Here is a 107159-nt window from a genome sequence, read left to right on the forward strand (position 1 = left end):
AGAGAGAATAGAAAATAATTATGAGAGAAGCCTGGGTGTTGGAACAGGGGTGATTTAAGATCTTCTAGCTGCCTTTACACTGATTCTTACCCTCCGTAAGCAACCTTCTGATGCTAATATTTTTCCCAAGCCAACTTTTCTATAGGTATGCCATTATATTTCTTAGGATAAATTAGTAAATTGGGCTCTTGTGATTTAATCACCACCTAGGTGGAATGACAGAATCAAGTTCTTGAATTTGCAAGTCAGAAATTCTAGCCTGGGACTTCCCTGGTGGCACAGTGGTTAAGAGTTCGCCTGCCGGTGTGGGGGACGCGGGTTTGATCCCTGGTCCAGGAAGATCCCACATGCCATGGAGCAACTAAGCCCGTCCGCCACAACTACTGAGCCCGTGCATCACAACTACTGAAGCCCACACACCTAGAGCCTGTGCTCCACAGCAAGAGAAGCCACCACAATGAGAAGCCTGCGCGCTGCAACGAAGAGTAGCCCCTGCTCGCCGCAACTAGAGAAAGCACACGTGCAGCAACCTCACATCCCCTTATAGCACAACCCCATTTTTATGCCCTTTTTCACAGAAAAATCTTCTCAAAGGGGTTAATTCTCCCCACCCTATCCCTTTGCTTTTCACTTCTTCTTGAATTAATTCTTCAACCCTCTCTAGTCAGGGTCCATACCAGACAGCCACAGAAACTTCTGTAGTCAAGGTTATCAACAATACTCATGATGTTGTATCAAATGATCACTTTCTGTCCTCATCTTACCTAAACTCTTGTTAACGGTCTACACCACTGACTATTCTCTTCCTGCTACTTTATTCTTTTGTCCTCAGAAATATCACATTCCTCTGGTTTTCCCTCCACCTCTTTGGTTGCTTCTTCTCAACATTCTTTGCTGGCTGGATCCTATTCTTCTTTTTTTTTTTTTTTTAATTTTTTTAAAAAATATTTATTTATTTATTTATTTATTTATGGCTGTGTTGGGTCTTCGTTTCTGTGCGAGGGCTTTCTCCAGTTGCGGCAAGCGGGGGCCACCCTTCATCGCGGTGCGTGGGCCTCTCACTATTGCAGCCTCTATTGTTGCGGAGCACAGGCTCCAGACGCGCAGGCTCAGTAATTGTGGCTCATGGGCCCAGTTGCTCCGCGGCATGTGGGATCCCCCCAGACCAGGGCCCGAACCTGTGTCCCCTGCATTGGCAGGCAGATTCCCAACCACTGCGCCACCAGGGAAGCCCATTCCTATTCTTCTGACATGTCGATCTTGGAGTGGTCCAGGACTCTCTTTTTTCTGTTTGAGGTCACAAACTGTCAACTCATCACCCAAACTGAACTCACAGGTGGGTATTATATGTCCTGCAGTTTTTAAAATGGGGAATTGTGTTTAAAAAAAAAACAAAACAAGCCCATATTTCCAATTTCTCTTGGAGAATTAGAAGATCTAGCAAAATAGGGTTTGCATTCTCACACTGCTGTAATTTGCTGGAGCTGAGTACCTTCTGCCTGGGTCATTTCTTTGTGTGTGTGTGGTTTAAACAGCAGAAATTTATTTTCTCACAGTTATAGAGTCTTTAAACCCAAAATCAAGATGTCAGTAGGATTGGTTTCTTCTGAGGCCTCTCTCCTTGGCTTCCAGATGGTCACCTTCTCACTGTGTCCTCACATGGTCTTTCATCTGTGCACATGGATCCCTGGTGCCTGTGCATCCAAATTTCCTCTTCTTATAAAGACACTGGTCAGATTGGGTTAATATCATGCTTTGTAACAGTCAGATTGAATTAGTACCCTAACAACCTCACTTTAACTTGTCTCTTTAAAGGTTCTGTCTTCAAAAACAGTAACATTCTGAGTTACTGGGGGTTAGGGTTTCAACATTATCAATTTTAGGGGGCAAAATTCAGCCCATAACATCTTTATGATCTTTGTTGATTATAAAAGTAATCCATGCTTTTTTAAAATCAAATTATACAGAAATGTGTAAGTAGAAAGTCAAAGTCTCCTGTCATCTCACTTCTCATGACAATATCTCCCAACAGTTAGGCATAATCAGTGTTTCTTGAAAGAATGAGTGAGTGAGCATGGGGTGGGCTTCATATTACACCTGAAAAAAATGAGGCACCAAAGAGGCTAAGCAACTTTTTCTAGGTTATAAAACTTGTTAATGAAAAGAGAACCAGGACTTCCCTGGTGGTGCAGTGGTTAAGAATCCACCTGCCGATTCAGGGGACAGGGTTCGAGCCCTGGTCCGGGACATCCCACATGCCGCAGAGCAACTAAGCCCATTTGCCACAACTACTGAGCCTGCGCGCCACAACTACTGAAGGCTGTGCACCTAGAACCCATGCTCCGCAACAAGAGAAGCCACCGCAATGAGAAGCTCGCGCACTGCAACAAAGAGTAGCCCTCTCTCGCCACAACTAGAGAAAGCCCACGCACAGCAACGAAGACCCAATGTAGCCAAAAAATAACTAAATAAAATAAATTTTTAAAAAAAAGCGAACCATACCCAGTTCTACTAATTTCTCATCCAACGTTCTTTGTACTATCTTATGCTACTCCTTTTTTATATTTGTTGTAATTTTTGAATAAAGACGTGTTCCTCATTTTTAATGTTAAAGTGGGTAAGTTGAAGATTTTATATTTCTCTTTAAAAGTTACCAAACTTGGGAATTCCCTGGCGTGCCTGGGTCATTCCTTAACCAGTTCACTACTTCCAAACATCTGATATCCAGACAGCTTTACTCATTTAGGTCACCTGTCTAAGTCATGTAGGAATATGAGCTTATGATGCCTGATTTACCTTTCCCCAGGTAATCTCATCTAGTCCCACTTAAATACCATAAACTTTTACATTTTCTTCTTTTGTTTAACAAATATTGATTGCCCACATGCCAGGAACTACCTTACCAGACACTAGGGATATAGCATTGAGTAAAATAAGTCATCCTACTTTCAAAGAACTTACCTTCTAGCAGGTGAGACACACAAAATAGTGATAATGTAAAGCCAATTAATATGAACAAAATGAAAAGAGAGCAAGGGATAGAGAAGGCTATTTTAGACAGGGTCATCTGCCCCTGTGAGGTCATACTTGAGCCTGAACGAAATGAAAAAAAGGAAGGATTCCCCAGAGAGAGGAAACAGTAGGTACAAAAGTCATGGAGCTTGTCTGTCTTGTTTAAGAATGGCAAGGTCAGTGTGTGGCTGGAGCCCATGAGTGAGATGAAGTGGTGGGAAGAGCATTTGGAGAGGTAACAGGGCAAATACAGATAGGACTTTGTAGGCTCTGGTAAGGATGATGGGGAGCCACTAGAATGTTCTGAGCAGGGGGGAGTGATGTGATCTGAACTATGTTTTGTTTTGTTTTTAATTTATTTTGGTTGCACCGGGTCTTAGTTGTGTCCGGCGGGCTCCTTAGTTGTGGCTTACCAGCTCCTTTAGTTGCGGCATGTGTACTCCTTAGTTGCGGCTCATGGGTTCCTTAGTTGTGGCATGCGAACTCTTAGTTGCAGCATGCATATGGGATCTAGCTCCCTGACCGGAGATCGAACCCGTGTCCCTTGTATTGGAAGGTGGATTCTTCACCACTGCACCACCAGGGAAGTCCCTGAACTATGTTTTAAAAGGAGTTATGTGGCTATCCTGTGGAGAACTGACTGGAGGAGGGCAAGAATAGAAATAGCTAGTTCCCTGACAAGGTTATTACCTAAGTTTAGATGGGAGGTATTAGTGGAGGGGTCTAGGGTGCTATATCTTGAGGAGGTGAGAAAGGGTCAGATTTGAGAATATATTTTCAATTTAGAGCTGGGATTAGCTATGGAGTGTGAGAAAATGGAGTTGAGCATGAATCCAATGTCTTTGGCTTAAGCACCTGAATGAATAGAGGGGTCACTTACTGAGAGAGGAGCAGTTTTGACATGTTTTCTTGTGAGATGACTACCAGATTGCCAAAGGAGATAGTTAGGGGGCAGAGGCTGGATTCCAGGGCAGTGGTGATAGCGTGTCCACCTTTATTATTTGTAGGGCCCGGAAGCATGAGCATAAATGGAGGCACACACACCATATGTCTAACTATTTAGAGTTATAACCAAGCTAACAACACACTCTTAGATAAAACACGTTCTATCCCTCTAACTTAATAAATGCACCGTTACAACCATGAAATTATAAAAGATACATTACAAAACTGTAATATTTTTGTGCGTGTGACTGAAAATTGGCAAAATATCAAAGATGACTGAATTTAATTTTTATACATTTCTGGGTGCTCTATTGATCGGCCAGGGATTTTTTAAAATATAAATTTATTTATTTTATTTATTTATTTTTGGCTGCATTGGCTTGCTGCGAGCGGGCTTTCTCTAGTTGCAGCGAGCGGAGGCTACTCTTGGTTGTGGTGCGCGGGCTTCGCATTGCGGTGGCTTCTCTTGTTGCGGAGCACGGGCTCTAGGCGCGCGGGCTTCAGTAGTTGTGGCACGCGGGCTCAGTAGTTGTGGCGCACGGGCTTAGCTGCTCCGCGGCATGTGTGATCTTCCCGGACCAGGGCTCGAACCTGTGTCCCCTGCATTGGCAGGTGGATTCTTAACCATGGCGCCACCAGGGAAGTCCATGTGCATCTTTAATTTTACTAAGTATTACACATTCTTCTCCTAAATGATGTACCAATTTATACTTCCACCAGCAGTACATAAGTTCCATTTTCCTAACTCCTAACACATGGTACTAATTTAAAATTTCTGCCAATCTGATGGGTATGAAATTATATCTCACTGTTGTCTTAATTTGTACTTTGATAGTTACAGTAAAGTTAAATATCTTGTCATGGGTTTATTGGCCATTTGGGTTTCTTTTTTGGGTGATCTACCTCAGTATCCTTTCTCTACTTTTCTATTGGATTGTTTGCTTTTTTCCTTTTGATTTTGGGAACTTCTTGGGATACTAATCCTTTGATGGCTATATATATGGTGAATATTGTCTAGTCTTTGGCTTGTCGTTGTGTGCCATCTTTTAAAACTTCTGTTATTACAGAATTAACAAATTTTAATGCAGTAAAACTAACAATATTTTGCCTTGTGGTGTGTGCTTTTTGGATCTTATTTAAGAAATTCTTCTCTATTTTGATATCATAAAGATATTTATATTTTCTTTACTCCATCCAGCATTTATTTTTTGGATATGCTTTGATGTAAAAATCCAATTTAAATTTTTTTTTTCGCTTTTGGAAAAAAATGTTCCAGCGCCATTTATTGAAAAGTTCACCCTTTACCTACTGACTTGTAATGCCCTCTCTATTATAAACCACGTTCCCATGGGCTAGTCTTCATTTCGGCCTCGCAACCTCCACAGGCTTGCTTATTTTTCCTCTACTGGGGATGCTTCCCTTTAACGCTCTTCTCAGGGCTGCATCTCTCTCGTTCTTCACATCGCAGCTCAAATGTCATTCCCCCATAACTAGATTATATCTACAAGTATGTCCGTCTCGGTGACCCCACGACTCCAAAAGGTCTGGAAGGACTGCAGTGGGCACGAGCCCCTGGTCAGCCGTTGCCAGGCTGTTGCCCAGGCTGCTGTCGCGGAGGCCGCGGAGGGGAGGAGCACCCCGAGTTCCAGTGACGGAATCCAACGGGCGCCGGCGGCGCCCAGGGGTGCGTCACAGAGCGCGGTCGACCGGGGGCGGGTCCAGGTCTGAGTCACGTGGCTTGGTTGCCTACGCGCTGCTGGGCCGTGGGAAGATGGCGGACGGAAAGGGAGACGCCGCCGCCGCCGCCGGGGCTGGGGCTGAGGCTCCGGCGGGAGTCGGAGCCGGAGACGGAACCGAGACAGAGTCCATGGCTCGGGGTCATAGCCCTGCATCTCCGGCGCCGGGAGTCTCAGGGCTGCGACCGTGTCTGTGGCAGCTGGAGACAGAGCTGAGGGAGCAGGAGGTGTCGGAGGTCTCATCTTTGAACTACTGCCGGAGCTTCTGCCAGGTGAGGGGCGGACTGGCTGGCTGAGGGCGGCGGGGCGGGGAGGCCAGGGGAAGAGGCCCCGGACCCGTTGCTGCAGCCGGGGCCGGACTGAAAGGCGCCACCTCCATGTCTTGCCGCGCCCCCGGGCCGGGAAGGCCCAGTTCGGAAGCCCGACCGCTGGCCCCCCTCAGCCACTGCCCGACTTCGGCCACCGCCAGGGCGGGTTGCGCTGGGTTAGACTGAGAGCCCGAAGGGCGCCGGCAGCTCCCTGGAAGGGCCGTGCCCTGTCGTCGTTGCCTGTCCCCCCGGCTGGTGGTTGGAGCGCAATTGCCTCCTGAGGGATTGATTGCTCGTTCCTTCCCAGAGATGCTTTTTTGAGTAGAGTGCAGATCTCCAGATTGGAAAACCTGGGTTTTCCTACATAATCTGGAGATATATGTTGGGGCCAGAGACTTATGTTTGGAGTCAACGTCTTCTGGGCCCCTAAAAGGTATGACAGTTGGCTTTGAAAGGCGTCTAGGGCTTTCTGCTTAAGGATTGTGGAGCTGGTTGGTTGTTTGGTTTTTGCTGCCTTTTTGGGGGGGGCATCAAAGCTGTTTTATCGCCTCTTCTATATTCCTTTGAGAATTGTGCTGCCAGAAATGAGGCTCGTGATCCTTGTAGTGGTTATTAGGCGCTTTGAGTAGAAGAGGATTGGGAAAGATGAGGAGTGTGGTCTCTTTTGGCAGTTCTGTCACCATTTCTGTGCCGTAGTAGGTCCTAAACCTATGATTACGTATTTCTTGGTATGCTTAGTTTCGTTTCCAGGATCACGCTGAGATTTTTCTTCATAAATTTAAAGATGTGCCATTATTATTTCTACGTCTGCTTGTTTGTTCTAATCAGGTTTTGGAGCCGCCCCTCTGCTTCTCACCTGGTGCACCTTAGAAAATGCAAAATAATCGTTGGCACTTGGGCTCTTAATGAGTAGTTGAGTGTGCTGAATAAATTGCGGTGTTCCAAAGTTATAATTTTGTGGGACAATTTGCTCTGTTGGTCCGGAGAAGCATCAGAAATTGACTTGATTGAATGTTTTTCTCCCTCCTCTCTGCTGAGCCGGAAGCACTTCATCTCTGAATGGATTTTGTCCTTGCTAATCTTTTCCATACATTGTATCACTCCAGTTTTTATGTCTATAATCCTCAGCCTTTCCCTGAACTCTTAAGTACTAAGGTGTTCTTTGCATCTTCACTAGCAGTGAACATTCTTAGTGCACATATTTACTCTACAAACTTTTACTGACTCCATAGGATGGTGCCAAACACTTTACCAAGTGCTGAGGAAACATAAACAAGACTGCACTTACCCTTGATGAGCGTACGGTTGGGAGGCGGTAGTGGAAATAACAGTATTGCCAATGCAGTTTTGGTAATGATGGAAGAGGAGGCGTTGTAGAAATACTGGGAGAGGCCAATTTAGATGGGGTGGCCTGGGAAGGCCCTATGGCTGAAGGGATGAAAATGAGTCTTGAATATCGGGGAAGGGGGTGGTATTCCAGTGTCAAAGGTAGAGATGAGAAGGAAAACAGTGCTGTGGGAGAAGAGGGAGCTAATTGGACCCGGATTAGTGAGGAGGAGAGCAGAAAAACTGTTGGTTTTGGGTAAGCCTCCTAAGCTTGCGTTGTCTTCCTAGAAGAATAGCAAGAATGGATATAACCCATCAAATTGAAGCTTGTCAGAGGATAACATATATATATATATATTCTGCTTTATGCCTACTGCTGGCAGCTCTGATTTTATTTTAACTGAATTTTAATGTATTGAGTCTTAGTGATACTTAGATATGTGAGGGCACAGAAGAATTTAAAAAAGAAAGTACTTTTGTAATTTGTCTTTTTTATGAAGTTCTTTTTTTTGGCCTGAAATTTTCCCAAAACAATTTTTTGCACTAATAAAATAAAAGGAGTATCTGTGACGGTATGTTGTAATAGAAAGCACATTGGATTGCAAGTTAGTTGGGTCTTAATTGTGACTCTACCACTTACTAGCTAATAACCTGGGACAAACTATGACTGTGAGATTATGTTTTGTTTTCTGACCTTTATATTGTAGTGCTTTATACGAACAGTAGACAGAAAGTTTATATTCAACTCTTCACAGTATTTATCACAATATTTTTGTCACATTTTCCCCATAGCCCAGATAAAATCAATAGGGTATTCTTTCTTACCAGATACAGAAAAGTTTTTAAAAATTTTATGATGAAGTAGGAATAATTTCACTATCCAAATTTGGTTGAATAGCTTTTGGTTTCACATTTGAAAGGCAGAATAAAATTTATTCATCTACTGATTGTGTGTGTGTGCCTGACCTTGCATTAAGTGCTGGAGATAGGAGCCTGTCCTGCAGGAGCACGTAATGAATGTGTAGAGAGATGTAGTTGTATTACATTATCATAAAGGCCTGACCTGTACTCTCTGGGATGCTTAACTGCCACAAAATTATTTCCATCATGCGTTTAGTATAGAGATCTTGTCTTAAGGACTTATACTGTGCCAAGTAGATCCCTCCTGCAACAGGCTGAGACCGTATTCTCTCTAGCTCTTGCAGCACTTAAAAGAAATGGCTCTGTCTTTGGAATTGCACCAAATCAAGAAATAAACTAACATATGAAAGGATAGAGAAGCTTGTTTCATTCTGGGCATGTTTTCAATTTTCAGAAGTTTGTGAAGATGATCAAAATGAAACTTAAGAAGTAATAGTTACTAAGAAAATGATATTTAGATGAAGTTGTAGTCAGTGAAAATTTGTATTCAGTGATTATGGGATGTGTGTGTGTGTGTGTGTGTTTTTTTTCTTCCCCTTCCCTCAGTTCCTTTTCTGAAAACATTGTCTGCCAGACAGACAGTGTGGATAAGATTAACTCCAGAAAACAGTCTTTCTTTGTTTTGCTGAAAAATTGACGATATCCTCTCAAATTCTTGCTATATTTTGGGAACCCAGATTCCTGAAGTTTTCCAACTGGTTGTTGTATTTGTAACACAAATTTTGAACACTTTTAAAGTAGACTTCATTAACAACTTGAAATTATACTTTGAGACTATCAAGCAGAGTAGTTTTATGAGTAAACCTTGTTTATGAGACACTTTGAGTTCTGGAACTAACAGTGACTTTGTAGATTTTTAAATGTTAAATTAGGTAAGTACTGAATGTATTTCATTTTCCCCTAGATTAGTGATTGAGTTCAAAGGGCCTAAATCAGATGGACATACTGGCTTTACATTTAAACTAGCTGTGTGACCTTGGCGCATGTTATTTTCTTTAAACCTTAGTTTTCTCATTTGCAAATGGAATAATAACAGTACTTACTGTTCTCTATGTAAATACACTGTTGTGTGGACTAAATAAAACAATCTCTGTAAAAAACAGTGACCTCAGAATTATCTGAGTTATCCAGATTTCTTGGAATAAAAAGTCTTAACAGCCTTGCCCCCAGCTTACTTTTCAGCTCTTACCTAGCCTATCCCATCACCCCAGTTCTACTGTTACTTACTCAGGAGTACTTTACTTGGAGTTCATGGATCAAAGTGGGATCTCAGTTACTCCTATGATTAAATTTTGCCTGTGAATTTCCAGGTGCATTATTTTGGAAAAGATGATCTTAATTTTCATTGGATTCTTCAAGATCCAAGACACATGTTAGGTTTTCAGTAAATATTTCCCAAGTGACTGATCTACAAAAGGATGGAATTACTACTTTAACGAAAGCTCAGCTCATTAAGCATTTTTATGTCTTTCCCTTTCATTGTGCTGTTCTATCCTTTTCTCTCATTTTCTGCATGGCAAGTTTTCCTTCTCTAGGGCCCAGTGCAAATGTCACCTTGTCTGTGAAGCTTTCTTTGATTTTACTAGATAGATTTCCTCTTAGTTGTTTGTGTTCTTTTGACACTTTGCACATACCTATGGTTTTAACTCCTTTCCTTGCTGTCACCGTCTTAGTTCAGGCTTCATAATGTCTGTTTGCAGCAACTCGTCACTGATCTTTCTTGCCTTCTTACTGGCCTTATCAGCAATGCATTTTGGTGTTCCTTTTAATTTATAAACATAATCTTGTTAGTCACTTTATTCCCTAAAATTCTTCAATGGTTTTTTCCCCAAAGGCAAGATAAAATTCACACTTATCAGCCTGGCATGCAAAGCCTTTTAGGATCTGGACTTGCTCTACCCCTTACACCCAACTTTTTTTTTTTTGTCTACCTTCATCCCAGTGTTCATCTCTCAGTCCACTTGATTAACCCGAGTCACCCCTTCCTCATCTGCTTATTTATCCTTTAAGACCTGGCTCAAATAATAAGTTTTTTAGAGCATTTTCTGATTTCAGCAGACAGAATGAGGTGATTCTTTCACTTAGAATATGTACTCCAGTAGCATCTTGTACATCGGCATGGTACCTGAATGTTTTTGTCCATGTTTATCTCTTGTATTGACTAGTAAGCCAACGAGTCTTTGTTGTATACCTGGTACCTAGCAATTAATACAATGCCTGGCCCACAAAACTAATCTGTTGAATGAATTATATTGTAGGAACTTCATAATATACTCAAGAGATGAGTACTTCAAAAGAAACACCTAATGTAAAATCTAGTATGTTAAAAGGCAGTTTTACCGTAAGAAATTCCTGTAAAGGAACAGGATAGGAGATTTTGGTCCTTTCTTCGAGACAATACTTGTCAACTTAGCTTACATTCATATAATAAATATAATAAAATACACATTTACATGTGTGGGTTGAGGGCTAGTGTTGATGGAGGGAGAAAATAGGAGGCATTATATAGTATTGAGGAAGAGTTACCGGTCTAATAGGACAACAGTTTGGAGATGTTGAGATAGGGAGGATCAGTCTTCCTAACTCCTTGAGGTTGTTGGCCATGAAGACTCTTGAGCATTACCTCTTTCATTTATTTTTACCTTTTTCAATTATTTATTTTAAAGGGCTTTTATTAAATGCATTAGCTTTTCTTCTTGTGCTGCCTTCTCCTGGGAGAGGTCTAAATAGGAACTAAATGACAGTTAGTTGTAACAGCAAAAGCCAGCTTTTCAGTGTGTGTAACCAAAACATATTATAAATGTGACCTGTGAAGCAGTGAGAACTTTGGGTGCTGTTATTTACTGTGGTACCACCCAGTCTCTTGTACTGTGGCCCCTAGTGACTTCTGTGTCTACCTGTGGATCATGCTTTTCTGAACAATGTTAGTTAAAAAATCTAGATAGAACACACCACTTATTTCAAGACTGCAAAGGCATTGGCAAACTAAAATGTGCTTTGTTTTCATTCAGTTCTAGACATCTGTCATCTCTCCCAGAGGTCTTCTTTGACTATCTTATCTAAAACAGCACTTCCCCATCTTCTTTCGACTCCTTAACACTGCTTTATATTTCTTTTAATCACTGACTCTGTCTGATACGTGTATTTGTCTGTATCCCCACCTGGAATGTAAGCATCATGAGGGTGTTTATTGTTTTGTTTACCCAGTGCCTAGACTAGTCCCTGGCACTTAATGGCTACTCAATCAGTATTTATTGATCTTTAATCTCCTTCCTTCCATAAATCCCTGACTAGACTTCTTAAGAGTAATAATTTAGCTTATCTTTATCAAGAAATAGGAACGTTTCTTGTCAACAGGTTTATGCTGCTTCCTAGTAGGGATCAGGTCTTATTGTTCTTTGTATCTTGATTAACTAAGAGTAGAACCTCATTTTAATTTTATTTATATTTTCTAAGAACTTCTCCTGGTTGCTTATATTCCACAAATATTTAAAGTAATGAATTTTTCAGCAAGCTTTCTTAGCCAGATTGAAGCATTTATTTTGGATATGATTGACATCATACTCTAAAACCCAAACATAGATTGCAAGATGGTATAAAAAATAGATTCCTCAAACTTTCATTGCTGACATAAGCCAACATAGAAACCATATGAAAAAATAGAAGGATATTTAATTTATTGAGCATCTTTTGTGTGCCAGGCACTTGGGTAGGTGGTGGTATTTTCCTTTTACAGGTAGAAAACTGAGACCCAGGGAAATTACGAAACTTTCCCAGGATTACACAGCTGTGGCGAAGTCTTTTGACTCCAGAGCCCATGCTGTTTTTCTTATATCAGCATTTCCTAAATTATGTTTTGTTCCATGAAATATATGTATTCATAAGCATTTCTTGAAATAAGGATTATTTGTTCATATAAGTTGGGAAAATGTTGGGATAAACGTTTTTTGTTGTTGTTGTTTTTTAATTAATTAATTTATTTTTGACTGCATTGGATCCTCGTTGCTGCACGCGGTCCCCCTCTAGCTGCGGTGTCTTTGCCGCAGTGCGTGGGCCCCTCAGTGTGGTGGCTTCTCCCATTACGGAGCACGGGCTCCAGGCAAGCGGGCTCAGTAGTCGTGGCTCGCGGGCTCTGGAGCGCAGGCTCAGTAGTTGTGGCACACGGGCCCAGCTGCTCCGCGGCATGTGGGATCTTCCCGGACCAGGGACCGAACCCGTGTCCCCTGCATTAGCAGGCGGACTCTCAACCACTACGCCACCAGGGCAGTCCCTAAACATTTTTTTAATATGACACATTGTGACTCTTCTAGAGAGACATTTAAATATTGTACAACATTTGCCAAAATTAAGGTGTCTAAAACATTTAACATTTGGGAGATTGGGATTGACACATATACACTATTTATACCATGTATAAAATAGATAACTAATGAGAACATACTGTATAGCCCAGGGAACTCTACTTAATGCACTGTGGTGACCTAAATGGGAAGGAAATCCAAAAAAGAGGGGATATGTGTATATGTATAGCTGATTCATTTTGCTGTACAGTGGAAACTAACACAACATTGTAAAGCAACTATACTCCAATAAAAATTAATTAAAAAAAATAAATGAAACATTTTGTCATGTTCTAAACCTTATATCAGCCGCCAAATCACATGCTTTACTTTCATTATAGTAAAGCAAATTACTGTGGTGAAGAGTTGATGGCTTTATGTTTCTGCACAGCACCGAGTTTTGATTTCCTGGTTTTAGCCTAAACATGACTGAGGTTTTTTTTTTGTTTTCCTTTTTGGCTGCATTGGGTCTTTGTTGCTGTGCGTGGGCTTTCTCTAGTTGCGGCGAGCAGAGGCTACTCTTTGTTGCAGTGTGCGAGCTTCTCATTGCGGTGGCTTCTCTTGTTGTGGAGCATGGGCTCTAGGCGCATGGGCTTCAGTAGTTGTGGCATGCGGGCTCAGTAGTTGCGGCTCGTGGGCTCTAGAGTGCAGGCTCAGTAGTTGTGGCACACGGGCTTAGTTGCTCCATGGCATGTGGGATCTTCCCGGACCAGGGATCGAACCCGTGTCTCCTGCATTGGCAGGCGGATTCTTAACCACTGTGCCACCAGGGAAGTCCTGACTGTGAGCTTTTTATAAAAAAAATTTCCCTCCGAAGTTTTCGCAGGTGTAAGATTATACTTATTGTCCCAAATGAAAAATATTTTAATGTATTATAATTTTTTGGAAGTTGAGAATGAATTACATTTCAGACATATTTTGAGTTCAAGTTTATTAATCTAGGTTTACCTATATTTCTGCACATAGCAAGCTTGGGAACTACTGATGTATTTGTTTCTCCTCACTTTTGTGCTGTGCCTGATTTCTCTAATGTGTTTTTTAGAGGACTTTTCTTATCCTTTTTGGGGGGATCTAGTAGCTTATTGTGCTGACATTTATCTCATAGTATTTTTACTACCAAAGAAATAACCTGAGTGTGTCACATTAGCCAGCACAGTAATGCCTTTTAATATGGACACTTATAAGAATTATTACCAGATATGATAGAATGAATGACTTAGCTTGGGAATTGTATTTTTATGATATGTGGTTGTATAAAATAGGCATATTTTAATTTGGGATTTCATTTTCTTTTTTCCATATGTATGTTTAAAATATATAAGGTATCTTAAAGAAATAAAACTAATTATATATATTTTTTGTTTTTTGTGACTCCAAACTGATACATGCTCATTCTAGAAGCTTAAGGCAAGATGTGTAAATGCGTAAAGTAAAAAGTGAAACTACCATGTAGTCTCACTGTTAATAAATTGATGTATTATTCTGATTTTTGGAAAAGCACATATAGTATATGTGTGTATATAAATATTAAAAATTTTAGTTGCCCAAGCAACTCATGAACACATTCTAATTGTAAAAACTTAGAAGAACGTAAAAGAAGAGAAAGTAAAGATGAAAACTACCATATACTCCCTATACTTCAGTACTACGTTTTCTTAGGTTAACAGTTTGGGAATGTATACTTACAGAATTTTTCCATATGATACGTATTATTTTTAGAAAAATAGTGTCAAGTTTATATACTAAAACTTGCTTATTTTATTTAATATATTGTAGATATCTTTTCGTATGGAACACACACATATTAACTACGTTAAAAAAAACTGCATAGTATTCCATTGAAAACTGCATTGATTTTATTTTTATTTTTTAATTAATTATTTTTGGCTGCGTTGGGTCTTCATTGCTGTGCACGGGTCTTTCTCTAGTTGCGGGCTCTAGTTTCTCTAGAGTGGGGGCTGAGCGGGGGCTACTCTTCATCTCTGTGCGTGGGCTTCTCATTGCGGTAGCTTCTCTTGTTGTGGAGCGCGGACTCTAGGTGCGTGGGCTTCAGTAGTTGTGGCTCGCGGGCTCTAGAGCGCAGGCTCAGTAGTTGTGGCGCACGAGCTTAGTTTCTCCACGGCATGTGGGATCTTCCTGGATCAGGGCTTGAACCTGTGTCCCCTGCATTGGCAGATGGATTCTTAACCACTGTGCCATCAGGGAAGTCCAAAACTGCATTGATTTTAAATTATGCAGGTAGCAAAACCTTCAACACTCTTTTTTTTTTTTCTAATTTATATTTATTTATTTATTTGGCTGCGTTGGGTCTTCGCTGCTGTGTGCAGGCTTTCTCTAGTTGCAACGACCAGGGGCTACTCTTCATTGCGGTGCTCGGGCTTCTCATTGTGGTGGCTTCTCTTGTTGTGGAGCATGGGCTCTAGGTGTGCAGGCTTCAGTAGTTGTGGCTCATGGGCTCTAGGGAGCAGGCTCAGTAGTTGTGGCACACGTGCTTAGTTGTTCCGCGGCATGTGGGATCTTCCCGGACCAGGGCTCGAACCTGTGTCCTGGGCACTGGCAGGCGGATTCTTAACCACGGGGCCATCAGGGAAGTCCCAAAACCTTCAACACTCTTAATTTAAAAAATTTTTAAACTGTAAAAGCTATGCTCAAGGCAGAATATATGAAGCTACAGAAAGGTTTAAGGGAAAAGTAGAAGCCCTTTTTTGCCTTCAGTTTCTCCAGTCACTCCCCAGAGCAGTTAATGGTGTCTTGTGTGTTCTTAAAAATTAAAATGCACACTCTTCCGCAATTTACATTTTAATTAATTTTTGAAAAGATTTAGTTATTTTTTTTATTTACTTTATTTTTGGCTGCGTCGGGTCATAGTTGTAGCACTTGGGATCTTCCTTGAGGCATGCAGGATCTTTTGTTGTGGCACGTGGGCTCTTCGTTGTGGTGCACAAGCTTCTCTCTAGTTGTGATGTGCGGGTTTTGTCTTCTCTAGTTGTGGCACGCAGTCTCCAGGGCGCATGGGCTCTGTAGTTTGCAGCACGCGGGCTCTAGTTGAGGCACACGAGCTCGGTAGTTGTGGCGAACAGGCTTAGTTGCCCCGTGGCATGTGGGATCTTAGCTCCCTGACTAGGGATAGAATTCGCATCCCCTGCATTGATTGTAAGACGGATTCTTTATCACTGGACCACCAGGGAAGTCCCTACATTTTGATTTAATATACCGAGGACAACTTTCTGTATCAGTACATGTTGAACATTACCATAGTTAAATAATTTGTATTCTTTTTTGTTGTTACCACAAATAATGTTGAAGTGAACAACCTTAAACATTAAGCATTATTTATATCCATAGCATAAATTCCTGGCATTGACATTACAGTACTGGACTAAAGAGAGTGTTTTTTTAAAATTTTGATAGATACTGGCCTACGAGAAGTTGAGTATGTACTTCCACCAATAGTGTTATGGAGTCCCTGTTTCACTATATCCTTGCCAACCCTGGTATTACTAAACTTTTAAATATTTGCCCATCTGATAGTGGCAGATAATTGCTATCACACTATTAATTTGTATTTTAACAGCATTTTTTAAAAAATTTATATATTTATTTATTTTGGCTGCGCCAGGTCTTAGTTGTGGCACACAGGATCTTCGTTGTGGCATGTGGGATCTTTAGTTGTGGCACGTTGGCTTCGTAGTTGCGGCATACGTGCTTCTTAGTTGCGGCATGTGAACACTTAGTTGCGGCATGCATGCGGGATCTAGTTCCCCAACCAGGGATTGAACCTGGACCCCTGCATTGGGAGCACAGAGTCTTACCCACTGGACCACCAGGGAAGTCCTTGTTACTTTTTCATGTGTATTAGATATTTACTTTTTTTTTCCTGTGAGGTTTGTCTTTCCCTTTTTTTTTTTTAACATACTTCTGTTTTAAAATGTTATTATTTAAAAGTCATTAAAATTTGGTTGTGTCTAATCATCCAGTGTGACCTTGTAATCTTAAGATTCCATGCTGCTTTGAGGTTCTCAAGAAGCAGAACATACTACAGAGAGTTAGTTGCAGCCTAACCTGAGGCCATCAGAATGTATGATACAATTTAGTGATTGATTGTTGCTGTGAGAGATTTGTCAGTGTACTCATTTCCAACAAACATTTATTGATCGTTACTGCTTTGGGGAGATTTGGGAATCTTTGGGAAGACTGAGTCATAGCTGAATAAATGGAGAGACCCTAGTGCTTTACATTAGCTAACTTTTTCTTATGTTGTTATCTTTATATGTTTTCAAATAAAGTGTCACTGAATGGATGTATTACCTTGCACCAAATCAGTTTGTTATGGGGCCTCAAATTACTGCTTAAATGAGATGACCTTTTAGGTGTGATTCTCCTCCAAAACTACATAAGTCTATTGGGAAACATTTGCTAAGGATTATTTTCTAAGTCATCTCCAAACATTTGCCTTGTGTATCCTTATTGAAATAAATAAATTTTAAATGTTTTATTTATGCAGTACCAGTATATAAATTACAAGCAAACACAGAAGTGTAAAAGGGATGAGACTTTTAAAACTAATTTAAATAAAAGTTTCAATATTATATTTCTGCCCCTTGGTGGGTTATCATTTACACCTTTAGGGTAAATGCCCATCCCAGTGGAAACCACTCTACTAATTTGAGCTGAAATTATTTGTTTACATTAGTTGTTATGCTCACTATCCTTATTTGGCTCTTTCCTTCATAATGAAAGCTTGATTTTGGTAAATGAAAATGTTAAACCTAGAGCAAATTATCCCATGAAGTTCTAACAGTAAATGTGGGTAAAACATCATGTTTCGTCAGTATTATGTTTTATTGTCTTATGAAATGGAGAACATATACAATAGAAAGTACATTTGAAGTCAAGAGGTTTCACTTTAAATCCTCATTCCAACACTTTTGTGATCTTAAGCCTTGCCGTGGGTCTATATTCTTGTCTATAAAATTGGGGGTAATAGAAAGCTACCCCGTAGGTGGTTGTGAGGATCAAATGGGACAATATTACAGTACCCTTAGCATAGTTTTTGGTAGCAGCAGATAGGTACCCAGCGTGTCCATTTCTTTATTTCCTTTCTATACTGAATATTGTTTTAAAGAAGTATTTCATGTAGCGTGGTTTTCCTCCATTTTCCTGTCAATGTAGAGCTCACTGAAAGAAAAAAGTTTCCTAAATGCTTTCAGAGCATTTGCTAACATAGTTTTAGATTCAGAGAGCCTATGATGAGTTTTGTAGACTGGAAGTGTAATTTACAGAAAATTTCTATTACATTGAAGCAATATGGATGCCTTTTGGGGTTTATAGTAGGTATAATGCGTTTGACCTGTTGCAACTAATAGATCATTCTATATGAAATATTTTTTATTCATTTGGCTGTTGGCTTTAACTTGGTTTATTGTTTGGCATTTAAATTATGTTTCATTTTATTGAAATGTGCATATATCAAAAGTGATTTGAATTTGTAACATGTTGGATTTGAGTTCTTGGGAAAAAGTTGGCCATGTTTTCATGAAATTGTAGAATTTTATGTTTGGGGGAAGAACTTTGGAGGTTATCTGCCCCATTCCCTTTCCAGCTTAAAACTTGTAAGTTAGAAACTCCCTCTCAGTCGAGGATGTGAGCTGAGGATCAGAATAATTATATCAATATTCTGTGGTATTATATGACAGTTGTAATATCAAAGTTCTGAACTTTGACATATCTACTTACTATCAAGCAAAATTCAGGATTATCATTGTAATCTGATGTGAGCACCTTTCTAAAAAATACTGTGATCTTAAGCATTTTCTTTTTAAAATTCCCACAAGTGCAGTTTGGTCAACATTATGCTGCTTTCCTCCTTTACAAGGTTTGAAGGAAGCAGTGAGAATTTGGAGTTCAATCTACTTAGTTGAATTTGTCTTAGTATACAGGCATATTTCATGCTAATCAAAGATATGTATCAGAAAAATTGTCTTAATCAAACTTCAAAAATAAGTTAGCATATCCTTTAATAATTGGGCAAAGAATTAAAAGCAAACAATTACAAAATACCTGTTATGTGCTACTTGGGGTTCTGGTCTGCAGTGAGCTTATTGTCTAGTGGAGAAGATAAATATTGAGCAGTTTTTCCTGTTATATATGCTTATTGGTACAATAGAGCAGTAGTCAGTGTTTGACGGTTATATGTATTTATCTGCCTTCCAACTAGTTTGTCCTTAGGTAACGCGAACATAAGTAAAACAGTTCCCTTGACTAACTATTGCATAGTAATTTTGAGGTCTAACATAAATGATTTTGAGTAAGCAACATTATTGCTCTTTCCAATTGTTATAGATTATAAAGAAATGATTTTCCATGCCACTTTTCTATAATCAGCTTCATTAGTGTTTGTTGCCAAACTGAAAATTTGAAGCAAGTGTATGGTTAAGAAGGGAAGACCCTACTAATTTAAGGGAGAGAAGGAATGCCAGGAATCCATCTTGGACTAGATGAGGGCTTTTATAAGATATTTTAGATTTGGAAATGCCAAAAAATAAGTACCCTTTGAACATCCCAGAGCCATAAAACATTTGAGCCCAGGAGATTATTACAAAGAATTAGAAAGCTTTTGTTTATGTATATAAGGCATATGTACCAAATTGTATTTATCGGGGTTATTTGGCGATAGAGAGTAGGGGTAGAATTAGATGGAACACAGGTGTGATCTTTCACTTCTTTGTTGCATAGAAAATTTTAAAGTGGTGGAATTATGAGTGGGTTTTCCCTTTTCGGTGTATTTCAGTATTTTTTCAGATAAAATTTAAACAGGCAAAAAGGTAGTACTATATGTATTGGTATGAAAGGATATCCAAGATCTGTTGTTTTAGAAACAGTTAGAAAACTATATAGTATCCCATTTTATAAAGCAATGATGTATAGAAAAAGTTTTGAAAGACAGTTACTAAAGTGTTATCATTTGTTGCATTTCAGTGAAGAATAAGTGGGACATTCACTTTATGTTTCTTGTGTTTTTGTATGGTTTGTACTTATATATTACCCTTTTAAATTAATTTTCATTTTATCAACTATTGTTTCAGTACTTGTCTTTGCTTCTTTCCTTTGTTAGATACTATTTCCTGGTCCTCCTGTCTTTGTCTTGTTTTACTCCCCTATTTGGGGTGTGAGGAGTTACCCTCCAGTAGCTTCCTGAGGAGGTTTCCCCTGTCTTTTGTGTTAGTTAGGCTGGGTATAGGAATCTAGGTTGAAAATCCGTTTTGCTCAGAACTTTGAAGGGTATGTTACTTTTCAAAAAAATCAAATATTTCCAACATACAGGTAGTAAAGTGCACGCTAAAATGAACACAACCTAAGAAACAAAATAATTGAAGCTACCTGTGTACCCGGTTACAGACATCATCTACCTCCCACCATCATCCTGATTTTGATATTTAATCTCTCCTCCATCTCTTTACTTTGTATTTGTGTATTTTAATATAATGTGTAATATTATTTCTTATGTTTTCCAGCTTTGCTTAAATGATGTACTGTATGTATTCTTCTGAAGCTTTTTGAATTCAACATAATGTTTCTAAGGTGTATCTAGTATGTATGTATACTTTTTGATATGTATAGTCTTTTTTTTTTAAGTATTTATTTATTTATTTATTTATTTATGGCTGTGTTGGGTCTTCGTTTCTGTGCGAGGGCTTTCTCTAGCTGTGGCAAGTGGGGGCCACTCTTCATCACTGTGCACGGGCCTCTCACCATCGTGGCCTCCCTTGTTGTGGAGCACAGGCTCCAGACGTGCAGGCTCAGTAATTGTGGCTCATGGGCCCAGCTGCTCTGCGGCACGTGGGATCTTCCCAGACCAGGGCTCGAACCCGTGTCCCCTGCATTGGCAGGCAGATTCTCAACCACTGTGCCACCAGGGAAGCCCTGGTATGTATAGTCTTGATACATTCATTTTTCACTGGTGTGTAGTATTTCATTATGTAAATATATCACAGTTCATTTGTCCATTCTTTTACTGATCGATTTAGAGGCATTTACATTAACTGCTGGGGTAGATATCTTTTCCTTATATGTTTATACATGGGTGCAAGAATTTCTTTTAGGGTATATGCTTACAGTGGAATTGCTAGCTTCATATATAAGCCTATCTTCAACTATAATAAATACTGCCAAGTTACTCTCCAAAGTATTTGTAGCAGTTTATGCAGTTATCAGTGTATGAAAGTTACCATTGCCCTTCATTCTTGCCAATACTTGGTATAGTCGACGGTTTAATTGTAGCTGTTCTGGCGGATAGACTGTGGTATCTCATTGTGGTTTTAATTTTTTTTTCTGTTTACTTGTGAGGAGTTGCTTATCTTTCTGGTTATATTTATTGCTATTCAGATTTCCTCTTTTCTGAATTACTTTTTCCCAGTTTTTGCTCATTTTTCATTTGGGTTTTCTTTTTCTTAACAGTTTTTATGAAATTATATTCTAGACATGAATTCTTTGTTGGTCATTACTTTGGAATTATCTTTTCTTCTGTTTATCTTTTCATTTTTTATATTGTTATTTTTAATGTAATTTTTAAACTATTTTTAAAATTTTATTTATTTTTGGCTGCATTGGTCTTCGTTGCTGCACGCGGGCTTTCTCTGGTTGCGGCGAGCGGGGGCTATTCGTTGCGATGCAGTGGCTTCCCTTGTTGTGGAGCACGGGCTCTAGGCATGCGGGCTTCAGTTGTTGTGGCACACAGGCTCAGTAGTTGTGGCTCGCGGGCTTAGTTGCTCCGCAGCATGTGGGATCTTCCCGGACCAGGGCTTGAACCCGTGTCCCCTGCATTGGCAGGAGGATTCTTAACCACTGTGCCACCAGGGAAGTCCCTTATATTATTTTTATGCACAGAATTTTTACACTTTATTGCAGTAAAAATAGTAAATCTGACAATTGAAATGTAAAATTTATTTTAATTCCTTTTATGATTTTGTGCATTTTGTGGAGCATTGTGTTTTTTTAAAAAAAGCTTTATTGAGGTATAATTGACATACAGTAAACTGCTCATATTTAAAATGAACAATTTGATAAGCTTTGGCATATCTGTGTACCCATGAAACCATAATCAAGATAACAAATACATCCATCACTCCTAGAACTTTCTTTCTACTCCCATTGTATTTCCTCTTTCTTACTTTCCTCCCGTACATAACCTTCCATCCTCACTCAGCTATGCTGCTTTCTTTCTATATAGATTATATTGTATTTTTAGAATTTTACATAAATAAATCTATAAGTCTCTTTTTGGTTTCTTTCAGTATAATTATTTTGAAATTCTTTCATGTTGTTGTATATATTAATAATCAATTTCTTTCAGCAAAATACTTTGCTGAGTATTCATTGTATGGCTTTATCATGATTTGTTTATTCACCTGTTGGTATATTTGGCTTGTTTCCAGTTTTTAGCTAATACAGACAAAGCTGCTATGAACATTCATGTGTAAATCTTTGTGAGAACAAACGCCTTCTCTTTCTCTTGGGTAAATATCTGGAATGGCTGGGTCACATGTCAGGTTTTTGAGAGTAGTTGTATCATTTTACACTCCTACCAACAATGTATGAGAGTTCTAGTTTTCCACCTCCTGATCAACACTTGGTGTGGCCAGTCTTTTTAGTTTTAGCCATTCTAAAATTAGTGGCAGCTCATTGTGGTTCTCATTTGCCTTTCCCTAATGACTTCTGTTGAGTATCTTTTCATGTGCTTAGTTACCAACCATATATCTTTTTTGAGAATGTATCTTTTCAACTCTTGCTCATTTGAAAAAATTGGATTGTTTGTTTTCTTACTGTTGAGTTTTGAGGGGTGTATGTGTGTGTTTCTGGACCCAAGTCCTTTATGCAATATATTCTTCTTCTTTTTTTCCTTTTTTAAACGTTGTGACTTAGATGGCAAAGGGTAGACAGATTGGGGATGGTGATTTGTATCACTTTTAAGTTACACACATTCTGCCTCTGGTTCACTTGGGATCTCTGGAGGGAACACCCTTGGCTGTGACACAGATTCCATTGTGTTGATGTGGGCATGGAGAAAGCCTGAGGTGCTCTCCACCAGCTTAGAAGGAGCAGATCATGACAAGGATGAACTGAGGCAGAACAACATGGTGGCAGACACACATGTGGACAGAACTGTTCTAGACTCATGAGAGACACTATCAAGAACTTCAAGGAAAAACTGGGTGAGACATTAACAGGAACAAAAAGTCCTGCATTACTAGATGGGCATAAGAGCAGCCAAGCCATGGCTTGTTGGCATGTATTCTCCTAGGCTGTGGTTTGTCTTTTTATTCTCTTAACAGTGTCTTTTGAAGGACACAAGTCCTTAATTTTGATAAAGTTCAGTTTATTAACTTGTTCTTTTATTTTTTTTATTAATTAATTAATTTTATTTATTTCTAACTGTGTTGGGTCTTCATTGCTGCGCGCGGGCTTTCTCTAGTTGTGGTGAGCAGGGGCTACTCTTTGTTGTGGTGCACAGGCTTCTCATTGAGGTGGCTTCTCTTGTTGCAGAGCACGGGCTCTAGGGCACGCGGGCTTCAGTAGTTGTGGCACACAGGCTCAGTAGTTGTGGCTCACGGGCCCTAGAGCACTGGCTCAGTAGTTGTGGCGCACGGACTTAGTTGCTCTGCGGCATGTGGGATCTTCCCGGACCAGGACTCGAACCCGTGTCTCCTGCATCGGCAGGTGGATTCTTAACCACTGAGCCACCAGGGAAGCCCAACTTGTTCTTTTATTGATTGTATTTTTCATGTTGTATCTGGGAAATCTGCCTAACCCAAGAGCACAAAGGCTATGTTCTCTTCTATAAATGTTACTGTTTTAGGTTTTACATTTAGATCTGTGATCCATTTGGAGTTAATTTTTGTGTATTGTGTGAGTGATGGGTGGAAGTTCTTTTTCTAAAAATATGAACATCTGAATGTTCCAGAATCATTTGTTGAAAAGACTGCTTTCCCATTGAATTGAGAAATTGCCTTTGCGCTTTGCTGAAAATCAGGTCTGTTTGTAGGTCTGTTTCTGGACTTTATTCTGTTCTGTTGATCTATTTGTATACCCTGATGCCATTACCACACTCTTGTGTTGCTTTTTTCAAACAGAAAATACAATGTTATGAAAGCTATATTACACATAGAGACAGGAAGTAGAATGGTGGTTGCCAGGGGCTGGAGGGAAGGGGAAATGGGGAGTTATTGTTTAATGGGTCAGTTTCAGTTTTGCAAGATGAAACAAGTTCTGTGGATGGATGTTGGTGATGGTAGCACGGCAGTGTAAATATACTTAATGTCACAGAACTGTACATTTAAAAAAACGGTTAAGATAGTAAGTTTTGTTACGTGTATTTTGCCACAGTTTAAGCTATATTGCACAATGTCTGGTGCAAAATAAGTACTCAGTCATTTCAGTTAAGTGATTTTTAAAAATCAAGACCCAGAGAGGTTAGCTGGCAAATGATGGGGGTAGAGGTTTGAATCCACAGCAGAAAGGTATGTTATTTCACTCTATTTATTACACAACCGCCTCAGAATTGTGATCCTTTTCCCCAGTGTGATAAAGCTTGGATTTAAAAATCTCAAGACTTAAGAGGTATTCTAGATCAGTCTCTTTAGTACTAGTGACTTACTAAAACAGAAATGTGGGGTATTTGAATTTATCCTCCTCTTTCCCCAGTCTTCCTAATCATGCTCACGCACTTCTGTTTCTTGAAAATTGCTCTTCTTAAATCTCAAGACATAAAGTTAACTTTTTTGGGTATTTTTTTATATTGTGGTAAAGTATGCATAATATAAAATTTGCCACTTTAGCTGTTTTTAAGCATACAGTTCAGTGGCATTAAGTATATTATGTTGTTATGCAACTGTCACCACCATTCATCCTCAGAACATTTTCATCTTCCCACACTGAACCTCTGAACTCATCAGACATTAATCCCCCATTCATCCCTCTCCCCTGCCTCTGGTAACCACCATTCTGCTTTCTGCCTCTATGAATTTGACTATGGTGCATTCTTATAAGTGGAAACATATGTCTCTTTGTGACTTGCTTATTTCACTTAGCATAATGGCTTTAAGATTCATCGAGGTTGTAGCATGTGTCAAATTTCCTTTCTTTTTAAGGTTGAATAATATTCCACTGTGTTTATACACCACAGTTTGTTCATCCATCCCTTGATGGATTCTTGGATTACGTCCACCTATTGTAAATAATGCTGCTATGAACATGGGAACAAATAGCTCTTCAGGTCCCTGCTTTCAGTTCTTTTGTGTGTATATCCAGAAGTGAAATTACTAGATCATATGGTAATTCTGTTTAATTTTTGGAGAAACCATCAAACGTTTTGCACAGTGGCTGAACCATTTTACATTCCCACCAACAATGCACAGGGGTTCCAAATTCTCCACATTTTTGCGAACAATTGTTATTTTCTGTTTGTTTGTTTTTGATAATAACTATCCTAATGAGTGTGAAATGGTATCTCATTGTGATTTTGATTTGCATTTCCTACTTACTGATGTTGAACATCTTTTCATGTGCTTATTGGCCATATGTGTATCTTCTTTGGAGAAATGTCTGTTTAAGTCCTTTGCCCATTATTAATTGGGTTTTGTTGTTGCGTTTTAAAGCTTTATATATTTTGGATATTAATCCATTAACAGATAGATGACTTGCAGATATTTCATCTGTTTTGCAGGTTTTCTTTTTACCACATGGATAGTATCCAAATTCCGGGGTACAAAAGTTTTTAATTTTGATATAGCTCAGTTTATCTGTTTTTACTTTAGTTACTTGTACTCTCAGTATCATGACTAAGAAATCATTTCCAAGTCCAATATCATGAAGCTTTTCCACTGTTTTCTTCCAAGAGTTTTATGATTTTAGCTCTTAGATCTATTTTTTCCTTTTTTCTTTTCTTTTTTTAATTGAAGTGTAGTTGATTTACAATCTTGGGTTAGTTTTAGGTGTACAGCAAAATTATTGTTATATATATATTTTTCAGATTATTTTCCATTATAGGTTATTACAAGATATTGCATATAGTTTCCTGTGATATACAGTAAATCCTTGTTGCTTATCTGTTTTTTTGGTTTTGTTTTGTTTTTTAATTTATTTATTTTTGGCTGCGTTGGGTCTTCGTTGCAGTGTGCAGGCTTCTCATTGCAGTGGCTTCTCTTGTTGCGGAGCCTGGGCTCTAAGCCCATGGGCTTCAGTAGTTGTGGCGCACGGGCTTACTTGCCTCGCGGCATGTGGGATCTTCCCGGACCAGGGCTCAAACCAGTGTCCCCTGCATTGGCAGGCGGATTCTTAACCACTGTGCCACCAGGGAAGCCCTGCTTATCTGTTTTATATGTAGCAGTTTGTATCTGTTAATCCCATAGTACTCCTAATTTATCCCCCCCTTCCCCTTTGGTAACCATAAGTTTGTTTTCTATGTCTGAGTCTGTTTCTGTTTCGTATATAGATTCATTTTTATTATTTTTTAGATTCCCCATATAAGTGATATCATGTGATATTTGTCTTTCTCTGTCTGACTGACTTCATTTAGTATGATATTCTCTAGCTCCATCCATGTTGCTGCAAATGGCAATATTTCATTCTATTTTATGACTGTGTAATATTCCATTGTGTGTGGTGTGTGTGTGTGTGTATACACACACACACATACCACATCTTCTTAAACCAATTGTCTCTTGGTGGGCGCTTGGGTTGTTTCCATCTTGGGTATTGTGAATAATGCTGTTATGAACATTGGGATACATGTATCTTTTCAAATCAGAGTTTTTGTCTGTTCAGGATATATGCCCAGAGGTGGAATTGCTGAATGATATGGTAGCTTTATTTTTAGTTTTTAAAGGAATCTTCATGCTTTTTTCCATAGTGGCTGCACCAGTTTATGTTCCCACCAACAGTGTAGGAGGGTTCCTTTTTCTCCACGTTCTGTCCAGCATTTGTTATTTGTAGGCTTTTTGATGATAGCCATTCTGACTGATGTGAGGTGATATCTCATTGTGGTTTTGATTTGCGTTTTTCTGATAATTAGTGATGTTGAGTATCTTTTCATGTGCCTGTTGGTCATCTGTGTGTCTTTTTGGAGAGATGTCTGTTTAGATCTTCTGCCCATTTTTTATTGGATTGTTTGGTTCTTTGATACTGAGTTGTAGGTATATTTTGGATATTAACCCCTTGTCAGTCACATCATTTGCAAATATTTTCTCCCATTCCATAGGTTGTCTTTTCGTTTTGTTGGTGGTTTTGTTTGCTGTGCAAAAGTTTTTAAGTTTCATTAGGTCCCATTTGTTTATTTTTGCTTCTATTTCTTTTGCCTTTGCAGTCTGATGTTAGATCTGTTTTGAGCTAATTTATAGTATAAGGTAAGAGTCTAATTCTTTTGCATATGGATATTCAATTTTCCCAACACCGTTTGTTGAAAAGACTGTCCTTTCCCCCACTGAAAGGTGTTGGCACCCTGGAAAATCATTTGACCATATATGCGAGGGTTTATTTCTGGTCTCTGTTTTATTTCATTGGTCTGTGTGTCCGTCTTTACTCGAGTACACACTGCTTTGATTACTGTAGCTTTGTAGTAAATTTTGAAATCAGAAAGTATCAGATCTACAACTTCATTCTTCTTTTTCAAGTTTGTTTTGGCAGTTCAAGGTCCCTTGAGATCCTCTGTTAATTTTAGGATGGATTTTTCTATTTCTGCCCCCCAAAAAAGTCATTGGGATTTTGATAGGGATTGCATTGAATCTGTGGGTTGCTTTGTATAGTATTGACATCTTAACAATATTGTCTTCCAATTCGTGGACATTTTCATGACATGTCTTGCCATTTATTTGTGTCTTCTTTAATATCTCATCACTTTTTTTAATATATACATTTATTGATTGATTGCTTGCTACTGCACTGGGTCTTCGTGGCTGTGCGCGGGCTTTGTCTAGTTGCTGCAAGCGGGGGCTACTCTTCATTGTGGTGTGCTGGCTTCTCCTTGCAGTGGCTTCTGTTGTTGCGGAGCACACGCTCTAGGCGCGCGGGCTTCAGTAGTTGTGGCACTCGGGCTCAGTAGTTGTGGCTCGCGGACTCTAGAGCACAGGCTCAGTAGTTGTGGCGCACGGGCTTAGTTGCTCCGCGGCATGTGGGATCTTCCCAGACCAGGGCTCGAACCCGTGTCCCCTGCATTGGCAGGTGGATTCTTAACCACTGTGCCACCAGGGAAGCCCTCTCATCAAGTTTTAATAGTTTTCAGTGTGCAAGTCTTTCACTTCCTTGGTTTATTCCTGTTTTTTTGATGCGATTGTAAATGGAATAGTTAACTTCCTTTTCAGATTATTTATTGTTAGTGTATAAAACCACAACTGAGGGAATTCCCTGGCAGTCCAGTGGTTAGGACTCTGTGCTTTCATTGCTGTGGGCCCGGGTTTGATCCCTGGTTGTGGAACTAAGATCCTGCAAGCTGTGCGGCGTGGCCAAAAACAAAAAACAAAAAACACAACTGGTTTTTGTATGTTGATTTTGTATCCTGCAACTTTGCTGAACTTGTTTATATGAATAGTTTTTTGGGTGTGGAATATTTAATATTTTATATATGTAAAATCATGTCATCTGCAAACAGTGATACTTGTACTTTTCTTTCCAATTTGGATGCCTTTTATTTCTTTTTCTTGCCTAATTGCTCTCACTAGGACTTCCAGTACTGTATTGAATAGAAGTGGTGAATGTGGATATCCTTCTTCCTGACCTTAAAGGAAAAGCTTTTAGTCTTTCACCATTGAGTATAATGTTACGGTTTTTCATTCATGGTCTATATTATGTGGAGGTAATTTTCTTCTACTCCTAGTTTGTTGAGTGTTTGGTTTTTTTTTTTTTAATCATGCATGAAAGGTTGTTGAATTTTTCAAACACTCTTTCTGCATCAGTGGAGGTGATCATGTGAGGTTTTTTCCCTTCATGCTCTTAATGTGGTGTAGTACACTAATTGATTTTTATATGCTTTACCATCCTTGCATTCCAGGAATAAATCCCACTTGGTAATCGTGTATAATCCATTTTAATATGCCATTGAATTCAGTTTGCTAGTATTTTGTTGATGATTTTTGTATCAGTCTTCATAAGGCATATGGATCTGTAGTTTTCTTTACTTGTAGTCTTTGTCTGGCTTTTGTATCAAGGTAATGCTGGCCTCATAGAATGAGTTAGGATGTATTCCCTCTTCAGTTTTTTGGGAAGATTAACTTTTGATGCTGTTCTCATCCGAGCTCTCTTCCTTACGTTATTGATAACTGAAATGAAGATACCATATGGGTGCTGTAAAAGAAACATGAAAATTTTTATTCAACCACAGTAGTAATGAAAGGATTATAAATTGAATAAACAAAATAATGTATTTCCCTTATCCAGTTGACCCTCAAAAAGTTGTATTTAGGTTGTAATGTACAATAATTATGACAGTTCCTCAATCTGTCACTATCTTACATAAATAATAGGAATGTAAATTGGAACAAATTTTCTGGTGCAGAATTTGGTACTATGTAAAGTCTTAAGAATTATGCATCCTTTGACCCAGCAATTCCATTTATAGAACATTGTCCTAAATATTATATATAATAATGCAGAGTTAGAAACCATCATGCCCAGAAACAGGGACTTGAGTAATAAACTGTGATACACACATGAACTATAAAAATACTGATGTTGAAGAAAATTTTACAAAACAACGTATAGTTTGAGTCCATTAAAATACTGCTATTTACGCATTAAAAACCTCTCTAACTTAATATTACCTGTTAACAGTGGTCTACTTTTGGGTAGTGATAGTGTAGATTGTGGACATTTTAATTTTTACTTCTCTATTGATCTGTATTTTTTAAACAATAAAGGATATTAATTTTATGAAAAAACAGCAAAAGATATTTTTGAAAATGAAATGAAGTTAGAAAGCATAGTTAAATCCCATGACAGAATCACTATCTAAAAATAATCTTGGTAGGCTGGGATGATGAACTGAATCCAGGATAGATGAATAGGTAGGTAGATAGAGTAATAAGTAAGTCATATTTCTGGATTTTAAAAAAACAACTGTAACCAATATAGAAAGTGTGAGGTGGGGCCTAATAGCAACATATGTAAAAGACTTAAAAGTTGTAATTTACTCTAGCCACTTTCTGAATGTAAGCAGCCAGCTGTTCTCTTCCCATTCCATCTCACACCCAGCTTAGTCTCTTCTAGGGAAACCTCCCGTGCTTCCTCACCAACGGATGTAAAGTATTGTCACTGTTTGCCCTATCTGTTCTATTGGTCTTTTCTGACTTTGTTCAGGTTACTGTCTACTTGGAGTCCTGTTCCCCTCACTTTTGCATTTTCAAACTTGACGCGTACCTCAGAAATCCAGCTCAAGTGCTACCCCCTGCTGGAAGTCTATCTGTCATAGTGCAATCACATTTTACTCAAATTTATGTAGTTCTGGGAATTTCACGAGTTGAGAAATTAAAATCAATAAGATTTCTCACTTTATGTGCAAAATTTGAAATAATGAAAATCCTCCTCTATTAAAAGTCATATAATTTCCTGTTGCCATAGGACGTGCAGCTTTAACAGGTACCAGATATTTTTTGTCATTTCTTTGTGAACCACCGGCATTCTGAACTGTGGAGTGTCAATCAGCACTATTGCTGGAAAACTTTCCCCAGAAGCAGTCACTTTAAATGGAAATTAAATGTTGTAAACTCTCAGGAAGAAGGCCAGATGATGACCATGATGCTACTTGCTGTAAAAGATTAAAGTTAACACCTGGTGGGGGAAGTAGAGTTTTTTTTTTTTTTAATTATTTATTTATTTATTTATGGCTGTGTTGGGTCTTCGTTTCTGTGCGAGGGCTTATCTCTAGTTGCGGCAAGCGGGGGGCCACTCTTCATCGCGGTGCGCGGGCCTCTCACTATCGCGGTCTCTCTTGTTGCGGAGCACAGGCTCCAGACGCGCAGGCTCAGTAGTTGTGGCTCACGGGCCTAGTTGCTCCGCAGCATGTGGGATCTTCCCAGACCAGGGCTCGAACCCGTGTCCCCTGCATCGGCAGGCAGACTCTCAACCACTGCGCCACCAGGGAAGCCCGGAAGTAGAGTTTTAAAACACACCTAAAACAGTTGTGAAATTGTGCATTCTGAAAAGTCTTGTAGCAAAGTAATTAAGTGTGGACTCTGGAGTCAGATGACCCTAGTTCAAATCCTAACATTTACTACCAGGTGTCTTTTGGAAAATGACTTAATCTCTCTGTGCTTTGGTTTCCCCATTTAAAAAATGAGCTGATGATAAATCACCTAGCTCATCAGGTTGTTGTATTAAATGTTCATAGCATGTAAAGCTCTTAGGAAGATACCTAGTGCATACTGGGTGCTCAAAAATATTAACTGTGGTTATTCCACTGGAAAAATTAGTCTTGAACCATTTGAGTTTTAAATTGGAATGCATCCCTGCATAAAATATGACCATCATGAAGAAAAAAATTCTCCTTCCTTGATAGTTTCAGAGAATAGTCAGGATGCTACCAACCTCTTTGAAACCATGTAGTAAGGAATGTATGAAACCATGTAGTGAGGAATATAGATAGAATTGGGATAGGGAAGAGATTCTTTCCTTCAATGTAAACATAATAATACTTATTAAAGAAAATTTGGGAAGAATTTCAGAAAATTATAAAAATGGTAGAAAATTGTTTATAATCCTACTACTACTCCAGTGCTAATAACCATATTAGCTGAGTTCCTTCTAGTTTTTTTCCCTGTGCATTAATTTTTTGTGTGTACAAATACGTTATGACTACAACACATACACAGAACTGGAGGATATTTAGCCTAGAGAAGTAAACTGTTGTAGCATTCCAGGTGAGGGATGTTGGGGGCCTGGTCTAGGTCGCTGGCTGTAGAAATCAAAGCATAAGATCACAGACAAAGGTATTTCTGCAGTTGAATCAGCAAACTTCGGTGTGGTGGTTTCAAAGACAGGTTTTTTTAGCTCTGGCTCCTGAAAAGAAGCAGATGGAACATAGGAGGAAGAACATATTTGCTGGGGAAGATGTTTGTTTTCAACATGTTGAATTTTAGATTTGACTAGGACATCCAGATGGAAATGTCTAACAGGCATTTGAGGTATACAGCAAGGACTTGAGAGATAATCTGTCTGGGATATGAATGAGAGCACCCCAGTAAGAATGTTTAAAATAATCTGATTGGGCTAATTTATCTGACCTCTCAGTGTATTTAGTTCTTTAAGGACAGGATAAGAGTCTTCATCTCTAGTACCCAGCACAGTATTGCCACATAGTAAGCTTTTGTAGCGTAAATGAATTTACTGAAACAAAGAGAAGAGGCCATTAATTTGGTCTCTGAAGAATGCCAGTGAACTTGAGGGAGTCATAGTTATCATTTATTGCCCCTTTCTTATTCAGTTTTGTTGGTGTCTAAAATTTAAATGTCTAAAAAAGATAAGAGACTTCCACTTTACTTTTCTGCTTCTGATGGAATTTTGTTTACATGAGGTACTTAAAATGTCATTTGGATGGCTATAATTCATTCATTTTAATCTAGCATTTTTTAAAAAGATGATAATGAAGATTGTTCCAGTGATTCTTCCAATGTCCAGAGTATGCTCATAGTGGACATATTAAGGACACCTTAATGTGATTAACATGTAAGGGGGAAAAGATTTAGGAATATAAAAAATATATAAATCAGTATAGGGAAAAATGTAAACATAAATGGTCATGGGGTACTGAATCTTTGAAATTGTGTAACTTGTTGGGAGTCTTAATGGAATGTCTGTGTCAGAAGATACTAGATTGGTGGCAGGAGCTTCTGAGTGGGAAGGTGGACTGTGGAAAGAATAACCTCATCTGTATGCACTGTGCCCTTCTCTTTGCATACTTTAGCCAGTAGTGGGTTAATTTGCATGTGTGGTTTCAACTATCATGCTGTGTTGACTCATTCTGAAAGCTCCACGAAGATAGGCCCCCATCTCTTTCCCCCCAGTACCTAGCTCCTTACTAGAGTAGGCTATCAAAAAATATTTGTCAAGTGAATAGAATGATGAGTTTATTCAGTAAAATGGTAAATTTATTCAGTAAACTTTTTTTTTTTTTTTTAAAGGATTTTCTTATTTATTTATTTATTTATTTATTTTTATTTTTGGCTGTGTTGGGTCTTCGGTTCGTGCGAGGGCTTTCTCCAGTTGCGGCAAGCGGGGGCCACTCTTCATCGCGGTGCGGGGACCGCTCTTCATCGCGGTGCGCGGGCCTTTCTCTATCGCGGCCCCTCCCGTCGCGGGGCACAGGCTCCAGACGCGCAGGCTCAGCAATTGTGGCTCACGGGCCCAGCTGCTCCGCGGCATGTGGGATCCTCCCAGACCAGGGCTCGAACCCGTGTCCCCTGCATTAGCAGGCAGATTCTCAACCACTGCGCCACCAGGGAAGCCCTTATTCAGTAAACATTTGATGAGACTTGAATGTCCTATCAAGATGGAAGCGGGTAGAAGAGTGTTAGGCCTGTAAAGATTGATAAGATAAATCTGACCTCAGGAGCATAAAATCTGGTACTGAATATAAATTTGTAAAGCCCTCTGGTTTTCAGATTAGCCAATGCAGACCGTAAGTAATTTGCTGACCTAAAACAATTTCTTTCTGACATAGATTTTAATAAATTTCTTAAGAGAGATTATGTGAAATGTTATTTACGTAACTGATAAGTACACGATTCTGTGTTCCTTCTCTTCACTGTTTTAGCTAGAAAGGATTGGTGTGGGGTCAGTCTTATGATCCTCTGTTATTATTGTTTTTTTCTTATTTTACTAAAATTTGGGATTTGATTAGATGGGGATATAATGCTTTTCTGAAAATAACAGAAAGAGCCCACTTCTCTAGAGTGACTGTGATAAAGCAGCAAGATACTGAATTGAAATGGGTGTACTAAAATAGCTTAACTGGCTTGATCATTCAAGTATGCAAAGATCAGATAATCCAATGTGTTAGTTAAGAGAGCTTTTACTGTATATGGTATAATGGTTGATCATATATTTCCCTGTTAAGTTTGTTTGTTTGTTTTAAATAATCAAGACCAGTCAGTTCTTAATTATCAGAACAGATATAGGGACTGTTACTGTGAAAACTGCAGAAAAAACTGCAGAAGATCAGTGGACTCCTGCAGTGCCACCACAGCTATTTGTAGTTTGCTAAGCAGAAAAATCAGAAGACAGGAAGTTAGAAGAAATTATTATTGAAGTAGCCTTAACTCCCTAGCCCAGTTAGAATGTGTGTTCTAGGGGGGAAAAGTTGCACAATTCAAGTCTTAACCTAATGACATATATCAGTTAAGCATAAGCAAAACCTATTCAGTTGTTAGAGGAAAGAAATATATTAATAGTAGGGAGAGCAACTTTGTGGAACCTAGAAAGAGAGACCCCAAACAAGAATTTGGCAGATTTTCCACACTGTCCAGAGAGAACAGAAGCCAGCTTTCTGTCGTCATTTGAACACATGTAATTTATCAGGCTTTATTGTGGTTGTGTTTTCCTTTGTTTTAGATTTTAAACTCGCCAGATAACCTCTTATATCAAAGTATGGGGAATGGGACCTCTTACATCAAAGTATGGGGAATGGGGACCCTAGGTGGTAATATGACTGTCCCCCATTGTAAACAAATAAACTGGCATTTGGCATGTATATTAGTTTTTGAAATAAACTTCATTAAAAATAAAAACCTCAACCTTTTATAAATTGGTAAGTATAAATTAAGCCTAATAAGTTCTACGTGTGTAGAAAAAAGAGCTGAGAGGGCTACACTCAGCAATAGGTCTCTTGTGTAAGTCAGGGATCATATTCTTATCCTTGTATACCCAGTGTATTGGCACATGGTTGGTGTTCAATTTAATGTTGTATTAGTGAAACATTACTGAATTTCAGAGATGGTAACTCCAGACCTCTAGTGAGAACAACTATAGGCGTTTTATGGCTTTATTCTTAGATTTATTCTCATGTCAAAAGAGCAGTTCTGCCTTTTCTTTAACTCAGCAGAAACAGTTCATTAAGTGATAAAAATAGAATCCCCTAAACAAACCAGAGCCTAAAAAGGCAAATAAAAGGTGTATGCATCTGTTAGACAAAAAAGAAGGGGTAGTGCATTTGAGAACAAAGATAGTCTTGTTTGTTTCATTGTCTTTATTTTTTTTTAAATAATTAAAACTCTAACTTTATTTTTTAGACCTTATTGCAATATGCAAGCAGCAAGAATGCATCAGAACATATTGTGTATCTTCTGGAGGTATATCGACTTGCCATCCAAAGCTTTGCCAGTGCTCGCCCGTATTTAACTACTGAATGCGAAGATGTCCTCTTAGTGCTTGGCAGATTAGTACTGTAAGTTTAAGAACTTAAATCCCTCTTAAAATTGAGTATTTTTGGTTGTAATGTTTGCCTGACTTCTCTTTACTATGGCATCACACTGTTCAAAGCAACATCAGGGTCATACCTTTGAATGAAATTTCCTTTGCTCTGAGCACTTTATATTCACATTTTCAGGAGATAAAGTATAAGTGAAGCTCCAGCCAAGCAACATAATCTTTAATTGCCTTGAGTCTCTTTTCCTACTCAGGCTTAGAATGATGCATTTTCTCTCTGTCCTTAGGAATAGATCAAGTGAAGTGACAAGAGTATCTGGAAACTGTGGTGGTCTTTGAGGAACACTTTGGGGGGAAACACTGTGAAATTCTTCAATACAATTATATTATTTGAACTAAGAATTATACTAGCAGAAAATATCAGGGTACAGTATAAGATTACCACCCCAAGGGTCCATGATAATCTAGCTGCTATTTTAGTATTTGGCTGCCTAATAGCAGAGTTACACCTTTAATGTATTTATTTGCAAATTGAAAAAATACAACAGCTGTTAGTTTTCAGTTGTGGAATCACCTTGATTCAGTTTGCAGATTGTTTGGTGGGATAAATTCTAGTCTGGGTGGTCCATTTTATTTTTCTCTGGTCTTACATGTTTTCCTTCCTATTTTCCCAAACCCCAAACCTCTAACTTTATACTTTTTTTTTGCAACATAAACATTCCTGGTTTTATAATCCCATTATTCCTCCTCTGAAGCCTCATAGTTTTTCTTTTTTCTCTTTTTTAAAGTTGAAAAGTTAATATAACAATGTTGAATGAAACTTTGAAGAGTGAAAAACAAATTTAAAATGGTCTAAATAAATGTAAAATGTATATTCAGTATCACTGTCATACTGTACTTGATTATGACTATAACCACCGTTATATACTGACTTAGTTATTCATATTCTAGGAGTTGTTTTGAATTACTGCTTTCAGTGTCTGAAAGTGAACTGCCATGTGAAGCCTGGGTACTCTTCCTTCAGTCTTTACAGGTGAGTTGATGTGGCCTCAAAAAAGGTCTCTGTTTAGGTATTCAAGACACGTAGTTAATTTCTCCCAGCAAACTAAAATTGGAAACTTAGAACAAAAACAAATTCATTATATATTGGTAGTAAGTTCATGAAATGAGAAGGAGGCCTTCCAGATGAAGGGAGTGTGCTAAAAGTTGTTGTTTTTTTCCCTATCATTTGGTTTTGTTAGCCTTTACATAGCTTAGAAATCAACAAAAAAAGTTTTCATTCTTCAGAAACAAAGTTTTAGGCAGAATAAAGCTACTAAAAATGTAAAATTGTATATGTTTATAAGGTAGCAGTATTTGCTTCATTGATAGTACACTTATCTAGTAATTTCCCCCTAACACTTCAGGGACTTATAATGCTAAGTCTCTTAAACCGTCAAAATAGTCATCAGAGATTCTGTGCATGCATTTTTCTTACAGGAGAGCTACGTTGGCTCCTATATTGGCTTGATTATCAGAATTCTTAGATGAGCAGATCAGAAAGTAGCAAGTTGGGGAGGGGAGGGTAAGGTAGGAGGAAAAACAATAGGAAGCAAATTTGCCTGTTACCAGTAGAGGTAGAAAAACTATTTAAAGAAAATAGACATAATAAGTAAATAGCTACCATTCATTTATTATCATTAATTATGTACCAAACAGTACTCTACATTGTTTTTGCATTTTGTATCTTTTAATCAAATTGCAAACCTTATACCGTAGAGATCATTTGAATCTCCATTTATAAATGGGGAGACAGGCATAGAGAGGTGAATTAGCTTGCCCAAAGTTACACCTAGATTTATACCTAGAGCTTGCTTTGTTTAACTGCTTCCTCGAGGACACAAACTCCATAGTAGCCTGCACCTGTTTCATGAAGGCATACGTAAAGATTTGCATGTTAACAGACACACCTCGTTATCTGGAAATTTCTTTCCTCTAGGATAAAAAATCCAAAATGAAATGATATAATGTTAATCTGTAGATTTTCTGTTTGAGGAGAAGAATTCTTTGTCATGTTCTTGGCCTGATTTAATCCCTATAATGTCCTAACTCTTCACATATTCATACAGCTACTGTTAAAATCATCTTTCATACAGAGCATATTGATTTTGTCATTCGGCCTGCCAGTAGTTTTGTCCTGGCATACGACATTCTAGAAGGGCAAGTGTACTTATTCTTATTAAGGCTGTTACTATTATTATTAGTAGTATCCTTTGAAGAGAGAATACTCTCATATTTCTTCGTTCTTTTCTTAGATTGTATGCCTGAATAAAATATTTGCCTTCCCTCCGACCTGTGTAACTTTGCCCGGTATTTATCAGACATTTAGGATATATATATTCACATTTCTGAATATGTGTTTAATAAATGCAGTAGAGGTACAGATAAATACAAGACATGGTCCCTGTAGAAATCTGAAACATAAAACCTTGAGGTTTTCTTATTTTAGGTGATAAATGGATAAGGCAGCAGGTAGTTTTGAGGATACTTTTGGTAAGAGAATAGTTTTACAAGAGCAGGCCACAGAGAGCATTCTCAACCACTGTTTACAGCTTGTGTAACCCTTCCAGACCTTTTCTTTATGGATATAAAAATACGTTCTGAAATGAAATTTTAAATAAAGAAAAATGAGATCCTGTTTTTTTGCAACTTTTTTTAACTTAATGATTTTAACATGGACATGTATCTAGGATTGCATATGTAGCTCTCCCTTGATGACTGCCTGGGATTCTGTTATGTGGTTGCACCATAAATTATTTGGCCAAATCTCTTTGCTGTTTATTGTAAACAGTGCTAGAGTGAACATCTTGTGCTAGTATTTCTGTATTGTAGATTTCAAGATAGTTTTACCTTAAAAAAGAAACAAATCTAAGTTTTTAAATTACTTTTAAAATTCCATCATAGTTTTTAAGGACTATTTAATGTTATTTTTTATTTTTTTAAAGTGCCTTCCTCCCTGCCTCCCTCCCTTCCTTCATTCCTTCCTTCTTCTCTCTTCATTCATTCATTCATTTATTCGTTCATTGGCTGCACTGTGAGGCTTGTGGGATCTTACTTCCCTGACCAGGGATTGAACCCATGCCCCCTGCAGTGGAAACGCAGAGTCCTAACCACTGGACCACCAGAGATTCCCTAATGTTTTTAAAAGTAACTTTGCTATAATATATATATGTGTATGTGTATATATATGTAATAAAGGATTACACATCATTCTTACTCAGAATAAACTGTATTTTGAACAGATGAAAAATTAGAAACTTGTTTTTGTTTTTAAACCAAACAGTGGCTTTTTATTTTAGTTGCTATGTATCATGGGGGTGACAGTGTTCTGCTAAAGTGTAATGGTATAGGTCTGTTAGGTATTACAAATATGGTAACCAGACACAGCACATTCTGACAGAATCTTCATCTTCACTGCAAAGTAAATGCCTGTTGTCCTAAGTTAAGTAAAAAGAAGCCTGAGGACAGGTCAAGCCATTTCAAGCCATTAAAGAAAAATTATAGCATTTAAATATTGCTGTTAGTTAACTGTTAATTGGAAATATCACTTTCTGTGTCAGTTTTATATTTTAAACCCTTTCTTAGAAGAAGATAACTCAGTATATGGTGTGTGTGTTGTGTGTGTGTGTGTGTGTGTGTGTGTGTGTGTATTAAAACCCTGTCATTCTGACATGAAAATTAAGGGGAAAAAAGTGAACTTTATTTTTTATATTTCACTTAGGTGAATATAAGATTATAGTCTTAGGTCTGTGAACATTTTTAACCTATATTTTATTTTCCAAAGAAATACTGGTACCAGTGAAAGCTTATGTTCCTTGAGAATTTCAGCAGTCTAAACTAAGGGAAAACAAGTTAAAATTTTAGAATATGGAAACAACCAATAATCCTCACTAGTAATAAAAGACAGTGAGATATATGCTTAATCATTTATGTCAAGTTAAACTTCTGACCCCTTACCTCCCCGCCCTTTGTATTTATAAGTATTTTAAAGAATAAACTATTGGCAATTATATTTTGTTTGTTTTCTGAGGAGATAGAATGACAGCTAATAACTTACATTTCCATGACTTTTAGCTAGAGCCATCTATCATTTTTTTGTGTACTTTTTTTTTTTTTTTTTTAATTTTTTGGCTGCGCAGCATGTGAGATCACAGTTCCTCCACCAGGGATTGAACCTGCGCCCCCTGCATTGGAAGCAGAGAGTCCCAACTGCTGGACTGCCAGGGAAGTCCCTGGAGCCATCTATCATTTTAAAAGTTCTTTTTTTTTTTTTAAAGCGATCTTTCTCTGTTTCTTCCCAAGAGTTACCACTTTTTTTTTTTTAATTAATAGCTACTTTATTTATTTATTTATATATATATTTATTTATTTATTTATAGCTGTGTTGGGTCTTTGTTTCGTGCGAGGACTTTCTCTAGTTGAGGCAAGCGGGGGCCACTCTTCATCGCGGTGCGTGGGCCTCTCACTATCGCGGCCCCTCCTGTTGCGGGGCACAGGCTCCAGACGCGCAGGCTCAGCAGTTGTGGCTTACGGGCCCAGTTGCTCCGTGGCATGTGGGATCTTCCCAGACCAGGGCTTGAACCCGTGTCCCCTGCATTAGCAGGCAGATTCTCAACCACTGCGCCACCAGGGAAGCCCAAAAGTCCTTTGATAGAAGAATTTAAACAATTAAAAAGATATATAACAATAGATGTCATTAAGTCATACTTCTTTTAGAAGGAATAGGTTGCCTGTGTGAATACTGCAGAATCTTTTTAAAAGAAATCTGTGCCAGTGGGCTTAAAATGATTGAGTAATTCAAGGATGTAAATTAAATTGTGATAATTTTACCTAGGAGAATTCAGGAAAACATTTTAAAGGTACTCTTTAACTTAGTGAAAATGCCCTAGTTTCATTTTTTAAAAAGCAGCAACAGAATTTCACAAAACTTTGAGGATAGTTTTTTTTCTGCTTATTATTTTTAGGAAATCCAAGATATAGGTCTTTTCATAGACATTCAGATATATTGAAAGGGCAAAATGACTTTTTATATTGCCTGTTTTCTGGATATGCTTTTTTTTTTTTTAAGGAGTCACATGATGCATTATTGGAATTTGGGAATAATAACCTACAAATACTGGTTCATGTTACCAAGGAGGGGGTGTGGAAAAACCCTGTTCTTCTTAAAATTCTGTCTCAACAGCCAGTAGAAACAGAAGAAGGTAAGCTTAAAACTATACTGACTATTGAAGGAGGATTTAGTTCTAAGAGAATTAAAATTTTTTTCTGGGTTAAAATTTTGTGAATTTCACCTGTGTATCTATAGCCAATCATTCTCTTATCCTTTGAATAGTAAAAACTAACCATTAGCACTTAATGTTTTGCTTAAGGATTCTTAAATATTTATGTAGTGTTTTAAAAGTATCCCTTTGTACTTGTTTTTAAATGTTGCATTGACTGACAATGTTTATACAGAGTTCCTGAGATAGAAATCAATAATCTGCTTCCAGTCCTTGGTATTTAGTAGAGCTTTGCTTATAATGATATTTTGTTTACTGGTTACTACAGCTGAGGATTATGAAAAAAAATTACTTCTTATTTTAAATTTATGGAATTTAGCATTTTTATAGAGATATGCAAAGAAAGAAAATTCTTACAAAGTTGTCAGTTTAAGTCCAGAAGATTTATGGATTTGAGTTGACATTTGCATTTTAGACACACAAAATATCTCATTTTATATGTCCAACAATTATGATTTCATTTGCTTTAAGTTAGTGGAAAGTTAAAAAGGATCACGTTCTGTTAAGTAAGTTTCTGGAATAAGAATGAGTTTCAGAACAGTTTTTATTTACACTTTAGATAGATCTTTTTTTAATTTTTATTTTATTTAAAAAAATTTTTTAAATTTATTTTTGGCTGCATTGGATCTTTGTTGCTGCACGCGGGCTTTCTCTAGTTGCGGCGAGCAGGGGCTACTCTTCGTTATGGTGCGTGGGCTTCTCATTGTGGTGGCTTCTCTTGTTGCAGAGCACGGACTCTAGGCGTGTGGGCTTCAGTAGTTGTGGCACGGAGGCTCAGCAGTTGTGGCTCGTGGGCTCTAGAGCGCAGGCTCAGTAGTTGTGGTGCACGGGCTTAGTTGCTCCACGGCATGTGGGATCTTCCCGGACCAGGGCTCGAACTCGTGTCCCCTGCATTGGCAGGTGGATTCTTAACCACTGCGCCACCAGGGAAGTCCCATTTTTGATAGATCTTTAGTTCAGGTCTCAGGACAGGCCTTTTGAATGTTGATATCTTAAAATATTCCAGTTAGCTTATTCATTCACCAAGTTTGATAACCTATTGTATACATGCTGTTTGGGTTTTTCTGTATAGTCAGAAGATTGATAATAAGAGTGTTTAGATTTTCTCTTGGTCCCTTTCCTCTGGTAATTCTACTGCTTATCAGTTATACTGACAAGAAAAAAAAATGAATAAGGAGAATAGCTGTTAAATAGAAAATAGATTGATATTTATTGTTTTCTGTTGAGGTTCCCAGTAAATGGCATCCTTTCGTAAATATAGGCAGGTGGAGGCTAAATTATTGCCTTTATTATTATTAAAAGTTGTTAGAGGACAGAGCCAAATAGTTGCAAAAGGATCCCAGAATTAGGCAGATCCCAGTCCAGATAAGGCTTCAGGAGTGAAGAATGCATGACCTTTGTAGATAGGCCCAAACCCCAGAGGGAAAAGATGGAGTTGCATTAAATGTCCCCAATTTATTTTCCCCAATGTACTAATCAAATATATTCCCCCCACCCCAGGAGTTAACGGTACTCAATTTCTTTTCACATAGAAAAAATCAAGAAATGGGGAGAAGCACTGTTTACCTAATATCCCATGGTATCCTATATATTCAATAAAGATTAAGTAAGTACCCACTATCTATAAACTCTGAATGGGTATAGGTTACCTACGTATGTAAGGAATTTTTCTGAGAACCACAGTATAAGTGGTGAGCAGCCTGTTGCCTGCTTACTTCTGCAACTGGCCCTTACTAATTTCAGGTCAACAGATTTAGAAAGCCTCCCTTATAGCTCCATTGTCCTTGCAGCCCAGATATCAACATATTTGATGCTAGAAGGCAGTGACTATCATTTCATTAATTGCCTTTTTTCAATAACATAGTAATCAGAAGCATAAAAGTACAAAGTGTTTAGCCTCCAAGTAACTCAGTAAATGCTTTTTGGTTTAGTTTTTTGAATTAAAAAAAAAAAAGTGTATAAGATTTTTATTTTTCCTGCCACGAATTCTTGAATTTTGTAACCCCGTCCCCACCAAAAACCAGTTATTACTGAAGTATGTAATAAGTACCAGCTGTTGACACTTCTGCCTGGCATGATCAGCAGGGAAATGAGCAGGTCCTCCCACCCAGGTATCAAACGCCTTTCTACCCCAGGTCACCCCGGCAGCCTACCACAAAACGTAGGGCTGGCAGGACCAAACCCAGCCCCACTGATGGTTCCTGACTTGAGCCCCAGTGCCCACAAACCACCCCTGGTTCCAATGGTGATGGCAGCAGCCCACAGCCCTAAAGACCTCAGGCCCATCAACCTTGGAGACCCCCCTTCCACTGTACTGGAGTGGTTCCAACTAGAGGAAACCCAGAGCTACCACCTGGTATCTGCCAGTTTTTCCAGCTGACCTGTGCCCTACCCAGCACCCTCCTCCCCCCCTTAATTCATGACATCAAAGCACTGGCTTTTCCCCATTTTCCTTGAGACTCAGGAGAGCCAAAGCAGCAGCCTTTTGTTCTTTTTTTTCTCTCCCCTACCAAGGGTTGAAGGAAGAGATCCATCCTAATTGTTCAGAGGTACTAACTTCCTCCCCTAAATCAAGCTGAGAAGGAACCAGCCAGCTCTTAATTCTTCCTGGTTGTTTTTCTTTCCCACCCCAGTTCATTTTTTCCCTTCTACCACCTACCTCTGAAGCCATTTTATGAATTGTCATGTGCCACCTGAGCCTTCAGTAAAAACAAAAACACTCTTTTCTGTTAAAAAAGAAAAAAACAAAAATTTTAGCTGGACCTTAAATGTTAGCATTTTTTACATGTTGAAGTATATATGAGGTAAACTGTCATGATGTTTGCACCTTACTTTTAAGTGGCTGAGAAAAAGAAAAGCTAGATAAAGAAATATGGCAAAACAGTTCAGTTGTTGAATCTAGATGGAGGAGAGGGTATATGATTAAACATTTTTTTTGTATTAAAATGTTTAGAAAAAATAATACACAGAAGGGATCACAGTTGGGAGTGAGACATCTTAGTGTACACTTCATTATGTCATTTTAAATATTGAAATGTATGGATGGATTTCCTTTTTAAAAATACAGTTAAGTATTGATTTTAACATAACTTAAAATGATTTTTAAAATGCAAGTTTGATCTGTGTGTTAAAAATTGATATAGTGGTTTAACTGTGGCTGTAATATGTTGAGTAAAATAGTTTTACCTCATAGAAATAATAGCTACGATTTATAGAGTGCCTGCTCTGTGATGGGCACAGTGTTAGTGCTTTCTATCTCCTGTAATCCATTAAGCAGGCAAGAGATTACACATGCCCAAGGCCGTGTAGTTAAAACTGTGGAGGCAGAATCTGAGCCCAGATGAGGAGATATCTAAAAGTTTTTGTTTGTTTGTTTGTTTGTTTTAAAGTCATGTTCCTTGCTTTATTTATTTATTTATTTATTTTGGCTGTGTTGGGTCTTCGTTTCTGTGTGAGGACTTTCTCCAGTTGCGGCAAGCGGGGGCCACTCTTCATCGTGGTGCGCGGGCCTCTCACTGTCGGGGCCTCTCTTGTTGCGGAGCACAGGCTCCAGACGCGCAGACTCAGTAATTGTGGCTCACGGGCCTAGTTGCTCTGCGGCATGTGGGATCTTCCCAGACCAGGGCTCGAACCCGTGTCCCCTGCATTGGCAGGCAGATTCTCAACCACTGCGCCACCAAGGAAGCCCTAAAAGGTTTTGATTGATTAAAGTGATAACCATTGGTTGCTAAATACATGGTTTTATTAAACATCTGTAATATATAAAGCATTGTGCTTAGTGCTGTAGGGAATACAAAAGTTAACAAGGCATGGTATTTGTACACAAATTGCTGACAGTGTAATAAGGGGGATATCAGGGACAAATAATAGCAAGTAGTATTGAGCATTTACTCTGCCTGGCCCTGTGCTCAGTGTCTTACTTGCATTCTGGTATTTCATTTATGATTCTTTCATCTCTTTGGGGTAGATATTACTAACCTTTTCATAGATGAAGAAACTTGAGGCTCAGACAGGTCTACTAATTTGTCCAAGGGCCTCACAGCTAGTATATGTGAGAGTCATGATTCAACCTCAGTTTTGTGATTCCACAACCTGAGATCTTAACCTTCATACACTCTAATCATTTATTATTGCACTTAAAGAGAAAACTAAGTGTGGTAAAAGAAGTAAAACGCTGTGGGAATTTAGAAGGGGGTGGGTTGTATAGATAACATGCCTGTCTTCAGGTGTGAGATTTGTGAAAATGCATACAACTTGGTAGAGCAGATAAATAGAGCATAATCTGATATTAGCCAGTTTAGGATGTAGGGGACAGATGTGGCAGGAAATAATATGGAGGAACTAGGTTGGAGAGAATTTAAAAAATAATTGCTAGGACACAGTAACTAAGTTGATTTCCTTAGGAAAGGAGTTGGCAAGGAAGGATAATGCCAAAATTTCATTTCTTTATGATTGAGAGAATACCATTACTGAAAATAGAAGTAAGGAACGAGGAGCTATTTGAGATATGATTGTGAGTTCATTTTGTGGAATTTAGTGCTTGTGGGACTAAAATGGGGAAAAGTCCAAATGCAAATGATCTATTTTCTGTCCATGTCTTTTGACCTTGACTGTGTATTAGAGTATCTATGGAATTTAAAACCAAAACACACACATACACCCCTAAGGTCCAGGCTCTACCTGCTAAATCAAAATCTCCAGGGTTGGAGCTCCGGAATACAGACCTTTTTGAAGTGCCACAGGAAACGGGCACCTTCCACCTACAAGTGCTGGGAGTGTAAATTGGTACAATCTCTGGAGATTAATTTGGCAGTAATTTCATTTATAGGAATTTTTGCTATAGATACAGTCGTGCATGTGTGAAATGGCCTCTGTACAGGACTGTAAATTGTAGCATTATTGACAGTTGTCAAAGATTGGAAACAACTTGCAAGTGTATCAGGAGGGGATTGGTTAAATTAATTATATCCCTACAGTGGAACAATACTTATTTGTTAAAAGTATTGAGGTAGCTCTCAATGTACAGTGATGTGATAGAATGACCCGTATGATATAGTAAGTGGGAAAAAAAATATGTCTTCTGTACTAAGAATGTTTCTGGAAGGATAAACAAAAAATTGGAAATGATTATTGTTTCTTGGGGAGAGAGACTAAGGGACTGGAGTCAGAGTAGAACGGAGACAACTTTTAACTGTATACCTTTTGGTGTGCCTTTTGAATTTTGTGTCATTTGCATATATGGTGTTACCTATTTTTTTAAAAAGAGAATTTTAAAATCTCTACAGTTGATTCTGATATGTAGTTAAGATTGGGCCAGTGGTCTCTCCCTCCCCTCCCCACCATCCCGGTGGTTTATCGTTAATGTTAATGATTTCTATTCCACATGTGGCCTGTAGACCTAGTAGCATGGCTCTTACCTGAGAGGCTTATTAGAAAAGCACAGTCTCAGGTCCCATCCCAGACCTACTGAATTAGCATCTGCATTTTACTACAATTCCCCCAGTGGTTCAGAAGGCACTTTCAAGTTTAAGAAACACTGTTTTAGGTGAACCACCTAAAGCAGTTTGTTTGCTTGCCACTCATCTTGACATGTATATTTCCCACCTCTGTTCTTTAAATAATACTGTGTAACGATGCCACACACTTGGTAAGTATTTACTATTTATAAATCGAGGGCTTGTCCAGAACACTGTACAAATCGGTGTTCAGGTGCTTAATATTGAGTACTGCTCAGAGCAGCATTTTCCAAAGTGTGTACTGAACCAGGAACGTAGATTTTACGTTGTGCTAATAATATGTGTAAAAGGGTTCTCTGGTCAAATCAGTTTGGGAAACATTGGGTTAAATAAAAGTGAACAGTTTTCTTCATTGCAGGACTGTTCAGAGATTTGACCAAGGAATCCTTTTTTTTTCTAGGACTATCTCTCAGGTCTTTTGGTCGGTGGAACACACTTTGAGAAATGCCTGGTTTAGAGGAAAGACCACCACTGGCTTTGGAATCCTTGGCAAGTTACCTAATTTCTCTGAGTATTAATTTTCCTAACCTTAAACTGGGGATAACAGTACTTGCCTTGGTGGTGGTGTGAAGAATAAATGAGAGGTATATAAAAACAGTCAGCTTAAAGCTTGGTACCTCATAAGTGTACAAGTGGTAGTTGTTAATATTACACAGGATACTTGCCTTTTTGCCTTGTACTTATGTTTATAGTTCATTTCATTCTTCCTTACTATCCTTATCAGAAAGTGAGGGAGGAGAAGGTGAAAGGATGAATTTTGATGAAATGTTAGTAGTAGCTTTATTAAAAGGTATGGTATTCAAAATAAAACTACTAAGTAATGTGGGAATAATTAGCAACATTAATTTATTTTGCTCTTTGCTCTGTTAGATGAGTACTGAGATCAGAATAAACTTCCAGTTATATCAGCTGACTTTTTGTCCACTAAAAACAAGCAACAACAAAAGATATCAAACTTTCATCTTTACAACCTTGACATGTTATGTGGTATGTTATCAAACTGTTTTATTTTTCCTTTTTTCTAGTCAATAAATTGATTGCACAAGAAGGACCTTTCTTTCTGCAAATGCGAATAAAACATTTGTTGAAATCTAACTGCATCCCCCAGGCTACTGCTTTATCAAAACTATGTGCAGAATCTAAAGAAATTTCAAATGTGTCATCTTTTCAGCAAGCCTATATCACGTGCTTATGTTCCATTCTTCCTAATGAAGATGCTATTAAGGAGGTAAGTAAAGCAGATAACTGCTGTTGTCATTCACACTAACTATGAATTTAATAGATTTTAATAATTGTATGCCAGGCTGAAACCCAAGACTCATTTTTTTTCAGGCTATGAAAAGTACCATTTTAATTGTATATTTAACTGTTCAACAGATTGGATATAAAGTTATGTCTTGTAGGTGGATTTGAAAAGTAGATAATTAAAGAATATGCAGATGAATGTTTATGTATTTGGGTGATGGTTTGCTTTGAAATCTTTAAATATGAAAGTTGCTTTTTCTTCTTAAACTAATGATTTCTCTCTGGGAAATGTGGAAATTATTAATACTGGTGTCAAGAGATAAACTAAAGAGAATGTCAGTTAACTTTATTTAAGTTAGTTTATATATTTAACTCTGTAAGCAGAGAGGTGTAGGACTTTAGAAACCATGAATACATTTTGAACAATGATTAAGCAGACAAACACGGTTTTTTTTTTTTAACCTGAATCATTGTTTTCCTTAGAAAAGTTGGAATTAGTTTTCTCTAAGAGTTTTTGATAAATTATACAGAGAAAATGAGGAATTCCAAGGCTATATTCCATCATCTACCTTTAATTCTCTTACCTGCCATTCAGGTCTTACACATGGATTCTCATTTTACCTCTACACTGAACTTTCTTATTAAATGTAGGAATCCCAAGAATCTGGTTCTATGCTGTAGTAATTCTTAACCTTTTATGACAATTTCAGCTGTAAATATCTTACTCTCCAAATGAAACTCTCCACCTTTACACTTCACTCCCTTTAATATTCAGACTCCACCAGGACCAACAGTCTATCAGTCTGATCAGCTTTTCACTCTCCTTACTCTGCTTTTCCATAGTCAATCATTATTAGCACTCCTTTGCATACACCCTCAATTCCTCTGCTGGTCTCTCCCTTAATTGTACTTATTTGACTAACCTGTATCCTCATTATCCCTACATCTCCACCTGTTTTGTATCTTTACCTGCGCCAGTGGGGCCAAACTTAGGTGGATAATAACCTGGCAACTGATTTTACTTTAATTCAGTCACACTGTGTTTCTTTAGTTCATTCACTCTCCCACTCTCTTAGATTACTATTTCATACTTTTTCCTTTTTCTTTAAACCTATGCTACAATACCTTCTGTCCCATCTCTGTCTCCACTGATGAACTTTCTTCCTATTTCTCTGAGGAAACTGGGACAGTTGGAAGAGAATTTCCATGACATCTATTCACCTACCTGCATTTATGCATTCTAAGGATAAACTATATCTGTTTTCCCCTGCTAAGGCCAACACTCCTCTTGACTTCAGTATCAGATCCCATCTGCGCTTGCCCCCTCAAGTATAATGCTGCAGCAGTTTTCCCTTTCTCTACTGCATTTATCAATTTCTCCCTCTGCTGTAACTATCTCATCAGCATTTATGCTGTTATTTCTTCCATTTTTAAAAGAGAAAGACTTCTTCCAGCTACCACCCCATTTCTCTCCTGCCCTTTCAGTGTAATTTCTTGAATCATTGTCTGAATTTACTGTTTAACATTTTTCTCCTTGAACGTATTCTAATATGGCATTGACTTGTGCCAGTCCACCACATCACTAAATCCACCTGCAAAAGCAGTTCTAAGAGGGAGGTTTATGACATCCTCAGGAAACAAGAAAAATCTCAAATAAACAACCTAACCTTACACCTAAAGGAACTAAAACAAAAACAAAAACCAACAAAACCCAAAGTTAGTAGTAGGGAAGAAATCGTAAAGAATCAGAGGAGAAGTAAATGAGGGACTTCCCTGGTGGCATAGTGGTTAAGAATCTGCATTCCAGTGCAGGGGACGCAGGTTTGATCCCTGGTCAGGGATCTAGATCCCACATGCATGCCGCAACTAAGAGTTCATGTGCTGCAGCTGAGAAGCCCACGAGCTGAAACTAAGGAGCCCACCTGCAGCAACTAAGACCCGGCACAACCAAAATAAAAATAAATAAATAAATGAAATGAAGATTAAAAAAACAATAGAAAAGATCAGTGAAACTTTCAATGAGCTGGTTCTTTGAAAAAATAAACAAAATTGATAACTTTTAGCCAGACTCATCAAGAAAAAAAGAGGACCCAAATCAATAAATTCAGATATGGAAAAGAAGTCACAACTGACACCAGAGAAATACAAAAGATCATAAAAAATTACTACAGACAGCTATATGCCAATAAAATGGACAACCTGGAAGAAATGGACAGATTCCTAGAAATTTACCATCTCCCAAGACTGAACCAGGAAGAAATAGAAAATATGAACAGACCAATTACCAGTAATGAAGTTGAATCAGTAATTTAAAAAACTCCTAACAAACAAAAGTCCAGGACCAGATGGCTTCACAGTTGAATTTACCAAACATTTAGAGAAGAGTTAACACCTGTCCTTCTCAAACTGTTCCAAAAACTTGTAGAGGAAAGAATACTTCAAACTCATTACATGAGGCCAACATCACCCTGATACTAAAACCAGATAAAGACACCACAAAAAAAGAAAATTACAGGGCTTCCCTGGTGGCGCAGTGGTTGAGAATCTGCCTGCTAATGCAGGGGACACGGGTTCGAGCCCTGGTCTGGGAAGATCCCACATGCCGCGGAGCAGCTGGGCCCGTGAGCCACAACTACTGAGCCTGCGCGTCTGGAGCCTGTGCCCCGCAACGGGAGGGGCCGCGATAGTGAAAGGCCCGCGCACCGCGATGAAGAGCGGTCCCCGCACCACGATGAAGAGTGGCCCCCACTTGCCGCAACTAGAGAAAGCCCTCGCACGAACTGAAGACCCAGCACAGCCAAAAATAAATAAATAAATAAAAATTAAAAAAAAAAAAAAGTAGCTATAAAAAAAATTTAAAAAAAAAAAAAGAAAAAGAAAATTACAGGCTAATACCACTGATGAACATACATGTAAAAATTCCCAAAAAAACATTAGCAAACTGAATTCAACAATATATTAAAAGGATCATGCACCAAGATCAAGTGGGATTTATCCCAGGGATGCACGTATGGTTCAGTATTCACAAATCAATCAGTGTGACACACCACATTAAATTGAAGAATAAAAATTATATGTTTATCTCAATAGATGCAGAAAAGGCTTTTGACAGAATTCAACATCCATGTATGATAAAAACTCTCAAAAAGTGTGTATAGAGGGAACATACCTCAACATAACAAGGGCCATATCTGACAAGCCTACAGCTAGCATCATACTCGGTGGTGGAAAGCTGAAAGCATTTCCTCTAAGATCACGAACAAGACAAGGATGTTCACTGTCACCACTTTTATTCACCATAGTATTGGAAGTCCTAGCCAAGGCAGTCAGACAAGAAAAGAAATAAAAAGAATCCAGATTGGAAAGGAAGAAGTAAAACTGTCACTGTTTGCAGATGACATGATATTATATGTAGAAAATCCTAAAGACACCACCAAAAAACTAGAAGAGTTCACCAATGAGTTTGGTAAAGTTGCAGGATACAAAATCTGTTGCACTTCTATACACTAACGTGAACTATCAGAGAAATTAAGAAAACAATCCCATTTACAATTGCATCAAAAAGAGTAAAGTACCTAGGAATAAATCTAACTATGGAAGAAAATACCTGTACTTCAAAAACTGTAAGGCACCAATGAAAGAAATTGAAGATGACACAAACAGGTGGAAAGATATACTGTGTTCATGGATTGGAAGAATTAATATTGTTAAAATGAGCATACCCAAGGCAATCTACAGATGAAGTGCAAACCCTATCAAATGCCAGTGGCACTTTTCATAGAACTAGAACAAAGAATTATAAAATTTGTATGGAAACATGAAAGATCCCGAGTAGCCAAACCAATCTTGAGAAAGAAGAACAAAGCTGGAGGTATCATGTTCCCTGACTTCAGACTACACTACAAAGCCACAGTAATCGAAACAGTGTGGTACTGGCACAAAAAAAGACACCTAAATCAATGGAGCAGAATAGAGAGCCCAGAAATTAACCCACACTTATATGGTCAATTAATCTATGACAAAGGAGGCAAGAATATACAGTGGGGAAAAGACAGCCTCTTCAGTAAATGATGTTGTGGCGCATGGGCTTAGTTGTTCCACAGCATGTGGGATCTTCCCAGACCAGGGCTCAAACCCATGTCCCCTGCATTGGCAGGTGGATTCTTAACCACTGCGCCACCAGGGAAGCCCCATCAGGGAACTTTGAATCAAAACTACAATGAGGTATAACCTCACGCCTGTCAGAATGGCTGTTATCAAAAAGACAACAAATAACAAATGTTGACGAGGATGTGGAGAAAAGGGAACCCTCATGCACTGGTGGTGGGAATGTAAATTGGCACAGCCACTATGGAGTCAGTGTGGAGGTTCCTCAAAAAACTAAAAATAGAACTACCATACGATCCAGCAGTTCTACTCCTGGGTATTTATCTGAAGAAAACCAAAACACTAATTAGAAAAGATATATGCACCCCTATGTTCATAGCAGCATTATTTACAATAGCCAAGATGTGAAGCAGCCTAAGTTGATGAATGGATAAAGAAGATGTGAGATATATATATATATATATATATATATATATATATATATATATATATCTCACATTGTGTGTGTATACATATACGTATACGTATACATATATGCAATGGAGTATTACTCAGCCATAAAAAGGAATGAAATCTTGCCTTTTGCAGCATGGATGGACCTAGAGGGTATTATGCTAAGTGAAATAAATCAGACAGAGAAAGACAAATGCTGTATGATTTCATTTATATGTGAAGTCTAAATAAACAAAACAAGTGAACAAACTTAAAATAGAAACAGAGTTCTAGATGCAGAGAACAAACAGGTGTTTGCCAGAGGAGAGTGGGCAGGGAGGAGGAAAGAAATAGATGGGTGAGATTAAGAGGTACAAACTTCCAGTTGCAAAATATATGAGTCATGTGTATGAAATATATAGTATGGGGAATACAGTCAATAACTATGTAATATCTTTGTATAGTGACATAGCATAACTAGACTTATTGTGGCGATCAGTTTGAAATGTATAGAAACATTGAATCACTGTGTTGTGAAACAGGAACTAACATACTGTTGTAGGTCAATTATACTTCAAAAGCAAACAATCTCATAGAAAAAGATCAGATTTGTGGTTACCAGAGGTGAGGAGTGGAGTGACGGGGAGTTGGATGAAAGCAGTCAGAAAGTACAAACTTCTAGTTAATAAGATAAGTAAGTACAGGGATTGTAATGTACAACATGATAAATATAGTTAACACTGCTCTATGTTACATATGAAAGTTGTTAAAAGAGTCAATCCTAAGAGTTCCCATCACAAGAAAAAAGTTTTTTTTCTATCTCTTTAATTTTGTGTCTATACGAGATGATGGATGCTCACTAAACTTATTGTGATAATGGCCTCAAGATGTATGTAAGCCAAATCATTATGCTGTACACCTTAAACTTATACTGTGCTGTATGTCAATATTATCTCAATACAACTGGAAGAAAAAAATCCAACGATGACTTCCCAGTTTTCACCTTACTCCATCTGACTTATTAACTCTGTCTTTTAAACTTTTAACAGATTTTTCCACTTGGCTTCTAGGGTACTGTACTCTCTTGGTTTTCTGTCTACCTGGCTGATTGATCTTTCTCATTTCTACTTGCTCTTCCTCCTCCTCTCTCTGATGATTGAATGTTATATTACTCTAGGACTCTTTTTGTGTCTTCTCTTTTCTATTTACACGTATTCCCTCGGTGATCTCATTTAGGCTCACGGTCTTAAATGCCAATTATGGCCTGAATCCCAGATGTTTTATCTGCAGCTCAGTCCTCTCCTCTGAGCTCCAGACTCATATATTCAACTGCCTAATCACTATCTCGACTTGCATGGCTAATGGCATCTTAAACTTAACATGTCCATAACTAAGCTCCTGATATTCCTGGTATTAGGGCTTTGTTTTGTTTTTATGAGCTTTCCTCTAAATGAAGTCAATTGTAAAACAACTATACTCCAATAAAAATTAATTTAAAAAAAAGACAATAGTTAAGAAATAAAAATTAATGAAAGAATAAGAATAAATATAAATGAAGTCAGTTGCCTTCCAACTATATTCTCATTGTTGGAGGGGGAGGAGGCGGGTAGAGAATAACCAGCTACCACTTTTTTGAGCTTTTACCATGTATTAGGCACTATGCTAAATGCTATGTATACACTGTCACATTTAGTTCTCACAACGCTTAGGTAGCTCCATTTTGGTAAGGAAGTGAGGCTCAGATTAAGTAATATGTTCATGGTTATAAAACTTAAAGTAGATAAGCTGAGATTCAAACCTGAGTTTGGTGTACTACCACTAATATTATATTAAAGATATAGGATGATAAATACTATTCTAGGTGGTGTATACCTAAGTGTCTATATGTCATATGCTGTCTTAGGCATTGGAGATACAAAGATGAATCTAGAAGCCTTTGAGCTGGTGTACTTGCTTTCACTCTTGCCTTCTACATTTTATTTTTCCCCAAAGTAGCCAGAATAATCTCTAAAACTTAAATCAGGCCATGTCACTTCCTTGATCAGAACCACTCAATAGCTTTCTGTCTTGCTCAGAATAAATCCGGAAGTCTTTATATTCTGTGTGCCATGGCCCCTGGCTACTTGTCTAACCATCTCTGACTATATCTTGTACAACTTAACGCTCACTCCTCTCCAGCCCTCTTGTCTTTGCTGTTGTTTGAACAAGCCAAACATATTCCTACCTTAGAGTTTTGCCTTAGATCACTCCCTGGAATGCCCTGCCACAAGATAGTTTGGATAGCTCATTCCCTTACATCATTCACATCTCTCCTTAATATTGCCATATCAGAAAGACCTTCCTCACTGTCCCACCTAAAATAATACCCTATCTCCCTGTACTCAGTCTTGTTTTTCTTTAATAAATATCTCCTGTAAATTATTATAAATGTATACAAATCCATCTAAAATGGCCCCCATCACTCTCTGCCCCCTTACCTACCTGTTTTTTTATTTATAGTACATACCACTACTTCTGGACGTAATGTTTGCTTATTCTCTGTTTCCTCCCACTAGATTGAAAACATTGTAAGGACAGGGACGTAAGTTTGTCCATTGCTGTATCTCTACATCCTAGACAAATACGTAGCCACATAGTAGGGACTAAATATAAGCCTGTAAATTTATTTGTTTGCAATGTTGGGAAGGGTAAGGAGATGGGAGACTGCTTACCTCTAATAACAGCTGCAATATCATGTGTTTGGGAAGCTTATTCAGAATAAGATGGAGTAATGGTTATTCTCAGCACCTAATATATGCCAAAAGAATTCAGAAGAAGCAAAAATGCTAGATCTTGGATTTGATTCCTCTTTCTCCTATAACAATAACAACTTTTCCTTTAATCTCTCAACCTTTGTTTATTTAAAACCTATTTTGTTTTTAGCATTGTATTAGGCATTGGCAGATACATAAGGGTTTACATGGCCTAGTTTGGTTGCCAGAAACAGTAATAGGAAGATAAGTACTAAGCCATATGATAGTGCCTCTAAATTCCGTAGAAGTGTAGAGGTAGAGAATATCTTTGTGGACTGGCGTATAAGGCTTTATAAAAGTTGGTCCTTGAGTTGGACCTTGAAATAATGGTGGGGTTTGGGTGGGTAGAAAGAATGGTTTGGGGATAACTGACTGTGGTAGTAAAGGCACAGAAATGAATATGCACTTTGTAGGGAACCACTAGGGAACACCTTGCCTGGGTCAGAGAGTGGATGTTTAGATCTTATGAGAAATAAGACCTGTTGGGTGGGGAAAAGTAAGGCCTTGGAAACTCCAGTGCATTTGAACTTAGATTCAATGCAGTAGAAATTAGGAAGGTTTTGAAGATAGGAAGTGAAATGACTGAAACGGTGTTTTAGGAAGCATAGACAGAAAGAGTATATATTAGATTTAGGAGAAGAGATTGGAGTTAGCAAGAGGAGAAAGGATGGGACTTGCTGACAGGACAAAAATAAGGGATAATGTGCAGAGATCCCTTCAAGAGACTCATAAGACCTGGGAGACTGGAAGAATGGGGGTGCTCTGCTACTGACAAGAATGGCAAAGAAGAGGGGGGTATGGGAGAACAGGGAGGATATGGGATGCTTTGTACAGGATCTTTCCTGGTTTATTAATAACAAATCAAGAAAACAGCATTTCTTCCTGAAGTTATAGAATTAATTCCTTTCAACAAATTTGTGGAGAATGCAAGGAACCTGGGTTATTGGAAATGTGATCTGATTTACTATGGTCTGTGGATCAAATCCACCCGGCTACTTGTTTTTGTAAATAAAGTTTTACTGGAACACAGTCACACCTATTTGTTTATTGTTTATGACTGATCTTGCTCTACTATGGCAGAGCTGAATAACTGTAACCAAGACCATCTGGCCCACCCAGTTGAAAATATTTTCTGTCTGGGTGTTTACAAAAAATATTTGCTGACCTTTGCTATGCAAGATTCAGATTTCCTAGTATATTACAACCATTAAATATCATTTAGTCTAACCTTCCATGATTTACCAATGGTGAGACTGAGGCCAAGAGGTAATGTTTCCAAGGCCCTACCTTCATTAAGCTAATTATTAAGTCCAAGCCCAGGCTAGAACACAGATCTCCTGGCTCGCTGGCCAGCTCTCTTTACACTGTACAACTTACTTCTAGTTGGTAAACACTGATGAGTCATGTTCTAACAGGAAACATTTTGGTGATATTTTCATTCCATTCATAGTTATACATTTATGTATAGGTGCAACTTAAAATATTTTTATAATGATTGGGATTCATTTGTTAAATATGTCAGTGTGACAACATTTGGCACACATCATAAAATTATTTTAAAAGGAACACTGGTACCATCATAATTAGTCTCTTATCCAGTGATGCTTTCTTTTGCAAGTGAGAGCAGAATTAAAGAAATCTTTAAAAATTTGCTTTGGGAAAGGACCAGTGAATCACTAGATGTTCATTAATTGGAGTTTAAAATCAGCACATGTTCTAAGGCAGCAAAGTTATACACAACATTTGCCATCTACTTCAGCTGAGTTCAGGAGAAGAGTCAAATTAACTTGAGTAACAACTGGGAATAAAAGTGCTTATATTTTGGCACCTGCGGGTATCACAATAATGGGTGTGTGTAATAGGAAACCTGTGCTGGGGAAGATTTAGCCAGACACGTACAATTAAGATTAATTGATGGGGTCAGCTTGAAAGCCAGAATTCAGAACCCAAAATTTAGAACTCCATGGAATCCTCAAGTTCTAGGTTGTAAATACCTTATTTAGAATTGGATGAGATGACACTGTTATTAATTTTACATATGAAAGGATTTTTAAAAAAATACTTTTAAAAATATTTATTTATTCATTCATTTGCCTGCACCAGGTCTTAGCCGCGGCACAGGTGATCTTTGTTGCCGCGCGAGGGATCTTCATTGTGGTGTGTGGGATCCCCAGCTGCAGCGTGCCAGCTCCTAGTTGTGGCATGCAGGACCTAGTTCCCCGACCAGGGATCGATCCCGGGCTCCCTGCATTGGGAGTGTGGAGTCTTTAACCACTGACCGCCAGGGAAGTCCCTACATATGAAAGGATTTTAAGGAAAGTTACAGACTTAGCCATGGCCTAGTGTTGCAAGTGGATGTTTCCTATGTGTATATTTTTTATTACTGAAAGAGGAGATTCTTTGCAAAGGTCAAGTTTCCCACATATAGTATAAAGGATAACAATGTTTTAAACATGAAGCACTTCTATTATTATGAAGAGCAAGAAATCTGTCTGCAGAGTTCTTGGCACAGATAAAGAAGTGGTTCATTTCAGTCTTGATCCCTGAATGAACTGCATCTTCAGTGTCTAATGTGGTTACAAGGCTTGCTTCTTCTCTTGATGAGGAAAGGAAAAGACAAACAGGACCCAATTTACTCACCAGTCTAACACTGTTGGGAATTGACACAGTCACTAGGTATATAAATGATAAACAGAGCAAATACACTTAAACAGGACCCATTGGGAATCCAGTTTGGGAGTAGAAGAAACAGTAAACAACAGCATAGAGATTCGAGATGTACCTTTTTTTTTTTAATTTTTATTTATTTATGTATTTATTTTTGGCTGCGTTGGGTCTTCGTTGTTGCGCGCGGGCTTCCTCTAGTTGCGGCAAGAGGGGGCTACTCTTTGTTGCGGTGCACGGGCTTCTCATTGCGGTGGCGTCTCTTGTTGCAGAGCAAGGGCTCTAGGCCCGCAGGCTTCAGTAGTTGTGGCGCACGGGCTTAGTTGCTCCGCGGCATGCGGGATCTTCCCGGACCAGGGCTCGAACCCGTGTCCCCTGCATTGGCAGGCAGATTCTTAATCAATGCGCCACCGAGGAAGTCCCCAGATGTACCTTAAATAAGAAGATTAAGATGGATCCTGAACAAGGAATAATAAAGTGTATAATTAAAATTAAAATCGATAATATTACTTTATGTATCCTTATGGCATATGGTGAATGAGATGTACTTTCAGAAAATACACTAAAGGTAGAAAGCCTGTATGAAGAAGTGGAAGATTTGCCTATTTAAGTATTTTATCTCCGAAAGCAGAGTTCTTTTAAATAGCTTTGAAGAGACATCTTCCTAAAACTTAGTATATATTTGGATCTCACCTCTGCTGTTACTTTCATGGGTTATGTGTGGGTATTTTGGTTGATATATGATTATATTGGAGAGGTCATCATGGAGAGTTAGACACAGTCATGTTCAAGAATTCAGTAGGACAATTCAGGCTTCTCTCAGATACTCAGTCATAGGATTTAACCAGAAGCATCAGTGACCATTTATTTCTTTAGGAAACATACAAGTGACCACTCGATAGCATAGTGTTGGTCTGTGGTATTGCTGCAGTTTAAAAGAAACCTGGTTTTTAGAAGCACAACCTTTTTTCCAGGTGATGTCTATGAACCTAACAGGGATGATTCTCTCAAAAGTAGACCCAGGGTTACATGAAATGGAGGCTTGCTAAGTGACTCCTCCCTTTCTCCTACTCAGGGATGCAAGTGAGAGAAATCTTATTATGTGGATAACTTCCACTTTGATTCCTTTTTGAAAAGACCATTTACCAGCTTGTTTTTTAAAATCCATTATTAGGAATAAATTATTTGCATTATACCCTGGAACTGATCAGGAAAATACTAGATTGAAAACCATAGTTCTAGAGAAAGGTAAACGTTAAAATATTCCAGTAATGGCACTGGCCAGAATACTAGTTTACCTTGGTTAGCCTAAGCATGAAGATAACTTAAGACAAATAAGCCATCTCTACCCACCTTCTCTTATGCCAGTTGGCTACCTGTTGTACCATTGCTGTTTAATTCGCTGATTATTATGAAAGCCTTCTAATTGCATCTGTTCTTGTCCCCAAAATTCATTCTCTGCAATAGCCGAGGTGATCTTTTTTCTTTCTTAAATAAAATTAGGCATTTTATTTTGAGATAATATTAGATTCAGATGTTATTGTAAGAAATAATACAGGCATGCCTTCCAGTCATTTAATATATATTCACTGGAGACTGTGTTAGGCACTAGGAATACAGAGGTGAAAGGACACAAGGGAGAGCAACAGCAGACAGTATTCACACAGTGTGAGGCTTGGGGAAAGGTCTGTGCTGGAAATTGAGTTCCAAGTTATCAGCATTTAAAACCAGAGAGTGAAGGGCATTAACTTTTTCAGAACTCTGGAAATTAACTAAAGGCTTCCCATAATCCTAGGAAGTTTTATTCAAGAAAAATGCATGAATCTCAGAACAGTGAGCTTGGTGGCATTTTAACTTGCCCTACTTCTCATTTCCCTCTCCCTAGCTTCACAGTAACCTTGAAAACCAGCAGCCTAGCAGCCACCCGAGGAAGCAGAATGGTTTTGGAACTCTGCAAAAGCCCATCCCCACGGAATTGTCACTATTTGACCTACTTGGCAACTTTCTGAAAAGCTGTGTTCTCAGGATTTGTCTTTATTTGACTCAGAGCTCACTCCACCAAAAGTTCTGTCCCGGGGCATTTATCAAAAATAATGATTGGTACTTGTTTAACATGACAGTTGTCTGAGGAGGAATTACCAGTTGGGCTTAACAAAAGACTGACAAAAAAATTAAAAAGAAAAACTGGGATATAAGATGTCCATAGAGGACTTTGAAAACCTCTGATATATTCCTAGTACTCTGGAAGGTAACACAAATGTATAGTGCTGTATGTCTGCCAAGGAATGACCTGAGAAGGCTTTAATCCCTCACCTCTTGGTTACCTTGAGGCTTCGCACAAGTAGGAAATGAAGGGCAGGTTAGAGCTGTAAACTGCCTACTGAAATATTGAAAGGATTCCCCAACACACACGCACAGCTGCTTGGCAAAAGCAGAGAGACTTGCTTGTTCAAGGCATTTAAGCAGCATATTCAACATCTTGAATTAAGCTAACCAAGCAGAGACTGTAGTGGCCACACATGACAAAGAATACAGGCTTTACAGAATTATTCCAAGAAAGTCACTAAACAAACAGTAACAATAATAAACCCCAAAGAGGTGAAAGATTCTGATTTCCAGAGTTGCCACAATATATTATTTAAAATATCCACTTATCATTATAAAGAAATATGGTAGTCCGTACACACGGAAAAAGGCAGCCAACAGAAACTTAGGATGCCCAGGTGCTGGATTTACTAGAAAAGGAACTTTAAATCAGTTATTGCAAATACACTCAATTTGTGGTAGTTATGTTCTATATAGTCACTGCAAACACTGAATTAGCTTATACTGAATCCATTGCTCCTAGGGGAAATAACAAGGTTAGGTTCCTGCAAGCCTCTGGTCACATAATTTTTGTCAACTGATCAGTACATAACCTTGTTTTATGTGCGCTTCTGTTTAAAGATACCTTATTTAATTTATATTATTGATTTATTAACATTGAACTCATAGCCAACAGCAGTGTAACTCATGCCTGCATGAAACTTATTTAACACATGTATTTTCTCCATAAGGCACATCACAGTCTCTTGCACTTAGGAAATTAGGCAGCACTTTGGCACTACAACTAGGGGCTATTCTAAACAGTGAAATCACCAATGAAAAATACAAAAACATTAAAGAGTGGCACTAAATAGAACATGAAAAAGATACTTGTTACAGTATGAGAACTGAAACAAAAAGGCAGAGCAACACCTTGTTTGACCTTAGCTGGGAACATGCTCAAGAGAGGATTCAAATTTTTTGCCATTATATGCATGTTCATGTGATAGCACTGTGAGTATTGAATTTTGGGGTTAAAAATAAATTTCATCAAGTAGGCTAATTTATAAGTACAGAATCTGCAAATAATGAAGATTAACTGTATATTCAAAGAACTAAAGCAACTAAAGAAAAGTATGAGAAAAATGTCTCAAGACGTAGACAATAGCAGTAAAGAAATAGAAAAAAAGAACCAAATAGAGATTGTGGAGTGAAAAAGTACAATAATTGAACTTAATTCACTGAAGAGGCTCAACATCAGATTTGAATTAGCAGAAGGAAGAATTAGCAAACTTAAAAGAAAGAAGTCGATTGAGATTACTCAATCTGAGGAACAAAAGAGCCCCAAAATACATGAGCTGGTGTTGAAGGGGGAAATAGACAATTCAAATATAATAGTTGGAGACTTTAATACCCCACTTTCAATAGTGGATAAACCAACTAGACAACAAGGAAATGGAAGGCTTGAGCAGTACTATAAACCAACTAGACTTAGCAGACATTTATAGAATACTCTATCCAAGAGCAGCAGAATATACATTCTTCTCAAATGCACATGGAGCGTTCTCCAGGATAGACATATGTTAGGCCATAAAACAAACCTTGATAAATTTAAAAGGATTGAAATCATACAGAGTATGTTTTTTGGCCACAATGGAATGAAATTAGAAATCAGTAGCAGAAGGAAATTTGGGAAAGTCACAGATATGTGGAGATCAAACAACACCTCAAAATAAGCAATTGAGCAAAGAAAAAAAACAGGAAGTTAGAAAACACATTGGGATGAATGATGAAAACACAACATATTGAAATTTATGGGATGCAACTAAAGCAGCACTTAGGGGAAATTTACAGTTGTAAAATGTCAATCTTAAAAAGAGAAGGATCTTGGGAGTTCCCTGGTGGCCTAGTGGTTAAGATTCTGGGCTTTTACTGCTGTGGCCCAGGTTCAATCCCTGGTCGGAGAACTAAGATCCCCCTGCAAGCTGCGCAGTGTGGCCAAAAAAAAAAAAAAAAGATCTCAAATTAATAACCATCTGCCGTAAAAGACTAGAAAGAAGAGCAAACTAAACCCAAAGCTAGCAGAAAGAAGGAGATAATAATGATTAGAGTATAAATAAATGAAATAGAGAATACAAAATCAATAGCAAAAAGTAATAAAAGTTTGTTTTTAAAGATCAACAAAATTGATAAACTTTTAGTTAGACTGAACATGAAAAAAAGAATACTCAAATTACTAAAATCAGGAATGAAAGAGAGGACATGACTACTGATACTACAGGAATCAAAAGGATTATAAGAGCATACCATGAACAACTATACACCAAAATGTTAGATTTACTTAGATGAAATGGACAACTCTTAGAATGAAACAAACTACTGAAATTAACTCAGAAATAGAAAAACTGAATATACCACGACTAGTAAAGAGATCGAGTAGGTAATTTTAAAACTTCCCACAAAGAGAAGCCCACACCCACATGGCTTCACTGGTCAATTGTACAAAACATATACAGAAGAATTTACACCAGTCCTTCGCAAAGTCTTCCAGAAAATAAAAGAGGAGGGAATCCTTCCAAACTCATGCAGTGAGGCCATTATTATCCTGATAACCAAAACCAGACTAAGATATCAAGAGAAAGAGAGGTACAGACCAATATCTGTAACAAATATGGATGCAAAAATCCTCAACAAAACCCAGCAAAACAAATCCAGCAATATAGAAAAAGGAGTACTGTCTGCACTCTGTATCCATGGGTTCCGCCTCCATCTGTGGATTGAAAATATTCAGGGGAAAAATTTCCAGAAAGTTCCAGAAAGCAAAACTTGAATTTGCACCCTCCAACAACTATTTACATAGCATTTACATTGTATTAGGTATTATAAGTATTCTTGAAGTGATTTAAAGTATACAGAAGGATGTGCGTAGGTTATATGTAAATACTGTGCCATAGAATAAAGGACAAAAGCTACATGTTTGTCACAAGAGACAGAAGAAGCATTTAACTAGATCCTACACCCTTTTGTGTTAAAAACACTCAGCAAACTAGGAATAAGCTGGAAACTTCCTCACCCTGATAAAGATCATTTGTGAAAACCCACGGCTGACGTAATACTTAGTGATGAAAGATTGAGGGGTTTTCCCCAAAGATCAGGGACAAAACAAGAATGTCTGCTTTTGACACTTCTATTCAATATTGTGCTGGAAGTTTAGCCAGAGCAGTTAGGCAAGAAAATAGCTAAAAGGCATCTAGATTGGAAAGGAAGATGTATAAGTATTTCTAATTGCATATATCACGATCTTGTATATAAATGATCCTAGTAAGATCAATATACAAAAATCATTTTTATTTATATACATCTAACAATGAACAGTACAAAAAATGTAAGGAAACAATCCCATGTACAATAGCATCAAAAAGAATAAAATATTTAGAATAAATTTTTAAAAAGAAGTACAAAACTTGTTTGTATACTGAAGACTTTAAAACATTGTTGAAAGAAACTAAGTAAATGGAACAACATCCATGTTGTTGGGCCAGAAGACAGTATTGTTAAGATGGCAATACTCCCCAAATTGATCCTCAGATTCAATGCTATCTCTGTCAAAATTCTACCTTCCTCTCTTGCAGAAATTGATAAGATGATCCTAAAATTCATGTGGAAATTCAAGGGACCCTGGATAACCAAAACAGTCTTGTAAAAAGAACAAAGTAGGAGGACTCACTTCTTTATTTCAAAGCTCACTAAAAATTTTCAGTAATCAGGCCGGTGTTTTCCTGGGAAAACGGTAGGCGAAAAGATCAATATACTAAAATTGAAAGTCCAGAAATAGGACTTCCTTGGTGGTCCAGTGGTTAAGACTCTGCTTCCAATGCAGGGAGCATGGGTTTGATCCCTGCTTGGGGAAGTTCCGCGTACTGTGTGGCGCAGCCAAAGAAAAAAAGAGAGAGTCCAGAAATAAGCCCTCACACTTACAGCCAGTTGATTTTCTACATGGATGCCAAGATAATTCAATGGGGGAAAGAATAATCTTTTCAGTAGTTGGTTCTTTAACAAATGGATATCTACTTGTAGCAGAATGAAGTTTGACCCTTAATACCACACGTAGAGATTAACTCCAAATGAATCATAGACTTAAATGTAATAGCTAAAACTGTAACATGTGAGAAGAAAATATAGGAATAAATCTTAAGACCCTGGATTAGGCAGTTGTTTCTTATATGTGACACCAAAAACACAGGTGACAAAAGGAAAAGTAAATAGGACTTCATCCAACTTTGTGTGTCAAAGTCAAGAAAGTGAAAAGTTGATCCACAGAAGGGGAGAAAATATTTGCAAACCATATATATGTAATATAATCTGATAAAGGACTTGAGCCCAGAATACATGTAGAACTCTTTAAAAATCAGTAATCAAAAGACAAATAATTTAATTTTTTAAATGATCAAAGGGTTTTTTTAATCATTAGATTTTTTTTTTTGAGCAGTTTTAGGTTTACAGAAAAATTGAGTGGAAAGTACAGAGTTCCCGTATGTTCTCCCTCACCCCCAGAGTCACCTATTGACGTCTTGCGGTTGGTGTGTTAGATTCGTTACAGTAGGTGAGCCAGTACATTATTATTTACTAAAATCCGTAGTTTACATTAGGCTTCACTCTTGGTGGTGTACATTCTATGGCTTTTGACAAACGTATAATGACATGTATCTACCATCACAGTATCATATAGAATAGTGTCACTGCCCTAAAGAGTTCCTATACTCTGCCTAGTCATCCCTCACTCTCTCCTCTCATGCCCCTGGCAACCACTGATCTTCTTACTGCTTCCATAGTTTTACCTTTTCCGGAATATTACGTAGTTGGAATCATATAGTATGTAGCCTTTTCAGATTGGCTTCAGATTGGCATTAAAGGTTCTTCCATGTTTTTGTCTCTGTCTCTCTTTTTCCCGACTTATTATCAAACTCATATTGCCCTTATTTAATTTTTTTAAACCAACCGAAGTCCATGGTTAGGGTTCAATCTTTGTGCTGTGCATTCTGTAATCTGCAATTCTCAGGAGTCTAATCCTGCTGTTTATTGTGTGTGCTGACATTTTCTGGAGTGGCTTGTTTATTTGTGCTTTTTATAGTTTGGGATTGTGAGCCTCAGTTTTGGTGGGTTGAGTGGGGGTAGGGAATACTTTATGTCTGAGAATTCTCATAGGCCTTAGTTAGCATATATCTCTATAAATCATTTTTATGTTTGCTTCTGCCAGGTGATTTAAAGATATTACCAGCCAGAATCTTCTTTTTATTTTATTTGTTTTTCTCAGTTTGCGTTTTTTAGACAATAGAATAGTATTATATCAGACTCCAAGTTTGAATGAGGAAAGATTATAAACTCTCAAAATTTTTTGGATCCCACAAGAACCCAGGTTGAGATGGACAAATACATTTTCCTGTTATATCCCTGCCCCCCCACCCACCTTTTTTTAGTCTACACTTTCTCTGAGTTTTTAGCTCTTCAGGGGTTCCAACTTTATGCCAGAGGGTTCAGTGCCAACTTCTCAGGTTCAGGCTTTATCATCTCCTAACACGACTTGTAAAACCCAAGCCTCTTAGTGAAATTATCTACAACCCAGCAAGTTAAGGCAGTTGTCCATTCACACTTAAACTTCTTTCTTGAGTTTTCAGCTATGTATTTAGGAAACATATTTGTTGTGTTTTATCCAGGATTTCTAAGTGCTTTGCCACAGGAGAATTTTAAGCCATTATTCTTGTTAAGTCCAACTCTTTGTTTTTATTCCTTATTCAGCACCAGGGCTGGCAGGAAAGTATGTAACCATTATATATAAAATTCATAGGGTAAGGTGGTATGTTTTCATCTTTGACCCCTGAGTTCCCAGCATTAGCCACTTCTTGTCTTTATCCTAAAAATTTTTGATTCTGGTAAATTCAAATGTCATTGATAGTGCTTATGCATGATTTATATTTTTGTATCATTAAGTTTATCAGACTTTCGTTATGAGGTAGACCTTGATAAGGAAAGATCTGAAGGGACTGGTGAGGATTTGAAAGAGGCTTAAGGTGAGAACATGGTGTGAAATGAATGAGCCTGAATAGTCTTTCACATGCTTCTGAGTTCTTGGCTGGTTCTGCTCACTATCCATTCATTTCAATTCAGTAAATGTTTATTGACTACCCTTGGACATAAAACAGTCACTGTTTTCCTAGCCTTCAAAGAGCACACAGTAATAAGGTATTATCATTTCCACTGTTAAAGCATCTCACTGTAGCATAGTGGCTAAGAGTATGGACTCTGGAGCCAGACCATCTGGGGTAGATCTGGGGATGTTTATGTAAATTTGTAGAACAGTACCTGATATACAGTAATGCTGTATAAGATTTAGAAGTATTATTATCATTAGTATTACTTTTTCACTGCCTTTTTTTTGCTTCTTCACATCTCCTTATTGCTCTCTCTGCCTGGACAGTCAGCTTACCCTCTCCTGTCTATCTTGTGGACTGATAAAAACTCTTGCTTAAGTCACACCCGAATATTAGGGTAAAAGAACAGATATACAATCAACACAATCCAACCTTTCTTTAAAATAGGTAGGGCTTCCCTGGTGGCGCAGTGGTTGAGAATCTGCCTGCTAATGCAGGGGACACGGGTTCGAGCCCTGGTCTGGGAAGATCCCACATGCCGCGGAGCAACTGGGCCCGTGAGCCACAACTACTGAGCCTGCGCGTCTGGAGCCTGGGCTCCGCAACAAGAGAGGTCGCGATAGTGAGAGGCCCGCGCACCGCGATGAAGAGTGGCCCCCGCTCCCCGCAACTAGAGAAAGCCCTCGCACAGAAACGAAGACCCAACACAGCCATAAATAAATAAATAAAAATTAAAAAAAAAAAAAAAAAAATAGGTACATATTTGCAGTAGTCATGTATTGTTTGCTATACAGTTAGTGTGTATAGACAGAATACTGGAGTAAAACTCACATTGGTTATTATTGAGTTGTAAGATCTAAGGCTAATTTTTATTCTCTATATTTTTCAGGTTTTCTATTATAAACATTTTTATAATCAGGAGAAATCTAATAAATAGAAGTTAATCAAACTAAAAACTATACTGATTTCAAGTCATTCCTTTCAGATATATATCCAGAAAGCCTTGCTAGTCTTATAGATCTTACCATGTTGATAAAATGAGAAAATACAATAAAAGTTATTTGAAATGGATAAAAAATATTCTAGAAATATAAGTTGTGTGTTATTTCCATTCTGATTTATATGTCTGGCATAGAGAGCTTCTCATGCTATTTCTCAGCTTGGAGATGTTATATTGCTACCAAAATGGAATTTTAGAATTCTTGGTTTTCAGCAGGAGCTTTAACATGGTGTGGATGGTAGGTGGTGGTTGTTCTGGAACAGCTGCTGGTTTTACTTGTTGTGGAATTCTCACTTTGGTCCTTCAATCAGTACAATTTTAAGTGGTTCTGTGGTGAGCATTTCCTCTCTGGATGACCCTTCTGATTCATTCAGCTATGGATGAGGATATGGTTGTTTAGGGCATCAGTAAAATTCCATCTTCATAATGTATGATTTTATTTTTTTCCCTGAAACCTGAGTTTAACTTTAATTATGTTTAGGCTTTAACAACTTAACTTTCCCTCCCAATACTCGTTAGATACAAATTTACATCGAGTGGTTTTGCATCTGAGAGTGATCTTCTGAAATACTTTCTAGTATTCTTAAGGTTCACTTTCTTTTTTATTTTTTCTTTTTAAAATTTATATATTTTGTGAAAACAATTTTTTTGTCTAGCATTTTATTTATACTTTTAATGAAAACAATTTTTAACAGCACTTTTAAAGTGCTTCCTTTTTGCCAATCCCTTTTTTTTCTTTTTATTAATTTAATTTTATTTATTTTTGGCTGCGCTGGGTCTTCGTTGCTGTGCGCGGGCTTTCTCTAGTTGCGGTGAGCGGGGGCTACTCTTCGTTGCGGTGTGCCAGCTTCTCATTGCGGTGGCTTCTCTTGTTGTGGAGCACGGGCTCTAGGCGCACAGGCTTCAGTAGTTGTGGCTTGCGGACTCTAGAGCGCAGGCTCAGTAGTTGTGGTACACGGGCTTAGTTGCTCCGTGGCGTGTGGGATCATCCCAGACCAGGGCTGGAACCTGTGTCCCCTGCATTGGCAGGCAGATTCTTAACCACTGCACCACTAGGGAAGCCCCACCAATCCCTTTTAAAACATATTTTTTTTAGACTTAGCTCTAATAGGTACACATAGCACATTTTTAGAAATTGAGGTATAATTGACATATATTAGTTTTAGTTGTGCATCGTGATTCAGTACTTGTATATATTGTGAAATGATCATCACAATAAAGCTAGATAACATCTGTCACCATACATAGTTACAAAAACTTTTTTTCTTGTGATGAGAACTTTTAAGATAAACTCTCAGCAACTTTCAGATATGCAATATGGTATTATTAACTATAGTCACTGTGCTGTACTGAAACATGTTAAAAATTCTTATAACTATGAGGAAGGTTCTGTTATTCCCATTTTAAAGATGAGGAAACTGAGGCACTAAGTTACTGAGAAGTTATGTAACTTATCCAGGATCACACAGCTAGTAGCTATAGAGCTGGGAAGAGAATGTATACAGTCTGGTTCTACAATAATTGCTTTTAACCACTGCACTACACTGCTTATTATGTCATTGTATTATCTTTCCAAAGATTAGAAAACACAGTATTAAATAAGTTTCACTTTTTCAACACGAACTTTTTACCTTTAAATTAAACTTGATTCATTTATTCCATTTGTCAGCACGTATTTACTGAGTGTCTTCTATGTTCCAGACACTGTGATAAGTGCTGAGTTTTGAACAAGATGTACATAATCCTGACCACATGGATTTTATATTCTAGCAGAGAAGACATGCTAATAAGTTGTTCAACTAATGATTGAATTGCAGTTGTGGTAAATGCTACAAAGGAGAATTTGAGAGTAGAGTTTTTGCCAGGGATTCTAATGTGCTTTTAGCAGTTAGGGAAGGATTCAGTGAGAAAATGGCATTTGAGCTAAGCTGAGAAAGAAGCCTTTCTGTGCCTACCTGAGGGTATAACTAAAATTAGAGACTTAGAACCACCAGAGTGGTTCTGCATAGCACTCTGGAAGGAGATGAGCTAAACTCTGTATGCCTCATTTGCCCTGATACACACTTCATTTGTCCTGAAAGTATCACTGTTTTGTATATTTGGTGCCTAGTATAATTGACATTTATAATGCTGACACAGTCATGAAATAGACTATGTTCTTCATATTCTGTTTATTAAGACAGGGAAATGATAAAATAGAGAGTGAGAAAGGGTCTTCAGAAGTCTTAATCTACTGTTTTACCACTATACAAAAAGAGCCCCGGAAAATTCTACTGATTTGCCCAGAGGTTGGTTGTTTTTGGTTTTTTTTTAAGATTCCTATAAATAGTGTAAATGAAAAAGATGTGTTTCTAGAAGTGTTTTAGTTGTGTGAAAAGCTCAGTTATACAAAATAGTTTTTCCTTAATTACATGAGAAAATGATATGTTGATATAGTATTTATATTTAAAACAGTTTTTCAGCTGGCCTCCTTTAGCCCTACTGGGAGTAAGGGTAAGCTTGTTATTTTTCTGTCTATAACTAGAGTGACTTGAATTAAATTGAAAAAGAAAGAAAGAAACAAAAAACAGGGGAAAAAAAGTTGATGGTACTTCAGGTGAAAATAACCTGAAGTTATACATAATTTGATTCTTTTATATAGTAAAATGTTCATGAGTAATTTTTTTAACTGTACAAAAATGTTTTATCTGTGTTGGGACTGCAGTGGAACTTCCTCATAGCATCTGTTCTCTTCTCTGTTTAATAATTTCTTATATGAAATTTTTATTCCAGAAGACTCAGCTATTAGTAGAAGAAAATTATATATCCCTAATTCTTGCCTCATCAATTACCAAAGATAGAAAATGTTATAAAGAAGCTTCATGTTATATAACAAAGTTTACAGAAAAGTCACCATTTTCTTTTTGACTTAGTCATCTCATTTTTGATAGATTGCAAAGGTCGACTGCAAGGAGGTACTAGACATCATATGTAATCTGGAATCCGAGGGTCAGGATAACACAGCATTTGTTCTTTGTACGACTTATCTTACCCAGCAGCTCCAAACTGCAAGTGTATATTGTTCTTGGTAAGTATATTTAGTTTTTATTCCCTTTATTTGTTAGTACATAGTATATAGCATTTAGGGTTTATGTAAAATGTTGGTTTATTTCAAACTTAAAGACTAAGCAGATTAAATGATGACATGAGAATTAAATCTTTCTTAAAAGCTAAACCATTTAATTAAAAATATTATTGGTTTAATCTTTTCCAGGAGAGTCCAAAAATAAAGAAAGAGTAACAAGTCTGAGCTCCTCTTGATTATTCCATGGAGAGTTGTCTGTTAACTTCAATATATATCTTCTTCTTTGAAGATAAAATTATGGCAGTATAAACCAAATTGGTGTTAGGTTGTTTTCCTTTACATTTATTACATCTTCTGATAGTCACTTTTCCCCTCTTATTTGGAAACTCACTAATTATCTAGGTTTCTAGGTCAAACTTGCACTAGAGAAGGAAACCCATTTGAATTGTAATCTTTTTTTGCAACTTTGGTACTGTTTAGCACAATTGCATTATTTGGTTTTAATTCAATTTATATCTTGTTTGCCTACAGAGTACTTAGTTGCTAAAAAGGACACAGTAAGTGTAACCCTTTGTTCTTTCATCCTAACTGTATGAAACTGTTTAGGACAGCAGGACAAATGTGGTACACAGGAAACCTCTAAAATGCAAGACTCTATCTATAAGTATCAGATTCGTGGTATGGAAAACACTGTAAGAGATTAGAGAAGGGTGCTCACTGTACACCAGTGTTTAAGGAAGTTGTCAGGGAGGAGGTAGAATTTGAGCTTTAATTCAAAGAATGGGTTGGATTTGCATAACCTTGATTAGAGGAGCTTCTAAGAATGACTTGAAGTTGGAAGTAAGCATTTTGTTTATAGGAAAACCTAATAAAACCTTTCATATACTTCAGCCCTTATTGATCTCCCTCTGGAGCATCTGTGTATATCTATAAAGTTTTATAGTTATTAGCACTTTTTATGTTGCTGTATTTCTTTTTATTTACTAATTTTTATAGAAATACTATTTGAGTTCCTTAAATTATCTCTCCCAATCCTCCTAATAATCATCGTACAGATAAGGCAGTGGAGGATCAACGGGATCTGAGAAGTCTTATAATTGCCCACAGTCTCAGAGCTAAAGGGGTAGAGGGTAAAGCCCAGGCATTTCGACCCCTAATACAGTGCTTTTCTTCTGTGCAGTTGTTTTCTTGGCACAGGGACAGAATTCACATCGCAGTCTTCTACCAAGTCCTCTGTGCCAGACTTATATCTCCTCTGAGAAAGGAGATACTAGGATAGGGGCTTAAATATCTTTGTGGGCATTCTGTTAGCTAACCAAAAAAAAAAAGGTGCTAAAAGTAAAAAGACTTTTAGCAGAGCAGTGAGATTTTTGATCACTATCAAGTAGAAGAATTTGTTTTTCATGCATTAGAGATTAGAGATTTAACCTCAGTAAAGCAGATATGTTTACTTGTGGAATAACCCCCATTTTTTCTTTTTACAGTTGTTTTCTTTGCCTATAATGAAAAAATATCTGCTAGCTATAGTGAGGCTTTTAGGGCAAAGAATACATTAAATCACATATGGGATGTGTTACAGATTATAAAGTGTTTTTCAAACTATAGTCACACAGTTCTTTTAATATTCTTGATATAGCTTCCCTTTTTTTTAGTGAGTCTAGGATTAATGCTGTTCTCCTGCAGCAGGAAAGGATTAAAAGGGATTTCCCTCTTATTGGCCTCCTGAGGAGCTATAATGAGTAAAGGAGAGGAAAGAAAATCTTAAATCACTTCACACTTTGTTAAAAGTAAGCTTCTTCTGAGCAAGTCAGAGGGAAATAGAATATAAAATTTTAGAATTTTAAAACATTTTTTTCACCCTTCTGTTGTTTTCAAAGGCTTTGGGGGTGGGTGGGTGGGGAGGCGGTGGTAGTGGGATATTGGAGTTAGCATAGCCATAACATAAAAACAGTGAATTTTACTAAGGAAAATGAGTCCCAGGAATTCTGTTCAAATAGGATAGATTCTTTTGTTGTGCTAGAGGTGTCCTCTGTTGAAGATAGTAGGCTATATGGGAGTATTTGTCTAGAAAAGAAAAAAATTTTTTATTACTTGGTATTTTATTGATGACAATAAAGTTGGAATATGATAATAAAAGCAGTCACTTATTTTAAATACACATATTAGAATTTATTAAGTGTCATTCTCGAATTTGGTCACCAGTGAAGATATTTGAAAGGTAAACTATGTAACTATCACCCAAAACAGTTTTTTATTCTTTTAGAAATTTCCTTCAGAGACATTTACAGCTTACAATAAAATATATCTTATTACTTTATAGCAATTACCATATTACTGATCTCAAAAGGTATATCACTCAGCTTATTCATTAAGCTTAACCCCAAAAGATTTTTGGCTATTTGCAAAAATCAAAGAAGTGCTGGAGGAATGAGTTCCCTATATATGTCTAGCAATGGTAACATAATTAGAGTAGCCATGCAAGTGAGAAAGATAACCCTTTTGAATGGGACAGTGTACATACAGATGTGTAATTGCTACTGCTTCTTTAAAAATAAAATGATACAGTTGAACCTTAAACCTCCACACTAAGCTTTCAGTGAGTATTTGATAGGTTGACCTTTGGTTTCTGTAACACCTCTGAGCTTTAAATCTTTTATGTTGTATATTTGTGTTTCTTCAGATGTAATTTCGTGTCGCTTCTCTCCCAACTAGACTGTGATATACCGGGGTCGTCATGTATGTTGTCTAATTTACAGTTCAGTCCCCAGCACCTGGCGAAGACCAGATCCAGATATCCATTCATGTTTTATTTAACTGAATTTTTTAGAGGAAAAATGAAGTCATGAGAATCATCTATATTTGCAGGAGCCCTCTTTAGGGAGTGGTCATTCCTTAATTCCACGAAGTTTTCTTTGCCTCATTTCTAAAATACCTAAATTCTGGATCACAGTGTGACATTGTGGGCCTCCTGCTTTGCACAAACAGTGCAGTTTAAGGTTCTTGCTTGGTAGCTAGATGTCTGCCAAAATGTGTTTCCTACTATTAATAGAACTAAATATCCTTTCCAATTTTTATGAATTTGTATATAATTTGTTGTCTTGAGGTAGGTGGTGGGCTAATTTGAGTGTGCAGTAAATCATCTGAACATTGGAAGCATCCATACAGTAGAATCATTTTCAGTATATTCTTTAATGGTTGTCCATTTTTTAAAAAATCACATCATTGTAGTGGTTGAAGAAGTATTGTCCTAGTGCATGTATGATCCAGGAGGCTATAAGTTGCTGTTGGTGGTTTCATTGTTCCAGTGTGCAGATTTGAATGGATGATTAAAGTGACATCTTGGCGTTCTCACTAGTAGTCCACCGGTTTTCATGGTGTCAGGCCTGTTTGTATGTTTGGGTGGGTAATAGTTTTAGTTTGTTTTGGTAATAGCTTTAAATCGCTCAATTGTAACTGTGGAAATAAGTGTACCAATATAAAATACATGATAGAAATGTTCTTTTTTGATCATGGTTATTTGGAGTTAAGTTAACTTAACTCTAGTTAACTAGAGTTTGAAATATTTAATTTGGAATAAATCAAGCCCTAGACATTCTGATTTTTTTAAAAAAATCATTTTGAGAGACTTTAATTCTCAACGTGCCTTTTGTCACTTTATCAGATTTGCCTAACTTTAAACTTGTACCTAGTTGGTGAATTTTAGATAGTAGATATCCTTTACCCTTTATCTTCATAATCAGGTTTTACTAGCTTTGATAATTTTGTTCTTTTCAAATAGCATAGATTTCACATATATTTTGGTAGGTACTTCTTTTATCTCGGAGCATATGTAATTCTCCATTTCCTTTGTTATTCAGAATTTTGCATTATTCTCTAAAGTTTTATTAGTAACATGCTTACATGTGAATGAAGCAGTCTTCTAAGTTTAAAAGTGAACAGTCATCCCAATTACTTGCCTGCCTGGTAGTTATTTTCAAAGCTGGCCTATCTCAGTTTTTACTTTTTCTGGTTAGGAAAGCAATGCTAGTCACCAACACAAATATTTAAACGCATTTTAAGTTAATTTTACTTGTTATATATAGCTCAAATTTTCCATCATTAAATATTATAAGCTTTAATCATATATGTCTTTTGAGACATATATTTATTTCAATCTTTGAAGCGAGTTTTATATCTATGTAAGAATTTTACCATATGGGAATCCCAGTTACCTCCTTAAAAGTATAAGAAAATACGTTCTGTTAAACATGTTTGTTTTTAAATCTATTATAAAAAGATGTGTATTCATTTCTTAAGCTTTGGATTTGTACCGTTTCCTGGAATAGTCTGTGTTAATAGCAATAATAGGATATTAGTGTTCTAAAACTGGCTCGTGAAAATAATATTATTTTTTAATGGAAATCATTTAACAAATACACAGTATCCATTGAGGTTGTACAGAAAAGAGTTACTTTAAAAATTTTTTTTTAATAAATTTATTTATTTTATTTTTGGCTGCGTTGGGTCTTCGTTGCTGCGCAAGGGCTTTCTCTAGTTGCAGCGAGCGGGGGCTGCTCTTCATTGCAGTGCGCGGGCTTCTCGTTGCGGTGGCTTCTCTTGTTGCGGAGCACGGGCTCTAGGTATGCAGGCTTCAGTAGTTGTGGTGCACAAGCTTGGTTGCTCTGAGGCATGTGGGATCTTCCCAGACGAGGGCTCAAACCCGTGTCCCCTTCATTGGCAGGTGGATTCTTAACCACTGCCCCACCAGGGAAGTCCCCAGAGTCATGTTTTTTAAAGTGATAACATTCTCTTCTGTTTTGCTAAGGAACTTTCCTTGAATTCACATTTCATATTAACATTAGCATTTCTATTCTGGGCATTTGTTGAGTTTCTAGTGCTTTTCCTTTACAGTTTTCTCTTAGCCCATTCAGTACTTTTATTTAACTTATTCTTTTCAAGCTTTTCTTTGTTTTCATAATGAATATTTGTGGGATTCTTATATTTTAGCCATTTCCAAGAGTGCCATTTTAATAATTTTATTAGTAATATTTAAGATATTATCATTCCAAGATACAGGCCTAAGTAGCATCATGACATTTTAGAGATGGAAAGGGCCCATGAGGTTAACGTGGTGAAGTACTATACCATTAGAATATTTCATAGTTGTATACACTTTGTTGGCAGCATATTGATGTCTGATGATCCTTGCCCACTAGGACAGGGCTTAATTCAGTCAGTATAATTACCAATGTAAGGGGTAAAACCTTTTGGAACAAGATGGGATCTAAGTAAGTCTTTGAAAGTGTCAGCATAAAGGAAGTAGTCTTTTGTTGTTTTTATTTTTCCCAGGTACAAAGAAGAAAGAAGTGGGGGAATTTTCAAGGAGGATTCTTCTTAATAATTTTACTAGTTTGAGAGGAAGCAGAATATAGACATTTTTTTTCTTCTAGTTTTTATTTACTGTCACCTTTTTTTCACAAACCAAAAATTGGGGTAGCAAATACCAGTTGCTTTAAATGTTTTACCGTAATCTTTCTTTTTATAGGGAATTGACTCTCTTTTGGAGTAAACTGCAAAGAAGAATCGATCCTTCTATAGACACTTTTTTGGAGCGCTGTCGTCAGTTTGGTGTCATAGCTAAAACACAGCAGCATTTATTTTGCCTGATTAGAGTTATACAAACTGAAGTGAGTAATTTATGCTTTTTATGCTGATTGTTGTAGAGGGAAGAAATGAGTGGGGAGATAACTTCTCAGGCAACTCCTTTTAAATAAGGGAAAATGAGAAATAATGGGGTTTAATAAGGTTATGGAATGGGACATATCTAGCTGTTTCTACAGACTTACTTCCTAGGAATCTACAATTTTTTTCCATGGGAAATAGTGATTGACTTGACAGACCACTGGAGGAAGGAAAGATTATGTTTCTTGGTTGTCACCTCAACCACCCTATATCTGCTTTTCCTAGAACAGTGTTCTATATTTTATACAGGCATGTTTGTTTGCAAATTAACATAATAATTATAAATAAAGAAAGTAAAATTGTATTTTTCAGCTCCTTGAGGATAGAGTGATAGATTCTCTAGGTTTTGGAGTAACAGAACAGTTCCAGAATCGACTGTACACAAATTATAAACTTCTGTGCAAATTAGGAAACAAGTTAGGTTTTTTTCGTTTTTTGTTTTTCTTAAAGAAATAAATATTTCCTAAAATGAAATGAAGTGCCTTGTTTTTTTAGTTCAGTCCCATAAATGTATGCTAAGACTGCCAGCCTGGAGATATGAGATGATTCTTATGCTATGTTCTGTTTCTGTTTTGTTTTTAATACCTACTCATGACTGAGGTCTCTATATACCCATATCTATAATGGTTTATGTGTATGTTTTATGGGTTACATCTTTGACAACATCCAGGGATTGTTTATACTAAAGTCAAGGCACAGTTGTATCTTTGATACCTCCCATCTCCTTTAATGTAACCTTCCATATCCTATACTTTATTTGAAATACGTGTATCTAGTCTTCTCCAGTGAAGATAGGAAAAGGTAAAAGTTGTCAGAAGCAAATTCATGGTCAGATAAGCTAGGTGATAATTATTTCTAATCACTGCAAATGAAGTTGTGTCTCCTATCTCAGAGAGAACATGTTCAAGTAATTACAAAACTTGCCTTGTTTAAAAAAAATTAGTGGTACAACTGGCCTTTAAAAAGTTGTGTTCTTTTTTTTCTCCAATCTTTAAGGGAAGTATGAGTTTTCTGTTGCTGCATAACAGATTACCACAACTTAGCACTTCAGTTAACACCCATTTATTAGCTCACAGTTTTGTAGGGCAGAAGTCCAGCACAGTGTGGCACGGTTCACTGCTCAGTATCACAAGGCTGAAATTGAGGTGTTGGCCAGGCTGAGTTTTTATCTGGAGGCTCTGTGGAAAATCCACTTCTAAGCTCATTTTTATTGTTGACAGAATTCAGTTCCTTTCAGTTGTAGGGCTGAAGTCCTCATTTTCTTGCTGGCTGTCAGCCACGGTCTGTTTTCAGCTCCTAGAAGCCACCCTCATGCCATGCCTTCATTTTCAATCCAGCAAAGGCACTAGGAATTCTTCAAATCTGACCTCCTCTACCTCTGACTTCCAGATCTAGATTTAAAGGGCTTGAGTGATTAGGTCAGGTCTAGGTAATCCGCTTGTCTTAAGATCAGTGGATTTGAGGCTTTAATTACATCTGCAAAGTCCCTTTTGCCATGTAACGTAACGTAATTATAGGAGTGATATTTATAGGTTCTGCTTATACTCAAAGCAAGGAGATTATACAAAAGTGAAGGTCAGTGGGGGTCATCTTAGATTTCTGTTTACCTCAAGGAACCACGAAAAATGGGAAAGCTGCTAGAGGATTAGGGAAGGTGGGCTTCTGACACAGACCAAGGAATTTGCTGTCCATTTGTATAACCAGAACCCATTTCTTTTTCATCTCAGTCTAGGACATTTTCCACTGTAATCCTTGTTTATATTTGTCCTGAAGGGTAGGAAAGATCTGGACTGGTAGGTGGAAGGGGAGTGAGTGTGGAATTCTTTTCAAATTGAGAGACTTACCGCTAGCTTTTTAAAAGAGAGGTGACCTAACCTGTATCAGTTGGGATCTAGTTCTACTGTGAATGGTAGATATCCCACAGTGATAGTGGTGTAAAGAAGATTCAAGTTTCTCCCTCTCCTATACAGGTAGATAACCCAGGTAGACAAGCTAGGGTTGCTCTCATGGCTCCACATATCAGAAACCCAGGTTCCTTTTATCTGCTGTTAACACTTAGCTTCCATCTCATATTCCAATCCCAGCTATAATGTCTCCATTCCAGATAGCAAGAAGTGGAGTGGAGAGCAAACCACACTACAACACACCTTTTCCCCCACTCCTTGCAACACACACACACACACACACACACTCACATCTGGCTGCAGGGGAGAGCTAGGAGATAAGTTGATTATTTGATTATTCCAGGTGACTTTGTAACCAGATAAAACCAGGTGTTCTGTTTTTATAAAAGAAGAGGTGAAACGATATTAGCACAACTAGCAACCAGTCACATAGCCCTTGGGAAGGAAAAGGTTAATGATGCTGAAAAGCTTTTGTGGGCGTTGGGTCTCTTGTGGAAGGAGGGCCTTGTAATAGAACTTCCTTATTTTCTGGGCTTCAGTTTTCTATAAACAAAGAGCTTAAACCAAATGATCAATTAAAAGTGCTCAGAGTTGTTAAATTTTGATTCTGTGACTTGAGAAAGTCATATTGGAAGGGATGACTTTAGAGAATCTAGGGTCTCTCTCAAGATTTTAAAAATAGTATGACAGAAGAAAGGATGTGGATGTGGTTATATTTGAAGTAGAAGGCATAGGAAGAGGGATAATCTTGAAGCCAGTTTATTTGGCCTTAGGGCCCTTCTTGGTGGAACATATAAGTAGTACTGTTTGGCAAAACATGACGTTTAGTTTAATCCCTTCTCTTTAGTAATAAAGAAGCTGAAAATGAGAGATGCGTGACTTTTAAGGATCTAGACCATGGGTATCTTGACAAATGGCATAATGTGATGTAAGGTTATCATTTGTAAGTCAGAGCACAGAGGACTTGGAGAAAGTCTGTTAAGTTTTAAAATCATAGGTTCTCAACAAGTTACTTAACCCCCTTGGAAGACTGTGAGATAAACAGCAAAGAATGTCTGTTCTTTCTTAAACAGCCTAATCTAGTTGAAATGGTAAAATTTTGTGAAATCATTAAGAACACTTTTCAAAAAAAAAAAATAACTACCATTATACATTCTGAACAGATATACCAAGAAGTTACTTGTTAAAGGAGTGATGAATAAATTAGAATTAGGATATGGAATGTGAAGCTGAATTTTGAAGGAACTGATAGATATGGATAATTTGATAGGTTTTAAACCAGGAAGCTGAAGAAGTGCCTTGGCATATTGTATCAAGGGCACATGGGATATAGCCAAGTCAATTAACTTTGGAGTTGGTATAGAGTGTAAAGTGGTTAAGACTCAGACACTGGGAAAACATGCTTTAAGTTTAAATTCTTGCTCCTCTGCTCACTAGCTGGTGACATTGGGCAACTAATTTTCTGAGCCTTGGTTTCTTCATCTATAAAATGAGGATGATGTATGCAAAAAGTTTATTTAGAATAGTGCCTAGGATGTAGTAAGGAGTCTGTAAATTGATGGCAATTATTTCTTTGTGTTCTCAACATTTAGAATGGTGCCCAACGAGAATAATTGCTTAGCAAATTGATGTTTGAACAGTGGAATTTATCCTCAAATATTTTACATGGGGTTCTGTTGAATATTTACTATGTGCCAACATTGTAATACTCATTTTGTGTTATCTTATTTCATTTTTATAACAACATTAGGAGGAAAATCCAGTACTGCCACTATAATTATCATTGTACAGATGAGGAAACTGAGGCTTAGAGGAGTTAAAAACTTCTCACTGTAGTGAAGCTGGGGTTCAAAGTCAGTCAAAGTCATACTCAAAATTCTGTGCTCTTAAGTACCGTATTTTAAGCCACTCTGCCATAAGATCCTGCTTTTCTTGGTTTATATTATTTTCACGCACCCTTTCAGCCTCTCACATGAAAGAATCATCTTAAATGCACTTGCCTTTTATCATATACGACCAGATCTTTTTTGTGATTTTTGACTGATTTCTGAGAACCTGCTGCTATAGAGAAATTTTCTGTTGTTTTTCCATGGGAAACTGAGATTTCAGTACACCTGTAACTATAGAGTATTAATTCTTTTAGGAGGAAGTGGAAAGGATCATTTATTCTAAGCCTTGAGGTTTGAAAACACCCAATTGTTCATGACATATGAGTTTTTTAAATTGAATTCAATCTTAGACTCACTTTTATACATGTGTTTCCTCTTGCACCCATTTATTTAAGCCCTATCCTTCCTGCCCAGCTTGAGACAATTCTTTTTTGAATCCTTGAGTGACCTTATTTATCCTGAGCTCCTTTGAATTTATGTGCCTTTATACATTTTGCACACAGATAAATTCCTTGAGGGTTAAGGACTGCTTTAATATGCAGTGCCTTATAAAGTTGGATACTCTATAAATGTACATTGTTGTTGTTCATGGTTGTAACATCTAATCCAGTCCTTTGCGTGTTGAAAGAAGGAGGATCTAAATGTAACTTGCAGGAAGAAAGATTTAAGATAAAATTTAAGAACTTTAAGTTTTAAGAAGTAAGTGTGTGTGTGTGTGTGTGTGTGTGTGTGTGTGTGTGTGTATCTTATCAGTGAAAGTTATGTAATGTTTCCAAACTGGGAAAAAAACCTTTTCTTCCCTATTTTTCTTAACAGGCACAAGATGCTGGTCTTGGGGTGTCGATTTTACTATGTGTCAGAGCTCTTCAACTCAGATCAAGTGAGGATGAAGAAATGAAGGCATCAGTTTGTAAAACAATTGCTTGTCTTTTACCAGAAGATTTAGAAGTCAGACGAGCCTGTCAGCTTACAGAATTCTTAATTGAACCCAGTTTGGATGGATTTAATATGTTGGAAGAACTGTATTCCCAGCCAGATCAAAAATTTGATGAAGAAAATGCACCAGTTCCGAATTCTCTCCGATGTGAGCTTTTACTAGCTTTAAAAGCCCACTGGCCTTTTGATCCTGAATTTTGGGACTGGAAAACTTTAAAACGACACTGCCACCAACTTCTAGGACAAGAAGCCTCAGATTCTGATGATGACCTAAGTGGCTATGAACTGTCTATTAATGACACAGATGTTTTAGAGTCATTTCTTAGTGATTACGAGGAAAGTAAAGAAGATAAACAATATAGAAGAAGAGATTTGACAGATCAGCATAAAGAGAAAAGAGACAAAAAACCCATTGGTTCTTCTGAAAGATACCAGAGATGGCTTCAGTATAAATTTTTCTGTTTGTTATGTAAGCGGGAATGTATAGAGGCCAGGATTCTTCATCATTCTAAGATGCATATGGAAGATGGAATTTACACCTGTCCGGTTTGTATTAAAAAATTCAAGAGAAAAGAAATATTTGTTCCTCATGTGATGGAACATGTTAAAATGCCACCAAGCAGAAGGGACCGCTCTAGAAAGAAATTACTGTTGAAAGGCTCTCAAAAGGGAGTTTGTCCCAAGAGCCCTTCTGCAGCCCTGGAGCAAGGTCAGTCATTGAATGAACAAGCCAAAGGAGAGTCACATGAATATGTTACATTCAGCAAATTAGAAGATTGCCACCTGCAAGACAGAGATTTGTACCCATGTCCTGGCACAGACTGTTCCCGTGTGTTTAAGCAGTTTAAATACTTAAGTGTGCATCTTAAAGCTGAACACCAAAATAACGATGAAAATGCCAAGCACTACTTAGATATGAAAAATAGAAGAGAGAAGTGTACTTACTGTCGACGACATTTCATGTCTGCTTTTCACCTGCGAGAGCATGAACAAGTGCATTGTGGTCCTCAGCCTTATATGTGTGTATCTATAGATTGCTATGCTAGGTTTGGATCAGTGAATGAACTGCTTAACCATAAACAAAAACATGATGATCTGCGTTATAAATGTGAATTAAATGGCTGTAATATTGTTTTCAGTGACTTGGGACAGCTTTACCACCATGAAGCACAACACTTTAGGGATGCATCTTACACATGCAACTTCGTTGGCTGTAAAAAGTTCTATTATTCCAAAATTGAATACCAGAATCACCTCTCAATGCATAATGTTGAAAGTTCAAATGGAGCTGTGAAGAAATCAGTGAAACTTGAGCCTGCAGCAGGGGAAAAGCAAGATTGTATTGATCAGCCCCATCTACTTGACCAAGCTGATAAATCACATTTACCAGAGGATCTTCTTTTCTGTGCAGGATCAGCTAGTTCTCAAATAGAAACTGCAGAAAATCTGAAAGAAAACAGTGACAGTAATTCTAGTGATCAGTTAAGTCATAGCTCTTCAGCTTCCATGAATGAAGAGTTAATTGACACACTGGATCACTCTGAAACCATGCAGGATATATTATTGTCTCACGAGAAAGTCTTTGTGCCCTCCGGTTTAAAAGAAAAATGTTCCAATGTGGCAGTTTGTTTTGATGGGACTAAGTTTACCTGTGGTTTTGATGGCTGTGGTTCCACGTACAAAAACGCAAGAGGCATGCAGAAGCATCTGAGGAAGGTTCATCCGTACCATTTCAAACCCAAAAAGGTAAAGACAAAAGATCTCTTTCCCTGTTTGGGTAATGAACATAATCCAACAACTGAAAAGTTTGATACAGAACCTAAACCTAGCTCAGACACAAACAGTGACTCCCCAGATGAAGGTCTAGATCACACTATTCATACTAAATGTAAACGAGAACATCAGGGTTATTCCTCAGAAGCCTCCATTTGTGCTTCTAAAAGGCCGTGTACAGAGGATACCATGTTGGAACTTCTGTTACGCTTGAAGCATTTAAGCTTGAAAAACTCAATAACACATGGATCTTTCTCAGGGTCATTGCAGGGGTACCCATCCAGTGGTGCTAAGTCTCTTCAAGCGGTGTCACCTACAATCTCAGACCTTAATTTTCAGAATCAAGATGGAAATATGCCAAGTCAGTACCTGGCACAGCTGGCAGCCAAGCCTTTTTTCTGTGAGCTTCAAGGATGCAAATATGAATTTGTGACCAGAGAGGCTTTGTTAATGCATTATCTTAAAAAACATAATTATTCAAAAGAAAAAGTCCTTCAGCTAACCATGTTTCAACATCGGTATTCCCCGTTCCAGTGTCATATCTGCCAAAGGTCATTTACGAGAAAAACACACCTTAGGATTCATTATAAAAATAAACATCAAATTGGCAGCGACAGAGTAACTCAAAAACTGTTAGATAATGAAAAATGTGATCATGAAGGCCCATGCTCAGTAGACAGGTTGAAAGGTGATTGTTCCGTGGAACTTGGAGGTGATCCCAACACTAACTCTCAGAAGCCACACTGTCATTCTAAAAAGGATGAATGCAGTTCAGAAACAGATTTGGAGTCATCCTGCGAAGAAACAGAAAGTAAAACATCTGATATTTCATCACCAATAGGTAGCCATAGAGAAGAAGGAGAAGGAAGAGAGGGGAGAGGTAGCAGGAGAACTGTTGCTAAAGGAAATCTCTGCTATATTTTGAATAAATACCACAAACCATTCCATTGTATCCATAAAACTTGCAACTCCTCATTCACCAATCTAAAAGGTTTGATTCGCCATTACAGGACTGTACATCAATACAACAAAGAACAGTTATGTTTAGAGAAAGACAAAGCGAGAACCAAAAGGGAACTTGTCAAATGCAAAAAGATATTTGCTTGCAAATATAAGGAATGTAACAAACGTTTCCTGTGTTCCAAAGCTCTTGCTAAGCACTGTAGTGACTCTCATAACCTAGACCACATTGAAGAGCCGAAAGTGCTTTCTGAAGCTGAGTCAGTGGCCAGGTTTTCCTGTAACCAGCCTCAGTGCCCTGCTGTTTTTTATACATTCAGCAAGTTGAAGCACCACTTGATGGAACAGCATAATATTGAAGGAGAAATACATTCAGATTATGAAATTCATTGTGATCTTAATGGCTGTGGCCAGATTTTCACCCATCGCAGTAATTATTCTCAACATGTGTATTATCGACATAAGGACTATTATGATGATCTGTTTAGAAGCCAGAAAGTGGCAAATGAAAGGCTACTAAGGAGTGAAAAGGTGTGTCAAACAACTCACACTCAGGGGCATGAACATCAGACTACCAGGAGATCGTTTAATGCTAAGGCTAAAAAATGTGGCTTAATCAAAGAAAAGAAAGCTCCGATTAGTTTTAAAACAAGAGCTGAAGCCCTCCATATGTGTGTGGAGCATTCTGAGCACACGCAGTACCCTTGCATGGTTCAAGGATGCTTATCTGTGGTGAAGTTGGAGAGCAGCATAGTGAGGCATTACAAACGTACCCATCAGATGAGTAGTGCCTATTTAGAGCAACAGATGGAAAATCTTGTCGTTTGTGTTAAGTACGGTACCAAAATTAAGGAGGAGCCCCCTTCTGAAGCAGAGCCCTGTATAAAGAAAGAAGAAGATAGAAGCTGTGAATCAGAGCTCACAAAGCACAGCCATTCCCCAGGTGACAGTAGCATACCTGTCCAGACCGCCGATTCCCTTTATCCAGGTGAAAGGGATGGAGGTCAGAAAGGATGTACAGAAAGCAACCCAGTTTTTGATGCAGATACTCTGCTCTACAGAGGAACTTTGAAATGTAACCATAGTCCAGAAACCACTTCTTTGGAACAATGTAATACAGTTCAGCCTCCTCCTTGTAAAATAGAAAATTCCATTCCTAATCCTGATGGGACTGAAAGTGGGACTTATTTCACAAGTTTCCAGCTGCCTTTACCAAGGATCAAAGACTCAGAAACCGGGCAGCAAAGTTCAGGGCAAGAAAACACTGTAAAAAATTCAACCCATGTCCCAAAAGAGAATTTTAGGAAGCATCCACATCCCAGGTCATTTGATTTGAAGACTTACAAACCTATGGGATTTGAATCTTCATTTCTGAAATTTATTCAGGAAAGTGAAGAGAAAGAAGATGATTTTGATGATTGGGAGCCTTCAGAGCACTTACCATTAAGTAATTCTTCACAACCCAGTAATGACTTAACAGGGAGTGTTATGGCAAATAATATGGTGAATGACAATGACCCTGAAGTTAACATACCTCATTCTTCCAGTGACTCTGCAATTCATGAGAACCTGACTGCAATCCCACCTTTAATAGTAGCTGAGACGACAACAGTTCCTCCCTTGGAAAACCTGAGGGTTGTATTGGACAAAGCATTAACAGACTGTGGAGAACTTGCCTTAAAACAGCTTCATTATCTTCGGCCAGTGGTTGTCCTTGAAAGATCTAAGTTTTCCACACCAATTTTAGAGTTGTTTCCAACAAAAAAGACAGATGAGCTTTGTGTAGGAAGTTCCTAAATAGCAATTTTGTTTTAGAAACAGACTGGCTCCAACACTGCAACATGGGGACAATTGCCAACTCGAACAAAGGCTGAGAACCAGCCACACCATTGTTTAGGGTAGAATAGGCTGTGTATTTACATGAATGTATAATATCTATGTCAGCAGTATTGGCTGAGTCCATTAGCTCTCCAGTTGGTTTATTGATTGGGTTTTTTTTGTTTGTTTATTAAAAAAAAATGGAACTGTATTCTTGTTTGGTGCTAATTAATACATCAAAATATATTGGGGCTTCCTTTTTCAAATTAAGTGTGCATGATTGTATATGGAACAAATACTAAGATCCCAGGGTGGGAGGGCTAGGGAAAGGGATATGTTCTTACTTGACTTGAATGTGCACCTGAGGGTGCTCTGTGTAATATATTGTACACTACAGCATCTTATATTTTTTGAGTTGAGTTTCAATAAATTACAATTTTTCACCCATTTTTTGTTTAGTCATAATGAGTTTTCATGCCACACATAAATTGGAATTGCACTTATATTTTCTGGAATGTGCACTTATATTTTACCCCAGTAGTTTTTTGTTTCTTATTAACCAAACCATTCAGATCAAGCTTCTTTTTGAATGACTATTGTCTTAAAATTTTTGTGGAAAGAAAATTCCGAGATAGAATAATTAGCTCTGGGAGTCAAGATAGCTCCCAGAAGAGGATGTCCAGGAGTTGTCCAGGTAGAAAGGAGAGCGTATGCCAAACATAATGTGAAGGGCACAGCAAATTCAGAGATGTAAAGTCATGTTTCCAGGCAACTACAAATAATTTGATAGGCTGGCAGTAAAAGGGGAGCACTGGAGCGGATGAGATTATTGTAGAGATAGGCAGGAACCAAACCATGAACACTAAGGACTTTGGACTTGAGTCCATAGGCAGCTGAGAGCCTTTGAAGAATTTTAAACAAAACAGTCATATTAATAATCTATGGATCACTTGAAATGAGTGTGATTTGAGGGGCTGAGAATGGAAACAGTAGATATTAAGACTATTGAAGTAATTGAGGCAAACTTGGTGAGAGTCTGTACTGACAACTGCAGTAGAGGGATGAGTAGATGAAAACTTCAAGAGGATTATTGGATGTTGGAGGGTGAAGGAAACGTTTTGAGGAAAACTTAAGGTTCAGTAGTGATAAAGCCAATTGAGGTGGGACTACAAAAGGAAGAAATGGATTTGGGGGAAGAGGATGGAATGTATTCTTATAAATACAGAAGCTTTATTCTCTGTTCCTTTTAAAGTTTTCAGCCACTTTCATTAGCTAGCAATGAAACGACTCATACTCCTAATATCCCTCTCTTATGCCTCTGGTTAAGATTTTAAGATCTTTTCTCTGACCCTTAAACCTTGTTTTATCAGCTCTTCAGGGATTTCATTCTGCCACCTCCTCACCCTAAGAGTCTAAAGCACCCCCCAAGCCCAAGTCATTTCTTGGCTCAGATCCTAGTAGGTAACAGGATTCTCAAACAAGATTCTGTTGAAAGAAAAAGTGACAGAGTGGAACATCTTAGAGGTTGAGGTCACTACTGACTCCTTTGGGATCTTTGGCTAATTTCTTCTGTGGGCTTCAGTTTCCTCACTTACGAAGTGAGGAGGTGTAGGTGATCATTTTGAAAGGTCCTTATCTGTGATCTGAGCATGAGAAATAACCAGTGGCCTCATTTAAAGAATTCCTAATACTAGAGATTTTTAGATCAGACCAAGAGAAAGCTGCTAATTTGTTTAAGACAACTATATCCAGCCAAAAAAAAATTGTAAAAATTTAAAAATAAAGGGGAGGGCTTCCCTGGTGGCACAGTGGTTAAGAATCCGCCTGTCAGTGCAGGGGACACGGGTTCGAGCCCTGGTCCAGGAAGATCCCACATGCCGTGGAGCAACTAAGCCGGTGAGCCACAACTACAGAGCCTGCACCCTAGAGCCTGCGAGCCACAACTACTGAAGCCCGCACACCTGGAGCCCGTGCTCTGCAACGAGAAGCCACTGCAATGAGAAGCCCGCGCACTGCAACAAAGAGTAGCCTCGGCTCGCTGCAACTAGAGAAAACCTGCACACAGCAATGAAGACTCAACGCAGCCAAAAATAAATTTTTAAAATAAATAAATAAAAAATAAAATGGAATTCCTTGGTCGTCCAGTGGGTAGGGCTCTGCACTCCCACTGCAGGGGGCAGTTTCGATCCCTGGTCAGGGAACTAAGATCCCCCATGCCGCCCAGTTCGGCCAAAATAAAATAGACTCAACTATATCCGTTCAACCACCTCTGACTCCTACCTCCCGGAAGGACCAAGTGAGTCCATTTGCAGTGGAACCAAACCCTAATTTTCAGAACCCAATTGAAAGTTTGCTTTAAGATGACCCTAAGATCATTTTCTGTTCCAGTTGTAGCGGCTTGCTTCGTTTGATCTTTATTGAAGACAATGTTCTGTTAAAAACCAGCATGTGTGATTATATGATAATATAGAAGATCAGAGGGTTATTTTTGAAGTTTTTAGTACTGTCATTTTTACTTGATGTCTCTTTGGGGTTTGTCCCCAACCCCTGACACAGACCTGGAAGCACTGAGTTTGTGCCTCCTAAAATGATAGGTGGAAGTCGAGAATGCCAGACACTTTGATTCTTCAATTTTACCCAGAATTCTCTTGCTTCCGTGTTTCCCCATGTTCATGAGCACATGTGTGAAAGAGAGTGAGTGGGGAATAATGGAGAAGAAAGGTTTTGATTAGCCTTCCTAGGGATTTCATCCCTAACCTATCCTCTCGGTCCCAGGTTACCTACTTTTGACCTGCACTGCGAAGGACAGTCACTGGAGAACAGTCATTAGCCAAATATTTAAAGATAATTCCAGATGTTTTGGGAGATAAAAATAACAAAGCAGATTTGTTACAGGATCTGCCATCATGGAGCTTTAATGTGAGAGCTGGGGTAGCTTACACATTTTAATCCAAGTGTGGCCATGGGCATCACCTAGGAGCTTGTGCAAAATGTAGAATGTCAAGTCCAGACCTCCTGGTCCAAAATCTGCATTTCAGTAAGATCTCCAGATGATTCATAGGCACAGAAAAGTTCTAGAAGCAGTGGCCCAGAATACGAAGTGGGAAGTGCTGTGAGAATGCAGGATAATTACACTTTTTTTTTTTAGCACTTTACATAAAATTATCTTGTTGAATTTTCATAACTGCATGAAGTCAGTACTGTTAGTATTCTTATTTGACAGATAAAAACTTAAGAGAGGGATGAAGTGTCTTGCCTAGCTGATAAAAGCTAGGAAGAGGTGGAGCCCAGTTTCCAATCTCATCTGACTGGAAAAATATCAGGGAGGGGAACTTAATGTGAAGGAAGAAGGGTGGAAAGTGGCAGGTGGTATTTAAAGTACCAAAAATACCACAGTTCTGTAATTAAGCTGTATTTTTTGTGAAAGTGAGTAGTGGGAGATAAAGCTTGAAGCATAGGTAAAAGCCAGGTCATGCAGATCCAACTCCAGTCATATGTCCAGTGTTGACAGTTACTCATTTGAGAAAGAGGTGGAAAGGAGAAACTATTGTTTCTGTGAATATCATGTGACCCATGAAAAAGTCAGTTTTTCTTTGGGAAAGAAACTTCTGAAAGTCAGAAAAGTTGCTTGGTCCCCTCTTCACCCCCATGGTAGACTGTGAGGCCTCGCGGCTTTATACTCCTGATTCAGGACACAGCCTCCAATTATGTACAGCTGAGTCTGCAAAGAGTGGCCCACTGTGCTAGCAGGCCTGCCTTGTCTACACTTGCAGAAATATAGTCTGTGACGGCCTGCATTTGGAGGCCTGAACCTCTCTGAGGAAGTAACTGGGATAGTCAGGAGATTTAAAAACCTGTCAACCTGTATTTGGCAGGTTTAGCCTGGAAAAGAGAAGACAAGAGGCATAGGAAAGCTATAGCCAAATATTTACTAAGCACACACCTTCTGCCAGCTCCTGGGGAGAATGTTGAACATGACAGGGTAAGTTTCCTGCATCCTGGAGATTAGAGTCTAGTCAGGAAGACAGACATTAAACAAAACACTACAAATAATTAGTTAAATAAAAGTGCTACAAAAGATGCCCTGACTGAGGGAACCAAAAAAGAGGACAGGAAAATCTTCCTTAAAGGAAGCAGTGTTTAAACCTGAAGAAATAATAGGAGTTAGGATAATCCAATTATGTGCCAAGGCTTTGTGGTATAACAGCTTGGTGTGTTAGTGACATTGACAAATCTAGTAGAGCTATAGAGTTAAGAGAATAAAAGGGAAAGGGGTAGGAGAGAAGATTGGGTAGGTCAGCAGGAGCCAGGTATTTTAGTGCTTGTAACCATGGTCCAGATTTTGGATTTTGTTTGAAAGACAATGAAGAACCTAGTGAAGGTTTGAAAGTAGGCACTGCATAAATCATAAGTTGCAGTGTAAGTCAAGAAGTCCTAATAGGGCACAATGTGGAAGTGACTGAGGGATGGATGGATGACACTAAAGGTGGGCTGAGATACCTTGCATGGTGATAAAGTCATCATTGGAGGTGTTCAGGTGTCCGAGAGGGGAGTCAAACAATAAATGGGTTTTCAGACTAGATTCTCTTTGAGGGACTTTATACTATTGAGATCCACAATACCTTGCATTTGGTCATAAACATCACTATAAATAATAGTTGCCCTCTTTTACACAAATTATCGAATTCTCATTATAGTAGCCCTACAAGGTAGGAATTACTCTCACTTTAACAATGAAGATATTGAGCCTCAAGTTAAGTAACCTGCCCAAGGTAACAAAGTTAGTGAATAGTACAGCCAAAATTTGAACCCAGATCCATTATACTCCCAAAGGCCTATCCTCTTAACAGCTACTCTATAAAGCTTCTATAGAAACGAGTACACAAATACGGTAATAGGCACTTGATGATTGAACAGTTTAGGCTATAAAGATATTTGGAATTCTTCTAGGGGACTTTGTATTTACTTAAAAATATTCGAATGCCTGCTAAGTACCAAGCACTAGGGATACAGTAGTCAATAAAATGGACATGGTCCCTGTCTTCCTTGAGTTTACAATAGTCAGGGAAGATACATTAAACCCAAAATTGCACAAATAACCTTAATCGTGTTAAGTGCTTTGAAAGTAAAGTCTAAGGTGCCATGTAACAGGGGGATCTCATCTAGTATAGGAAGTCTTGGGTAATGATTCAGTTGTCACAACCATATTTTTCTCCAAAAAGTTTTTGGTTATCATTCTTTATGGTTTCTGACCTAGGTTTAACTTGTTATAGTAAAATCCCAAGTCTTATCTGAGTAATTTGTATTCCTTTCTAGAAAAGATTCTGGTTGTGGTCAGTCACTAGCTGACTATGGGTTTAACATCATTAGCAGTCGCTCCTAAATCAGTAGGTCATTTCGCCCTGACATGGTACTATATATCCAACAACATTCTAGACTCCACTTTCTGGATGTGTCCCTGACATCTCAAGCAACTTGCCATACCTCTGCTTCCTGCAAGAACAAAACAGTTATTCTTTCTCCACCAGGCTTCCCTATTCATTTTCTTTCTTTCAGTCAACCAGATGAATAAATCAGAATAGCGTCAGACAATATTTTTCTAGAAGTTGTCATAACTGACCCTTTCTCTCCTTACTTACCATGCCCCTCCCCTCCTCTTGGTGCAAACCCTCTTTTGGATTCTTGCTGTCTTGGTAACTGATCTCACAATTTATATTATACGCTTGTGTGTGAACTACCTTTTTTCATGTAAGATTTTTGGGAACAGACCTTATATTTTATACTTTCATACCTCCTTGTTGAGTAGATAGGTACTAGTCAGTAAATAATGGATTTGATAACATGGCATATAGGTTATGGTACAGCATGCTACTGTTTACAAAGTGCTTAGGAAATTATACCATTTGTTCCTAATATAAATCTTATGAAGGAGATGTAAACAGATGAGCAAAATGAGGCTCAAATATGTCAAAAGCTTTTCCAAAGATCACGATTTCTAAGCAGTAGTGACATATGAAAAAGGAAATGTTACAAAATGATCCAGTAATAACCTTTCTCCACATTTACCAAGTAAACTATTCGCTCTTTAGGAAAGCCCTTTTTAGATCCTGTCTCCTCTAATCTCCACTTAACCTCAGTTTTCTCAGTTGAATTGTGAAAATAATTGCTCTCCATCCCATGGATTGTTGGAAATGTTCTATACACTGTTTAAGAGGGTAACCACTAGCCCCATGTGGCTACTTAAATTTACATTTAATAAAATGTAAAATTCAGTTCCTCAGCCACACTGTCCACATTTCAAGTGACTAGTGGCTTCCATGTTGGACAGAGCAAATACAGAACATTTCCATCATTGCAGAAAGTTCTGTTGGACCGTGCTGTGTTAGAGCTAGGACTTGCCGAAGATTAGAGAGAGTGCTATGACTGAACTGAAAACTCAGGCCACTGTCTGCTTGGTTTTGAGTGAGAAGGTTCAGTGGGTGAGTGGGAAACAAGCTGAGCTTCAGAACAGTGATATCACAAAGCACAGCTCACAATGGCTTCAGAACTGGACTCCCAGACCACTCTTCCTAACTCGTATCTAGGTTCCTAAAGCCTCTGCACATGCAGTTCCTGGAGCTGCTGTTATATTAAAATGTCACTTTTGTCTTCTATCTGGGACATCATAATAGATTATCTCTCTCTGAGCTCGATATGGAATTATCTACAAGCAACTTTTCTGGGAGAGACTAGTGTGCCTCAGCAAACAAATTTGGGGCTACTAGATAATCTTGCTCCGGCTGTGCAAGTTATCCTGGGGATTTCCTTTTTGATTTTGCTGGGAATAGGAGTATATGCCTTATGGAAACGAAGTGTTCAGTCAATTCAGGTTATACTCTTTTGTTACAGAGAAATTTAAATAGTTTTACATTGAAATTTGGTCAGTTCTCTCCCATGTGGCTGCCAGCCAGTTTTAAGGCCATGCAGATAAACCAGAGTGAACCTTTGTCTCTGAAGTTGGTTGAAACTACGTTATCCTTAAAAACTTCCATCAGTTAGGTTTTTGGCATAAAAATGGTCTTTCTCACAATGATCTTCGGCTTGTCTTATAATAAAACACATTAAAGAAGTTCATAATCTGAGAAGGCAGCCTTACCTCCAAATTTATTTGATCATATATTTGTATTCATCTTTGAGTGTCTAACCGTGTGCCAGACACCGTGTGGAGTACCTCTTATAGAATAGCACTGCAAGTAGAAGTGGGATCTTGGGTTTTGCCTTTCTGTTCTTACTGTGCCTTTGCTCTGTAACTGATGAGGAAGCATGTATATTTATTTAGTCATCACAATGAATATACAGGGGCTCTTTTTGGGAATAGGAGTACAATTGGCTGGGATCATGAAAAACATTTAGGATTTTACATACCTCTGTTTAATTACCAATAATAGCTATATTGACAATATAGTTAAAATGCTTTGAGAATCCCAACAATTCCATGAAATAGAGGTTATTTTCACATGACAAACAAGGAAACTGAGGTGCATTGAGGTTCAGCCTAAATTTAAGGAGATGGGATTTAAAGAGGGCTTTGTTAAAGGGTGACTGGTTTACTTGGTAAATGCTGAGGTAAGTTATTACTGGATTATTTTGTAGCATTCACTTATTTTCATGTCACTACTGTTGAGAAATTAGTCACATGCATTCTCTTAACCTCTCAAAACCTTTCATGGTAGGCAGGGCAGGGTTATTATCTCCATTTTGTAGGTGAGGGAACTTGGTTATCACTGACCCAAGGTGACATAGATTATAAAAGCTGGCAAAGCTGAGATTTGAACCCAATTTTTAGGATTCTAAATTAAATTCTTCTCCAAAAATCTCATTTAATATAGTCCAAATGACCTAAATCCCCAACAGGGATTTGTGTGTCTACATATTCATATACATGTATTTCAATTAGAATATAGAAGAATAGAAGGCAAAACACCAAACTCTTATCTGTACTTCTGGGTTCTGCTCTTGTTTGGTTATTGTTTAATTCAATCAGAAAGATGAATTCGCAGCCCTCCAGACACCTCAGCCAAGAAAAAGAGGTAGTATAACCGAGTGATTAATAAGCTCTGGAGTCAGACTACAGGGGCTTCTTCATTCTGTCACTTGCTGTGTGATCTGAGAGCAATCACTTAGCCTGTAAACCCCACTTTCCTTATCTGTGAAATTGGCTTGCTAACAGTGCCTCCCTCAGGGTTTTGGTGAGGATTAAAGGAGATCTTGTATGTATAAAGCCTAGCACACAGTAGTACTCAATAAGCAGTGCTAGTTATTATAAGGAAAAAAGATGATTTTTCTTTCTTTTCCTACCAGGACTCTGTCCTAGCACATTAACAAAAATTTTTTTCTGTGACCAGGAAATCCAGTGTTTCAGACCACTGTGTCCTAAGAGAATATACATAGAAATCAGAATTCCTGGATTCCAGTCCTGGCTCTACCATTTCCAAGTATATGACCTTGGACAATGACAGAGGCCAAACTGGAAGGCATCTAAATGGTTATCCAGCTCTGTTTTTTTCTACATACGTAGGGAAGGAAACTCCTAGCATAGAGCCTTGCATGAGGCGGACTTTCAGCAAACAGTATCTACTATTATAATCTTTATTAATTATATTAATTATAATAATCCCTGACCTGCCTACCACTCCATTCTGTGGTAAAGATCAAAAGACAAAATAGGTGTGAAGATGTTTTGTTAGAAGGCTTGGCATAGGAATGAGGGATTATTATTACTTTTAGAGTCGTCTTTTGTTTTTGCATCTACAGTAAACTGTGGCATTTCACATGAATAAACAAGTAACGTTCAACTTCTGTTGTTTTATTTTAGAAAATATTGTTGTTTGCAGTCACACTCTACAAACTTTACAAGAAAGGCTCAGATTTTTTTCAGGCTTTGCTGGTCCACCCAGAAGGGAATGGTCTCCCATTTCAAGACAGTAATATCTTCTTATCTTTGGGTCTGCAAGAGAAAATTCTGAAAAAACTTCAGACAGTGGAAAACAAAATGAAGAACCTGGAAAGGATGATCATTTCCCAAAAACCTGCCACAAAGAGCGATTGCTCCTCTGAGCGCTACTGCAGCTGCTCCGACTGCCAGAGTCCCTTGCTTACATCAGGGTTTACATCCACATCTGAAATGTGATGGACTCCAATGTTTTCTAGAAAAGCACTGTTTCCCTCATGTGTGCAGTGGTGTATCAATAAAGACAGAGAACTATATTGAAATTACCCAGCCAGGACTGGCTCTCTATTCAGCAGGGCCCAGCTCCCACTTGTGTGTGTGGTGGGGTTACGTGGGGGATCGTGGTGGTTAAAAATGTCTGAGATTGTGGTGCCCACTTGGCAGGCTGGAGACCCTAAGCAGCCATATAGAAAGAATCATGGGAGTGGGAAAAGAAGGGAGAGTGGTCAGGGATGTGGCCTTGAGCTCCATGGTGAAGAGGTTGGATTCGATATAATAAAAACAGCAAGAAAGTGCTGTTAAGGGTGATGCTGTGGACTGTCCTATAGAGAGGGAGGCTGGCTCTTGTGCTGGTTTTTGGCCTAAAGGTAAATATGTGGCCTGGAGTCTCCCTGCATTAATTATTCAGAGGTGGGCAAGGGTGGGGCTGGACATAAAGGAGATTGTTTGATTTTATCCAACTTTTTCTTTTTAAACATTCTATTAATTAATTAATTTATTTATTTTTGGCTGTGTTGGGTCTTCATTTCTGTGCGAGGGCTTTCTCTAGTTGCGGCAAGCGGGGGCCACTCTTCATCGCGGTGCGCGGGCCTCTCACTATCGCGGCCTCTCTTGTTGCGGAGCACAGGCTCCAGACGCGCAGGCTCAGTAGTTGTGGCTCACGGGCCTAGTTGCTCCGTGGCATGTGGGATCTTCCCAGACCAGGGCTCGAACCCGTGTCCCCTGCATTGGCAGGCAGATTCTCAACCACTGCACCACCAGGGAAGTCCTATCCAACTTTTACTAATTCTTATTCTGTGCTAAGAAAACATTGTGATCATCCTTGGGAATCTATTCTGAGTGCTTCTGGAGCACTCAGTTTGGTTGGTTGGACAGGTCATTTCAGAACAAGGAATTATAAAAATAATACAGGGAATTCCCTGGCGGTCCAGTGGTTAGGACCCCGCGCTTTCACTGCTGAGGTCGTGGGTTCAATCCCTGGTTAGGGAACTAAGATCCCGCAAGCCGTGCAGCCAAAAAAAAAAAAAAAAAAAGATAATACAGAACAAGGGTCATATCTTAACTTAGGTGAATTCTCCTCGTGTGAATGCTAGCTTAGCAGGGAGGGAAGAAGGGAAGGAGGAACCTACCTGCCATTCCACTCAATGAGTGTGTCCCCTGCTGAGAAAGATGGCGTACTGGGGAGATGGTGGTAGATGCTTGTCTCAGTGGGTCTTAGATTCCACAAGCCTTATAGTGTGTGCATTTTGCCACAGTAAACGTGATTACAGTCATTGAAACAGTTTGTGACCATCTGACACCTAAATGAAATACTTTATAAACAGTGATTTGTTGCCATGCTGGAGGAAAACTGGCTGCCTTGTTCCACAGGAGACAACACAGCAGTCTCCCAAGTGATGCCGAGCAGAGCCCTGTGGGGTTCCCGGGCATGGAGGGTGTTTTGTCCCTCATTTCTTGTAGGCAAGATTCCAGCCTCCATGACCTTCCCTGAGTTCCAAAGGGCAGATTCGAACAGTTGCTAATCTAGGGAGGAGCAGCCAGGAAACTACCTAAGGCAAGATTAAAGGGACCAGAGAAGCTCATCAAGATTAGGAGACCACCAGAGGCCCTGCACACATGCTAATCCTGTCAGCAACCCCACCCTTTTGAAACTGTGCAGAAGAAAGAAGAATGCAAGACTTGTCGCTGCCTTGATCCTTACCACATACCTCTGACCGCTACCCCAGACTGTATAACCTCTCCCTATTCCCCAGTGAGGGGGGCACAGTTCTTGAGGCACTAGCCTGCTGTGTTCCCTCTCTGCCTGGCAAAGAAATAAAGCCACTCTTTCTTTCTCCTCCATAGCTCTGTCTCTGTATTTCTGTTTGGCGTTGGTGTACAGAGAACCAAGGTTTTGGCATGACAAGTGACATCTTCCTAAGGGATTTCTGCAGGTAATTCTGATCATAATTTTTGTCCAGTGCATGGGAGTTAAAATGCGACTCCTGAATAAAGATGAGACTTCACTGTGTAGTGCAAAAACAGGCTGGTGAATACAGGGCGGGGCCAGGAAAGCCTTGGCAGAGGAGGTGACACTGAGTTGTCCCATAAGGAGTTACACAGGCAGACACTGAAATGGAAAGTATTCCTGCTGGTGGGCTTACCACAGAGCCATGTGAAAAAGAGGATGGCTTACTTGGAGGGCAAGGAGAGTTTCAGGGTGACTGAGAACTGCCTATTTCCAGAGCGACAATGAAGGATTTTGGCTTCAGGGAAGGACACACTAACCTCATCCTCAAATCAGCTTTAATTTATGATGTGAACAGAACAGACTGGAGTTATCAACAATGTGCATTATCTGACAGTGTAGGTGGGAAGGTTTTTAACTGTGCTGCTGAAGGAGTGCCATGCAATCTTTTAAAGTCAGTGTCTCGATTTTTTGTGCTAAATTTCAGTGCCTTCATGCATAGTTCCAGTCTTCTTGTCTTGGTTACCGCTCTGGGGTATATCAAAGGAAAGTGTCAGAAGAAGGCCTAGAAGAGTAGAGTGATGTCAGGTAATGAACGGCCTTAAAGTTCATGCCATACTGTTGGGAATGGCCCAGTGAAGGTTTTTAAACAGGGGAGTAACATAGATTTGGTAGTCTGTGTGGGAGACAGAGGATAGAATGAGCTAGATGCAAAAGAAACTGATGGGGTTGAAACAGGAGGGAAGGGGGCAGGGCACAACCTTTAAAAGAATGACATAGCCCGAGGACACGACATAAACTGATTAGAAACAAATAGGTCCAAGATGGCAGACAAGTCGACTTCCACTAGACCTTGAGCCTCAGTATACACTCATTGTAATACAGCGTGCTAAATGACACACCCAGAGGTGCCATGACTGTTCCAAGGCCGACCATAAAGGTCAAAAAGTGCTCCACAACAAGAGAAGCCACCGCAATGAGAAGCCCGCGCACCTCAACGAAGAGTAGCCCCCGCTCGCCACAACAAGAGAAAGCCCGCATGCAACAACGAAGACCCAACGCAGCCAAAAATAAAAATTAATAAATAAATTAATTAATTAATTAAAAAAAAACTACAATGAGGTATCGCCTCACACCAGTTAGAATGGGCATCATCAGAAAATCTACAAACAACAAATGCTGGAGAGGGTGTGGAGAAAAGGGAACCCTCTTGCACTGTTGGTGGGAATGTAAATTGACACAGCCACTATGGAGAACACTATGGAGGTTCCTTAAAAAACTAACAATAGAATTACCATATGATCCAGCAAGCCCACTACTGGGCATATACCCAGAGAAAACCGTAATTCAAAAAGACACATGCACCCCAATGTTCATTGCAGCACTATTTACAACAGCCAGGTCATGGAAGCAAGCTAAATGCCCATCGACAGATGAATGGATAAAGAAGATTTGGTACATATATAAAATGGAATATTACTCAGCCATAAAAAGGAACGAAATTGGGTCATTTGTTGAGACATGGATGGATCTAGAGACTGTCATACAGAGTGAAGTAAGTCAGAAAGAGAAAAACAAATATCATATATTAATGCATATATGTGGAACCTAGAAAAATGGTACAGATGAACCAGTTTGCAGGGCAGAAATAGAGACACAGATGTAGAGAACAAACGTATGGACACCAAGGGGGGAAAGTGGTGTGGGTGGGTGGTGGTGGTGTGATGAATTGGGAGATTGGGATTGACATGTATACACTGATGTGTATAAAATGATGACTAATAAGAACCTGCTGTATAAAAAAATAAATAAAATAAAATACAAAAATTAAAAAAAAAAAGTGGGCAGTGGCCCAATTCCTGAAAATCCCCACCCCTTCCCCAAAATAGCTGGAATTCTCCTCCCACTCATTAGCCTTTGAAATTACCCACCCCTATAACTGACAACCCCATACCCTGGGGCCACTCTCACCTTCTGAGATGGCCCACACTGTCTGTGGAGCCTGTTTCTCCCTAAATAAATCCACTACTTACCTATCACTTTGTCTCTCACTGAATTCTTTCTGCGATGAGACATCAAGAACCTGAGCTTCATTAAGTCCTGAGACCAGGTGTGATCTCAGTTAAAAGATGGTGGGTTTGAGAGAGGAACCAAGATGGCAGAGTAGAAGGACGTGCTCTCACTCCCTCTTGCAAGAACACCAGAATCACAACTAGTGGCTGGACAATCATTGACAGGAAGACACTGGAACTCACCAAAAAAGATACCCCACATCCAAAGACAAAGGAGAAGCCACAATGAGACAGTAGGAGGGGCGCAATCACAGTAAAATCAAATCCCATAACTGGTGGGTGGGTGACTCATAGACTGGCAAACACTTATACCACAGAAGTCCACCCACTGGAGTGAAGGTTCTGAGGCCAACGTCAGGCTTCCCAACCTGGGGGTGTGGCAAGGGGAGGAGGAATTCATAGAGAATCAGACTTTGAAGCCTAGTGGGAATTGATTGCAGGGCTTCGACAGGACTGGGGGAAACAGAGACCCCACTCTTGGAGGGCGCACACAAAGTACTGTGCACATTGGGACCCAGGGGAAGGAGCAGTGAACCCGGGGCAGACTGAACCAGACCTACCTGCTAGTGTTGGAAGGTCTCCTGCAGAGGCAGGGGGTGGCTCTGTTTCACCGTGGGGACAAGGACACTGGCAGCAGAAGTTCTGGGAAGTACTCCTTGGCGTGAGCACTCCCAGAGTCTGTCATTAGCCCCACCAAAGAGCCCAGGTAGGCTCCAATGTTGGGTTGCCTCAGGCAAAACTACCAACAGGGAGGGAACCCAGCCCCACCCATCAACAGTCAAGTGGATTAAAGTTTTACTGAGCTCTGACCACCACAGCAACAGTCAGCTCTACCCACCACCAGAGCCTCCCATCAAGCCTCTTAGATAGCCTCAACCACCAGAGGGCAGACAGCAGAAGCAAGAAAAACTACAATTCTGCAGCCTGTGGAACAAAAACCACATTCACAGAAAGATAGACAAGATGAAAAGGCAGAGGGCTATATACCAGATGAAGGAACAAGATAAAACCCCAGAAAAACAACTAAATGAAGTGGAGATAGGCAACCTTCCAGAAAAAGAATTCAGAATAATGATAGTGAAGATGATCCAGGACCTTGGAATAAGAATGGAGGCAAAGATCGAGAAGATGCAAGAAATGTTTAACAAAGACCTAGAAGAATTAAAGAACAAACAAACAGAGATGAACAATACAATAACTGAAATGAAAACTACACTAGAAGGAATCAATAGCAGAATAACTGAGGCAGAAGAACGGATAAGTGACCTGGAAGACAGAATGGTGGAATTCACTGCTGTGGAACAGACTAAAGAAAAAAGAATGAAAAGAAATGAAGACAGCCTAAGAGACCTCTGGGACAACATTAAACGCAACAACATTCGCATTATAGGGGTCCCAGAAGGAGAAGTGAGAGAGAAAGGACCAGAGAAAATATTTGAATAGATTATAGTCGAAAACTTCCCTAACATGGGAAAGGAAATAGCCACCCAAGTCCAGGAAGCACAGAGAGTCCCATACAGGATAAACCCAAGGAGATACATGCCGAGACACATAGTAATCAAATTGGCAAAAATTAAAGACCAAGAAAAATTCTTGAAAGCAGCAAGGGAAAAACGACAAATAACATACAAGGGAACTCCCATAAGGTTAACAGCTGATTTCTCAGCAGAAACTCTACAAGCCAGAAGGGAGTGGCATGATATACTTAAAGTGATGAAAGGGAAGAACCTACAACCAAGATTACTCTACCCGGCAAGGATCTCATTTAGATTCGATGGAGAAATCAAAAGCTTTACAGACAAGCAAAAGGTAAGAGAATTCAGCACCACCAAACCAGCTCTACAGCAAATACAAAAGGAACTTCTCTAAGTGGGAAACACAAGAGAAGAAAAGGACCTACAAAAACAAACCCAAAACAATTAAGAAAATGGTCATAGGAACATACATATCGATAATTACCTTAAACGTGAATGGATTAAATGCTCCAACCAAAAGACACAGGCTTGCTGAATGGATACAAAAACAAGACCCATACATATGCTGTCTACAAGAGACCCACTTCAGACCTAGGGACACATACAGACTGAAAGTGAGGGGATGGAAAAAGATATTCCATGCAAATGGAAATCAAAAGAAAGCTGGAGTAGCTATACTCATATCAGATAAAATAGACTTTAAAATAAAGACTGTTACAAGAGACAAGGAAGGACACTACATAATGATCAAGGGATCAATCCAAGAAGAAGATATAACAATTATAAATATATATGCACCCAACATAGGAGTACCTCAATACATAAGGCAACTGCTAACAGCTATAAAAGAGGAAATCGACAGTAACACAATAATAGTGGGGGACTTCAACACCTCACTTACACCAATGGACAGATCATCCAGACAGAAAATAAATAAGGAAACAGAAGCTTTAAATGACACAATAGACCAGATAGATTTAATTGATATTTATAGGACATTCCATCCAAAAACAGCAGATTACACTTTCTTCTCAAGTGCGCACGGAACATTCTCTAGGATAGATCACATCTTGGGTCACAAATCAAGCCTCAGTAAATTTAAGAAAATTGAAATCATATCAAGCATCTTTTCTGACCACAGCACTATGAGATTAGAAATCAATTACAGGGAAAAAAATGGAAAAAACACAAACACATGGAGGCTAAACAATACGTTACTAAATAACCAAGAGATCACTGAAGAAATCAAAGAGGAAATCAAAAAATACCTAGAGACAAATGACAATGAAAACACGACGATCCAAAACCTATGGGATGCAGCAACAGCAGTTCTAAGAGGGAAGTTTATAGCTATACAAGCCTACCTAAAGAAACAAGAAAAATCTCAAGTAAACAATCTAACCTTATACCTAAAGGAACTAGAGAAAGAAGAACAAATAAAACCCAAAGTTGGCAGAAGGAAAGAAATCATAAAAATCAGAGCAGAAATAAATGAAATAGAAACAAAGAAAACAATAGCAAAGATCAATAAAACTAAAAGCTGGTTCTTTGAGAAGATAAACAAGATTGATAAGCCATTAGCCAGACTCATCAAGAAAAAGAGGGAGAGGACTCAAATCAATAAAATTAGAAATGAAAAAGGAGAACTTACAACAGACACTGCAGAAATACAAAGCATCCTAAGAGACTACTACAAGCAACTCTATGCCAATAAAATGGACAAGCTGGAAGAAATGGACAAATTCTTAGAAAGGTATAACCTTCCAAGACTGAACCAGGAAGAGATAGAAAATATGAACAGACCAATCACAAGTAATGAAATTGAAACTGTGATTAAAAGTCTTCCAACAAACAAAAGTCCAGGACCAGATGGCTTCACAGGTGAATTCTATCAAACATTTAGAGAAGAGCTAACACCCATCCTTCTCAAACTCTTCCAAAAAATAGCAGAGGAAGGAACACTCCCAAACTCATTCTATGAGGCCACCATCACCCTGATACCAAAACCAGACAAAGATACTACAAAAAAAGAAAATTACAGACCAATATCACTGATGAATATAGATGCAAAAATCCTCAACAAAACACTAGCAAACAGAATCCAACAACACATTAAAAGGATCATACACCACGATCAAGTGGGATTTATCCCAGGGAGGCAAGGATTCTTCAATATACGCAAATCAATCAATGTGATACACCATATTAACAAATTGAAGAATAAAAACCATATGATCATCTCAATAGATGCAGAAAAAGCTTTTGACAAAATTCAACACCCATTTATGATAAAAACTCTCCAGAAAGTGGGCATAGAGGGAACCTACCTCAACATAATAAAGGCCATATATGACAAACCCACAGCAAACATCATTCTCAACGGTGAGAGACTGAAAGCATTTCCTCTAAGATCAGGAACAAGACAAGGATGTCCACTCTCACCACTATTATTCAACATAGTTTTGGAAGTCCTAGCCACGGCAATCAGAGAAGAAAAAGAAATAAAAGGCATACAAATTGGAAAAGAAGTAAAACTGTCACTGTTTGCAGATGACATGATACTATACATAGAGAATCCTAAAGATGCCACCAGAAAACTACTAGAGCTAATCAATGAATTTGGTAAAGTTGCAGGATACAAAATTAATGCACAGAAATCTCTTGCATTCCTATACACTAATGATGAAAAATCTGAAAGAGAAATTATGGAAACACTCCCATTTACCATTGCAACAAAAAGAATAAAATACCTAGGAATAAACCTACCTAGGGAGACAAATGACCTGTATACAGAAAACTATAAGACACTGATGAAAGAAATTAAAGATGATACCAACAGATGGAGAGATATACCATGTTCTTGGATTGGAAGAATGAATTTTGTGAAAATGACTATACTACCCAAAACAATCTACAGATTCAATGCAATCCCTATTAAATTACCAATGGAAATTTTTATGGAACTAGAACAAAAAATCTTAAAATTTGTATGGAGACAAAAAAGACCCCAAATAACCAAAGCAGTCTTGACGGAAAAAAATGGAGCTGGAGGAATCAGACTCCCTGACTTCAGACTATACTACAAAGCCACAGTAATCAAGACAATATGGTACTGGCACAAAAACAGAAACACAGATCAATGGAACAAGATAGAAAGCCCAGAGATAAACCCACACACCTATGGTCAACTAATGTATGACAAAGGAGGCAAGGATATACAATGGAGAAAAGACAGTCTCTTCAATAAGTGGTGCTGGGAAAACTGGACAGCTACATGTAAACGAATTAAATTAGAACATTCCCTAATACCACACACAAAAATAAACTCAAAATGGATTAGAGACCTAAATGTAAGATCAGACACTATAAAACTCTTATAGGAAAACATAGGAAGAACACTCTTTGACATAAATCACAGCAAGATCTTTTTTGATCCACCTCCTTGAGTAATGAAAATCAAAACAAAAATAAACAAATGGGGCCTAATGAAACTTCAAAGCTTTTGCAGAACAAAGGAAACCATAAACAAGATGAAAAGACAACCCTCAGATAGGAGAAAATATTTGCAAATGAATCAACGGACAAAGAATTAATCTCCAAAATATATAAACAGCTCATTCCGCTCAATATTAAAGAAACAAACAACCCAATCCAAAAATGGGCAGAAGACCTAAATACACATTTCTCCAAAGAAGACATACAGATGGCCAAGAAGCACATGAAAAGCTGCTCAACATCACTAATTATTAGAGAAATGGAAATCAAAACTACAATGAGGTATCACCTCACACCAGTTAGAATGGGCATCATCAGAAAATCTACAAACAACAAATGCTGGAGAGGGTGTGGAGAAAAGGGAACCCTCTTGCACTGTTGGTGGGAATGTAAATTGATACAGCCACTATGGAGAACACTATGGAGGTTCCTTAAAAAACTAACAATAGAATTACCATATGATCCAGCAAGCCCACTACTGGGCATATACCCAGAGAAAACCGTAATTCAAAAAGACACATGCACCCCAATGTTCATTGCAGCACTATTTACAACAGCCAGGTCATGGAAGCAAGCTAAATGCCCATCGACAGATGAATGGATAAAGAAGATTTGGTACATATATAAAATGGAATATTACTCAGCCATAAAATGGAACGAAACTGAGTCATTTGTTGAGACATGGATGGATCTAGAGACTGTCATACAGAGTGAAGTAAGTCAGAAAGAGAAAAACAAATATCGTATATTAACGCATGTATGTGGAACCTAGAAAAATGGTACAGATGAACCAGTTTGCAGGGCAGAAGTTGAAACACAGATGTAGAGAACAAACGTATGGACACCAAAAGGGAAAACCGCGGTGGGGTGGGGATGGTGGTGTGCTGAATTGGGCGATTGGGATTGACATGTATACACTGATGTGTATAAAATTGATGACTGATAAGAACCTGCAGTACAAACAAACAAACAAACAAACAAAAAAACAACTAATACTAAACTTTCTTTGGGTTATTTGTATGGAAATATGTTAATATAAATGTTTCAGACATTACATGAAATTTCTAAAAATCTTATATGTTCTGGTATAATGTTATAAGTCATAATTCTAGTTATTACTTTAAAATGTGTATCTCAGAAATTAAAAAAAAAAAAAAATGACCGTGGGTTCAAGTCCCAATCTGAGTTACACGGTTTTGGGGTCACCTTGTTCCTGGCCCTCAGTTCCCCAGAAAATATATGTGATTCTCACCACAATCATAAGAGATTGATACCAAGTATTCATTCCTAGTGGGGGGTCATTCTTTTCTTGAGATCAGATCACTTATGTCCAAGGCATCAATTAAGAGATCTTGGATGCTTTGCAAACAGAGAATCAAGGCAAAATAGGGAAAGGGTTTGAGAGCCATTTTATCATTCAGGTTAGATGGGGTAGATGAACTACCTTACACCAGTGGCCACCACTCTAGGGAGGAGCATCCTTATCCTCTTCTTTGGCAAAACCCTGACAATAGCCTGTTTTGAGGCTCCCATGTCAGTCTCCACACGGACCAGCCCATCTATTAACACTCTCTTTCTGCAAAGGGGAACAAGTTATTACTCACTTTCCATGATTCCCTTCTCCCTCCACCCCTACCACCCTAATCCAAGCCACCAGCATGTGTCACCTGGATTTATGAATTGGCCTCCTAACTGGACTCCCTGCTTCCATCTGTGTCCCCTTTCAATTTATTCTCTGCAGAGTAGCTGAAAAGATCATATTACTTCTCTGTTCAAAACCTTTCAATGGCTTATTATTTCCCTCTGAGTAAAGGTCAAGTTCTTAACTAAAAGACCATGCATTACGGCATGATCTGCATACCCCTCCTTCTTATTTTTTCCACTCTTTCCCCACTCTCTTACTACTCCTCAAATATGCTAAGCATTGTCACACCTCAGGGCCTTTGCTCTTGCTGTTCACTGTGCACGGCACACTTTTCCCAGACCCACACGCCTTGGCTTCTTCTCTTACTTTCTTTGGGTCTGTACTCAAATGTCAGCTAACCTTGTAAGCAGATAGGGTAGGGGTCCCCAGAGAAAAAGAACCAGGCGTGGCTTTCTTGATATAAGAGAAGCCATTTTAGGCCTAAGCCATTTTGTGATCTAAGCCTGGCCACAATGCTTGCCCTTGAACAGGTCTCAGTAATTAATGAGCTTAAGGGAACAAAAGAAGGCAGGAACAAAGGAAAAGCAGTCAAGAAACAATAGTCCAAAATATCGTATATTAACGCATATTTGTGGAATCTAGAAAAATGGTACAGTTGAACTGGTTTGCAAGGCAGAAATAGAGACACAGACGTAGAGAACAAACGTATGGACACCAAGGGGGGAAAAGAGAGGTAGGATGAATTGGGAGACTGGGATTGACATATATACACTAATATGTATAAAACAGATAATTAATGAGAACCTGCTGTATAGCACAGGGAACTCCACTTTGCTGTCCAGTAGAAACTAACACAACATTGTAAAACAACTATACACCAGTAAAAAAAAAAAAAGAAAGAAAGAAAAGAAACAATAGTTCAGCGCTAAAACAGAGTCCTATAGCAATCTGGTACATATCTTTGAGCTGTTCTTCAGGAACTCAAGTCCCCACCCAGGTGAAGGATGGTAACTACATGCAAAGATCCCAAACTGGGTGGAACCTAAAGAATGATGATGTTGACCTTTTCTGACCCTCATGACTTCAGTCAACTAGAGCTTGGGCTCTGGCAACCTTTGCCCCAATTCTATGCTGAATTCTCCTCTGTTCAAGCTCCTTCATGAATATGCTTAAACTTCCCCAATTTTGCTGTTCGGGGAGACACTGCTTTGGGAAAGATCCTTGGTGTTCTCCTTACTTGCTGCAAGTAGTAAATCCTTCCTCCTCCCACTCTTTGGCTAGGTTGTGTCTTTTGTTTTGTTTTTGTTTTTGTTTTTGGCTGTGCCACGTGGCTTGCAATATCTTAGTTCCCTGACTAGGGACTGAACCCAGGCCCTCGGCAGTGAAAGCAGGGAGTCCTAACCACTGGACCGCCAGGGAATTCCCATTGGTTGTGTTTTTTGGCTCGATACCAACCAAGAGGTGACCCAGTCTTTGAGTAACAACCTGAGAGGTCTTCCTTGACCATCTTACAGTGCCCCTGCCAACACACTGCATGCCTCTTTCCCTGCTTTTTCTTCATAGCACTTATCACCTCCTCTGCTTTTACTGTTACATATATGCTTCTTATCTGTCAACTCCTCATCCACCCCAGCCCACTAAGAATATTAAGTTTCACGAGAGGAAGGGGCTTTGGTTCACTGCTATATCCCCAGCAGTGACAGCACCCTGTCACAGTGAAGTACCCTGTCTGGTACTTAACAGACACACAGTATTTGTTGAATAAATGAGTGAATTCCAGTTTTGACTTTTAGAAAACTCGTACCAGCTTCCTGATCCCTTATCTCCTCAGACACATGGTGACAGATCAACTATGGTGCAATTCTCCCACTTACGGTGAGCTAGTAGCTAATCTTTATTGGGCACTTATTCAGAGCCAGACACATGACTAAGAGTTTTATGTGATTTTTCTCATTTGATCCTCACAGTGTGAGGGGGTAAATACTATTATTCTCATTTTACTGATGAGGAAGTGATGCACAGAGGGGTTAAGCTGTTAATATGTGGTGCAGCTGTGACTAGAACGTAAACAATGACTCTAAACCTGTGCCCTTAGCCACACAGTTTGGGTGGCAGGGGCTTTGTGAGGATTTGGACTAACTGCAGCAGGCCGGATGGACCCAGACAGGAGAAGACAAGACTGAAGAGGACATAGCAGTGATAGTCCAAGTGAGCATTCTGAAAAAATGTTTATCCCCTCATATTTTTAAGTTGCTATCTAAAAGTTTTCATCATAAATTGAAATAGTTGCAATGGATGTAAATTCTGGCAAATTGTAAATAATGACAATTTAAGATAAAACTGTTAAATCATTCTTCATAGTGTGTCCAACAGAATCTACATAACAATTGAATAACCATCACCCATTTAAAAGTACATGAATGAGCTCTTTAACATTCGATAATTCTACACTGTTCCTTTATATTTATGTTCCACTTCCCCATAAAATGTTATCCAAATGTAACACTTTTTATGTTTGAAAAACATTTTATTGATTACATCTTTGCAATAAAAATATGTATGTATTAAAGTAAAATTTTTTCCTGTAATTGTATGGCTCTACATATTAGAAAGAATTCTTCTTAACTGAGTAATTTTGCAATTACCTTTAACATGTAGCTGCTCTTTTGACACGATTACAAATTCGATAATACATAAACGTAAAAGGTAAAATTCTACTGGAAATGCATCTC

The 107159-nt window shown here is 38.3% G+C and overlaps 2 protein-coding genes across 2 annotated transcripts; both read left to right on the forward strand.

Moving 5' to 3' along the window:
- The first annotated feature begins 5719 nt into the window (after positions 1-5719).
- Positions 5720-85031, forward strand: RLF (RLF zinc finger). Its single transcript, XM_007164706.2, has 8 exons — positions 5720-5965; positions 34857-35011; positions 35944-36025; positions 40100-40232; positions 46852-47054; positions 69450-69586; positions 75108-75249; positions 79914-85031. Exons 1-8 carry the CDS (start codon positions 5729-5731, stop codon positions 84561-84563), a joined length of 5739 nt encoding a protein of 1912 aa, XP_007164768.2. The 5' UTR covers positions 5720-5728; the 3' UTR covers positions 84564-85031.
- Positions 85032-91218: 6187 nt separating this feature from the next.
- TMCO2 (transmembrane and coiled-coil domains 2) lies at positions 91219-94288 on the forward strand. Its single transcript, XM_007164705.2, has 2 exons — positions 91219-91452; positions 93439-94288. The coding sequence occupies exons 1-2, from the start codon at positions 91219-91221 to the stop codon at positions 93751-93753; spliced, it is 549 nt and encodes a 182-aa protein (XP_007164767.2). The 3' UTR covers positions 93754-94288.
- The last annotated feature ends 12871 nt before the right edge of the window (positions 94289-107159 follow it).

The sequence above is a fragment of the Balaenoptera acutorostrata genome, chromosome 1, assembly GCF_949987535.1.
Source record: "Balaenoptera acutorostrata chromosome 1, mBalAcu1.1, whole genome shotgun sequence".
Lineage (NCBI taxonomy): Eukaryota > Metazoa > Chordata > Mammalia > Artiodactyla > Balaenopteridae > Balaenoptera > Balaenoptera acutorostrata.

Excerpts from the sequence above, each read along its gene's own strand:
- TMCO2 (XM_007164705.2), top strand. The coding sequence starts at position 91,219 with ATGTCACTTTTGTCTTCTATCTGGGACATCATAATAGATTATCTCTCT. Across the intron at positions 91,453-93,438 it reads GAAGTGTTCAGTCAATTCAG|AAAATATTGTTGTTTGCAGT; the intron begins GTTATACTCTTT and ends GTTTTATTTTAG.
- RLF (XM_007164706.2), top strand. The coding sequence starts at position 5,729 with ATGGCGGACGGAAAGGGAGACGCCGCCGCCGCCGCCGGGGCTGGGGCT. Across the intron at positions 36,026-40,099 it reads TCTTCCTTCAGTCTTTACAG|GAGTCACATGATGCATTATT; the intron begins GTGAGTTGATGT and ends TTTTTTTTTAAG. Across the intron at positions 47,055-69,449 it reads ATGAAGATGCTATTAAGGAG|ATTGCAAAGGTCGACTGCAA; the intron begins GTAAGTAAAGCA and ends CATTTTTGATAG.